The sequence below is a fragment of the Oryctolagus cuniculus genome, chromosome 5 (assembly GCF_051225735.1).
Source record: "Oryctolagus cuniculus isolate XC-2025 breed Fujian yellow rabbit chromosome 5, ASM5122573v1, whole genome shotgun sequence".
In the NCBI taxonomy this organism is placed as follows: Eukaryota; Metazoa; Chordata; class Mammalia; order Lagomorpha; family Leporidae; genus Oryctolagus; species Oryctolagus cuniculus.
The window spans coordinates 8,059,415-8,200,380 of NC_142871.1; the positions used below are offsets into that span (position 1 = coordinate 8,059,415).

Here is a 140,966-nt window from a genome sequence, read left to right on the forward strand (position 1 = left end):
CAACGCCCTGCCACACCGTCAGGTCTTTGGAGGGATGGGCACCATGGGCACAGGGCAGGCAGCCAGCGGCGGGGATGGCTCTCTTCCCCTCTGGGGGCAGCGGCTCCCTGCCAGTGCCCCTCCACAGAGCAGGTGTCCTGGGCTCCTGGCAGGAAACAGGACAGCTTGGAAAGTAGCCTCTAACAGCGCACCAAGGACCAGCGACCCTTGGGCCATCAACTTATGAGACTCCGGCATGTCTGCTCTAAGGGGTGATGTGTGAAATCTTTGAATTTTTTTAAAGAGGTAACACCAGTTGGACAACTCAAAGCCGAGGCCAAGCTGCAGACGCCCGGCGGCAACACGGTACAACTGTCCTCAGCGCCCGTGGGGACAAGCACCAAGCCCCTCAGTGTGCACCTGCTCTCCGTGTGGACAGATGCACCTGCAGTCAAGTTCAAGAGCTGAGGATCCGACCTCTCACCATCGCACCTGGAGGAGCCGTTCTGTGGCTCTTCTTGGCACGTGTCCTCAGTGTCACTACTTTCTCTTTTTTAAAACTTATTTATTTGAAAGGCTGAGTTGGGCCAGCACTGTGGCGCAGTTGGTTAATCCTGCAGTGCTGGCATCCCATATGGGCGCCGGTTCAAGTCCCAGCTGCTCCACTTCCAATCCAGCTCTCTGCTGTGGCCTGGGAAAGCAGTGAAGGATGGCCCAAGTCCTTGGGCCCCTGCACCTGTGTGGGAGACCGGAAAAAGCTCCTGGCTCCTGGCTTTGGATTGGCACAGCTCTGGCCATTGCAGCCATTTGGGGAATGAACCAGCGGATGGAAGACCTGTATCTCCCTCTCACTGTCTGTAACTCTACCTCTCAAATAAATAAACTTAAAAAAAAAAAAAACTTTCAAAAAAAAAAAAAAAAGAAAGAAAGAAAGGCAGAGTCAAAGAAAGAGGGAGACAGAGGGGGAAGAGGGCAAGGTCTTCCTTCCGCTGGTTCACTCCTCAAATGGCTACAGTGGCTGGAGCTGGGCCGGTCCGAAGCCAGGAACCAGGAGCTTCTTCCAGGTCTCCCATGTGGGTGCAGGGCCACCTTCAACTGCTTTCCCAGGCCATCAGTAGGGGCTGGATGGAAAGTGGAGCAGCCAGGACTGGAACCAGCGCCCATATGGGATGTCAGCACTGCAGGCAGAGGCTTAGCCCACTACGCCAGAGCGCAGGCCTCAGCATCACCACTCTTGTGTTTGAGGCCAACACTAGGAAGAGCACAGCTTCCTGAACGCAAGCACTTGATGGTGGAACGGGCCCCGTGATGGTGGGATAGGACACGTGATGGCGGGATGGGCCACATGATGGCGGGACGGGCCTCGTGATGGCGGGATAGGACACGTGATGGCGGGATAGGACACGTGATGGCGGGACGGGCCACGTGATGGCGGGATAGGACACGTGATGGCGGGACAGGCCCCATGATGGCGGGATAGGACACGTGATGGCGGGATAGGACACGTGATGGCAGGACGGCCCCGTGATGGTGGGATAGGACACGTGATGGCGGGACGGGCCATGTGATGGCGGGACAGGACACGTGATGGCGGGATGCGACACGTGATGGCGGGACGGGCCCCGTGATGGTGGGATAGGACATGTGATGGTGGGACGGGCCCCATGATGGCGGGATAGGACACGTGATGGCGGGACTGGCCCTGTGATGACAGGATAGGACACGTGATGGCGGGATAGGACACGTGATGGCGGGACTGGCCCTGTGATGACAGGATAGGACACGTGATGGCGGGATAGGACACGTGATGGCGGGACGGGCCCCGTGATGGCAGGATAGGACACGTGATGGCGGGATGCGACACGTGATGGCGGGACGGGCCCCGTGATGGTGGGATAGGACACGTGATGGTGGGACGGGCCCCATGATGGCGGGATAGGACACGTGATGGCGGGACTGGCCCTGTGATGACAGGATAGGACACGTGATGGCGGGATAGGACACGTGATGGCGGGACTGGCCCTGTGATGACAGGATAGGACACGTGATGGCGGGATAGGACACGTGATGGCGGGACTGGCCCTGTGATGACAGGATAGGACACGTGATGGCGGGATAGGACACGTGATGGCGGGATGGGCCCCGTGATGGCGGGATAGGACACATGATGGCGGGATGGGCCCCGTGATGGCGGGATAGGACACGTGATGGCAGGACTGGCCCCATGATGGCGGGATAGGACACGTGATGGCGGGACTGGCCCCATGATGGCGGGATAGGACACGTGATGGCGGGACTGGCCCCGTGATGACGGGATAGGACACGTGATGGCAGGGTAGGACATGTGATGGCGGGACAGGCCCGTGATGGCAGGATAGGCCTCTGAGGACCGAGCAGTCACTAAGTGAGGAACTGGCCGGTGGCGTACTGGAGCACACGTGCAGGGTAGAGGGGTGGCTCCCGGCCCAGAGGCTGGCGGAGGCTTGATCACACAACACAGGACTGGAAACGCAGGGTCTGGCCCTCTGTGGAACCTGCCACTCACGATATGCAGAGCTGTGGGCACCGACACCACAGATGGGGACGTCACGGATGGGTTAGCATGCGGGAGTCCCAGGGGAGACCTGTGAATCCCCGCAGCCTGGGACCAGGCACCTACGAGGAGGCCGTGGGGCATCCTTGAGAAGTGAACCCACAGCGTCACTCTGGCCAACAGGAAACAGCCCAGGTCCACTTGAGATCAGATCCAGACAGAGCCGGGAGGCCGCAGCGGGGCCCCAGGGTTCGCCCCTGCAACCACGCAGATTCCGGAGAAGTGGAGCGTGGCTTTAGCCCGGGGTCACAGGGGCCCTCACGAACAGGAAGACATAGGCGGCGGGAACAAACAGTGACACGCGGAGAATAATTTATCTTTTATTGAAATTGTTGATACTTTATATTACAGTAAAGTTGATTGATTGAAAAAAAAGTGAAGAGAAAAAAAATCAAATTTTTAAAAATACACTCATGTTTAAATCAAATAAGCCATACTAACTGGGCACAAACCAAAAACCTGTGGGGTGGTTTGCTTTTCAGTATATAATCCCACCAAGTCTATATACACGCTAAATGCAAGAAAAGTAATTAAACACTTCCGGAAGAGAGTCAGAGCCAGGGAGGAGCCCGGGACCCCCTCCCCCGCAGGGCACAGACCCCGAGCACAGCGCAGGGCTGGGGCGGGGCTCTGGCCCCACGCTTTCCATGCAATTTCCCTAAGTCGCGCGCTGTGCAAATTAAGGCTTCTTGTAGGTCAAATGGTTTGAGCAAAAACCTCTTTCTCCTTAAAAAAAAAATCAGCACAGTAAAAGGTGGCATCACGAGGGCCTGAGGACAGGAGACCCAGCCCCAAAGCTGGAAACGAGTCACCTTGCCGACGCCTCCACTCTAGTCACGCACCAGAAACCAAACCAGAACAAAACGAAACAGAAAGAAAAATTGTCACTCTTTGGGTGGGTTGTCGGGATTCACCAGCCGGTGAACACAATACTGATACGTGCTGTGCACGGCTGCGGCTGCCGCCGCCGGGCGGGCCCTCCGGAGCCCAAGCAGGCGGGGACCCCGTGCGCGCGCGCGCGTGCACGCACACGCACACGTGCGCCCCCTGGGATCAGACAGCCAAAAAGAGACAAGACGGAACGGAGGGCTCTGGGGGGGGGGGGGTGCGCTGGTGACAGCTCGAGACCCCCACACAAGCTGCCTGGCGGGGAGGGACTTGCTGCTTTCTGGTTCTTTCGCTTGTACTTTTCTGCAGACCTGAGTTAACTGTCGAGGTCAATAAATAGGGAGAGCTTTAAATGCTAACACGTACTGAGGAGGTGCCCTCGGCGGGGCCTAAAGCAGCGAGGGGCTTCTCCACCACAGCCCTCCGATCTGCAGCTCTGCCTGCGCGCGAGGACGTGGGGCAAGCCCTGGGACACGAGGCACCGCCCCTGGCCGATTCAAGCAGTGCCAAGTTCCCATGACTGTAAACAAATCGCAGAGGGGCCGCGCCCGGCCCCCCGCACCCTCTCCCCCGTCACAAAAACTCTTCCCTTTTGAAGCAGTTTTTGTTAAAGGCAAAAATCACGGAAGCGTCACCGAGTGGAAGTCTGATTTGGTTGGAGGCGCTCGGCTGGGCCCGCCCCACGCCCTCCTTAGGCACCGCGGAGTTAGATGTGTAAGAGGTCCTCGTCGCTGTCGTCGTGGAAGGAGGCCAGCTGGGCGGCGGCGGCGGCGGTGGCGGTGGCGGTGGTCGGCTTCGGTGGCACCGGCCGCGCCTTTCCCTTCCGCAGCTTCTCGCCTGGGACCAGCCCCACCCGGTCGTCCTCCCTCCCCCTGGGGACCTTGCGCTGAGGGAGCCTCCCGGGCTGGGAGCCGTCCGGCGCGGCCCCACGGCCCGGGGCCACCTTCAGCTCGGGGATGGTCAGCACCTCGTCCTCGCTGTCCTGCTCGTCCCCGTGCAGGGAGCTGAGGGCCTCGGCGCGCACGGCCTTGGTGGTGACGTGCCCGTTCTCCTGGCCCTCCTTCCCGGGCCGCGGGGCCGGCAGCTGGATCTCCTCCATCAGCCACTCGGTCTCGTTCTCCGTCTCCTCCTCCTTGTTCACCTGCCAGGGAGACAACAGAGACCCCTGCCATCCCGCTACGCGCCTCCATCCCAGCCCACCCGGGTCACAGAGCCGCCCGACGGGGGCAAGCTGGGCACACTGCCCGACGCCCTCCACCACCTCCAGGCCGCCCCCAGGGCCCTCCAGAGGGCGGCAGGGTGGGCGGACACTGCCGGCTCCCAGCAGGACGAAGCTGCCCACGGCACCTCCGGGCGCAGGCCGATGATGGCCAGCAGTGCTGGGGCCACATGGGCTCTTCTGGGCGAGGGGCCCGGCCGTGGGGGGCGGGGGTGGGGCTAGGGGAGCAGGAGCCACAGCAAGGACTTGGGTCAAAGGGGCGCGAATCTGGTGACAGAGCAAGAGCTGCAACTGTATTCGTATATGCCCTGTGACCTGGACGAGGCCGACCCCCAATGCTAGCACAAACAGCCCCCCAAAATCAGTGGGGACAACTTAAACACTCTGGGGAAGCCAGTGGCAATCACAGTGTGGGAAAACTGAAGGAAAACCACGGAAGTGTGTGAGGGAAAGAGGCTGGGGCCACGCTGCTTTCCTGTCCCCGTGGTGACGTCACCCTGCGCTGTGACCGCCCCAGGGCCGGCACCCAGCACCCCGCTACCTTGGAGTACTTGTAGGAGACGCTGGAGCTTCTCCGGCAGCAGCTGGTCAGCTTATTCATCACTGTTTCTCTGCAGAGGAAGAGACGGAGGTCAGCCGGGGAGCGGCGGGGGCACCGCGGAGGGTGCCGGGAGAGACAGTGCGCAAGCAAACGCCGGCCAGTGCCCTTCGCTAGCTCCACGTCCGGGGTCAGTGCCGCCCGGCCCCCCTCTCGCTGTGGCACACGTGGCAAACACTGAGGCTGCAGGGAGCGCCGGGGCCAGCCGGCCCCTGCCCCGCACCCAGGCCCCAGCTGCCCTGCACCACATCCAGGCCCCAGCTGCCCTGCACCACACCCAGGCCCCAGCTGCCCCTGCCCCGCACCCAGGCCCCAGTTGCCCTGCCCCGCACCCAGGCCCCAGCTGCCCTGCACCACATCCAGGCCCCAGCTGCCCTGCACCACACCCAGGCCCCAGCTGCCCCTGCCCCGCACCCAGGCCCCAGTTGCCCTGCCCCGCACCCAGGCCCCAGCTGCCCTGCCCCGCACCCAGGCCCCAGTTGCCCTGCCCCGCACCCAGGCCCCAGCTGCCCTGCCCCGCACCCAGGCCCCAGCTGCCCTGCCCCGCACCCAGGCCCCAGCTGCCCCTGCCCCGCACCCAGGCCCCAGTTGCCCTGCCCCGCACCCAGGCCCCAGCTGCCCTGCCCCACACCCAGGCCCCAGCTGCCCTGCCCCGCACCCAGGCCCCAGCTGCCCTGCACCACATCCAGGCCCCAGCTGCCCTGCCCCGCACCCAGGCCCCAGCTGCCCTGCCCCGCACCCAGGCCCCAGCTGCCCTGCCCCGCACCCAGGCCCCAGCTGCCCTGCCCCGCACCCAGGCCCCAGCTGCCCTGCACCATATCCAGGCCCCAGCTGCCCTGCCCCGCACCCAGGCCCCAGCTGCCCTGCACCACACCCAGGCCCCAGCTGCCCCTGCCCCGCACCCAGGCCCCAGCTGCCCTGCACCACATCCAGGCCCCAGCTGCCCAGCCCCGCACCCAGGCCCCAGCTGCCCTGCACCACAGGGCTCTCAGCTCCAGGCTCCCCACGGGAGGACCGGAAACTCCACTTGGCGATCACAGGACAATGACGGGTCCTCGCATTCAGCGAGGTGCAGCCAGCAGGGTGGCCCCGCACCTGGCCCACGCTTGCTTTAGGTTCGGGGACCAATGTCTGAAACGGGCACCTCCCCCACATGGCTGAGGGTCATGCCTGGAGGCGGCCTGTGGGCACGCCCACCTTCAGAAGCCCTCCCGCCACGGAAAGCTCTACTTGACCTTGACCTGTAGCCGGCTGCGCTGGCCCCTGCCCCGCGGCCGCCCGCTCTCCTCACCGCCTCTCCTTCTTGTAGAGCAGCAGGGTCAGCAGGCAGCCGGTGAGTGCCACCAGCAGCAGGCTGAGCAGCGCCCCCACGGCCTGGCTCCTCTCCGACAGCCCCCGGTGCTCCTGCTCATCTTGCTCCGTGTTCTCGCTGTCGAAGTCGCTGGAACGACACCGCAGGAAGAGACGTGTCACCGGCGGGGGCCCCGCCGGGGCACATCCCGGCGGCTTCCCGGAGGATGGCTGTGAGGCAGGGTAGGGGGCAGCGCAAAGCACGGAGCCGCTGGACCAGACACTGGGGATGCTGCCTGCTCGGAGCCTCTCCCGCCCCACGGGACCTCCCACACCCACTCTCTCTGCACCCTGAACGGATTCAGGGATGGGACAGTGTCTCAGATGCGGGACTCAGGCGCAGCCTCATCGCGCACCAGGGCTGTGCCCAGCCAGTGCTGCCCAGGCATGGGCACCACAGAGCCCTCGCCGAGCCTGTGCAACACAGCGGCCAGCACCGACGGTCACACTCACCGGGTAAGCAGTGCATCTCCGTGCCGCTGGACATTTACAGAAAGTAGTTAAAGACGAAGTCACGAGCGACACTCAGGGAGACCTGACCTTCTCGTCTCTGGCCCTGGCCGCAGAGGGCAGCACGGGCAGAGGCGGACCCGCACAGCGCCAGCAGCGAGGCTCTGCTGGCCACAGGAAGGGAGCGGCAACCCCAAGTCCACACGACGTCAGACCCTGAGGATGGCCGGTGCTCACTCAGAAAAGCACCGGTCAGGGCACGGCTGGCTCCCAAAGTGTTCAGACAACCGGCCGACTGCTGGCCCTTAAGCGAGCTCAGCATAAGCCCAACCGTCTCGTTCTAGAACATCAGCGGCCACAGGACAGCTGGGCATCCTGTCCCAGCGTGGCAGGGCGGCGTCAGCCTCCGCTCTGCCCCTCGAAGCCCGCAGACCCCTCCCCTCGAAGCCGGACCCCGAACCGCCACTCAGCAGCCCTGCAGAGCTACAAATGGCCTTCTGCTAGGGTGACACCTGCTACTTGTCATTCTTGCACCATGAGATTCTGAATTGCAGAGCCCGCGCTACTATGAAGTAAGAGAACACCTTGCAGGCACCGCCCCGGCCTCAGCTCCTGGTGGCTGTGCCTGCGCCATCGAAGCACCCAGGTCACGGAGAGGTCAGTGACCGCCTCTGGGTGGGCCTCTGCTCTTGGCTACAGCTTTGGTTGTCCTCCAAGTCTCTACGGCTTCGTCAGCCCTCCAGGCGCCTCCTGCTCCTGCCACCCACCCGTGGCTGAGAGACGTCTCCTGCTGCTGCCCGCCACCCCACGCCTGAGCTTTGAGGCCAGCCCTGCTGCCCCGCGTGCGCCGTGCTCCTGCACCCCCAGCAGGTACAACTTCTCAGCTCCACCACTGACAAGACCTCTGGGCTGGCTTCCTCCGAACCAACAGAGGCCAGGCAGGGGGCTGAGCGGAGGGCACCTACAGCCTCTACGTGGGAAAGCGCCGGGCGCCCATTTCCACAGCTTTTTAATCCCCATTCTGCCCACTCTGGTGCTTTCACAAAGAATCCTGGGGGCCGCCTTTCACCGTGTAACGGCTGCACCGGAACGCTTCAGCCATCCCAGCGCTGACCGCACCACGGCGAGCTGCCAACCCGGAGCCTCTCTGCGTGACTGTGGCCACGAGGCCTCAGCTCCTCGAACCTACGATGGCGTAGGACCAAGCTGGCCACTTGGGGCCGAGTTTACGCAAAAGGAAACGGACCTGCATCCCCCGCCCCCCACCGCCCAAATCCCTGCTTCAACTGCAGAACTCATTTTTCTCCCGGTCTTAACATCTCCACCCAGACACCGAGGAGCTTGTGAGAAATGGTGGCCTGCTGGGACAGGATGGAAAAAAGGCCAAGAGGAAGCAGGGGCATCACACGCCTCCCGGCGGAGGGCTCCCAGGCACAGAGGCCCCTCCGCCCTCCCCAGCCGGGACTCTCGGGCAGAAACACAGTCCCATTTGCTGCCACACACACCCGGCCTGCGGCGGAACTCCATCCATCCAGACGTGCCACTCAAACACCAACGAAGCCCCAGCACTTAACCACACTCACCAGGGCACGCCAGAAGGTCCTGGAAACGCAGGCGACACCCAGACGGCACCCGCCCACCAACAGCTGCGGGGGACCCTGGACACGCCAGGCGGTGGCCAGTCGGCCCTGGAGCCACCTGCTCACAGAGGCAGTACGGCCCCAGGGTGGTCGGTGGTGGGGATGCGGTGCCGACTAGGAGGGGCGCCTACCTCAGAGGGCACACGGCCGAGGTGTACCAGGAGAAGAGGTACTGGCAGTCGGCGGTCTCGTGGCTGAACTCCGGGACCCCATCCTGCACCAGCGGGTCACAGTGGAAGAAGATGGTGGAGGACACGGACTTGCTCTTGTCTTTTCCGCACTTGGAGGAAGACGTGAACACGACGTCCAGGTCGCCATCTGGGAAGCAGGAAGGACACACGGGACGCTGCCATCAGCTGCCCCACGGTGGCCCGAGTGACCCTCCTACCATCTGGGGGAGTCTGCAGACCTCCAGGCCTGTGGCAGGACGCTGCACCCAACGTCCCGGGGGGCACCCTGCCTCTGCTTCGGTGGCTTACAGGAGCCTCTGGACACACACATGCGGGGAGAATGTGCGCTGAAGAATTTAACCTCGCGAGGACGAAGGCCAGACCGTCACCACGTGACCTGGAGTGCAGTCGGCCATGCATGTCCGGCCCTCCCAGAGACTGAGGACAGTGACATGGACAGTCAACCCACCGATCAGACCCACGTCACGGAGAACCGGTGCAAACCCCGGACTCCGAGGCTCGGGCCCGCACCTGGCCGACCACCCTCCCAGGCACTGTCGCACACCGGGCTGTGACGGAAGCACGCCCGGATGCCACAGAAGAGGCCGACGAGGCTGTGCGTGTGCGGCCCCTCAGCTGACTTTACCCTTACACAGCCTCCTGCCCTGACAAACACAAACACTCTGCTTCCTCCAGCTGTGTGGGTGGAAGTCCCTGTGGCCGGCCACTGCTGGGGAGCCAAGAAGGGACACGAGTGTAGTGTGTGAGCTGGACAGGCCCCCGAACCAAGTGGGGCCCGGAGGCAGGGGATGTGCGGGCGCAGCAGGGCCCAAGGTCTTGCTCAGGACAGGCTGAGGCCGGGCAGAGCCACACCTGGGCTACAGGGGGGCTTTGCGGTTCTACCCTCTTGAATGAATAAAAAAGTTCATTCATTTCTTCGTGAAAGTAGAGCTCCTTTCTGGTCTTACTGAGTGAAAAAGTGAAGCTATCTGAAAAGGATTTTATTAGCCAAGACTAAATGCACACACACACACACACACGTGCACGTATGCACACACACGTGCATGTATGCACACACATACATGTGCATGTATGCACACACGCGCTCACAGCTGGGGATTCCAGAAAGCCTAACGTGAAGGTGTTGACTCCTCACCCGTGCAAGGCTGTGGAGCCTGACTGTGCCTGAGCCACGGGAGGCTGGCATGGGCTGAGGCACCCTGCACGGGCCTAGCAGGAGTAAGGCCCCCAGGGAACAGGACAGCACCAGGGGCGCAGGAGTGGCCAGCAGCTTACGAGCCTGGACAGCACGCGAGGTCTGCCAAAGCGCCGTCCTGCTCTGTTGACAGGAGTGTGCACTTCTCGTCCCTGCCCTAAAGGCCAACCAACATTCACCGGGCACCTCTGTGGGGCCAGGCGCCGAGGGCCCAGGACAGCGAGGGAGGCAGAGCGAGGGCCGTTTGAGTGCGGGCTTTGCCTCTGAATGATGGGCGGATTTTGCTACAGGGGCCACACACTCAGTGACCAGCGTCCGGGTGCAGGAGCCCTTCTTCATCTGGGTAACCTGGGTTTTTCGCCATACTTCATGGTTTGGAAAGTTCACACATTCATGCAGCGCCAAGACCAAGCTGTGAGAAGTGTGTGGCAGCTGTGACGCCGGTGCTGTGGCTTGGACAGGGCTCGCGGTGTCCCCAGGGGGTCCCGTGTGGAGATTTAACCCTGCTGTGAGGCAGCAGGAAGGCGGAAACTCAACCCGACCTAGCGTGCAGGGGTGGGGCTCTGGGGAAGTAGTTAGGATCAGGTACAATCACCAGGGTGGGCCCCGGTGACTGAGAAGAGAGAGGCCAGAGGGCACACTTGCGCACGGCCCCTCTCTCCCAACGCACACCCTTGGCTGCTCGGGACTGCCAGCCAGCGGCCATTGCCAGTGTGGCCTTAAATCTCTGTGAGATGAGTGTAAATAACCCTTTCCTCCTTAGGAACCTACCCAGCAGCCTCAGGCACTTCCTGTCGGAAACAAGAAACGTTCCCATCCTGACAGCAGCTGCCTCCCAGGAACGTGCTGTCATGGCCGGCAGGCAACAAGACGACCCTTCCTGGCGCCGGCCTCGTGGCCGCCACCCAGGGGCCGGCCTCGTACTGCCTTGTTAAGCCAGGAGGAGGCCTTCGCTCAGATCCAATTCTAACATTACGCGTCTCGACCTTCTCCCTTATTCTTTTGACACACATGAAATTGCTCAGCCTTAGCTGGAATTTCAAGAAAAAGAGGTGTCCTGCCCAAAACCAAGTCGAAGGTAACTGTGACTGGCAGGCCTTGCCCAGAGCCACCGCAGCACCTCTGGGAGCACCAGGCTTTGATGGCCGAGATGTAATTTCCCTACAGTGAGACGCTCGGGCCTCTCGCATCACGGCTGACACAGCTGTGCCTCACACAGCACAGACCAGAGCAGAGTTCTTGTCTGAGCTCACACTTCCGCAGCCGGGAAGCCACGGTGGAGAGGCCGTGGAGTTCTTCCTCGGAGGAAGTCACACATGGCACATTGCAGGAAGCAGTTATCCTCAATGTGACACGACCAGGAAGTCGTAACCCTGGACATACGTGACAGGAAGCAGTTACCCTGAACATGACACAACCAGGAAGCAATTACCCTGAACGTAGTATTTGGTTCTTTCCGAAGTGCCCACTTTCCTGCTGAAGCGCTGGTCATTGGGCTTGACCTGGCACACGCTGGCCCCAGAGCATCCTGGGTGTGTGGGGCTGGTGAGCGAGGACAGCTGGATCTCGTACAAGTAGGCATCCCCGTTGGCCCTCATGTCCCCAGAGGCGCTGAACAGCCTGGACAGGAGAGATGACAGCAACTCAGGTCTTCCAGAAGCCCTTTCTGACATGACCCAGGGTCCTCGGAGACACTGCAGGTCCCAGGAGGCTGCCCTGAGCTGGGGCGGCTCCTCCACAGCCCCAGTGACCGCAAGGACAGCAGCTCTGAGCCCGTGGCCTCGCCCACCCTGCTGTGGGGGGCACGATTTTCCCGAATGCGGAGATCACTGGCACCACGGCGCATCTGCCCCTTCGCAGGCAGTGGGCATGGCAGTCACCCGGGCCGCTGGACCCCAGGAACGGCCAGGGCCCTGCTGAGAAGCTGACCTTCCCCCAGGAGCCGCTAAGTCAGGACACTGCCAGGCGCCCACGCTTTCAGAAGACTGTCTTCAACCGCGGGCGGGGCGGGAGGTGAGAACTGCCCGTCGCTGGCGTCCAGCACGCAGCAGTGGAGTCACGTGCTCTTGGTTTAAGCACAGCATGATGACCACTCCAGCGACAGTACTGGAACACGCAGACCTGCCTGTCCCGCAACGCTCCCGCTAGACAAAGACCCACGTGCTTGGCTTCTCTAGAGTAAGTTTCGGTGCTCAAAAGGCCAGGGCTTACTTGAAATAAATGTCGCCGAGGCTGACGCTCCTGCCGTTGATGGGGTTGATGATGGTCCCGTTCTCCATGTGCACCTCCTGGGGCTTCACAGCACAGGCCGCCCGGGAGTACCAGCTGAAGTAGTAGGTGCAGCTGTCAATGTCAAACCTGCACGCAAGGAGGCACCGCGTGGTCACTCGCCCCGCCAGCCGCGACAGACGACCGTGGGACAGACTGGCAGCGGCGTGCCGGCCGCGACCCAGGCACAGCCACTTGGGTTCGAAGGCCTCCCTGACAACGCCCGGGGCTGTGCGGGCCCAGGCGGCACGGAAGCAGCTCTGTGCGCGCTTTGTCCCAGCACTGTCTGAGCGCGTCGGTCAGGGACGTGGAAAAGGAAGCAAGCATTCTGTTGGCAGCTCTTAAAATCTGGAAATGGCGTCACACGTCTTTATTGGGAAGGCAGAGAGACAGGTACCTCCCGTCTGCTGGCTCACACCCCACACTGCCCACCCCGGCCGGGCTGCAGCCAGGAGCTGGCAACTCTGTCCAGTCTCCCACGTGAGTGCCGTTGGCAGGAAGCTGGAATCAGGAGTGGAGTCGAGACGCAAACCCAGGCACTCACATGGACACAGGCGGTCCAAGAGGCAGCTTTACCACCCCCACCTCATCCCACGCATAATTTAAAAGTTAAAAAAAATTGCTCCTATGGGCCGGCGCCGTGGCTCACTAGGCTAATCCTCCGCCTAGCGGCGCCGGCACACCGGGTTCTAGTCCCGGTTGGGGCACCGGATTCTGTCCCGGTTGCCCCTCTTCCAGGCCAGCTCTCTGCTGTGGCCAGGGAGTGCAGTGGAGGATGGCCCAGGTGCTTGGGCCCTGCACCCCATGGGAGACCAGGAAAAGCACCTGGCTCCTGGCTCCTGCCATCGGATCAGCGCGGTGCGCCGGCCGCAGCGCGCCGGCTGCGGCAGCCATTGGAGGGTGAACCAACAGCAAAGGAAGACCTTTCTCTCTGTCTCTCTCTCTCTCACTGTCCACTCTGCCTGTCAAAAAAAAAAAAAATTGCTCCTAGACTTTTGACTCATAAATTAATAAATCCTCAATGTCCGGGATGCCTTTTTCCAAGCCCAGCGTCCAGAAAGTACAGTTAGTCATCAGCAGCTCAGAGGTGCCCCCTGTTGGCCAAAGTCCCCCTAGCACCAGATGCAGTGCTGCTGGAGAGAGAACTGCCCAGGCGTAGGCCCCATGGCTTCTGGGTCCCAGAGGGGCTGCTGGACAGGCCTAGCTCCACGGTGCGTTCGCTAAGCTAGCGAGGCAGGGGCCCTGTGTTAGTCCACACTCTGCTCCTGGGACCGCCAGCGGCTCTCGCTCCCAGCCTGCTCCCCACGCACACGCGCTGCCAGGCACCCGGTGGGGACCACAGGAGGAATCCTGAAGTGCTCCCTGCTCAGGGCGCCCCTGCACAGCTCCGCCTGGCCCCGGCTCCTCACCTCGTGAACGTAGGTTTGCCCACTGTCTTTGCACAGGTCAACTCTATCACGGAGGACGCGGTCTTATTTTCCCCGCACGGATAACCCTTGGAGTAAGTGATGGTCACTTTGTCATCTGAAACACACAGAGGTTTGCACCAATGTTAATTTCCAGGGTGTTAAAAAAGACCTCAGCGTTGGAGTCGGAATCTACGTTAAGGACTGGGACTTCTGCCTCTCTGGGGGTTTGCTGGCCCGACCTCATCACCACCTGTACCACACCGCCTCGGCAATGGCAAGGCGCGGGCTCCTCCCAATCTTTCTAGGATGCTTCCAGTGCCTTCAGGACCCAGGAGCTGGGCCACGCCCTCACCTACGGCGGCGTCATCACGCACCTGTCTGCCACGCTCTCCTGACAGTGGTAACAGGGTCCCAGTGATAACAGGGCAGGAGTGGACCACGCGAGGAGCCAGAGGCAAAGCCGCCTGCATTTGCTGGGCTCTGCTGGCCCTGAGTGGAGCTCGTCTGCTTTTGTGGGTGCTATGATGGAGGAAAGCCCTCAGCCCGCTAACCTAGAGTCTAGGAGAAACACACGCTCAGGCTCGAAGGTGCAGTCCACAGGGCTGCGGGGCGGCCCAGCCTGGACCCTCGTGCCCGTGCCCAGACCCTGCTGGCGGCTGCCTCGGTGCCTTGCTGGGAGCGGTCTGAGCCCAGCCCGTCTCCCTGGGGCACAGCCCGGGGTCTTCAGGAGGGGCACACGCCCTCTAGCCTGACCTACACGCATGTATGTCCCCTTCACGTGGCAGGAAGAACACGGCGCAGCACTAGCGAATGACACGCCCAGCACTGCTGGACCAGGGGCTCTCGGCTCTCAGCCCTGCCTCGTGAGTGCGTTTTGGATACCGGCTTCTGTGTACAGTTTTACAGGAGCTCCCCCGTTTCAAGGGATCCAAGACAGGTTTTGAGCAGTGTAGCTCCCCCGTACCAGCTGGGCAAACGTGCGACTTCTGTACCTGGGCTGCCTGATCCAGGAGGCCGACGCCAGCACCTGCCCCCAGTGTTGCGACTGCTGCACTTTGAACGTGGCCCTCAAGGTGCCCGTGCTGGAAACCCAATCTCCATAGCAACAGTGCTGGGGCAGAACTGGGAAGGTCAGAGGTCACGAGGCTTCTGCCCTCCCGGACGGATCCATGCTGGGACCACGAGGGCAGGTTTGTTATCACGGGGAAGGGGGGGTCCTTATGAGAATGAATTGGGTCCCCTTTCCTGTGTCTGGCTCTCTGCTGGCCCGTGCACCATGGGATGAGGCGGCAGGAAGGCCTGAGCACGTGCAGCACCCCCAGAGCCACTGCGGCACCGGCCTCAGGTGCCCTCCGGCAACACAAGACAGACTGAGACCACCAGCACACAGAGCCGTGGCTGATAAACGTCAGCCTCTCTCACAGAAGTCCGCCTCCTGCCCCATGGACGGTATTCCCTGAATGGATGCTGGGGTTTTCTACAGGCGGTGTTGTTTTTGGAGCCAAAGACCTCCCTTTCCCCACCCCCTCCTCACCCTCACCCAACACCGGACATCAGGCCCAGGTGTCTCCCCGGGGGAGAGCATGAACTCTACCCAGCAGGCCCTGCCAGCCCCCAAGATGGTGCTCACCAACCTGATTAGTGAAACCTTAATAGTTCAGCCTTAGTCGGTTACAGGAGGCTGAGGGAAAGGCTGGCCGAGCACCCAGAGAGCCGAGGCGAGAGGGGAGCACCCGCTGGACCTCCACCACCCTGGCCCTGCCCAGACAACAAGGACCCGGCAGCAAGAGCCAGCACGGGTCTCGGGTTGGAGGTCGGCCAGCCCTTCACAGCCGGGGACTCCCCACGCTGGCCTGCAGGACCTGGGTTTCATTTGTATCAGCGTGACAGGCTCCCTCCTCATCTTCCATTTCAACATCCTGAGCAGACAGAAGCCATTCTGGTCTCATCTGGACGACCTGGAGAACCTCGCCCTATCCTAACAGGCAACGGAAAATGCCTTTCTCCCCCTGCCCCTCTGACACAGCCCAGCCATTCTCACGCCGGGGAGGCTGCCCGCCTCGGGCACGCGCTGGTGTAACACCTGCCACTCAGTGGTCAACCGCCAGGTCCAAGTCCCATTACAACTCTCCAAGCCGCCATTCCTATTCTTCACATTGCTGAGACGCTACTCCTGCATCCTCTCAGGGAGGACGCTAAGCGCCCGACCCCTGGTCTCCCAGGCAGCTGGGCCCCCAGGCACTCAGTCCCAAGTGCAGCTGTGAGGACTCCCCCGTCGCACTGAGGACAGCCCGGCCTCCAGACCCGGACAGGCCCAACTCACCCACGACGTCCAGTTTCTGCGTGTGAACAAGGCCCAAGGCCTGCACTTGCCCGGTGGGGCTCTTCTTGCAGATGCTGGCTCTTTCCGAGCAGTCGAGGGGCCCCTTGTAGATCCTCTGACACAAGTTGATAAAATACCTGCGAGGTGACGCAAGGGACCGGGGAGAGGCACGAGTCAGTCCCCGCCCTGGCAGAGCGCAGCGCGAGGGGTCCTCTCCTAGTGCACTAACGAGTGCACTAACGTAGCTTTTCTGGTACTGACAGGAGGTGACCACTGCAGAGGGACCTCACCCACGCAAGCCTGCAACACCGCAACAAGGAAGACTGTGGAGCCGGGACCGGCAGCGGGGAGCATGACCCGAGGTCACTTTCATCCTGCTGCTTACCACACCCCTGCCCTGTGCCCAGGCCGTGCAGAGCTATGAGTGCCCAGTTCTTCCAAGGATCAGAGAAATTCAGCACCCCCGCCCCTACCTGAACACAGGAGGGCCCCTGCACGGGCACAAGTCAGACCAGCCTACGCCCAGCAGGCCAGCACGTCTGGGTCGCAAAGGCTGTTTCCATTCACCAGAAGCCACGCCCCCACCGCGGCGCACCTTGACAGGTGGGCACCCCCCAGTGCATGATCGAAATTAAGCCACCTGAGCATCACACAGGTGGGGTGCTCCCATCTCCTGTACCCCTCGGCTACTGCCAAGGGGCCCCCGAGCTGCCGCCCCTCCACAGCACAGCAGTGAAGGCCCACGGGGCAGGGACTCACGTGGCTCCTTCGTGGACGAAGAACCAGGATCCGGTGAGGGAGGACAGCAGCCGCAGGTCGTAGGTCTTGTGCTTCTGGACGAACTTGCACTCCATCTTCTCGGGAGGGCAGACCACTTTGGTCTTCCACTCGAAGGTCACCTCGCACCCGCGCACTTCACTCAGGACCCGTGGCTTCCCGATGTCCTCATCCTCGTCACACCTGAATATGATTGTGGATGTCCGGTGGCTGTTGGCTGGGGGCAGCAGGAGAGAACCGGTCAGACCTCGGCCATGCTGGGCTCACCGAGTCCGCCCTGCCAAGCCGCCACACTGGGCACCAGCGGCCGTGCCCCACGTGCCGCCCTGGCCACAGCCCACTTGGTTCCACTCTTGCAGGAGACAGCATCTCACTGTGCTTGCAGACAACCGGACGAGGACGAGGGGGACAGGCGCCAACAGACGCCTCAGAGCGACCTCAAGCCCCTGGGCAGGCCATTCACAAGAATCCCATCACTTTCCCTGGGTTCACCCACCTCGCTCTCCTGGGAGCTCACGTCACGTGAGGGGACCCTCTAGCGACATGGGTCTCCAGCGAGACAGGAGCCAGGGCTCCAGGTCTGGCTTACCAGCCCCAGCCGGACCGTGCCTGCCTGGCAGCAGCAGGGCACGGAGCCCCTGGGTTTTCTTTTCTTTTTTTTTTTTTTTTTTTTTGACAGGCAGTTAGTGAGAGAGAGAAAGGTCTTCCTTCTGTTGGTTCACCCCCCAAATGGCTGCTACTGCCGGCGCGCTGTGCCAATCCAAAGCCTGGAGCCAGGTGCTTCCTCCTGGTCTCTCATGCAGGTGCAAGGCCCAAGCACTTGGGCCATCCTCCACTGCCTTCCCAGGCCACAGCAGAGAGCTGGACTGGAAGAGGAACAACCGGGACAGAATCCGGCACCCCAACCGGGATTAGAACCTGGGGTGCCAGTGCCGCAGGCAGAGGATTAGCCTATTGAGCCACAGCACCAGCCCCTGGGTTTTCCTACACGCTCACGACCCCCCCACGAGGGGCAGGGACTCTGCTGAGGCACAGATCTGAGCCAGCGGCTGCACACAGTTGTGGGGACACAATTCCCTCCAGCCGGGGAGGGGTCCTGCGGGCCTCCCGGCATCCACATCAGCACAGCTGTGCTGCAGCCACAGACGGCCACCCCCACGTCCGGCAGAGCGACCGGAGGTTTTTCTGAGAGCAGCCCCAGGAGACCAAGTTCTGGCAGCAGAAGCCCAGCCATCACTGACCGACGCCTGCTGCCGGGACGTGGCGCCCCACTTACACTGCCTGCAGAAGCCCCACTCGTGGTCTCGGTCATAGTCCGAGGTGGTGCTGCACCACAGCTTGGCCCTGTTCTCCACGACACACTCCTCGTAGCTCTTGCCCTTGAAGGTGAACGGGAAGACGCAGGGGTCGCCTTCGTCGGTTTCTGGGGAGAAGAAGGTGAAGTGAACGACGCAGGCTTGGCGCTGTTAGCGGTACCTGGCCAGGCACGACCACTCGAGGGCCTATGTGGAGCCTGAAGGAGCTGCCCTCCGTCCCAATCCACCTACAGGATGCGCGAGATCCCCTCCCGAGACCACCCGAGGCCAGGGGGCATGGGGACGTGGGAGGCCCCCGCACTGGGGGGCTTCCCTCCTCGGCTTCACCATCTGCGCACCTGCGTGTTTATCACGCTGAGAGATTTACCTGGAGGGCAGGGGTCACCATTCATGTAACTCAGGATGACCGCCTCGTCCTGGTGCCTGTAGTCCAGCTGCATGGACGCCAGCCGTCCGAAAGACGCCCCCTTGGTCCCCGAGAGCAGGCAGACGCCTCCGTCCTTACAGCCCCCCTCGTCCAGCCCGGCGGCCGCGGTGCACACCCCCACGCTGTACGTGCGCGAGTCTCGGGTCACCTGGGCAGGCAGACACGACGTGTGGCTGTGAGTGGAGCGGCGGCCCCTCCCATGCGGCAAGGGCTGCACAGGCGCTCCTGCCTTCTCCCCTGGCCCCGGGCCTGCCCCCAGAGGGTGACCAATGTACTGTGGGCTCCCAGGGCTTCACCCTCCCTCCGCCCTCAGGCCCAGCTTCTCTCTCCTCCGGGGATCCAGGGGCTGTGAGGACAGAGGCAGAGGTTCTGCCTCCCTGCCCACATCGCCCTCTGCAGGCTGTCCCCCGAAGTGCACCTGTCGGGAGGGCTCTGTGACCGAAGCAGAGGTGGCAGCCGAGCTTGGCTGGGGGCCCACGGCCTGGTAGCTGCGCTGTCTGACTCGGTGATCGCCACATCACAGGGCCTGGCTCTAGCCAGCAGGGACCACTACCTCAGCGGCAGTCCAGACACAGGCCAGAGGCTCGGGACAGCATTGACTCACATACTTGAGTTTCTTGAGGCTGGGGGCACGGCCTAGCTCCCTGCACCCATCTCCTCTGGTGCCGGCTCCTCCTCACCGTAAAGTCAGGTTGGGGACACAGAGGAACTGCCTGCAGCCTGCTGCCCGCCATGCTAGACCCGGCCCCGCCCAAGGGTGCACGACCACATGGGCGTCCCCCAGCCCACTCTCCGCCTGGGACATGGAGGACCCCACTGTCAGCCTCCCTGAGCATCTGGCCCTCACAAAACCCACCCCACTCAGGACAGGCGCACTGTGACCCAGGGCACGAGGTGGGCAGTAACCAGGCTGACCACAGTCCCCTCCCGGCCCTGCCAAGATGACCACCCCGACGGCCACAGACCGCACGCGACCTGAGAGCGCAGAGCGTGCCAGCAGCGGCCAGGCAGGCCCCGTGGCCGGCGGCTCCCCCGGAGCACCTACCTTGAAGGTGTTCCTGGAGAGGCTGGACAGGTTGAAGCTGTAGAGGAGTTGCTCGTCCGTCAGCGCGCAGCCGTCCGTCCTCACCTCATCGGGACACACGATGGGCGTCTCCCACTCGAACACGAAGTCACACTCACTGGTCCTGATCAGCTTAGGAGTGCCCTGCGGGTGGGAGGAGCGTGTGGGAGACAGAGGTGGGGGCAGAGTGGAGGCGACGGGCAAGCTTTGGCAGCAGGTGGGGGAGAGAGGCTGTCCTCAGGGCACAGACGGGCAGCCCTGACTCCACCCGACACACCCCTGCAATGCCCAGCTAGCCCCAGGTCACTGTCCCTTCCTCAGACACAGAGGGTGTCCGGGGGCCATGCAAACGCCCAGTGGAAGCAAGGGAGAGGCCTGCTCCAGGCCTCCCAGAGGAGTCTGGGCACAAGGAGTGAGCGCCCTCACCCCCGACTCCTCACTGGGGGCATTCACAGTGCAGATCAGTTCTTGGGTCAGCTTCTCTACCCCCTGCCTCGCCCAAATCCACAAAGACAGGTGAGGTGGCTGTCAGGGGCTCCCTCTCCCCGCTGCCGAGACTCGCTGTGACTCATGGGAGCACAGGGGAAAGTCTCTCCCAGCCTCCCCAGAGTGGGTGCTCACTCAGCACGAGCACCGATCGTTGGCCAAGTACAGTCACGGTGCCCTGCGCGGCAGGAGACAATCAAGGACGCCCAGCCACGCTGCGGAGTGGACACATCTGCAGGATGCCCTCGAGAGAAGGAGGCGCTGGGGGAGACACGCACCTTCCTGCAGGGTACAGCACCCGGCCCTGTGCCACACGTGCCCTCAGGGTGACACCACAGGGTCCCGTGGCATCCACGTGCGCACACACACACACACACGCACGTGTGCGCGGGGCAGACTGCAGCAGCTTCGCCCTTCCGTGCCGACTCATCTCCAGTGGTGCCCGAGCAGACGCATGCGCACGGGCCCGGGGGTGCCCTGGCCTCGACACGGAGCAGCCCCGAGGCAGCAGCTCCTTCCGCGCCCCTGCAACTGCTGTCTCGCCTCCACGTCAGGCAGCAATTCCACATACGCGCTTCCTCCCCCCTGACCCGTGCTGCCCGGCTCCCCCAGCGGCGCCCCGGCGGCGGGCGGTCTCAGCGGCCACTCACCATGCTGATGCCCCTCTTGCAGTGGAAGGCGATGAGAGAGGTATAGTTGAAATGCTTGTCCGCCTGGCAAGGAGTGGTGCTCTCGAAATTCAGGTAAATCTCGTTGGCCACTGGATTGAATATCGGAGGGCCTGTCACCCGGCCGATGTCCTGGACAGAGACGAGAGCAGAGGGAGGTTCCGGAAGTTGTCTCTATGCAAATCACACCCGATCAGTCAGGAAAATGAGCAGCAGAGATTTTTCGGCACCAAAATGAACTTTGCATTCTGTTTCCCAGGACTTTCTGAAGCTCCCGCACACACACGCCTCCCTCTCCATGGAGGCATCGCCGCGGCACGTGCAGACCACCTGGCTACACCGCGCCCACGCGGGGACTGACTCCGGTTTGACAACCCGACACAGGGCGACCCAGGAGAAAAACGCTGCAGACTGCGCTTCTCGGAAAGCGGCCGTCCATCGTGGACCCCGGCCCCACAGCCAGAAGGAAGCAAGTTTATCCAGCAGCCTCCCTGCCTCGCACGGCTGCAGCTTCACTGACTCCGTACTGCCCACTCTGCTCCCCTGCGGCAGCGCCACGCGCGGCACCCGGCTCTGCCGAGGACACCCGGGTATCTACAGCAGGACTCACCCTCACGCACACACACCGCAGATACACATGTCGAAAGGGAAGCTCTTGACGTGCATTTTAAATACTAAACCAGACCAAGAATCTGACGGATAAAAAAAAGCCCTGAATGCAAGTCACAGAGATAATTTTTAAAGACCTGAATCTGCACTGGAAAACGCTAGTGGGAGACCAGCCAAAGCTTCTCAGACCTGCTCCTCCCTTTGCTGAACACGGCGCTTGCGTTGAACAAGTGTTAACAGAGAAACCAAACTCGGCCAATGCCCTTTCTGGGATAAATCCTCGCAGCTGCTCCTGACCACGTGGGCCCTGAGGCTCCCAGGCTGCCTGAGAAGCGCCCTGCACCTGCGTTCACACTTCCTCAGGTAGCACAGGACCTGCTGGCTACTCCGCACGGCTGACCGCCCGCAGCCCACGTCCTCACATTCACGTTCCCCTGGACGGCTCAGGACACACACAGACCAGCCCGACGTCCCCCTTCTCTCTGCCGGAGTAACTCCACGGAGAGCAAGGAACATGACACGAGGGCTGTCGCCCAAAAGCCCCGTGTCTGCCACACTTACGATGGGTGACCCATCCACGGGCACTTTGCACACGGCGGCTCCGGCAGGGCAAGCCACGCCGTGCATGGGGTTGAGCGGCTGGCAGATGTTGATGTAGAAATCGGGGTAGGTGTCGGAGGAGTCGTCCTCGCTCTCGTCGTATGCTTCGTAACCGCCGGTGCGGTGGATGAGAGGCGACAAGTCAATGACGGAGCTCCCATTCCTCACGGAACATTCCGTCTGTTCGAGAGAAAAACCACAGCTCCGTCTACCAAAGCATTTTCCTGGAGACTACGGCACCGAGTCCCTCCCACCGACTGCATTCCTGGGACAACCGGGAGTGCACGGGGCAGCTGAGTCTCTGCTGCGGGGTCGGGTGCAGCCGGCGGGCATGGGGTGGGCACTCACCACCTGCTCACACGCCAGGGGCGTGTGCCAGGAGAAGAAGAGCGTGCACGTCTGCTTGTCCAGCGAGATGAGCATGGGCCTGTTGGTGGGCCCGCTCTCGGGCCTGCACACGAAGCTGATGACGCTCTTGTAGGTCAGGCCAGATTTGGAGGGACAAGGGGACCCGTCCTCGTACACCAGCTGCAAGACCTGGTCCACGTAGCTCAGCCTCTTGCTGGCCCTGCCCACGCTGATCCTGGTCTGCCCAAAGCAAGCTCCTGGAACACCACATGGGCGGGGCGGGAGATACACACAGGGACGGGTTTAGCGGCTGACACGCAAGTGAGAGCTCTCAACCAATCCGAGCCCTCCAGCCCGCTGTCCCCGTGAGCGCCCAACATGGTTTTAGCTAACGAGTTACATACACGTGGTCACGGGGCCACGTGTGCCCGCCCCGTATCAGAGGCCCATGCAGGGGGAGGAGAGGGCCTGCTGCCCTTGCTTCTCATCTCTTGCCATGAGCTCAGGCTCAGGGCGTGGACACACACAGCCCTGCCCCCGCCCAGGGACAGGGCGAATGAGCAGGCGAGAGGCGTGAGGCCACGGCACTTACCCACGCCGGGGGAGCAGTTTTCATTCTCGCCACAGATGCTCATGTAGACGAGCCCCTTCTCGCTGTACGCGGCTGTGAAGCCGGCCCTGCCGCTTAAGGAGGTCAGGTCAAACAGGTGCCCTGCGAGGTGGGGGGAGGGCACACAGTGACCCCAGGGAGCTCACACCCTGCTCACGCCAGCTTCAGGACTTCTGAGAGCTCGGCTGACTCACTGCCCCCTCGCCGGCGCCGCCCTGGCTGCCCCATGTGCGTAATGACAATGGCCACCCCCAAATGTGGGAGAGGTTTCCACCACAGCTTCCCCGAGGATTCCTCAGCCTGGGAGGAGCCATGGGACCGCCGCTCGTGTCCCTCTGGGTGCCCAGCACTGAGGGACAGCAGAGGCCTTGCTGTCCATCACGCTGGCCTACAGGCAGGCTGCCCTGGAGAGCCGCGGCTGCTGGCACGGCCAGGACACTCCACAGCCCCGCGGGTGACAGAAGCGAGGAGTGACCACAAGGGGCTGTCAATCACGGACCCCAGACCCGCACGCAGGAAGGAAGGACGTTTATCTAGCACCCCTCCCCTGCCTCGCACGTAGCCGCTGGCCCTGACCACCTGCGAAGAAAGGCCGCCTGAGCCCAAGCCTGTCCTCAGCTGTCCGAGCTGGGCTCAGGGACAGGCCCGGTGCTCACCTGTCCTCAGGCACTCAGGGGCGGGCCCTGGCGCTCACCTGTGCCCACACCTGTCCTCACCTGTCCCCGGCGCTCACCTGTGCTGGGGTTGGTGACCTGGCAGTCCTCGTGCACATTGTTCTTCACGGGGCAGGCGGAGGCCGAGGGCCAGGAGAAGGTGTACTCGCAGTCCTCCACGGCGCTGATGAACAGGGGCCTGGAGTTCTGCAATGGACCACAGGGACCTCGGTTCCAGCCCACAAGGGCACCCTCCTCTGCCGAACACAGGCCCTGAACTCCTGTCTCAACGTCCCTGAGGCGTCGGGAAAGCCGACGAGCACTGCTCGGCCCTGCGGCACCACTGTGGGCTTAGATGTGTAGGTGAGGCAGAGCCCCCAGGGCCGGAAACCCACAGAGGGGCCGGGAGAGCTTCCCAATGCTGGGGTACAAGACGGGCCCACCAGGGACGGAAGAAGTGGACGGCTGATAAGGCTCTAAGCAGCAAAGGAACCGACACCTGCTGTCTTGGCTCAGGGCACAGCAGGTTGCCAGAAGAACCGGCACTGACCCCGACCAACCCCTCCGAGGGCTGCTCCCAGGGGACGTCCCGCCCCCTCCGTCTGCCAGGATCCCACCAGGAGCGCCCTGGCCCACACTGCAGTCCAGCCCCTGCACAGGATGGCACGTAGCCCCCGCCGCTCTGAACTGCCTCTGCCTGTCGGGCCGCCACGCTGTCTGGGGCCACGAGCCTCCCTGCTCTGGTCAGGAGGGCGGCGTGGAGGTGCAGGGCTGCAAAGACTGCTCAGACTCGGCACAGCTCAGAGAGGCGTGGAGAAGCCGTCGGCGCAGTCAATACCTGCTCGCCTGCACGGCACCCGTCACGAAGGCAAGACAGGCTCCTGTGCACTGCGTGCCCATTGCGAGCCAGAAATGGCCCCCGAGGTGCCCCCACCTCCTCCAACCCTCAGAGCAATCGGCATCAGTCACCTCCTGTCACTCAGGCCAGGGCAGACACCACCTGTGACCGGGTCTCGGCCTTCTCACTGCCCAAGTTGCTCCACAGACAAGGCGTGGCACCCGAAGTCCATCCTCTCTGCAGCCCAGGGGCCCCCGAGGCCGACCCAGGAGGGCCCCAACTTGCTCTGAGACTGAGCTGCCAGGCTGAAGACCCGAGAGTCACAGACGAGAGCTCCCTGGGCCACCATGACACCGCCCTATCGCCCTGACCCCGACCTCCTGAGCTCTTCTGAACACTACCCAGGCACACAAGGACGTGGGTCTCAGGGACTCAGATCTGCACCATTCTGGAAGATTCTGGAAGCTGCAGCAACAGGGGCTGAGAGGCCGCCACTCACCGCCTGGTTCTCGCTGCAGGTGAAGCGGATGGTGGTCGACTTCCTCCGGATGCCGTCGGGACAGGGGTCGCCATCCACGTACTTGAGCGTGGTGATTCCGTCTTTCCACTGAGGACTGTCCTTCACCCTGCCCAGGTTCACGGGCCTGGCACCGCCCACCAGACACGCGGCCGCCTCTGGGGGACAGGGGTCTGCAACACGAGAAGGCGCGACTGAGACCCCCCCCCTGAGTCTCCCGGGAGAGCACAGCTTCACCTGGAAGGGGGTTGGCGTGCTCTAGAACCTCACACCCCCTTCATTCCAAGCCACCCCGACGTCTGCTGCTTCTCACTCAACAGTGTACGGGCTGGGACAGCTGTGGGGTGTGGCGGGGAGAACCAGAGGCAACCGACCCTCCTAAGGGGGCCGCCTGCCCAGCCGCACAGGGCACAAAGCCCTGTCCGGAGTTTAAACAGAGCCACGCCATGATGCAGGCGGGGCTACACTGAACAACAGAATGGGACTAGTCTCACTCTCGGGCGTCCACACCGCCAAGGGCAGTGCTGAGCTCCCCGGGGACTGCCCTTGGGCCCATGTGTGCACCTGACCACCAGGCTCGGCCCTGGCACCAGGGAGTGGAGAGCCGGCCCGCGGCCCCTGCTCTTGACCACCACAGCACACAGGCGCCAGGGTCTGTGCGTCACACCCCTCCCGTCTCGAGGGGACAGGCCACTGCAATTATTTCTACCTGCCCCTCGTGTTCAACAGTGTCTTCACGCTCCTGTTCAAAGCTCTCGGCGCTGCCCAACCTGGGGCCACACCATGAGCATCTAAGACTCCACTAGGGCTTGTCCCCCAGAGGCCCTGTGCTGCAGGCTGGGTGCCCAGGGTGGTGGGAGCTGACGACCCCGTGGGACATGCGCTCAGAGGGGCTGATGTCTGTCTGGGGGAGGCGGGCTCACTTCGACTGAGACAGACCCTCCGATCAGCCCTGCTCCTGCCACAGGAGTAAACAAAGGGCCTCCAGAGACACCACCTCTCCCCGCCCTCCTCCCCCCCACCCCGCCCCCCAGGGCCGCCTCGCACCAGTGCCGGGCTGTGGCGACAGCGACTTGCAGACGTTGATGAGGTAGTGCTCGGTGGCCCCCGTCCTGGTGACGGCCTCCCAGTTGTCGCTGTACCGTGACAGGGGCGAGAGGTCGAAGGAGTTGCCATCATCATCCCTGAAGGGAGGAGAGCACAGTAGCACAGTCTTAAGCACAAAGCTCACGCAGAGCGCATCAGAGGCGACTGTGCGGCCGTGCACCGCAGCCCTGACGCCCACACAGTCCTCAGGGAACTCTCTGAAGACCCGCTTCCGGCCTGGTCTCTCCCTGATGCCCTGGGCTCCAGATGCACATACCCCCCCCCCCCAAAGAACCAGGGACCCTGGAACTCCCATGTTCGCTGTAACTAGACGATCAACCAGGAATCTGAGGCCTATCAGCTGCCCGTGTGAGGCCGGAGAGCAGCGGGCTGGCCAGCGGCCGCAGTACACAGCCAGGATCAGCACACGCGGCACCACGCAGCCTGGCAGGCCACCTGCTGCGCAAGCCTGGGACCACCGACGGCCACAGGAACAGGAACGGCTGGAGCCAACGTCGGAAAAGCCCCTTCTATACAAATCCCCACCACAGACAGTTCCCGAGGACAGCCCTGTGCCACGTGCGGCGCCAGCGCTCAGACAGCTGCCGCGTGGACAGTGGGGTTGGGCTGACAGTGGACAGCGCTTCTGACCTCTGCTGGGCCAGCGGACTGAGCCGCACAGAACCCAAAAGCCCTGTCTCAAAATCCACACGAGTGGTCAGGAGAAGCAAAGACCAGGAACAAGACAACAACTGAGCTGAAGGGGGCACAGCGGGGGAAGTGGGAACAAAGCTGCACAGGGCCACGCGGGTCACCTACATTTTAGACAAAGTGGCCGAGGGAGGCGTCACTGAGGTTACCACAGAATAAACACTGGGCAAAACAGAGCAGAGAACGTCGCGACACCCGGTAAGGAGCGCCGTGGGCAAAGAAACAGCAGGAGCAAAGGGCCCATGGCACAGCAGGCCTGGCACATTCAAAGCAAAGCCAGGAGCCACACGTGGCCAGAGCAGAGGAAACATGGAGGCGTCCACCGATGGCAGCAGGCCAGGGGCTCGCAGAGCCACCACCCTGTCCAGCATTTTCTTAAAGCCACAAGAAGCTAGGCTGGGAGCACCAAGCAATGTCAGTCAGCCAGACACGAGGTCTGGCCCACACTGTAGCAGGACTGAACTAACCAGCCATGGCACGGGTCAGAGGTGTGGCTGGCGCGGAGGCGGGGCAGGCAGCAGGCAGTGTTACAGGCAGTGAAAGGGGACCCACGGGTGCGCGAGCGAGAAACGGAGCGCAGAGGACTGACTTCTAAAGGAATCCAGTGCAGAAACGGAGTGGGGCCAGGGACAGAGGCGAGGGGTGCAGCCCCAGGCACAGAGGCAGCATCTTGCTCAAGGTCAGGTCATCACACTGCAGGCTGCCCGTGGGGGATGCGTGACCATTCAGAGTGACAGGAGGCCCCAGAGAGCCCAGGGAAGCCAGGATACCAGCAAGTGTGGCAGGGGTGGGCGGACAGCTCACCTCACACGTTTCTGTCCTCCCTCCGCAAACTCATTTCAGTATACACATATTTTTTTTTTTTTTTTTTTTTTGACAGGCAGAGTGGACAGTGAGATAGAGAGACAGAGAGAGAAAGGTCTTCCTTTTGCCGTTGGTTCACCCTCCAATGGCCGCCGCTGCAGCCGGCGCACCGCGCTGATCCGATGGCAGGAGCCAGGATCCAGGTGCTTTTCCTGGTCTCCCATGGGGTGCAGGGCCCAAGCACCTGGGCCATCCTCCACTGCACTCCCTGGCCACAGCAGAGGGCTGGCCTGGAAGAGGGGCAACCGGGACAGAATCCGGCGCCCTGACCGGGACTAGAACCCGGTGTGCCGGCGCCGCAGGGTGGAGGATTAGCCTATTGAGCCACGGCGCCGGCCCAGTATACACATATTAACTTCTATTGCGACCAACTGCAAAATTCTCCTGCGACTTATTTGTTCTTTTAGAAGCTAGCATGTAAAAGCATTTTCAGGAGAAAATTATCATATACATAAACACTCAAAATTTTACTCTTTGGGGCTGGCACTGTGGCGCAGTGGGTTAAGCCACTGTCTGCAACACAGGCATCCCATATGGGCACTGGTTCAAGTCCTGGCTGCTCTACTTCCGATCCAGGCCCCTGCCTGGGAAAGCAGCAGAGGATGGCCCAAGTATTGGGCCCCTGCTACCCACATGGGAAACACAGAGGAAGCTCCTGGCTCCTAGCTTCGGGCCAGTCCAGCTCTGACCGCTGAAGCCACTTGGAGAGTAAGCCAACAGATCAAAGATTCTTTCTCTCTCTCCAACTAACTCGGCCTTTCAAATGAGTAAATAAATCTTAAAAATACTTAAAAATAGAAAACTAAAAGCACGCATTTACATACATTACTGAAACTCATGTTATGATTTCACCAACAAAAAAAAATAGATGACACAACAGGGGAAAGGGGAAAACCAGCCCGCTCCCTGGGAAGCACGGGCGGCTGTGTGGCTCACAAGGTGGCGCAGCACAGGAGAACTGCCGGCGTGTCCCTCCACACTGCGCAGCCAGGGGACCACCGTGTCTCTCTGGTAAAGCTCCCCGGTGTTTCTGCAGAAGCTTACACACCAGAGCACACCCACACCCACCCCCCCCACCCCCCGCCCCGCCCCGCACAGCTGATCTCTGGGGCGTGCTGGAGTTACAGGGAACACACAGATCTGCAGGCAGGCCATGCCTGCCGTCACCCGCTCCCTGCCATGAGGACGGGGGCGAGGGTGCAGGCCGTTTGAGGAAGGAGCGGAGGGCAGGGGACGCCCGGGCCCACCCTACGCCAACCCCCCACTGAGCCACGGAGGCTTCCACGTTCTGCTGTACACAAGATCAGCATGGAATCTCGCAGCTGCCAGGGGTCGGGGAGCTGCCTGAACACGGTGCCTCATTTCAACTCCAGGGAACCAAGGCCTAGAGAAACTAACCGACTAACCAGATCCCGACACCCCCGCCCGGCCTCTGCTCTCCTGTCCGGAAACCCGGCACCCGCAGCCACTCACTTGAAAGAGCACTCGGTCAGGTGGAAGGGCGGGCAGGCGTGCTGTGTTCGCCACTCGAACAGGTAGGAGCAATCTGACGTCTCCTTCAGAAACACGGGCTGCAAGAGGGAGAGGGACAGCCTCACGGTGGGAACACGGAATTCCACGTAGCTCGCGCTTGGCGGTTCAGGGCCAGCTGTGCAGTGGGCGGGGCTGTGGGGAGCCGGGCGCGAGCTCACCTTCTGCGTGCTGCGGTCGCAGTAGAAGAAGATGGTCGTGGAGCGCTGGTACACCTTGTGGCACGTCTCCCCGCCCGTGTAGTTCATCTTCAACAAGCCGTTTTCATACGTCAGCTTCTGAGTGAGGAGCCCTGCCAAGCAGAGCACGGCAACACGGTCAGGTGGGACAGCTCCCCCGGGCTGCCACTTAGCCACCAGACTGCCGGGGGAGGAGGCAGCCTGACCCGCTGGTGCTGCAGCCCCTGCTCCCCAGCCTGGCTCCGCCCCATCCCGATCCACTGCACCTCCTCCTGCCACAGGCACGGCGCCAAGCTCATGCTCCTGAGCCTCCACTGCACCTGAGGGCTCCGGGCTCCTGCGCCAGCTCCTTCCATGCCATTCCTGCAAGTGCTGCCACTGAGCTACACCCAGCCTGGCCGCGAGATGGCCCCCGTGACCCACAGTCCGCAATCAGCTCTACCGCCAAACCCCGCGATTTTGGGGTGGGCATTTGGCCTCACTGTTGCGATGTCAGCTCAGATGCCCCATCCCCGAGCCCTGGCTCCATTTCCAATCCAGTTCCCTCCAGTGCCCGCCCTGGGAAGCAGCAAATGATGGCTCAGGCACGTGGCTCCCTGCTGCCCACAGAGGAGACCTAGGTCAAGTTCAAGATGCCAGGTTTCCACCTGGCCCAGCCCCAACCGTGGCAGGCATTTGGGGAAGGAACCAGCAGATGGAAGATTGATCTCTTTCAAATAAATAAATATGTAAATAAATAGAAATTCGAATGTGTCTCTTGAGTGCCTTCTAGACACCCAGCAACACCCGGGTGCTCACGTGCGGGACTCAGTGTAACCTGACGTGATGAGGAAGGGTCATCAGACCGAGGGGTCAGGAATGCGTGTCGCTAATAAAGATCAATCACACACGTACTAACCACAGCCCCGAGTGCGGATCCTGTCGCTTCATTCATCCCTCCCACTCGAGACAAGTGTCGCCCTCCCATTTCAACCCCGTCCCTTTGTGACGACAGCAGGGGGAAGTCAACGGCACCTGCCACTCTCTGGAATCCCTGCGGCCCTCGCTTTTCCTGACACGACGAGACAGCCTTGGACTTGTCGATGGTCGGGCAGATGTCCGAGGACAGCTTCCCGCAGACCCGGAAGTAGTAGTTGTACTCGCCGGCGCTCACCATGGTGTCGTTGAGGCCCAGTGGCTTCAGGTCATACAGGTTGCCATGCCGGGGGTCCGTCACTTCACAGTTGTCCCCTTCGAGAACACACAAGGGCCAAGGGCACACGTGAGGGTGCACACGGTCACGCCCCCAGCACCACCAGGGAAAGGCCGTGAACTCCCATTTCCACGTCTTGTCTTTGTTGTAACTGACAGAGCCTTCTAGAAAAGCCTCGGCCAAGGACCGAGGAGCCACTTCCTCACATAAAACAAGATCGCACCCGTGCCCGCGCTTCCACGCGGTGGGAGGAAGGACCACCCCGGTGAGCGCAGCAGGGCTCCGTGGCGCACCAGCTCGGGGTGCTCTGAGCGCCCCCGCGGCCTTCGTCACAGGGTCTGCATCTAAGACGTGGTCCCCAGGGACGCGCGCTCCTCGGAGGGCCCCCGGCTCACCTTCCACCCTGACGACGGGACAGGCCTCCACCGTTCTCCAGACAAACACGTACTCGCAGTCATCCATCAGCTGGAAGACTGGTGACCCCTGCAACAAACCCACAGCTCCCTTGGTCTCCGTTTATTTGTAAGCAAACAGATAAAGACCTGATCAGACAACGGCCAGGGTTAGCTGATCGCAAAGCCCCAGGAGCAAACACAGCGATTTTTAGCACGTAAGGCCTGCGGGAAAACAGCACACCCTGGCTGGAGGCCGAGCAAGCACAGGCAAGCTGGAAGCAGGAGAAGTGGAGGCTCGAGGGCAGTGGGAGACGGCGCTGCCCGCGGCCAGGGCCCTGGCTGGCCTGGACACCTACCGTGACCTGAGCACACTCGAACATGATCCTGGTGGAGAAGCGCTGGTTCCCACACTTGTCCCCGTTGACGTACACAATGGTCAGAGAGCCGTTGGCCGCGGCCTGGGGGCTGATCTGCACCACCCCCAGGTTCCAGCTGTTGTCCTCTGACACCAGGCAGGATCCCACAGCGCTGCCTGGAGGCGCGGGAGGAGTGGCAGGGTGAGGGGCGGAGGGGGCTGCGCTGATTCAGGGCAGGAGAGGGAGACGGGGCAGGACTCACCGTGGCACCCGGGGATGTACGGGAGCGGGTTGCAGACACTCAGGTAGAAAGTTCTCTTCTTTCCGTCCGTGGAGCTGTCGATAGCAGTCCACGGCTTCCGGACAGCGCTTAAGGCACTCAGATCATACTCATTCCCCGCAGGGTCTGAAACACAAGGAACACCAGGTCCTCTGTCCCCGAGCACAGACTCCTGGGACGGACCTGCCCCTGGCGCCAGTGCCGGACAGGCCAAGCCACAGGAGCCCAAGGCGCGGCATGGCCCACAAAAGACCCAGTCCCTCGAGCCGCCCTTCATAGAAGTAGCACGTCCAGGACACGGTGGGGCAGGGGACCAAGGCCAGGGTTTGCCACTGCAATGCCCTCAGAGGGGCAAGTGGCTGGCTGTGCATTCGTTTGCCCTCTGAGTTTTCCTGTTTTTAAGCAGCAACTGATCCCAAAACCTAGCTTAGCACCTCCGTGTCCGGATTCTCAAACGGAACACCACACACGGCTCTAAGCATCGCTCGGAGATGGCCGGAAAAGGAAGCCCACACCACGGCACACGCGCGGCTTCGGGGGGCTTTAAAACACGGGCAACAACAAAGGGTTTATTTGGGTGTAAAAAATTTTAAATTCATGCAGTTTTTTTCATAACATGTATTGCTCATGAACCTTCCAAAGACCCTCACATGCGCATGGAGACACGCACGTGCACACACTCTCCCTCTCTCGACCCATCTATCTGCTAGTGGCTGGCTCCGGGCCTCACCAGTGACTTGGCAATCCACTGGAGAAGGGACACAGGCCAGCGCGGTTTCAAACTCAAAGTAGGTGTTGCGGACCCCTCGCCTGGAGTCAATGTCTTGATGCAGGAACTTGGGGGTTCCTGGGTAGACGTCGTCGTTGCAAACAAAGCGGATGACGAAAGAGGCACCTGTGGAGTAAGAGGGGCCGGATCTGAGGACGCAGGACGGGCCCTCGCAGGATGGCAGCGGGCCTCCAGCGACCCTCACCAACGGTCCCAGCAGGGCCCAAGCTGAACACAGTGGCCACATCTGCGGCAATGGTGACCGACTGGGTTTGCATCCAACGTCTTGGAATGCTCTCTCTTCCAGAAAGTTCGGTGTAGTGGGCAAATGTTTGCTAAGTTCCTGCTATGAGGAAGGGTGAAGGGAATCAGGCTGCATGGTCGCAGGGCAAGAGCAGGTACAAAGGCCCGGCCAGGGAGGGTGGCTAAGGGTGCCCCACGGGGCTCTGGGCAACAGAGAGGGAGGGACAGCTGGTGACCGCCACAGAGCAAACCAATGGCTTCTATTCCAGGTGGGGTGTGGAGCCACGGCAGGGCAAGTGACACGGCCCGACTGCTGTGTGGAGACAGACCGAAGCGGCGGAGAGGAGGAGGCTGTGCAGCGAGGCGCCGGCACAAGCCACGGGGGTGTGCAGGCGACGGCAGCACCACATGCTGCATGGATGTTAACACGGGAACTCCCGCGTTCACACACCAGGGCGTCAGCAGCTCCGTCGCCCTGTTTTATACACATGGGATCTGAAGCCTAAGGTAGCACAGCCCACTCCACGGAAGAGCCTCCCCCCAGTGTGTTCAGGGATTCACACCCAGCAGCCGATAAAGCATTAGCCACATCATGGCCATGTGGGCACCCCTGCAAGAGATAGATGATTATTTTCACAAAAAAATGACTCATCCATTTCACTTTTTAAGACAGTGCTCTGAGGGGCGGGTGGTGTGGCGCAGTGGGTTAAGCCCCTGCCTGTAGCGTCAGCATCCTATATGGGCAGCGACCTGAGTCCTGGCTGCTCCACTTCCAATCCAGCTCCCTGTTAATGGCCTAACAAAGCAGCACAAGATGGCCCAAGTGCTTGGGCTCCTGCATCCAAGCTGGAGATCTGGAAAAAGCTCCGGGCTCCTGGCTTCCACCGGGCCCAGCCCCGGCCATTGCAGCCATTTGGGGAGTAAACCAGCAGACTGAAGACCTCTGTCTGTCTCTTCCTCTCTCTAACTCTGCCTTTCAAATAAAATAAGTTTTTTTTTTAAAGTACTTGAAATGGCAAAGCCAATGAATCTTTATAATTAGAGTGAGCACCACCGGCTTTCTGCATGGTGGGGTGGACAGCGGCCAGCTCTATGACCAAAGCTTTGAGGACCTCACCCCGCCTTCATCCTGACCCTGCAACTCCAGTCCAACGCCAGCTTTCACTCATAGGAAGGATTACGTGTGAGCTTGGCTGCCCAAGGCACTCTGCCTCGTGCTCACCAAGAAAACCACGCGTTCCCGAACCTCTAGGACGGAAAGAACATGCGCATTCTGGCCACCAGGTGGACACGCCACGTCTGCCTGGTCATTTGCAAGCAACGCTTGTCTCCTGAGCCAATCGACATATCCATCAGCTTCGGCCAGTTCCACGGAACAGTTCCCGTCTGAGCAACCGAAGTGAGTTCTCTGACCTTCGGCCTTTGGTCCACATCCTCCCTCGACAGAGCACACAGAACAAGCTTCGTCCTCTTCTACGGGGAAACCCCTCAAAGGCTAGCAGCCCCTGCGGGCCCAGGTCTTCTGCTCCGGAGAGCACAGATTCCCAGATCTTAACCCGCCCTTCACACCCCGGCTGTGAGTCCGAGGAGTCGCTGGTATCAGTTAGCTGGAGGCGTGACATCCTAAAGAAACAGATGATGCCAGACTGGCCGCAACAAACCAGGAGAGCAGCACCCTTCCACTCCGCTGGCACGGCCTTCCCTGATCGCTGTTGGAGACGGCAGAACATCTTTGGCTGCCACATCACACCTCTGCCTGCCTCGGGGGTCTCATGGATATGACGGGGAAGTCAGACCTAAGGCCCCAAATCTCAGCTCTGCTGCTCATCAGCTGTGTGACCCCACCTGCGTGTGCCTGAGGTTCCTCCTCTGCCTATCAGAAACCCGTGCACGGACGGAGCCTGGATCCAACGCCGAGAGACCTGGACCCTCACGGGACCCTGCCCACCGACGAGCCCCTGACTGCACCTGGCACTGGAGCAACAGAAGAGTATAGACTCTTGAGGCTGGCGCGAGAATTAACCAGATGACATGCACGCAGCATTTGAACATGAGGCTGGCCTGCAGGAAGCACTTAATTCGTGGTCTCTGTGGCTGCCACTGCCACGGTCATCACGCAGGGCTTGGACCCTGGGTCTCAGAAAACAGTGACGGAGCTTCAGCTGTACAACACGGTTGCAGAAAGGGGTAGAAACATTTCAACAAAACAAAACTGTTTTCTGCAAAAGGATGCCAGAGAGGCTGAGTGTAAGAGGAGGAGCAAAGAAAAACATTTAGGAAAGAACAAAATAAGTCGTTATCTTCATCCATCGCCTCCCTTGGACCTAAAGGAGAGCAGATAAAAGGAGTGGGAAAGCACTCCCCTCGCAGGAACGCAGGAGCCCACAGGTACTGGACGGCCGATGCCCCGGGGAGGGGAGTGGGAGGACGGCCTGGAGCTCACCTCTGGAAGAAGATGACCCCTTGAGGGTCAGCGTCAGGAAGCCCTCGGTGGACAGCTGGAGGCTCCTCTCCACAACGGGCCATTCTGGCTTCAGGTTCTTGAGGTCCTCTGTGTGGGTCCCTGCCTCGCAGCCAGAGGCCGGCTGGCTGCCCACCTTCCCGCAGACGGGCATCGTGCCACACACATTGAACTGGGAAGGGAGGGCGAGAGCCACACAGACACGGTCAGGCCACACAACTCCCCACAGACGAGCTCCCCACTGTGCACAACCCTGCCGCCTGAGCAAGCGCCATCTACACCAGCCCCTTGTCAGTCAGCACGTGAGGCAAAAAAAAACAAAACCCAAGTCCACCAGAAACACCCGTAAATGGCCTCCAAGACTCAGAGCACGTAGCTTTCTCTGCACAGTCCTGGGCCTCTGGGTGGTATGCAGGAACATTCCACACGGGGCAGGGAAGGGACAGAGGCCGTGACTTATAGACCTCACGGCGTCAGAGAAAGCATGCAGAGCTGGAGGAGACATGAAATGGAGCTCTGGCAGCCGGTGAACGTGCGCGTGTCACTCCATTAAAGATCAGTCGACTGCGGTTATGAAATACTGCAGAATGTTCCTGGTAGGAAGACACAGAGACTTCCCAGGATCTGCTCGGTGCCCGCGGACGATGAACACGGACTTCAGGAATGTAGGCTGAACTGTCTGCCTTCGAGACGGAAGTGTCCCACTTAACCCACAGCCAGCCAGGACGAGACCACACACAATGCTCCTGCGGCCACCTGGGCTGTGTCTGGGGTGCTGCACCAGGCTCCCTCCCCCTCCCTCAGCTCTTGCCTGCGAGCTAAGAGAGCTGGGTGATGCAGTGGGCTCTGGGCACACTGGCTGACCCACACCAGCACGCGCCCCACTCAAGGGTGTTCAGGCACCCGTATGGAGCGTGTGGAGGCCGCCGGGGAGCACGGGGTGGCTGAGCCCAGCAGGACAGAGTGGCAGGAATCTGGGCGACTCAGCCTGTGATGCCAAGCAGGCAGCTGAGGGGCTGTGGTCCCCCAGGCAGGCAGTTCCTGCGCAGTGCCCAGGCAAGTCTGACTCCTGGGAGCCCAAACACCCTCCCAACCAGCTCCAGTCTGCTTTGGTCATCACCCTGAGTCAGTCTCGCCACGACCTAGCGGGTCAGCATCTAGCAGGCTCTCCAAAGGTTCACCGAGGTTCTCCCCTGCCTCCTGCGAGTATACTCCCACCATCACGGACCTATCATGTACGCACCCAGTATGCACCAAACCCTGCAGCGGACATTTGGTGAGTCAAACAGTATTGAAATTAGCTTTCAACTCCGAGGCCTTCAGCGCACTGCCAGACAAAGAAGTCCCCTGAAAGCTTGCAGGAGGCCTGGGGGTGGGGACAGGGCCACCAGGGCAGCCAGGAGCACGCCCTGTCCAGGCATGAGCTGTCTGCTCTCGGACATGTGCAATCTCCTACAAAGGTCTCCCTATCTGATTTTCAGACGAGTTCTCATTTTTGAACACATTCTCTAGTCCCAGTGTGGACTTTGCTAAAAGGACTTAAGCATTCAAAATCAGAATGAAGATTTTCAAAACACGATTGCCCTTTCCAGTCGCGTTTAGCTGGAATCAAAGAGGAGTCTTGCACTTCTGGCTCCGGCGCTCCAGGAAATTCTGGAACACCAGGTTGCTTCCCTTTTACAGGCCCCGTAACCACCACCTCCTCTGGGCAAGCAGCTCTCTCCCTGCCCTGGGCGTCGGAATCACCGGGCCTTCACTAAATCAACCGCTGGACCCTACCCCACGGCTTCTGAGTCAGGAGGTCCCGGGTACAGTCTGACAATCTGTATTTCTAATAAGCTCCCAGGTGCTGCCACCGCCCTGGGACGGATCCCTGAAGGCTGCAGACAGTGGTGATGGCTCCACGGCATTGTCCCCAAGCCTGGGTCTTCTCGTCTCTTCCAGGGCGAGAGCTGCTGCCCCGGTGCCCCGGGCACGTCCCCAGGACTCCTGCCTCCCCCGAGCCCGACCGCAGGTGACCCATCACTTACCACAAACGTCTTCCCGATGGCTGGGATCACGTACCCCTGCGAACTGTTCAGGGGGTTCAGGTTGAACACAAATCCACTGTTGGGGTCCCGTATAGAGCAAGTCTACAGCAGACAAAGGAGAAGAAGGGAGGACTCAGGCCAGTCTCACGGGAGAACACATACGGCACTCTCACAGCGTGCGCTCCGCTGATGCCCAGAGCCCTGCCGTGCTCAGCGGCCTCCTAACTCAGCCCCAGTGCCAGACACGAGGCCGGCCGGAGGCTCTCAGGGCTGCTCCGTCTGCCCCAGCAAGGCGGCTCTCTCATCCCCGAGGGGGAAGTTACGTGGGAACCGTAAGACGCCCAGAAATAATTTAAAAAAAATCTTGGGATTGGTGCTTGGCCTAGCAGCTATGACCTCCACGCTCCACACAGGAGCACCTGGGTCTGACTCCAGCTCTGGCTCCTCCACCTTCCTGCTAACGCACACCTGGAAGGCAGCAGGGGACGGCTCAGGTTCTGCAGTCCTTGCCACACACAAGGCAGACCTGGACTGAGCTCCAGGCTCCTGGCGTCAGCACAGCCGTGGGTCCCTCTCCCCCTTTTGCTGTCTCTCTGCCTCTCAAACAAGTAAATAAAAACACGCGAGGTTCACCCCACAGGTGAGGTCACATTAAAATGTACCAGCCCCCCCCGCCGGCTGAGCCCTCATCTAAACACAAACTGCACCCCACAGGTGCCAGGATGGGTGCAGGGACCCACTCTGTGGTGACAGAGCCACCACACGGAAGGGGCACGGGGCGGAGGGGGAGGGAGAGCAGGGGCTATAACCAAGGGTCCTGCCTGTCCAAACGGGTCCTGGAGTCAGGGTGGGGACAGGAATGTGGAGGGGGTGACGAGGCCATAGAGCGATTCAGAAAGCAGGGCCGGGGCGGGGCAGCCGGCGGCTCGGCGAGGGGACCAGGCGACAGCATCCTACCTGGTCTGTGTCGATCATCATCTGCACAGGACAGGCAGCCTCCGTGTTCCACAGGAAACTGACCACGCACTCCCAGTTGAGAGAAAATATGGGGTGTGTGTTCTGAAAAGGAAAAGGCCAGGGTGAGAGATGACAGAACAACACGGAATTCCGCCTGGCCCAAAGGACAGCCTCCAAACGGCCACAACCTACTGGGTGCCCGTGATGTGCACCATCAGCTCCTCACAGCCGAACACCCCCGCCCCCCGCCAAGGTGCCGCCACCTCCTCCACCTGGGTGCTAGGAGTTCAGAGACCACAGCAACCGCACAGGCAGGGTGGGGTCCACATGCAGACCCGAGCTCGAGTGTCTGCTTTGCAGAACGCTGTGGGCCAGAGGGGAAGGCAAAAAGCCAGACACAAAAGACTACAGCACAGATGCAAGCTCTGGGCCCCGCAAAGCCGACCCACGGTGCCAGGGCCAGCACCCGGAGGGCTCCTGGGGCAGCGGGGCCAGGCCCCGACGTGGACTCTGCTTCTGCAGCTGTTTGGCTCTGGAGAACTCATCCAACCGTGACTCGCTGACCACCTGTGTGCCACGCCCCCTTTCAGAACCCCTCCACCGCACGCGGCAGGGGCCCCTCACAGAGCAGGCTGCACTGGGGGGCTTTGTCGGCTTTTCTCAAGTGGGCCTCTGAGGACCCCTGCCAGGAGAGGAGACGGAGCCACAGGGAAGGACCTGCCCGGGCCACAGGTGACGGGACAGTGGTCAGCTGGCCCCGAGCGCACACCCCAGGCTGCTCAGCCTCTCCACCTGTAGGCCCTTGCCCTCATGGCCTCAGCAGCTCTGACAACCGAACAGAAACACAACTGCCTCCAGGGCCTCCAAGGAGGGTGTGCACAGCTGCGGGGCTTGAACCCGCAACAGGGGCGCTTGATTCACGCAGTGAGTATTTCCTGCACCCGTCCCAGGCCCCAGGCCCCAGCACACACAGGCTGAGAGATACAGCGACAAAGTGAGGCCTCACCGAAAACAGTGAGCAGCTCAGAAACACTGAAAAACACAAGGAATTTTCTAGAAATACTCCGTATCTCTTTGGCGCCGAAAAACGAGAGTGGAGAAGAGGCAGCCTGTGGCTGGCCAGGGCTCCCACGAGGGGATGCAGATGCAGGGCCTGGCAGGAGGCCACGGGGTAACTGGACAGATACGTGTGGAACCGAAGAACCAGGATTCCTTCCCTGGGCGGGGAGAGCAAACTGGCAGGCCAGGCTCAGACGAACCAAAGGTGTGAGGGCCAGGGCCTTCCATGCCCTCAGCGAACGTGAACTGGGGGGAGGAAGGGGACCCGGGCTGTGTGTGACCGAGCCCCTGCTGGGGGCCCTGGGGCAGTGAACACACGTTGCTGGGAAGGAGCTGGGACAGATGTCACCCCGGTGGGCTGTGAGGAATTAGCTGACAGCATATCTTCCAGGATCTCCACTCGGGAGCCACCAACCGTTACGTAACTACAAACTGGTATACACTGAGACTCCAGATAAAACAGCCGGCCGAGACGGTGACATCTGGAAACAGATCCTCGCGACGGATGCCTGAGACCGGCCGTGTGCACCACGTGCTCCAGGACCCAAAGGTGGTTCATCTGGCCAGTTCCTGACCACAACTCAAAACCGCAAGCAAGCGGAACTGTTCACAAGGACCCTAAAGCCTTCCAGCGTGGCGCTTCCTCCACTTACCAGGTTCCCCCTGGAGCAGACCAGGTGGATCCTCGTGGTGTAGGTGGTCTGCCGGCCATCGCTGGTGGTGCAGGCGGAGCCGTTCACGTACTCCAGGAGGAGGCTGCCCGTCTCCTCCACCACGGGGCCTGTCTTGGCCACACCCAGGTTCTTGATGGACGCAACCTCAGTGTAGGAATCCTGCAAGGAGAGAGTGGTGCTGGGGTTTTCCTTTGATGACAGGACAGCTGGCGTCCTGGTGACCAGCACAGCCGATCTGTTACTTCTTTTTTTTTTTTTTTTTTTTTTTTTTTTTTTGACAGGCAGAGTCAGTGAGAGAGAGACAGAGAGAAAGGTCTTCCTTCCATTGGTTGACCCCCAAAATGGCCGCTACAGCCAGCGTGCTGCGCTGATCTGAAGCCAGGAGCCAGGTGCTTCCTCCTGGTCTCCCATGTGGGTGCAGGGCCCAAGCGCTTGGGCCATCCTCCACTGCACTCCCGGGCCACAGCAGAGAGCTGGACTGGAAGAGGAGCAACCAGAACAGAATCCAGTGCCCCGACTGGAACTAGAACCTGGTGTGCCGGCACCACAGGCGCAGGATTAGCCTAGTGAGCTGCGGCGCCAGCCCCGATCTGTTGCTTCTACAGAGCTGTGGCGTGAATTATCAAATACTGAACCACTGCTCTGAGAAGAGTGTGTAAGTCACAGGTCATACTCTCAACTCCTGGAAACAGCGCAGGCTCACAGAATCTCCATCACCAAAGGCAAATCAAGGCTCAGAAAGGTGAAGGGACTCACCTGGGAACACCCCACAGACGGGCCCTAGAGGTGGGGTTCGGAGCCTGTGCCACCGGCCCTGCCCCCACCCTCCCCTCCCATGATCCTCTCTGTGTCTGGCTGAAGCAAGAGACCAGAGCACTGCCTTGCTCAGCCTAGAGGGGGAATGTGTGCAAGGGGCCGAATGTGTGTCTGAGGAGGACAAGGAGGCAGCTGCCACAAGACACCGAGGCCACACGTGTTAGTGAGCAGGTGAACCCACAACATGGAATCTGTGGACGGCGAGGTCACTGCCCCGGTAAGGAGTGTGCACGGGGGACACAGTTCGTAACCGTGAGGGCACACTCACCACTGTCCCTGATGAAACTGTGCTGCCCCTGACTCACGCTGAGACACGTGTGCATGCAATTCCTGACGCACACGCTCACAGAAGCCAACACACACGTCCAAGGACCACAGACAAACACGCAGAAGTGGGCGGGTGTTGGAGGCACGGGTTAAGGCACTGTCTGCAATGCCTGGATCCCGGATCAAGAGTCCCGGCTCCTCTGCCCCCGATCCAGCTTTCTGCTAATGCAGCCGGGAAGGCAGCGTGGGACAGCCCAAATGCTTGGGCCTCTGACACCCCTGTGGGAGACCCAGAGGAGTCCCGGGCCTCTGGCTTCAGCCTGGCCCAGCCCCAGCTGTTCTAGGCATCTGGGGAGTGAATCAGTGGATAGATTTCTCTCTCACTCTGTTTTACAAATAAATAAATCTTAGGGAGAGAGAGATACCGAAGGCCTGGACGTGGCTGTGTCTGCTCAGATGAGGAAGTAAGTGCAGCCGGGCACCCCAAGAGAGGAGAAGGCTGGATCCAGTTCATCCCCAGCAATGCTCCCAGCCCAATCTTTTCCCCTAATTAATCCCACAGCAGCAGCCCTTGGAAGCAGAGACTCCTTTTACAGATGTCTGCTGAATCAGGCCAAGACCGTCCGCTCCGGGCCAGACGCAGTCGTTAGAGCTCCCTCTGTCCCACATCATGATCAAACGTCCCCAGCGCCACGGCATCTGCCCTGAGTTCTGAATCCGAACAAAGACCCGAGTGTGGCGCACATGTGCTCAGGAGGCAGGATCGGCTTACACGGGGCCCTGCGTGAGCAGCCAGCCCGCTTTGATGTCCACCCTCTGTGCACGGGCGAGGGCAGGCAAGGCAGACTCACTTGATCTCTCTGGAACTTCATCTGGCAGGCCGCCGCGAACCGATCGCAGCCGGGCACCGGGTTCAGGGGCCGGCACACGTTGATGTAATACTTCCTCCATGACATGCGCTCCCCTGAGTTGTCCAAGGCGTACCAGTTCCTTCCACGACTGGTTTCAGATTTGGCAAGACTGAAATTGCGAACCAAAAAGAAGAAAAAAGCATGCTTTCAGAGAGGATCCAGGTTTCTGACAATTCGTCTCTGAGCTCGGAGAGAAACAAAGGTGGCGGGCAGCGCTCTGAGTCACACCCCGATCACCCGCAACCTGCACTAAACCCACGCGCCTGCCAGCCAATGTCGCCATTGTCAATGGTGAAGCTACAGGCGGAGGCTTTGCCGTGGAGACTGACGGCCCACGGGCTACCAGGTCAAGACCACCACCCACTCTGCTCCCATCTCCCCACCCCGGGGCGACAGGGGCCCCCGTCGTCATCCGCGCACCTGGAGAGGTCGTACTGCTCCAGCGTGAGGGGGTCGGTCACCACGCACTCCAGGGGCTCCTGCGGGCAGGCGTAGCTGGTGTACCACCGGAAGTTGTAGGTGGAGTTATCCTCTTCCTGATGGCGGGGGAAGAGCGGCAGAAAACCAACATGAGACCAAGCTTCCTGTGCCCAGCCCCTCTCGCTTAATCAAAGGGGAGACTGCCCCGCAGTAAGATGGACAGTAGCCGCCTGCTGGACAGGTGATGATTTTTTTTTTCTATGCTTTACCCCCAGGACAAACAAGGCTGTGTGGGGCACTGAGGTGCTGGCCCAGGGACAGCACGGTGAGGAGTGAGTGCCGCCACACACCGCCAGAGGGGATCTGGCTCCAGACCAGCCACGGCCTTGCCACTCCCACCTGATACTCGGGGAAACCGACGTCGGCGTCGCGGTCGCACAGGAAGGTGATGAGGGTAGCCCGCGGCGTGCGCCTGGCGTTGTTGTAGGGCGTGCCGTCCCTGTAGCTCAGCTGGATCATCCCATCGTAGTAGGAGAGCTTGGCGTTACTCACTCCCAAGTTCCAGGACTTCCTATCGCTGCAAGGAACACGGGGGTCTCTCAGAAAAGACGCGCCCAGCTCGCTTGGCTGGAACCCACTACCTGCACAGTGGAGAAGCCCACACACAACTATTTGAAGACCAAGGGGCCCTGCACAGCCCCTCCTCGTCCACAAGATCCTGCAGGTCCCTTCCCGGGGAAATCAAGACGCCCGGCCCCTTGCTCTGTCGGCCCAATCTCCTGCAGGCAGCCATGTGAGTGAGAACACCGAGCGCCTCCCTCTTCCCCCACCCAAGGCGGGAAGCCACTTGCCTTTTTGACACCTGGCAGGCCCCTGCGTCCGGCGGGCACGAGGCCGCGGCCACGGGGCCGCAGACATTGATGTAGAAGTCATACTTTGCCGTCTCCACGCGGTAGGCGCCGTTTCTCTTTGTGAGAGGTGACAAGTTGAAAGAAAACCCTGAGAACAAACACGGGGCAGGTGGGTACGGCCTGTCTGGACGCGGTCGCTGGGGCACAGGGGCGAGTCTTCGCAAGGGCGGCAGGAAGCTGAGAATGGAGCAGCGCCTTCCGGCCCCCAGCGCTGCCGTGAGCCACCAGCCTTGCCCTTGACACTGCCTCGCCTGGCTCGGGTCCAGTGAGAGGCCAGCACGCCCAGGCACACGGCCACAGCACAGGAGGCTTCCTGGAGGCCCCTCCGAGGTGGCTCCCTCGGCTAGGGCGCCCGCAGAAAGCCTTTTCAAACCAGATCTGCTCCCCCTGCGGCCTTGAGCTTCCGCGTGCAGCACAAGGCGCCTCCATCCGCGACAAATCCAAGGCAGTGTCTTCAGCATCGAAGGTTCTCAGAACGCGGGTCAAACGGTGCTGATCGGATTCTAACGCAGGCCGCTTCAAAGACCCTCCCAGGAAAACCCTACAGCACACGCACCTGCCTGCGAGTCAATGACTGTGCAGTTCTCTCCTTCCGTCTTCGACAGCACGCAGGCGGCGGCTGTGTGCCACTCAAACTCGTAGGAGCAGCCGTCGTCCCCCGAGGCCATCAGCACTGGCGGGCTTTCTAGGTCTCCTGCCCGGGAGGAACAGGCTCCGTCACTTACCCGCCCACTCCTGAAACCCCTCCTCATTCTCACTGCGCTGATGGACCAAGAGGGGCAGCAGGGACCGAGGGAAAAGCACACCAGGTGTGTGATGCACACAATTTGGGTTACGGAAAACACATATACAGCACAGACTTCAGGTCTTCCTTGCTGTACAAACAAGCTCATCTTTTTTATTCCCTTTTTTCCGTGGACTTTCTGAAGGTCGAGTCCACAGGGACAGAAAGCACAACGGGCAGTGGTGGCCGTCAGAGGCTGCAGACAAGTGGCAGGGACAGCCACACACCGTGCTGTAAGTGAAGGGCGCACTGAACACGGCAAATGGGGCCAGTGCTGTGGCACACAGCGGCAGCACCGACGTCCCACACAGGCGCCAGTTCAAGCCCCAGCTGCTCCAATCCAGCTTCCCCCTGACACTCACCCCACGCAGGCTCTCACTTCCAATCCAGCTCCCTGCTAATGCACTTGGGAAAGCAGTGGACAACGGCTCAAGTGCTTGAGCCCCTGCACCCAAGTGGGAGACCCAGAAGCAGCTCCTGGCTCCTGGCTTCGGCCTGGCTCAGCCCTGGCTGTTGCAGCCATTTGGGGAGTGAACCAGTGGATTAAAGGCCTTTCCCTCTCAGCCCCTCCTTCTCTAACTCTGCCTTTCAAATAAGTAAGTAAATCTTTAAAAAAAAAAAAGAAAGAAAGAAAGAAAAAGGCAAATTCTGTGCTATGTGTATTTTAACACAATAAACAAACAAGAAAAACTGGCCCTGGCCTTTGCCCTCCTCCCCAGCAGGGACTCATCCCCAGGAACCATTTCAGCGTGGGCAGTGGCCCCGGTTCCAGCAGCAGGGGGGGTGTTTAAAAATAGCAAAGCTGGAGCGTCAACAAGGAAATTCCCCCATGTGATCGAGAGAGAGACACTGAGAGCCATTCACTAGCACACCCGAGGAGCCGTCTGCTGTGTGACCAGACGCGGGCTTCCATTTAGCGAGGCTACGGAAGTGCACACGGCGTTTCAATGGCGAGACCGTGGACAACTGCACGACCTTTCCCCCGGAGGGCAGCAGTCAGCACCCACACTGCGGACCCCAGATGGGACCCGAGATGAGGCTCGACACCACCGGGCTCCTGCGCTCAAGAGTGGCTGGGGGCAGGGCACCGTCTCAGGACCCAGTGTGCCCAGCGCCAGCCCTGCAGGGAGAGGGCGGAGGCGGCCACACCTGTGGCCAAGCTGTCATGTATCTGCCACTGGCTTTTACCTGGCTTGCACACGAGTGTGATGTTAGTGCTTATTTTCTTGTTATCCCCACAGTCATCACCATCTGAGTAGAAGAGCTGAAGGCTTCCTTTCTCTTTCGTGGGAGGAGAAATAAACTTTCCCAGATTTTTACTTCCAAACTTATCTGGAAAAGAGAAAGGAGACAAAAACGGAAGACGTGGTTTAAAATGATTCACGACTCAAACAGCAAGCACCAGAAACTGGACAAAGCTCAGCAGGTGCGCCGCGCCGCCCCCCCGGCCGCTACGCCAGCTGGGCTGGGGTGAGGTTTCTGTCGAGTTTCAGGTTGGGCGATCACTCGGGACTGACTCAGCAGTGAAGGACTGGGGACGACGACCCACTGCCCCCAAGGGCACACTAGTCACAGCCATCCACAAAGGAACACCGCCCCCCACCGTTAGGGCCGTGGCTCCTAAGACACAAGGCCTTCTGATGGCGGGGACAAGAGGTGAGGGTCAGTCTTACAACCAGAGCAGAAACTCACTAAGCCGGTTCAGCAACCCAAGCAAGTGGCCACTTAAGGATGAAAACTCTGAGTTGTCTAAGACTCGGGATGGGTTTCACGCAGGCCCTGGCGGGGTGGCTGCTCAGGTTACAGATGACAAGACGACCACGTGTTTCCCGGCGTGCTTCTTCTGCTCCTGGTTATGGCTTCAGCTGGCATCGGGGAGCGCCCCAGGCAGCTACCGACGGGTGAGTCACTGAAAACACCCTGTCCTTCTTTCTCCATTGAGCCAAGAGAGACGCGGCTCCCAGCAAGCACAGGACTCCCTAACCATCGCTCGCACCTCCAGGACGAGGGTCACCCAGGTGCCCGGCGGGCCCCACTCACCCACGGCACACACGGCGGCCTCTTCAGCGCAGCCCCGGGCCTGGCCCTCCTGCAGCACCCTGTGGCAGATGTTGATGAAGAAATGCTTCTTTTCTGCTGCCGCCTGGCTGCCATCCACGGCTTCCCAATTCCGTTCTGATTCTGTCACCAGAGCAGAAAAAAAAGGCTTCAGTTTGCCAGCAGCGATTCCTTTCCCGTGAGTCACACCATCGGTGGCGATTAAGCCAAATCCAGGCCCAGCCCTCTCGGAGACACGGCCACCAAATCGGCGGCATTCCCGTTTCTGGAACCCAGGCTGCCCAAGGACCCGGACACTCGCTGCCGTGCTCAGGTTTCTCATTTAGCGTGAAGGGAAACACCAGGGTCCCGTACTCGTTCACGCGAGGACCTGCACCGAACGGGAGACAGAACCCCACAGCACACAGTCCTCACTGCAAACCCAATCAGGAAGCCAGCCCGTGTCCCGGGACCGGGCTGGGGACACAGCACTGCGAAGGCACCAGCTCTGGATACTGCAGAGGCCTGCACAGCTTAGACAAACCCACAGGCCCCTCCCCGCACACAGACCCCGTGCAGGGCGGGAGGGGGATGCCAGCAGGGCAGCAAACGCATCTGCTCGCTGACCCCTCGGGGCTCAGACGCCGAGCAGAGTCCTCGCAAGGTGGAGGGAGCCTACGCTGAATGTCCCGAGCAGGACCGTACACGGAGGAGGGGCCGCCGAAAGTCACTCATCCCACAAGCCAGCGACAGACAGCAGATGGGGAAGAGATTAGAATTGTGTGTGAAGGAGTAGAGATGCAAAAGCACGTGTTCTTAACTGAGGTCTTCCCTTTGTAGGGTTTACAAGGCAAAAGCCCAGGGCTGGGGTTGTGGCGCATGGGGTAAAGCCACTGCCTACAACACCAGCACCCCTTATCGGAATGTAAGTTTGAGTCCTGTTTGCTCCACTTTCGATCCAGTTCCCTGCTAATGCACCTGGGAAGCAGCGGAAGACGGCCCAAGTGCTTGGGCCCCTGCACCCATGTGGGAGACCTGGAAGAAGCTCCTGGCTCCTGGCTTCAGCCTGGCCCACCATCCCCGGCTGTTGTGGCCATCTGGGAAGTGGAGCAAACCAGTGGATGGAATATCTCCCCCTCTCTCCCACCACCTGCCTCCCTGTTTGCTCTTTCAAAGAAATAAATCTTTAAAAAAAAAAAAAAAAGTCCTACAGCTCATCAGGGGTGACAAATGGCTTCTGGAGAACAATATTCCAACGCCGACGCCTAAGAGAGGCCATGCCAAGACTACATGGAAACCAGGACCACCCAGCGTCTGCAAGTTTGGGCTGCAGTGGGAAGTCACAGACTGGGCCGGCCCTTCCTCAGCAGTGGGCGAGGATGTCAGCTCTCTCTGCCCCCAGCCTCCTCGGCTCTCCATGTGCAAGTCCCAAAGAGCACTCTGGATTCACAGGGACCCAGAGCACGGGTCAGAAAGTTTTAGAGGAAATAAACAGATCCCAGCACCGCTCACACACCCCAGGTTGTGTCTTGTACACAGTACTGTTTCAAAAAACAGAAGACAGGGGCGGGTGCTGGGCGCTGTGGGCAAAGCCGCAACCTGCAACACCGGCCTCCCAGATGGGGCCAGTTTGAGTCCCGCTGCCTCTCTTCCAATCCAGCTCTCTGCTAAAAAGCAGCAAAGATGGCCCGAGTGCTTGGGGGCCCTCACCAACGTGGGAGACCCAGAAGACGCTTCTGGCTCCTGGCTTCAGATGGACCCAGCTCTGGCCGTGGTGACCATTTGGGGAGTGACCAGTGGATAAAAGATCTCTCTCTCATACTACCTCTCCCTCTCTCTCTCTCTCTCTGTAACTCTGATTTTCAAATAAATAAATAAATCTCTTTAAAAAGTAAAACAGGAAATGAGAAACACCCAATGCTAACCAAAGGGATCTAATACCACTGCCCAGTTTCAGCCCAAGAAGCTGTGTCCGGCGCTCACAGAGGCAGGCTCCCTCCCCTAGCAGGGGCCGTGCAGAGCCGAGGCACTCAGAGGCTGGCGACTGGCAGTTGCGAGTCCCCACGTGACTCCCTCCCTGCCTTGGGTGTGATCGCCACCTTGAACTTGGAACTGGCCTCCACACGAGAGCACTAGGAAATGCTTGTGTGAAACTGGAATGACAAGGCTGATGCTGATACAGAACAATTTGGAAATCCATGCCAAGTTTTTCGTAAAACACATTTTCCACAAACGTTTGGAAGCACCCTTGTATGCCTGATTCCGGGGCTGCTGAATGGGTAAGACCGGAGCTCCCCCCGCCCCACCGCCGTGAAACTAGGTGACCCTGGCAGGGCCCGTGCCAGACCCCCAGCACCTACTCTGGCGCCTGCCCCGTGACAAATGCTCAGCCAGCTGGGCGGGGCTTCACGGGAGCAGGGCTCGAGGGCAAGCACGGCCCCCGAGGTCACACATCCATCACCTAGGATGAGCAGGGGTACAGGTCCCGTTTTGCAGACAGCAAAGGGAGAAAGCACAGGAACAGAGCCCAGCTCCACCAGGACCCCCACCCAGCTGTCTACCTCGGAGCTAAACGAGAGCTCACCCCCAGCGGCAGCCGAGGGTTTCTAAGCAATAACTGCCAACGCCTGACACACAGCCGGCGCCCGGAATGCGTGCTAAACCGCGGCTAAGAGGAGCCCGCCGCACCCCAACCAGGGAACGGTGCGCGCTGGTCTCAAAACACGGACTTGTTCTCCCCACTCAACGCACCCTCTAACACTCTGTACGGTTACCTGAGAAGGAAAAGCAAGGGTCGGAACAACAACAGACAACGGGAACGGTGTTTCTGGAAGCAGCCCGGGGGCACATGGCACGGACCCGCGGCCGGGCGGCGGGAGCCCTACCTGAGTGGCGCACCAGCGCGGACAGGTCGTAGCGCCGCTTGCCGTCAATGGCCCCGCAGGGGAGGCCGTCCTTCTCGCTGATGCAGGCGTACTTCGTGTCCCAGGTGAAGAAGTAGCTGCAGTCCATCTCCCCAGTGAAGACGGGGGTTCCTCTCCCGTCATTCTCTGAACGAGTCAAGAGCAGAAAAGCCAAACTTGTACAATGTGACCAAACCGAGGGATGCCCGGGGAGCAAGGGAAGAGTTGGCGAACAGGACCTGTGGCCACTGTCTAAGTGAAGCCCACGTTTTTTTGCGAGAGACCCTGGAAGTCAGAGACTAGGAGGGCCGCCACACGGCTTCTAACGTGCAAACACTCCCACCTCCCCGCTCCGGGGGCAGGCAGGCACAGTGGTACGGAGTGGGCTGGACAGGAAGTTACCAACAGCCCATTCCACGGGCAGATGAAGGGCTGAGGAGCCTCCTGCCAGCCACAGAGCAGGCCTCTGCTGCCCAAGGCCGTCAGCCCCCTGGCGGGGAGGCCCACAGTGTGCGGAACACAGGGCCGAGGCCAGAGTGCCGCTTCTAAGAGTGCTGCTGACTCGACGATGCGGTCGGGGCGAGACTGGGCCCCCAGGACTGGGCCCCAGGATGGAGGCACAGAAGAAGGCCGCCCGCGGGGGCTCCTGGCTGTGGGGTGCTGACGGTCCATGTCGGCCGCAGCCGCTGAGGCCCACCACTCCAGATTGCCAGTGTCTTGTGACCGTTGAGGCACATGTCTGCACCCCCCTCCAAAGTCAACAGTCTCCTCCACCACGGCCGCCACCCGTGGGTTTCCTTTCCATCGGCCAGCGCGGCTCCACTCCAGTCTGAAAACCCACTCTGCACGGGCTACTTCCCCTTTCCACGTGGCCTGGGATTCAACAAATTTTGCTGACTTTCCCCTCGCTGGAAACCCTATCCCCTCGCATGTGCAGGCCGGTGGGCCGCTGGCACAAGCTCCATTCTCCACCCTTGACGGTTTAATGATCCCTGCCTGGACCTCCCACGCGATCTGCCTCCTTGAGGTTTGGTATCTGGAGTTGTTTAATGTTCTAAGGGAAAGGGAAATAAGGTTCTGGATCAAGGGCAAATGATGTTTCCACTGTAGCTGCTATTAAACGCTGAAGATTACCATCATGGTCACCGTAACACCAGCAACAGCAGCTGCGCGAGACTGCCCCGTCTCCGCCAGGCGCTGGGCCGCCCTGCCACACGAGGGCTGGCTGCGCAGCCACGGGCTGCTCTGAGGGCTCTCTACCATTAATATACTGGGTCTTCAAAACTCTGTGGCCAGGGTACAATTTTAGCCCCATTTGTGGATTTGGCGTGGCTGTGGTTTCACAGCTAGAAAGCCTGGGAGCCCAGGAAGCAGCCCTGGAGCCAGGCTCATCACCGCCAGCGGGAACCCTCCCCTCCCGTGGCAGCAGCTGCTTTTCTTTCACTTTCCCGGGCTTTTCGTTCTGGCGGTTGGCGGGGTTCCCTTTGTAGGAAGTACCCTAAGGCATTCCTGTAAGGCATTCCCCGTAAGAGCGATTCTTGCCTGCCCATCCTGGGCAGCCAACAACCTAGAGGCTGGGACCCTGGCTGGGACCCTGGCCCCGCTCACGGCTGCGCACTAACTCACCAGCAACGACACGCATCTGCCCCGTCAGCCCACCGCACTGTTTGCACATGGCTGAGTCCCACCCAATTCCCAGCCTCACCACTCTGGGTTTTGATGTTGCTACCAAAAAAAGACTGGTTTCCACACTCCGGAAGCTTTCGCTGTGCACACAAACACATGATCCCAGGAATGGTGCTAAACTCGCCCTACCTTCTAGCTGGTTTTGCATCTGGGGCTTAGAAATGACTCACTGGAAACAACCACTAGACGCACCTTACCTGTGTTCCCACCTCGGGGCAGGCAGCCACCCTCCCCTCCACCAAGCCACTCGTTTCGCAATGGAAGGACCTTCGCTTGGGGGTTCCCACAGCTGGGGGCCCACACGGCTCATCAACAAGAGCAGGAGCTTTTCACAATCCGCCCCGCACTCACACAATCCCAAAGGCCCGGCCTTACTCCCCAGAGCAGCACCGCACGTGGCCCCAGTCTCCGGATTCCACAACCAGCTCAACAGTAAAAGCGTTCTCTAGGGGAGCCAGGGGTCGCTTTGCCTAAGGAGGTGGGCAGCATCTGCTCCTGTCAGCTCTGTGCAGCAAAGACAAAGCCACCTACTACGCAGCCAGCTCTGCTGTCTCTCTGGGTACCAAGCTAAACACAGCCTCCTCACCTTAAAGCCTGGGCCAAGACACTTAGTTGCAGCTCATTTAAAAAGAAGAAGAAAGAAAGAAAAGTCATTCTGACCACAGATGGCAGCCCCAAGGGATGGAAACCATGTAGGAGGTCCTGGGAGGCCCACACGGAGCTGAGCCCACCACCAGCCTCGGCCCCCAAAGACTGTGCAGGTAATATCCATGTCCATGTAAATCCAAACAAAGTGACAACGAAGCCATTGCGTGGGGCGCCATCTGCTCCCAAGCTTGGAGGAGGGGCCACAGGGCTGAGGACCCAGCCAACACTACAACCAACTCCGGCCTCGGGGCGGACTGGACCCCTCCACAAAGCACCAGGTATCTCTCTGTTCCAGCTCCTGCTGGTCCCGATGCAAACAGACCAGTGACACGAGGACATCACTGCTCATCGTGTCAAGGTGTGGCAAGGAAGCCTCCTTCCAGGCATCGGGGTGGGCGACAGGACCCAGCGATGACCCACGGTTTACAAGAAGCAAAGCCGGCAAAACACGAGTGGGTATCCAGTGCTCCCTCGACACGTCCCTTCTAATCCCTGTCTGAAATGTTCTATGATAAAGAGGAACAAGGGGGTGGGGGAGGACTGTCAGCCCGCTCCTCTGGCTCCCGCTCTCCCGGCACCCTGCTGCCACGCCTACACCGGTGCTGGCCAGCCTCCTCGCCCATCTACACCCACTCAGCTCACTGCACTCTTCCCAGCACATCCTCGCAGCTCTCAGCCGAACCGTCAGTGAAAAGCCCTGAACACATGAGGCCAAGGCCGGGGCAGAAGCCCCCAGAGCAGCCCGGCCAGCATCCGGGACCACGCGTGGGGGCTGACGGCCGAGACGCAGAGCAGGAAGGCCTGGGCTCCAGAGCTCAAATTCCGCCTTCTGAGAGCAGGCGGGGAAGATGGGCGGGGGAGGGTGCTGGAAACCCAGGGCCTCTGAGGAGGGGCAGGGGCTCAGACCGGATGGAGACCAGCCAAGGGCCAGACAGACTCTCCTCACTCACAAATCCCCCCAGCCTCACACTGATTTCCAGATAGAGTCTGGCTCCGCGGGGCTACTCCACGTCTACCACGGCCGCGGGCTGAACGTGCAGCCTCAGACCCGCTCCCGGCCGCCCGTGCACGCAGGTCCCGCCACAGCCCGCGCTCACGGCCCGCTGCCTGGGGCTGACCCCCTGCCCCGTGCCGCTGAAGGGCTCTCTGGTCTGCCACATGCCGCCCGCCCTCGAGTGTCCTCCCGCTCTGCTCCCGGTCTGAACACAGCACCCGCAGGCCTCCCAGGGCCTCAGCAGGCAAGCACTAGAACAACATGTGTGCCATGAAAGTGACAAATGGTGGGGAGGAGGGGGAGTGGGGAACAGCAAACAGATTCCAACGGGGGAGTGGAGGCCCCGAGCAGAGGGGGAAGGGTGGGACGGCCCCAGCACATCCCGTGAACCACAGCCTTCCAAGGACAGCGACGCCAAGAGTGCTGCCTGGGGAGCTTTGATGGACGGCCTTCCCAGCTGCATGACCCTGGGCCCGTGCTCTACTTGCTGGCAAGCTCCCTGGAACACTGGCCCTGCACCCCCACCCACGCCTGACATCTCCCCCACTGCAGACGTGTGCCTTGGGAGCACAGTCCACACTGTACACAGCTGCCCCTCCCGGTCCTGCACGAAGCACGTAGGAACCTGCCCCGTGGCCAGGCCCTCCGAACTCTGCCATAGAAACATGCGAAACAAACAGAAGGAAAGGCTAGAGAGAGCCTGGGGGGCTTAGGGGGATGGGGGCAGCCACGTGTGCTTGGACGAGTTGTGCACAGATGGGCTTGGGAACTAGGCCCGGCTCCAGAAAGAGCTCTGCAGAGGGGAGTCAGCTGCGGGGGTACCTGGGTGTACCGCCTGGGTACCAGCGGGTAGGGACTGGCCTTGGAGATGGTGGAAGCCATCACTTCTCCACAGATGCCAACAGTGTCTACAATCTCCAAGACACAGGAGCAGCACACCAGAGCCACGGTGACTCATGGCGCCTGCTGCTAGCCGCTCAGGGAGAGCCCGCCTTCGGCTTCCACTCTCCTGGTAGCACCTCACCACCACTGAACCAAACGCTGCCACTGGGCCGCCTTTTTGCAGACAGGGTGACCTCAAAACTCACTCCTGCAAAGTGGCAGCACCCACTCGAGGCTGCGAAGTAAGCCCAGCTCTGCCTCTCTGCACCCAGAAGTCCAGAGAGAAACTCTCCCAGCAAGCCCAGTGCTGGGCCCACTCCCAAAACAAACATGAGAGCAGAGGAAAATGGAAACAGGATGTGTGTGTCGTTACGGGGGCGGGGGGCCCGAGTCCAACAGAAAGACCTGGCGGGGACTAGGGCTGGCCAGGTCCGGGGGAGGACATCTGACCGCCCCACTGAGCACCCCACACGCACACTCACACGCATACGTGCACACACGTGCAGCACCCCTCGAGGCCGGCGGCAGGGCCCACTCACCTGCGGTCTCGTTGCACTCGAAGTTGATGATGCTCATCCTCTGAAAGCCGGAGCTGCACTCCTCGCCGCCAAAGTAGATCAGGGTGAGGTCCCCGTCGGAGTACCTGCGTTCGCGAGAACACGCGTGCACAAACGCGTTTGGTGGAACCAAGGAAGATGGCGGGATTTTTTTTTAAATGTCTCCATGAAGCCTTTCGCATAGCATCAACAAATCATTACTGACATAAAACAGCGAGCTCTCCAGCCAGCTGGGGGGTGGGAGTTGCGGGGGGAGGGGTCGTGGAAAGGAAATGAGTTCCAAATGGAGGGACTTGTCGGCCCCTGACTTCAAAGTCACCAAGTGCTGACGGCTTCGCTGTGAGCATGGAGACTTGCTCTCACTGCTAGATTCTGCACAGAACAAATAACGCCCGCGGACCAGGCGGCCTTCCCGCAGCAAACCGCCCTCCACCCGCTCCCGCCTGCAGCGCCCGCACACCTCTCCTTCTCAGAGAACTGCATTTTTGCGTGGCTTCTGTGGGGGGATCGCCAAGCTGAGGGGTCACCAGAACCGCCCCAAACGTGTTTTCTGGGCTGTTTAAAACTTGTATAGAATGCTAACGGCATTTCCGATTCTCACATCACTGGAGGAAAAACCCAAGCTCCTCAAAACCATAGGTGTTTTAAAAAAAAAAAACACACACACACACAAAACCGTAAACTAATTAACTTTCCTGCAGTCCGGATCCTGTCAAACAATAGATTTATGAAACACGCAGCTCTAACATAAGCAATCTTATTGTAAAGCCAGGAAAAACATCCAACTGTTTAGCGACTTGCCTAAGAAACAGGAAGGCACGCCGCCGGCGTAGCCGATTTTCCTGAACTTTATGGAAAAGGCAAGGAGGAACAGGAGTGAATTATGTTTCTCCAGAACACAAAGGGCCTTCAGAAAGTTCATGGAAAACACATAGCATGAAAAAGTTACGTGTGGAATTTGGAATTTTTTTTGTTTAAACCAAAATAAATGTCTGTCCGGTCCATTTCCCGCTGACTTTGCGCAGGGCCCCCCATACACCGCACTTGGACGTGGCGGGGCGGCTGCCTACGCACCGGAGGGTCTGGTTCTGGTATTTTCCTGCCACTTTGAGTTGGCTGGTGTTGGCCTTGACCTGGCACACGGCAGCGTCTTTGTTGTTGCAGATGGGTGCCCCTGTCCCCGCACAGATGTTCAGGTAGAACGTGTACTCCCCGCCGTCTGCGGTGTAGTGGGACCCTAAGGCAGGGGGCAAGAGATGCACCCTCAAGCAGGCAAGCACTGCAAAGCTACAGTGCGGACTCAGTCCCCCCGCCTCCTGCGTCTGAGTCCCCAGCCCCGAAGCTGGTCTCTCCCCACCCCTGCCTGACTCCCGCAGAAGCTGGTCTCTCCCTGCCCCTGCACCCCTGCCCCGACTCCCGCAGAAGCTGGTCTCTCCCTGCCCCTGCACCCCTGCCCCGACTCCCGCAGAAGCTGGTCTCTCCCTGCCCCTGCACCCCTGCCCCGACTCCCGCAGAAGCTGGTCTCTCCCTGCCCCTGCACCCCTGCCCCGACTCCCGCAGAAGCTGGTCTCTCCCTGCCCCTGCACCCCTGCCCCGACTCCCGCAGAAGCTGGTCTCTCCCTGCCCCTGCACCCCTGCCCCGACTCCCACAGAAGCTGGTCTCTCTGCACCCCTGCCCCGACTCCCGCAGAAGCTGGTCTCTCCCTGCCCCTGCACCCCTGCCCCGACTCCCACAGAAGCTGGTCTCTCTGCACCCCTGCCCCGACTCCCGCAGAAGCTGGTCTCCCTGCACCCCTGCCCTGACTCCCGCAGAGGCCGGAATCTCCCCGCCCCCACCCAACTCGCCCCAGAGCCAGACCCCTCCCCTGGGGGCGCTCACCTGGGTGCTGGGCGAGGGGGCTGAGGTTGACGGTCACGTCGTGCTGCTGGCTGGTCAGGGAGCAGGTGCTGCTCTCCAGGAAGTCCCGGAAGCAGGCGTACTCAGTCACCCACTCGACCTCGTAGCGGCAACTGGATTTAGCAGTGAGTTTGGGAAGGGTACCCTAGTGGGAACAGTTTAAAAAGAGACCATTAAAAACTCTTACATGCAGCATCAGTGCAGATTTGCCCTGCTTCTGAACACAGGCTGGTGGGTTCTTACACTCTTCTGCCTTTGGAACCAGAGCCGTATTCCAGTTTTTTGACTTCTGACAATGCAGTTTCTTTCCCAGCCACCCTCACAGTCGCCCTCAAGCTTCGGCAAACCCAGCCTGAACTCAGCACCGGGGAGCTGCCTCACTACGAGGCCAGCGGCAGTGACCCAGCAGAGGGTCCTTGACCCCTTTCCTGGGACTCACAAAGGGGCCTTGGGGGCTCCCTGCTCTGCCCCAGAGCACCCCTCAACCACAAGCCCAGACCCTGCCTCCCTGCTGCTTTTGCAGACGAGGAGGAGCTCTGGGGGCTTGCTCTGGTGGGCGCTGTGATGGGTGCGGGAGAAACCCCCAGGGCCCCTGAATCCACCTTGGGGGAAACGGCTCGCTGGTCTCAGGACCACACACAGCTGTGCTGCTCACTTTGTTCTGTAAATATTTATTGAGCGCCTGCTGCATGCCAGGCCCAGGACCGAGCGCTGGCTTGACAAGCAGGCCACCCCCTCAGTGAGCTGCACGTCTGCAGGCCCAGCTTGATCTGGGTGACTCCACACTGGGCCAGGACAGTCTGATGCGGCGCGAGGCAGAGCCAAGTGCTAAATGACAGAAGCCAGACGCGCGAAGTGTCCAGAAAGGGCAGCTGTACAGACAGAGAGGGGCTGCTCCGGGCTGGCGGCGGGAGCGGGATGAGACCACTACCGGGCACGAGGCTTCTTCCTGGGGGTGAAGATGTCCTAAAATGGGACTGTGGTGAAGGGTGCACAGGTCTGCAGCGACGGGATTCACTGACAACAAGCGAATGCACAGGATGGAACCTCGGCTTTTTCAAAAGATCGCTACAGTATGGTGAACGTTTACTGAACAGCAGCTCCTAGAAGCTTCAAGGAGCCAATCTAATCCTCGCAAACACCACGTGTGCGTGCACCCTGAATTCAAGTGCTCCCCAGCAAACAGCTCGGCTGCAAACGGGCCCTCAGGCCCCACTAGCTACAGCCGGTTCTCCTCAGCCAACTGCACGGGTACGCAGGTGGCCTCTCCCTCTCCTGCAGGCCACCGTGTGCGACCGAGCACGGAACAAACACGGGTCAGCTCTCAACCCACTATCAGCTCAGATCACCTTCGCATCTGTAGGTACAAACAGGAAATAGCAACAAACAAACACCTCTCCAGGTTCACGTTCAGAGCTGACGTCAGCCGGGCTTCGTTAAGCTGACAGCACGCGGGCATGAGGTCTGGGGACGCAGGACGGAAAGCCAAGCCCGGGCTGTGCCTGGGTCCCCGGATCATGCTCGCACAAAACAGGCCAGGAGCCAGCCCGAGATCACAGTGAATTCCACATTTGCTGGTGGGGGAGGGGGAGTGTGGTTCTCAGGCAAAAGAATTCAGCCCCTCCCAATTCTTTCTGTTAGAAGAAGGCAGAAATAAATGAAAGGAAAGCCCTGGCCCTTCCTTCCTGGGGGAGGCCCGTCTCCATCAGCACCCTGGACTCTGTGGAAACACTTAGGCAGCACACTGACGCACGCACGGTCGCCCCGCGATGGGGACTGAAGGACAAGGCTGCAGCTGTGCTGTGGATTTCACAAGTCATAAATCTGCCTGGGAGTGCGAGTGAGTGAGGGGGAGGGCAGGCGGGGGGCCCGGGAAGGGGCCGGCGGAGAAACTCTGCCCTGAAGGAACCGCAGGCCAGAGAGCACACTTAGCTTCCCAGCTACCCACGAACACCCACCCGCAGAACGACCCCATCCAACGCCGCACCTGCACGTCCTCCCACTGACCAGCGCGAGGCACCGCCAGGCCTGACGGAGTCCAGTGCACTCCCGGCTGGCGCGAAAAGCGGGAAAAGCCCAGGAGGCCTTCTCCCCACGAGCCCAGCCCGCCCTGCGGGGTCCCTCACCCCCAGCCCGCACCCGCCACGTCGAGACGAGGCGCTTACTTCTCTCCGCTCCGACGGGCAGACGAATGTGATTGTTACGGCAGGGCTGTGTCCATCGCAGAAGTCCGGCTTCTCTGCCCCTTCCTTCACGTAGATCAGGACAAGCCTGCATCAGCCACGTGGAGAGAAGAGCGTCACAAAGCGCGCCCGTAGGGGTAGGGGCACGGGCAACCCGGGAGAGGTGAGGACAGGAAAGCGGCTAGGAGCTTAAACTCACTTCACTTCATTTCCACTTGGAGGAGGGCAAAACAGGGTGAAATTAAACTTCAGTGAGAGCTATTTTGTTAAAAACCAACTAAGTAAAAATGATCAAGATGTGATTTTGAAAGACTAAAGAAAGCTATTTGAGTAAAACAAACAAAACAGACTTGTAAACGATCTAACAAAACACAATAAACAGAGACGAGCAGGCCCAGCACATTTTTGACTGTGAGCCAAAGACCTGTTTTTTCTTTTTTTTTTTTTTTAAACCAGGAGTCAGCACTGGCCCAGCAGTCGCAGGCCCAGGTTGCTCCTCCCCGCCCCAGAGCAGCAGCCACAGGGCCCCAGCAGCAGGAAGCGCCTGGCGCCCATCGGCGGGCACCGCTCGCTGTGGAATGCGCCCGTGGCTCGCGGGCCGGTTGCAGAACAGCTGAAAATAGATAGACGCCTTGCCTCTTCTCAGAGCCAAGCTTGGGCCCCTGCTCGGTGCCCTGCCCCTCACTGCAGCCTGGCCGGCCCGCCCCATGTCAACACTCGCCATCTGTCACTCAGGACAAATGTTGGGACTGAGCTGGTTCCCAGCACAGGGCCTGTGTGGAAGCCCCCGCCCCTACATCTCTGCCTGTGACTGTGTTTGGAGACAGGGACTTTAAAAGGCAAGGAATTTGTAAGAACGAGGTCATGGGGGCCCTTGGCTGACACCACCAGGGTCCTAACTAGGAGAGGGGACCAGGACACAGGCCCCAGGGCCCACGCAGGAAAAATCCCAACTGTACTCTGGCTCAGCAGTTGCATCTCTGACTGCACACCGCTCCGACTGGCGCTCTGGGCCCCAGCAGCTCCAGGCCAGAGGCAGCGGCAACCAGGCGTCCGTGAGGCTCCGGGGACTGGGAGAAAATCAGCCCGCGTCTGAGTTCAAGGTGTGGTCCTGTGCCACGGGCTGCAGGGAACAGGCCTGCCGGTCAGGCAGGGCCACAGCGAGGCGCAGGGGTCCCAGCCCCCAGCCGCCCCTGCAGGGGAGGAGACTGCCCTCTGCAAGGCCGCCACCTCTGATCTCCCAAGTACACAGAGCCCTGGACACGAGAACGCCCCAGGCAACGATGCAAAGGTACACTCTGTATCGTCAGAGCGGCCCACCAGCAACCCAGCCCGCGTGGCTCGCGGCAGTGACCAGTGACCTTGCAAGCGCCTGCGAAGCAGCAACCACACGGGGCCGTCCCGCGGGAAGGGCCGCGCGTGCAGGTCTGGCTGGAGACTGAGGACGCAAACAGCGGTGGTGTCCACGGACTGACCTGTCTCTGCTCATCAGCTTCAGCCCCTCCTTGGGTTGGCCAACATCATAGGCCTGGTCTCCTCTCACCAGGCAGGCAGCAGTGCCGTGGGGACAAGCACGCAGCAGAGGGCTTGGGTCACGGAGCGTGTCTGTAAAACATCACACACGCGCAAAGCCGCAGTGAGTGGCCGCCACGGGGCCCTCCGGCCCAGGGTCCTTTAGAGAAAACTGCCCAGTGTGTCACTGAGAACTGGCTCGGCAAACAAAGCCCAGGGTGCAGGAGTGGGCGGCAGTGGCTCTGCACAGGCACAGCACAGCTCCCACTCTCCTCCCTCACGGGGGTGAGTGCTTCTCCTTCACCTCTGTCTGCAACTCGGGTCCAACTACAGAGCTACCCGGGCAGGGGGAGGTGTAACGCTCACAGCACGCTGACACACCTGCCCGGGACAAGGACCACGGCAGGCTTCAGAGACCATGGGAGCTGTGCATCTCTTTGCCCGGTGCTGTTTATCATCTCTCTCTCTCTCTCTCTCTCTCTCTCTCTCACACACACACACACACACACACACACACACACACACCCCTGCTGAGTTTTCTTGCTTCCTGTGTGTCTTCTACTTGCCTCTGAGCTCCAGAGAGCGGGAACTGTGGGACGTGGAGCGGTGTGACCCAGCTCCGACACCACTGCCGGGCACACAGGAGGAGCTTGGGAGCTCCTTCTCCCACGGATGAGGGAGCGACCACTAGTGCCACCTCCATTGAGCTTTAGCGCATAGGGCAGGCATGGTGTGTGCACGAGGCGGTGTCTGGGGATGTGGCCTGTCCCCTGTAGGCTCCTGTGTTACGAAGCTGGCAGTGCTGGGAGACCTTCAGTGTGGACCTTAAGAGTGGGGCCTCGTGGAAGCGCTTGGAGCCGATGCATTTCTCCTGGAGCTCGCTGGTTCTCCTGAGATCTGCCTGAGAAGCCTGAACCCAGCCCCACCCCCACCCCCGGCTCCCACTGGCCACATACTTCATTCGACGTGACTTCTCTCTCCCATCCACGCCCTGCATCTGGGGGCCTCGAAACAGCCCGGGCTGTGCTATTTGGACTCCAGCACCCAGAGCTGCCAACTAAATAAACCCCTTTTCTTTATGGTTCGTCTGCGTCAGCCATGTCATGGAGGTGACGCAAAGCAGACTTGCCCAGTGCTGTCCTAAGACCCCCACCGCCTGGGCCGTTCTGTTCCACGTTCAGTGTGCGGTGCCCTCGCAGAGACCGCTTCGGTCACTGTGCACAAAACGCAAGGCAAGCACCCAAGTGTGCAAGCAGCTGAGCTGACAGCAAACGCGGAAACCTAGGGGTCACGGTCAAACTTGGCCTGCAGCTCAGGCTAATTTCCTGGGAATGGAGGCTGCCTGAGCCAAAGCGGGGCCGCCTCGCATGAATCAAAGGCCCTGGCGTCGCACTCGTACTGCCAGCGGGCTGGGAGGAAAACACCGTTGTCAGAAACTGTCCAGTGAGCTCACATAATCCTCAAAGGGCTAAGGGGCCAGAGAGCGAAATGTTTTCCGAGTTACAACAGCCCATTATTTCAGAAGTCAATAATCTAGGAGAGTCTTCAACATGACAACTCAACATGAGATACTGACCCACTTGGGACAAAGACTCTGCTCTGCTGGCTTTTTTTTCCTAAAGAACAATAAAGACTGTCCTTGGACCACAGAAGGATGATGTAATAACCTGACACACACATGAGAAAATCTTAAATTATCACTCATCACTTCTGGTGAGCGGCTGGGGAGTGGGGGACGCTATTATTTTTAACTGTTTAGAAACAGTGCACAAGCAAGATGACCCATAGTGTGCACGCACAATCTGAACAATGATTGTGAACTAAGGCTCATGTACCTGTCACCCAGTAACACACTAAGGCCATTTTTAAAAATTTATCACCACAGTTTTCTAAGGACATGTTTTACGCTGCCGTGTGAGAGACAGAAAGCACTAACAATGACCCTGTGACTGCGTCTATCACCAGCAATGCCGACTCCTAGCACAGACACTGCGGGCAGTGCGGCAAGGCCAGAGCTGGCCTGTGGGGCCCAGGGTTCGCGGCCCCTGCAGGACGCGTGGAGCGAGGGAGTGGCGTGCTGGCAGGCACAGGAAAGCGTCTCCCGGCCCCTTTTAGATAAACTCCTCTGGATAATTTAGAAGGGATACACAAGCATCTCACCCCAGTTCTGGCATCTACAGAGAAAGAAATACCCGCGTGGTGAGCCGGCACCCCCAGCCTGTTTCGCTCGCCGCCTCCCACCCGGCCTGTGCCTCGGGAGGGCCCCCAGCAGGGTCGATGGACGCAGCAGCTCCACCAGCCCTTCCTCCTGCTACAACCCTGAAACCTCGAAACCCAAAGGACACGTGGTTCGCTGGGATCCGCGGGGCCCAAGAGGCCGCCCAAGGCAGGAATTACAGCGGAGAGGGCTGGGGTCGTGCATAGAGAACCTCTGTGGGACACAAGCTTTCCGAGAGGGCTGCCCGGGCCGGGGGTGCCTGCGCAGGAGTGTGGGGGGAAGGGCAGAGCCACGGAAGCCCCCTCCCCTCGCAGCCAGACCTATGTCTCTGCAAACGTTGATGAACAGCGAGGCCTCGGGGTCCGAGTCGTCCACCAGGTAGCCGCCGCTCATCCTGATCAGCGGGTTCAAGTCATGCTTCCGCAACTCCCCATCGAACGCGTAGCAGGGCACCTGGAAGACAGGAGCGGGAGCGGGTCTTCAGCACGCATCTTGGGATGAGTGCCTCTCTCCTGACCCTGTGAGCCACATCCTACGTCCTCACCCATCAGGCAGGACAGGCTACGAGGCCCACCCCTGTGAAGCACAGATGGACAAAAGCCTGTCCCTTGGTGTCTCTCGCCTACGGGGCACAGCCCTCCGCGGTCCTCTCTCCTCCTCCCCACCACCCACGTTCCCCTCGCTCCCCACAGCACCAGCACCCATGTCTGCATCTTCCAGCCAAACTCCATCGAAGCCGGTTCCCCAGCCTCGTCCCGTGCTCTGTCTTTCCAGCAAAGCCGTCTGCCAGGGTGCCCTCACTGGTCTCTCGGGCCACAGGTGCTACTGACAGCCTCTGCGTCCTCAAGTCCTTGCTTTGCTTCCTGGGCACCTGCCCGGCCGCCGGCCCGTTCCCAGCCTCCTGGGACCAGAGTGCTACTCCCAAAGGTGCTGCAACACCCCTGACCGCAGCTCCTCCCTGCCTGTGCCCATTCACATGGGGACAGGGGACACGGCTCTAAACACCTGCCACTCGTTCCCAAATGCACCTGGGCGTCTCAGAGAGTGTGTGGGAAATGGAAGGAGATGACAAGCGTGTTCTGGTGGGAAAACAGTTGAGGCCGATGCACAGTTTCCAAGACCTCTCTGAAGACCCCCTTAGTATGCACGTTTCCACTTTTTAAGAAATAAACTTTTTATTTAATTCCATGTTCCGCCAACTTTTCTGAGGTACCCGTGTGTGTCTCCTCATAGCTCCAGACATGCAAAGCTAACAGAACCCTGGGTTCCAACGCTGGTGCTGTCACTGTCTGACCGTGGGCAAACCCCACAAGTCAAAGGGGAATGATGGGATGGTGCTGCGGTGTAGCAAGTCAAGCCACCACCTATGGTGCTGGAATCCCAAGTGGGCGCTGGTTCGTATCCTGGCTGCTCCTCTTCCAATCCAGCTCCCTTCTTCTGACCTGAGAAAGCAGGTCTTCTGACCTGGCACAAGTGCTTGGGCCCCTGCACCCACATGGGAGACCCAGAGGAAGCTCCTGGCTTCAGATGGGCCCAGCTCCAGCCAGTGCGGCCATTTGGGGAGTGAAACAAGTGGATGGAAGAGCTTTCTCTCTGTTTCTCCCTCTCTCTGAAATTTTGCCTCTCAAAGAAATAAATCAAGTCTTAAAAAGGGGTGGGGGTGGTGAAAGCGAGCACCCCTGCAGGTGCTGGGAGGCAGGAGGAAGACGACGCATGCCTGGCACAGCTCCTGGCGAGGCAGTGCCCGGGTGTGACTTGCTCCTACTTCCCATCACCACTGCGGCTTTTTTTTTTTTTTTTTTTTTTTTTTTTTACTTTTTTTTGACAAGCAGAGTGGACAGTGAGAGAGAGAGAGAGAGACAGAGAGAAAGGTCTTCCTTTGCCGTTGGTTCACCCTCCAATGGCTGCCGCGGCCGGTGCACCACGCTGATCCAAAGGCAGGAGCCAGGTACTTCTCCTGGTCTCCCATGGGGTGCAGGGCCCAAGCACTTGGGCCATCCTCCACTGCACTCCCGGGCCATAGCAGAGAGCTGGCCTGGAAGAGGGGCAACCGGGACAGAATCCGGCGCCCCGACCGGGACTAGAACCCGGGGTGCCGGCGCCGCAAGGTGGAGGATTAGCCTAGTGAGCCACAGCGCCGGCCTCCCATCACCACTGAAAGGCACACAAAAGCACCTGAAACCTCACATCTTAAAATGGGCCTTGCATATACCCCCCACCCCCACCTGGTCTTACGCACAGTGCTCTGCATCTCAGTGAGGACACAGCCGTGCAGTTGCTGGGCCGGGCACCAGGGCGTGAGGTCACTGGATACCTGCGCTGTGTCTCTCGCACTCTACACCCAAGCGTGGGCAAGTCTGAGCCCTTCCTTCCCCCTTCACAGGCAGTCCTGTGAACCACCTCTGCGACCTCTTGCCTGCCACCCGCTCTGAACGCGTTCCCTGTCCCAGCTCCAACACCTTCCTGCCGCCAGCCCGCGGGATGGAGACTGAAAATGAAATCGGGCCCCGTCCCTCGGCTCCAATCGCTTCCCGAACTCCTGACCTGCGGCACCCGACCCCACCCCCGCCCGCCACTGCTGGGAGGCTGCCTGCGCCGAGCGCCCCAAGTGTTGGGCTCCGCCCCCCTCCCAGCCTCATTTCCTTCGCAGATGCTGGGCCTGTGTCAGCTCCCCCACTCGAGTGTGGGCTCCTCGGGTACACGACGGTGCCACTGCCGGAGCTCGGCTCAGGACGCTGCCCACGACGGAGCGGGAGCTCAGTCCTCTCCGTTCGGCGAAACTGGAAGGAGCGTTCCTCCTCGCAGCGCCTGAACCCGCCCCTGCTCGAGTCTCATTTATGACCGCTCTCTCATGTCTGCGAACTAATGGCCTCGCATTGTAAAAACGTCAAGGAGCCCGTTACAGTTGGCGAGGCCTTGTGATTGAGGATTTCTGCCTGTTTCTGAGCGCAGAGCGATCGGCCTGAAGATAAGCCCGGGTCACCGTGGGAACACCAGCCACAGCCCACACGCTCCGTCTCCAAATTAATACACTGGCACTGTCTGACGGCCTCAGCCGGGGAATATTCCAGCGACTCGTGCTCTCCAGTCATTTCACAGTAGCTCATTTTATTACTTCCTCTGGACACATTCCCTAAAATTTTATCTTCTAGACTGAAGCAACTCACAGCAGTTGCAAAAGTTAACTGCTGAAGAGTTCGCTTTCAAGTTTCCCTTAAAAGATGCTATCAGCCCAGCAGGAATTCTCTAGCCCACTAACCTCCTTCCCCAGCCCTGACTTCAGAGGTTCCAGAGAGAGCCAATGAAGTCAGCCTAATGGCCTCCGTCTCTGACAGCCTCCTGGGGCCCGTGAACCCCCACATCGACCAATGTCTGCAGCAAAGGCACCCGAGGCTGCTGACCAGGCTTCTCAGAAAGATTCCACTGGAGCTGCCCAGGCTCAGAGGGCACTGGCACAAAGGGCCCGAGGCCAACGCCAGATGCCCACAGACCAGCAGTGAAAAGAAAGGGAAGTTATTCCTGCAAGCTGGCTGGGTTGCAGAGGAAAGCCACCACGGGCGCCCCCAGCCCTGCAAGCCGACAGCCTGCTCTCCCACGGCCCGGCCAGCTGGCCAGCATGGGAAGCGAGTCACTCTCTGGCTGGCTCTGCGAAGCCCAGTGACAGAAACGGGGCGAGATGGCACTGGTGCGAGAGGGGAAGCTGGCCTCGGGAAGCAGCCCCGTCTCATCCCAGCATCTGGAGGGTCTCAAGTCAGTGAGGTCCACAGGGACCCCGCTCGGGGCAGCTAGCAACCTTGAACCCTCGGGCTGTCTCCGGGCCAGAGGAGAGAAGACACACCCAACACAGAGTTCCCCAGAACTGGAGTGCACGTCGGAAAAACAGGCAAGGCCGCTGGGACGTCCTCCCTCCCCGCTTCCCGCTCCAGCGAGCAGAGCAAGGGAGACATTCATAAGACCAGGAATTCCGCAGCCGGGGAAGCAGGCTGCCTGCCAGCTTCAACACACCGCACACTGAGTTATGTGCTTCGTGTTTCTGTATGTCCATTAATCTTACTTATGTAACGCCACTCAGAGCGCCAGCACGCCAGCTCTGAATTTTATATGTTCCCGAGAATGCCAGGAAAGGGCTCGGACGTACAGAACATTCTGAAGAAATAACTCTCAAAAACCTCCAGCAGGATCACTGAACACGCAGCACAGCCGCTGTGAGACGGATGGCTTGAACGGCCTTGACCTTGCCCGTCGACTCAGTCTCAGCTCGACAGAGCGACGCTGGGAGAAAAGGTGGGAAGCCGTCCACGTGACGTGGAAACCAAGACCAAGGCGCAGTGACGCCACACCCACGCGAGACCTCGTTTCTCGGTGATGGGTGTTTCCTAAGCACACAAACTTTTCGAATAGTTCTGAAGTTGTCACATCACAGCGCCTACAGGGCGTAGGCAGAGCGCGCTGGGGACAGAAAACAGAGCGAGTGCTTCGTTCCGATCTGCCCGTGGCGTCAGCCCTGTCCTCGGGGCCCTCGCTCCTGGCCTGTTCCGTCCATTCGCCTAGGCCCGAGGGCAGGACACGCTGAGCTGGTGAACACGCGTGACGCATACCACGCCGTTCCCCTGGGGGCTCCCTGCAAGCGAGAACCATTTCCAAACTGTACGGAATTCCACAGCCCAGTCCACAACCGGCTTCATGAGGGAAAGCTGAGTGGATGGAGCCCCAGCCGCCAAGCACGCGGAGCAGGACAATAATTGAGAACAAATTGCGAACTGCTCTCATGCACGTTCAAATCAGCTTCTAAGAAAAACTGCACGTCGCTGTTTTGAGAAAACACAGACGGTATCTCCATACTCCCACCCCAGAGAACTACTTGGCACAGGCCGCAGCACACTTTTTCGGTACATAGTTTAGGTTTTGTGGCTTACATGAGTCTATCACAAATTCTTTGTTTTTTTGTACAACCTTGTGAAAATGTAAAACCTGTTCTTAGCTCTGGGGCTGTGCAAGAAACAGCCAGGGGCAGGATCAGGCCATGGACTACAGTTTCCGTGATTTCTAACTCACAGAAGAAAAATCGGCATGTACTTATTTTAGAAAGCAACTGTTTCCCAGGTGGTGGGAAACGCCACTTTCAATCCGGGAAAGAGGGACACTCAGATAAACAAAACCATTGGGGTGACACCAAGCTGGGGAACGCAAGCCCAAGAGATCACCCGTGGGGGTCTCACAGGGGAGCGGGGGACAGCATCTCAGGCTGGGCCAACCAGGTGCAATGGGATGAGCACCCTCCACCCCCCAAATGCCTTTCCTGCCACTGGCAGTATGTTGCCAAACAATCTGACTTCATTTTTTTAAAAAAATGTATTGATTTTCACTTTATTTAAAAGGCAAAGAAGCAGATGAAGACAAAGAGATGTTGCATCCACTGGTTCGCTTCCCAAATGCCTACAACAGCTAGAGCCGGGCCATGCTGAAGCCAGGAACACACTCTGACACCCCCACGCGGGTGAGCTACCACGCTGCCGCCCCCGAGTGTGCACCAGCAGGGAGCTGAATCAGAGGCAGAGCCGGCCCTGACCCGAGGGCTCCACACGGCAGGCAGAGCTGCGGCAACCGCTCACCCGCCTCAATGCCAGTCCTGGCTCTTCCCTGCTACACACTCTGTTTTCATTGAGCATTCCTCGCGCTCTTTCCTGGGCGGCTGCGACAATTTGTCTTTTCCAGTTCACATCAGACTTCTTTCCTATAGATGGCCACATTTGAAGACCCTGTGGTAGCTTATTATTCATAGCTTTTTTACTTTATTTTTTAAAATAACAAACATCCAGAGGAAGGCATTTAGCCTAGAGGTCAAAGATGGCCGTTAAGATATCCACAGCTCACGACAGTCCTGGCTCTGGCTCCTGACTCCGGTTTCTGCTGATACAGATCCCAGAAGGCAGTACTGACAGCTCAGATGACGGGTGCCTGCCACCCACGGGGGGACCTGGATTGGGCTCCCAACTCCCAGTTTCAGCCCCAGCTCAGCCCGGGCTGTTGCAGGCCTTTGGTGAATCAATCAGCTCTCTCGCTCCCTCCGTCTGTGCTTGTGTGTCTACGTTAGTCTGCATGTCACATAAATAAAAGGGAATAAATAACAAAATGGTGTCTCTGTGTGCCTATCGGGCCACCAGTGAAACTTACTCCTCAGGTCCCACAGCCTGAGAGCCTTTGAATGCAATTCTTAAAAGCAGAAATGCATGGAGCAAAGTGTGCGTAATCAGTCATCCACACAGGAAGGTGCCTTTACGCTCTGGGATTGTGGGGCTGTGGCAGGGGAAGCCGCAGCCAGGGTGAGTGAGGCTGCAAGGCCGACTTGGGACAGCCAAGGCTGGTCCCCGCGGCCCGTCACACAACACGGGACGACCGGCAGTATCGGTAGTTAGCGCGGTGCATGGCGCTCCGGAGAGTGAGTTAAGAAAGTGCATTTCCAGTGCTGTCACAGCAACACAGAAGTGCACGCGTGCGTCCATTAGCTTGGTTTAGCCTTCGTCAGTGTACAATGGCACCTCAAAAGGCGCATGGAGAAACAATAAAAGATAAGTTTATTTTGGTGCAAAATCTTTTTGGAACTCGTGCACAGTTTTTTTTTTTATACTATGCATTTTCTGAATTTTAGAAGACCCCCCACGTTATGTATTTCAAAACACCAATGTTGTACACAAAAGGTAGAGAGTGAGAGACAGAACCAGAACATAACTTGGCCAAGACACACTTAGTTGCCTCTATGGTGAACTAGCCAAGAACACAAGGGGCCGGAACACCTGGCCTGTGCGCAAAGTGCATCCTGGGATGGTCCCAAGACCAAGGCAAGGTATCTGACCGTGAAAGCAGGCAGCAGGGACTTGTCAGAGTGAGGAGCAACACAGCTGGGAAGGCCAGGTGCAGTGGAAGACGATGCAGCCAGGTCGGAAACACAGCTCCCGCGGGCAGAGGGAAAACCCCAAGTCCAGCCCAACCACGCCCCTTAGCTTATGGAGCTGCACTGCACCAGAAACCAGAAGAGAGGCCTCGCCTTATATGGGTGAGCCACTCTATTTCCAATCTGGGCCACAAATCACACCCTGGGATGTTTCGGATGCCCTAGCCTAAAAATAAGAACCACCAGAAAAGTCTCGGCACAATCACATGGCGTCTCTGCTCAAACAGAATCCGAAAGCTGCACAGGAGCTTCACCCCCAGGGGGCGGGAGCCAGGTTTCAAATCCTAACGGTCGCTGGCACGTGCTGCAGGCAGATGCAACCCCGGGTTCCCTCTTTACCTCTTTGTTTGCTTTGAACGTGTCTTTCCTGCAGGCTGCTGTTGTCTTCCACTCAAAGTAATGCACACATTCTGTGGCCGTTACAAATTCAGGAGTTCCCTGTTTAAAAAGAAAGAAAAAAGTCACCACAGCACATCTCACCGAGCGTCTCTGGGACACTCAGAGCACGGCCAAGGCTAAGGGGGGCTGAGGGGCCGGCAGCAAGGACGGGCAGCTGTTTGCAATAGGGTCAGCGCGAGGTTCCCAAGCCCCCAGATTCTGAGACAAAGGCTTCGTGAAATCGTGCTGGAATCTTCGTGTAGCTGGTCCAGGACTGTCCCTGTGCCCCAGCTCTGCAAGCACAGTGAACTCATGGGAAGTAATCCTCAGAGCCGTTCCACGCTCCAGCTCCAAATGTTCTCTTAACCAAACGCCAGCAAAATCAAAGCCAGAAAACGTGAGCTCATGCTTCCTGAGAGGGCCCCGTGAGGAGCCCGTCTGCATCTGGCCGGGTCCGCACGCCCAACAGACCCCCGCCCTGGAGGAAGCCCCTCCCGTCAAGACTCGGCCAGGGCTGACTCCAAACTGGTCAACCATAGCGCTGTCCTGGGGGACGTGGGGCTCGGTGCAGATTAACCTCTGCGCTCCCACGTGCAGGGCTGGCGGGTTCTGCTTCTTGCACAGTGAACACACAACTCATAAAGCAAACTTGCAGCAACGAGCTCACTGCGTGACATAATCCTCCACGTTGCACACTGCTCCCAGCACACGGGGGTTTTGTTCATTGTTCAGATAAAACACTGTAGTTTTACTTAAAACTGGATTCTCACCTTGAGTGCGCTAATGACAAGAATCCACAAGGTGTTCACGTTATTACTTTGTGCTTTAGAAATACACAAAACAGAATTGCCTTGAATTCACATTACATATTTATTAAGGCAAGGAACTATAGAGAAAAAAATGTTTGTTCTGCTGAAGGCATACTTGGGAATAAACCACTGCACAAATTATTGCCCGTCTGAAACCAAACTGCCTCACAGACCACATAAAAACGTTAAGGAAGTGAACCAGATGGGTTTAGCAGACTTAGGTCATACATGGAGACCGGTGAGCACTAGCAGTCTCCTCGCTGCAGCACAGTGGTTTCAGAACCGTGGCTTCCTTGTCCACAGCCTCAGCCCCCAGGCTCACCGAGCACCGGCACTCAGGCTATTAACAACACACTTCCTGCGCCTGAACTTCTTCCTCGCCTCCTTACAGCAACATAGAGGCATTTCGAAGGCAAAGAACCCAAGGTGATCGCAATTCCAGGGGGTTCTGCGCTTCCCTCCCCCCAGCTCATGGATCTAATTCACACCCTGATAGCCACGACGTCCAAACACCGGCTCGGGCACTCTGCAGTCCAGGAGTACTAAGCCGGGCTGAGAACCCGGAGCGACAGAGGCTCGGGTGGCAGGTCCCACCTGTTTTGTGGGTTTCGTCTTTCTCCTGATTCTCCATGCACGCGCTGCTGCGCTGGGAACTTAACAAACTGTGGCGCTTTGCTCTAGGGAGACGATATGCAAGGTACAACGTGGTAGCCACGTGAGTCTCGTTCATTCCCAGCTTTTCTGAACACTGGGTTTCTTATTCTGACTCAAGAAGATTCGTAAGATTTTTACAGCAATTGCTTTTCCTAAAAGCTTGAAATTTTTACTACAACTTCCTTTATTAGAAACTGAAGATTAACACCAAGCAACTACGTACAACACACCTAGAATAAGAACACGTTGCTTTACAAAGACACCCCTTTTAACCCAAAAAGGTCGGAAACCCCATTAACCCCCTGGCCAGGGATTCCCCTAAACAGACTCTGGTCTCTCCGATCTAACGTAAATAAGGAGGGAAAACCGCTTTTCAAGCACATTCTTCTAAAACTCATCAAAATGAAATACTGGGAGAGGAGGTTTTAGAAGAAAAAAATTTATTACGCCTGTGACATAAACACTGAACAGTGCTTTGCATTTAACATACCAATTAATCACTTTGAACTGTGCGCTCACACGGGATGTGATTCAAATTTCACTAACAACCTGCGAACTATGTGTGGACTTTGTCCGTCTACAGGTCCTGACGGTGACGGCGACCTGCATGGTTTTCTTATCTGTCTTTTTAACTCTGCTGCCTTCTTCCTGGACTGTCTGTGTGGCAAGGACGAACCAGGCGCGAATTCCTCTGACCCAAGAAATGCCTGGAGTGACTCGAGACTCACCAGGGTCTTCCCGCACCGGAAGGAGATGCTGCTCTGCACCCGGTGACCGGCACCCCGGGGCCCACAGCTCACCGTGGTGTTGAATTCCAGAAGGGATCTGCTTGCACTCCTCAAGGCAGAGTCGCCTGTGTGGAGAAGGACGAGAAGGAACAGACTTTAGAGGGACTCGTCGCCTCGAAGCCACTTGCAGGGACAAACAGCAGTTCAGAGCACCACTCTGTGTCTGCAAACTCCAACAGTGCCAGAACGGCTCCCGCCCCGGGAGTCTTCGCCTCCACGCGTGCTGTTCCGGGCCACACACAGGACCCCCAGGGCCACTGCCTCATCTGCCTCAGTCAGCACGTCAGAAGTTCTCCACCTCTGCTAGCACTGAGACCACCCTCACCCCGCACCTGCACCCCCAAAAGAACACCCCAGGCCTAGCCACCCTCCACTCCGTGTCCTCCCTCCCCAGCCCCACTCCCCATCCACCCCGCATCAATGTGATCTCAAAACACAAATCAGAAGGCATAACTCAGCTCTGACATTCTTCAACGCTTCCCATCACACACGCCATAAAATAAAGACCCACAAGTAGGATGGCCATGTATCGGGTTTGTGTGGTACATTAAAATAATAATACAGAGTAAAGTCTATGTAAAATGAATGGCACGGGTTGGTATGGGAATACTTAAAGTGATAAACAGAACAGAAACCAACAGACCAGGAGAGCGAGCAGAGAGACACATGGATGAGGGTGCTTCTGAAAGTTCGTGGGAAGATGGAGTGAAAAGACAGCTTGCGTTTTTTCCCACGCACTTTCTCTGAAGGCCTCTCATACACGTGGAACTCTGACAGGCCACAGAACGATGCCGGATCGGTGCAGAAGGCAGACAGTGCTGAATCAATCAAACTGGAAACGACAGTTATTTCTGGGAACAGATACAATGTGAACCCTACCTCCCACTGTATACAAAACCCAACTCTGGGGGCAAATGTGACACAATGGGTTGAGCTGTCACTGGGGACTCCCACATCCGATATGGGAGGCGCTGCCAGTTCAAGTCCTGGCTCCTCTGCTTCTTTTTTTTTTTTTTTTTTTTTTTTTTTTGACAGGCAGAGTGGACAGTGAGAGAGAGAGACAGAGAGAAAGGTCTTCCTTTTTGCCGTTGGTTCACCCTCCAATGGCCGCCGCGGCCGGCGCGCTGCAGCCGGCGCACCGCGCTGATCCGATGGCAGGAGCCAGGAGCCAGGTGCTTTTCCTGGTCTCCCATGGGGTGCAGGGCCCAAGCACCTGGGCCATCCTCCACTGCACTCCCTGGTCACAGCAGAAGGCTGGCCTGGAAGAGGGGCAACCGGGACAGAATCCGGCGCCCCGACCGGGACTAGAACCCGGGGTGCCGGCGCCGCTAGGCGGAGGATTAGCCTAGTGAGCCGCGGCGCCGGCCTCCTCTGCTTCTAATCCAGCTCGGGAATCTGAGAGGCAGCAGATGCTGGCTCAAGCCCGTGAGTCCTGAGCCCCGGGCTCATGGCTTCAGCCTGCTGCAGCCATTTTAGGAGTGAACTAAGCTGATCAAAGATCTCCCCCACCTCTCCATTTCCCCTTCTCCCTCTTTCTCTTTGCCTTTCAGATAAATAATCAACTCTAAATGGATGAAAGACACGAATGCTAAAACCCAACATTAAAGCTCCGTAGAAGACATCTCTTACAGCACAACATCACGGCTCCTGAGACTCACAAACGTTAATTTGGGAGTAAGCACATATGTGGGCTAGTGATTAAGGCTCCCAGCCCCCACACCAGATGCCTGGGTCCAATCCCCCGCTCCAGCCCTAGCTCCCAGCTTCCTGCTAATGCCGACCCTGGGAGGCAGCAGCGATGGTTCACGGAACTGAGTCTTTGTCACCCACACGGGAGACCTGGCCTCGGTCCCTGGCTCCAAGTTTCAGGCTGAGCCACTGTGGGCTGTTTAGGCAATAATCCAGCAGACAAGGAGTTTCAAAGTCTCTCTCTCTCACTCTCTCAAATTTAAAGTAAAAAAAAAAAAAAATTTAACTACACAAGAAAAGATTGACAAACTTGACCTGCTCAGCTTAGGAGGTTACATCCATCAAAAAGCAGCTTAAAGAAAACAAGTCACAAACTGGGAGATGAATAGAACTGGCAAGAAACCAGCGCCAAGAATATCTCCAATCATATACAAACAAAAACAGACAAGCTTTCTTGTAATTTCAGGAGATAACAGATGAAACCCACGCCTGGTCACTTCTGCCGATTTTGTATCAAAGACAGAGAGGAAATTCTAAAGTGCTGAGCCAGCCAGAATAGGCCCCACCCAAGAGATAACCAGCCATAAAACGGACAAGACGTGACCAAACGCACGGCAAAGGCCCCGTGCTGGTAAGTGACCACCGTGGTCAGGGAACTGCGAGACCACGTGGGTATTAACGCGCCCTGGCCAGCAAGTACCAGCGGTGAGGGGCAGGCGTGCACGGCTTGGCCGCTATTTCGGGCAGTGTGACACTGCGTCCTGAAATCCAATGCCCGTGTCCCTGTGACCTAGTTATTCCACTCGCAGGTCTGCCCGCGAGAGAACACCAAGCACATCCTCTATATATAACCGGGGGTGCAGGGAGAGGCTCCGGCCAGTTCCCGCCCGCAGCGCGCGGCGGGCTCAGCCCTGGCCAGCGGGGAGGAGCGGAGCACTCGGCGATGTCCAGCAGAGTCGCCCATAAAACGACGGACACCGTGCACCACGACGCTAATTTCATACACACCCACAGTTCTCCGAGGTTAGAGTACAAACCTGAAATGCAGGCAGCGGAACGCGGGCAGGAGTGCGGGTTTCCTTAGCGACAGACTTCACGGCGTCACGCACGCGGTCCGGGGCGACACGCACACCCAAACCCCGGGTGCGGGTCAGGGCTGTCCCCGGTCCGCGCACCACGGCTCTTCTTCCGTGCGCACGCCAAGGTCTGCCGGAATCGTCCTCTAGTGCCTGAGAAACCCGAGTTTTTTCTAACATTTTTTTGTCTCCAACCGGCTCACCCAAAAGCGTGCAGAGGCCGGGCCGAAGCTCCGGGACTGAGGACAGCGCCCGTGGACAGCTCCCTGAGGCCCCGCCCGTAGAGGGCGTGCCGTGAGGCGTGGCGGGTGCCATGGGGCTGGAGACTCTCCTGCCGGGGACGAGTCTGCGAAAAGCCGCGCAAGCCGGCGCCAGTAGGGAGTGCGGCTTGTCCAGACAGACACGAGACCGCGGACCCCACGTCCGGGACGCCAGCACGTGACTCCGGCTCTCAAAGGGCAACCTTTCCAGCACTGTGTCAAGAGGTGATGGAAGGCCGGCGCCGCGGCTCACTAGGCTAATCCTCCGCCTAGCGGCACCGGCACACCGGGTTCTAGTCCCTGTCGGGGCGCCAGATTCTGTCCCGGTTGCCCCTCTTCCAGGCCAGTTCTCTGCTGTGGCCCGGGAGGGCAGTGGACAGTGGGAGACCAGGAGAAGCACCTGGCTCCTGCCTTCGGATCAGCGCGGTGCGCCGGCCGCAGAGGCCATTGCAGGGTGAACCAACGGCAAAGGAAGACCTTTCTCTCTCTCTCTCTCTCACTGTCCACTCTGCCTGTAAAAAAAAAAAAAAAAAAAAAAAAGGCGCTGGAGCTCTCGCAGCGTCGGCCTGAGGAGGAATCCTCAGTGGAGGGTCCACAACTCTCGCCGCTGGAGAGCTGCAAAGCTGGGTGTCCGGCAAGCGGCCGCGAACTGCGGCAAGTCGCTGGGTCCGCGATCCGCTTCTCAGTGCGCTCTGGTCCCTGCCGGCAGGGCTCGCAGGCCAAGCTCACCGGGCCCGCCGGCCGCCCCATTTCCGCCCGGCGGGAATCGAGAACCACAGGCCCGCCAGGCTCCAGGCTCGTCTTCTGCGCTCCGGTCCCCGTCGGTCAGGCCCGCAAGACCGCACTCGGTGGGGCCGCCGGAACAGCCAGCCAGCCTCCGTGTGCTCCCGGACCCAACTGGCCTGGCGGATGCGCTCACCAACCGCGGTCGCCGCACACCACTCCCTAGGACTTACAGACCGTGCCTCCAGACCCTCCAACTCGCGCCTCCGGGACCCCTACTGGCCAGCCCCGCCAGACGCGCCTCTGAGCGCTCCAGACCCAAATGCCGCGCTCTCCAGCTGTGCTCGCTGGGATCGCCGGGCTGCGGCCGCGCCTCCGAGCGCTCCACGCCCCACCGGCCACACTCGCTGGGATCGCCGGGCCCACCAGCCGTGCCGCAGAATGCTCCGCACTACACTGGCCGCGCTCGCCAGGCAGCGCTCCAGGAAAGCTAGGGGCCCACCAGCCACGCCCTTACGCTACAGACTCCATCCAATGAGCTCAAACCTCCAGGCCCCGCCTCCAAGCACTCCAGGCAGGCCCGCCAGTGGCAGCTTTCCAGACACCATGGGCCGGGTTCGCCAGGCCTTGCTCACTGGGATCGTCAGGCTGCCAGCCACGCCTACAAGCGCTCAGACCCTACGGGCCGGGCTCGCCAAGCCGTGCTCACTAGGATCGCCAGGCCGCCAGCCGCGCCTCTGAGCGCTCCAAACCCCACCAGCGACGCTCCCCATGCCGCACTCGTTGGGACTTCCGGGCCACAGCCGCGTCTCTGAGCGCCCAGGTCAGGTCGGGCTCGCTGGGATCACTGGGCCCACCAGCCACACCTCCAAGCGCTCCAGACCCCTCCAGCCTGGTTCGCCCTGCCGCGCTCGCTGGGATCACCAGGCCACAGCTGCGCCTCCGAGTGCTACAGGCCAGACGGGGCTCGCTGGAATTGCCATACCTACGAGCGCTCCGTACCTACCAGCCGCGCTCGCCAGGCGGCGCTCTATGGAAGCGCCGGGCCCACCAGCCACGCCTCCCTGCGCTGCAGACCCCTCCAATGTGCTCAAACCTCCAGGCCCCTCTCCAAGCATTCCAAGCAGGCCCGCCTGCGGCAGAACTCCAGACCCCACGGGCCGCGCTCGCCAAGCCGCGCTCGCTGGGATCGCCGGACTCTGCCAGCCGCGCCTCCGAGCGCTCCAGATCCCACGGGCCACACGCGCCAAGCCGCGCCTCCGAGCGCTCCAGATCCCTAGGGCCGCGCGCGCCAAGCCGCGCTCGCTGGGATCGCCGGACTCTGCCAGCCGCGCCTCCGAGCGCTCCAGACCCACGGGCTGCGCGCGCCAAGCCGCGCTCGCTGGGAATGCCGGACTCTGCCAGCCGCGCCTCCGAGCGCTCCAGATCCCTCGGGCCGCGCGCGCCAAGCTGCGCTCGCTGGGATCGCCGGACTCTGCCAGCCGCGCCTCCGAGCGCTCCAGATCCCTCGGGCCGCGCGCGCCAAGCTGCGCTCGCTGGGATCGCCGGACTCTGCCAGCCGCGCCTCCGAGCGCTCCATACCCCATGGGCCGGGCTCGCCAGCCAGCACTCGCCGCGATCGGCGGGGCAGACCAGCTGTGCCTCTGAGCGCTGCACACCCACCAGCTGCATTCATCAGGCCATGCTCACTAAGGCCTCTCAGTTGTGCCTCCGACCACTCCATGCTAGGCCGTGCTCTATGGTATGGCTGGGCCCGCCGACTGCGCCTCCGAGCGCTCCAGACCCCACCGGCCGGGATCGCCAGGCCGCGCCTGAGAAAGTCCAGCACCTCCGAGCACTCCAGACGCCACCGAACGCGCTCGCCAGGCGGCACTCTCTCTAAGTGCCAGGCCTGCCAGCCGCGCCTCACAGCACGCCAGACCCCACATGCCGCGCTCCCCAGGATCGCCGGGCCCACCAGCCGTGCCGCAGAACGCTCCGCACTACACTGGCCGCGCTCGCCAGGCAGCGGAAAAGGAAAGCTCCGGGCCCACCAGCCACGCCCCCTTACGCTACAGACTCCATCCAATGAGCTCAAACCTCCAGGCCCCGCCTCCAAGCACTCCAGACATCGTGGGCCGCGCTCGCCAAGCCGGGCTCGCCGGGCCGTGCTCGCTGGGATCGCCAAGCTGCCAGCCGCGTCTCTGAGCGCTCCAGACCCCACATGCCGCGCTCTCAAAGCTGTGATCGCTGGGCTGCGGCAACACCTCCGAGCGCGCCAGACCCCTCCAGCCTGGTTCGCCCTGCCGCGCTCGCTGGGATCGCCGGGCCACCGCCGCGCCTCCGAGTGCTACGGGCCAGACTAGGCTCCCTGGAATTGCCGGGCCCACCAGCGCTCCGCACCCACCAGCCGCGCTCGCCAGGAGGCGCTCAATGCAAGCGCCGGGCCCACCAGCCACGCCTCCCTGCGCTGCAGACCCCATCCAATGCTCAAACCTCCAGGCCGCGCCTCCTAGAATTCCAGGCAGGCCGGCCTGCGGCACGCCCCCGAACACTCCAGACCCCATCCAATGCGCTCAAACCTCCAGGCCGCGCCTCCGAGCGCTCCAGACCCCACGGGCCGCGCGCGCCAAGCCGCGCTCGCTGGGATCGCCGGACTCCGCCAGCCGCGCCTCCAAGCGCTCCACAGGCCTCGCAAGCCAGGCCGTGCTCGCTGGGATCGCCGGACGCCGGCAGCTGTGCCTCTGAGCGCTCCAGACCTTACGGGTCAGGCTCGCCAGGCCGTGCTCGCTGGGATCGCCGGACTCTGGGAGCTGCGCCTCCAAGCGCTCCAGACCCCACAGGCCGCGTTCGCCAGGCCGTGCTCGCTGGGATCGCCGGACTCTGGGAGCTGCGCCTCCAAGCGCTCCACAGGCCGCGCTCGCCAGGCCGTGCTCGCTGGGATCGCCGGACGCTGGCAGCTGCGCCTCTGAGCGCTCCAGACTTTACGGGTCAGGCTCGCCAGGCCGTGCTCGCTGGGATCGCCGGACTTCGCCAGCCGCGCCTCCGAGCGCTCCAGACCCCACAGGCCGCGTTCGCCAGGCCGTGCTCGCTGGGATCGCCGGACTCTGGGAACTGCGCCTCGGAGAGCTCCAGACCTTACGGGTCGGGCTCGCCAGGCCGTGCTCGCTGGGATCGTCGGACTTCGCCAGCCGCGCCTCCGAGCGCTCCAGACCTTAGGGGCCAGGCTCGCCAGCCAGCACTCGCCGCGATCGGCGGGGCAGACCAGCCGTGCCTCTGAGTGCTGCACACCCACCAGCCACATTCACTGGCCACGGCTCACCAGGGCTTCTAAGTTGTGCCTCTGACCCCTCTAGGCCAAGCCGTATTCTATGGTATCGCGGGGTCCGCCAGCCACGCCCCAGAGCGCTCCAGACCCCACCAGCCGGGCTCACCAGCCCAGCACCTCCAAGTGGTCCACACTCCAGCGGCCGCACTCGCCAAGCGGCGCTCTTGAAGCACCAGCCCGCCACCGGGCTGGCCGGGACCGCCATCCGCGCCTTGGTTGGCTCCAGACCCCACTGGCCGGGCTCGCCATGCCGCGCTCGCTGAGAATTCCTGCCCAGCCAGCAGCACCTCCAAGAGCTCCATGCTCGACCGGCCGCTCTCACCAGGCGGCGCTCTTTGGAAGCGCCAGGCCCGCCAGCTGTGATCAGCGTGCCGCAGCCGCGCCTCCGCGTGCTCCGCACCCCATTGGCCGGGCTCTCCGAGCCACACCCCCAGTGGTCCAGGCAAGGCCGCGCTCGCCAGGCCCGCCAGCTCGGTCCCGGCGCTCATTGAACCACCGCGCTGCGCGGCCCAATGCTGCAGGCCCTGCTGAGGAGCGCCGCAAACTACACTCGCCGCCAGCAGAGCCGCGCTCACAAAGCTCACTCCGCCGCGGGCTGAACCCAGACAGCCAGGCCTTGCGCACCACACTGTGCAGTTCACCGCACCAAGCTCACAGGGCCTGCAGTCTGCCACCTGGCTAAAACTCGGGTCACTTCCACAACGTTCCCGTGGGTCGCAGCCCCACAGACTTCTCAGGGACCCTCTGGACCACCCAGGAGCAAACAGAAAAATCCTGGAATGTTCTAAACTTAAAGAGCCAGCGGGTGGCAGGAGGGCAGACACGAGGCAATCGGGTGAGTGAACAGCTGAGGATGAACTGGACCAAGATGTCTCCACGTTCCTGAACACCCGTGGGCGCCACAGAGGTCAAGGAAACAGGATTAGAAGATCAACTCTGTCTCAATATACTCTGCATTACATTCAATATACTCCTGTAAGCAATACTTAGCCCACGCCTGAAGACCTGGGAGTCCCAGTAACTTAAGCATGTCTCGTCTTTTTCACGAGTCACCCGAGGAAAATGGGTGCTCTTCAGAAGACAAAAAAGCGGGAGCCACGCCAGGACTGCATGGTGGACGATCCCCACCAAACTCTGGCCAGGAGAGGTGGCCCTGGCAGGATGAGGGCAACGGCAGGGGGGGCATCGCGCTGTGCAGGACTCCCTGCCCAGCTCCCTCTTCCTCACAGCACTCCAACGAGCAGCTGTCCTCACTGCCCGTCCAGGTCAGCCAGCACACTGCCCTGAGCGCCCCAGGCAACGGCTGGCGGGACCCTTGGCTCTTGCTGGGCCCGTCCCCTCTGGAGAGTCATGCCGGCAAAGCCACGGCTTCACCTCCCCGCGATTCTTTGAGGATCCTGAGCCCACTTGTTTGGCACGTCGCTGAGCGCGCTGCTCTTGCCCGTGGCCGAGCTGGGTACAACAGCTCCGGCAATCGTTGAGCAGAAACTCTGCTCCACCTTGATTCTTCCGCTGGAACCGGGTCAGCTGGACAGTTGCAACACCTGTGGGGCCGGCTCTGGCCTCTGAGTCAGTCACCGGTCCTGCTCAATGAGGGCACGAGCGAGTTTAACTTTTTCCTCTCATCTTGTCCCTTGTTAAAGCAGATCAGCCATGTGTATTATTATGCGCACTGTCCGTGTAAATGTCAGGTAAGGCCCCAGCGACTTCCCCCTTCTCATAGCACCACAGAGTTGATGTCTTCTGGCTTCAATGAGGGCAAAACTCACGTTGCTCTCACAGGAGCTCTTTCCAAACTGATGTCTTAGCCTTTTTAGTGTTTCTAACTAGATCTAACCCAGCCATGTTGGAACAAGTTAGTAAGAGTTTATTTTGGTGCAAACAAAACTGAAATCCACGTATAGTTTTCTCCCAACGGGCATTTTCCGTGAATTTTTTTCTAGACTCTTAATATTCCAAGATCTCAGGTGCTGCTGCTGTCTGCACACCCACCAACCTCCCAGCGCATCAGTCCCACCCACGCAGAAGCAGCCAGTGCCTCGCCCGCCGGTCAGCCCTCCGTCCCAAAGCCTCCCGGGCTCAAGTTCCCCTGCCCCTCTTATCTTCAGCCAGTGTAGGTTCAACGTCTCCCACTCACGCTGTCCTTACACAAAGTGACATACGATGCTCTTGGCTCTTAGATCCATCTAGATTTCCAATCACTAACCACCCTGGCTGCTGGAGGTGGAGAGATTCATCCCAGGAGTGGCTCCTTCTCTGGCCGGTGTCTGCTGGCTCAATAAACCCTTTTGCTTCAGAGAGTCCTTGGTTCGAGAGCTTTGGTTTAACACTCTGGCATCAGGTGTAACATCTGAGGGAGAAGGGACGCGGCTCCCTCAAGGCCAAGTGCGGTGTCCTCGGCAGTCCCACTGAGACTCAGCAGACGGAGCTTCTTTTGGGACCTTCAAAGCCTTGGACCGTGGACTCAGCTCTGCGGCCACTGCCCTCCGGCTGTGTTGAGCTCCTTACGTCTGTAGTGGAAACACCAACCTTGGAGCTGCAGAGTTGGTACAGGGACACCCTCAAGTCCGCATCACCATGTGTTTCGCACCAGGTTTTCTCTTGGGTTTGACTGCCTTCATCGGCCTCAAACACTCTGAGCTCCTATTGACATCTCTGGTCCGTTAACTACAAATTGCACCTTCACCGCACTCAGTAACCACCACCACTAGCTCTGTTATTTAAATGAGATGAATTTCATTCCAAAGACAAGAGATAACTGCTTGTTCCAGGCCTGGAAACCTTGTGCCAGTGTCAGGGCACCGCCCGTGACATGCAGCAGTCCCACAGGGCTCCCCAACAGACAAAAGCACGTGCTATTCCCGGATCAGAAGGAAGGTCTCTGGCTCAACTGAGGCACACACGAGGGACCAGCTCTCCCAGGACCTCCAGCACCCCGACGCTGTGTGGTCTGCAGGGGCTTAAGACACTCAAACAAGCAGCCAGCGACCACTGGGGACATTTGGGAAGTGGCACTCACAAACAGCACACTTCAGACCCAAAGCAACTCTTGTAAACAACGAACAATGGGAAGACAAAGGTCTGCCCCCGCCCCTGGTCCTTCATCAGGAATGATGGTGCGTGTGTGTGTGTGTGTATGCGTGCACACGCACGCCATGAACACAGAGTGGATGCAGGCAGGTTTTCCTCAAAACGGGCTGGCCCTCCTAAGACAGCTCTCTGGATGTCCAGTGAGGCACTTTCCTCTGGCTAATCGGGTCTTTTTGAGATTCCAAGTTACAAATCAAACACACTGAACATTAGAATGGGCAGTATCCTTTAACTGGTACAATGCAAAGCAGTAGCTAGACTGGAGACTGACATGGCTTCCCTGCGGGTTTCTTTCCAAAATGACTGAAAATATACTGAAGCGAGAGTAAGCTGAAGAAGCCTTCCCAGGTACTCTCCCCTCCCCCAGCCCTTCCACCTACCTCTCCTCCAGCGCCAGCACCTGTCCCCTTTCCTGATTTGCCTCCTGGTCCCCCTAACCCTTTCCTGCCCCTCACCACCTCAGGCTGTTTCAAGGAATTCCCAAAATCCAGGCATAACCATAAGAGGTAACTCTCATTGTAGGCAAGAGACAGCGACCACTGTAGCTACTGGCAACGCAGCCCACCGTGCTGTTGGCCTGGACAGACAGGCGACCATCACCCCAGGTCAGGGTCCAGACCAGGCTGCACAGGCAGGAAACAGGCTGTGAAGTGGCCACATCAGAAATGGAGCTGGCCAACCCCAGACACAAAAGCCAGCCATGACTTACGCCCCACAGTCTAAAGCCGAATGAAGGGCTACAGCAAAGCAAATCCCAATTTTTCATAAAGATCCCTACCCATTCCAATGAGAACTGGACCCTATAAACCAGGGCCGCCTCACTTACACCCACTGGCTCACAGGTTAGTGGGATTAGGAGAAGCAGAGTGTTGAATGCAGCTTGTGGACTGGCCAACCTCTTAGGCTTCGCAGGGACTCAACCTAGTAATTTGGCCCTTGGTTTGGTATAGCTAAATGAACAGCCACAGAACTGCTTCTCAGGCCTCCCCAAAACCTATAGATTGGCTCCGATGCAAGAATGTAGGGGCCCTAAAGGAGAAACCATTTACAAATATTACTCCAACTGACTGTGTTCTATCTTCCAGGAAAATTCTGGTTTGCCTACTGATGCCAAAATAAGGTGGTTTTGGTTAACAGACAAGGAATGGTCCTCTCTAGCTAAAAGGACCAGCACTGACTGGGAAGTCCTTCCTGCGCCCATGCGTTGATGAGTTAGCCCAGAATTTTAATGACTACAAAGAAAAGACTGATACATAATGAATTTGCAGCTCCAACATGTGAGACAAAAGCAACTGTGAATATGTGTATATATTATTCACATATAATTACAAATCCAAAAGCAAACCCAAAGGAGTCTGCCACTGCTGGAAGAAACCAGGGACTGGTTTCAAACTAAGAAAAGGGACTGCCTCAAACTAAGAAAATCCCAAAAAAACAACCTAAATTATTGATTCTAAAATCCCGGAGATTCTTGGAGCTCTGAGGAGACAAAGGGGCTGCCTGCCCTCCTTCCTCCAACTTCCTCAGGACCGGCACCCAGGGCCATTCTCTCGGCCCCAGGCCCTATGCAGATGCAGCATCCCTGCCCTCGGACGACTGACGAAACATGAAGCCACGGGCATCTGATTTCTCCAGAACCTTCCCAAGCCCTTACCCTTTTGGGGCCACTGACTGATACTCCCTTTCAAATATTTATTTAAATTGTAAATATACCCATACCCACAAGCACCCCAGACCAACTACCAGAGGACAACTAAGAGGACTTGGGGAGCTGAAAGGACCAGGTTAACTGGGCTCCGGCCTTCTCTTTGGTTGCTAAGCCATGATGTGAGATGCTGCTTGCCCGGATACCAGGGCTCCACACCGCCAGAGAACGGCTGCAGGCTTTTAGGACTTTAACGGGAACTCAGGACAACTTGCCAGCCCTGGGCCACCCAAACTACAATCTGCCTTTCTGCTTATGGTTCGTAAAAGTGACGGCTCCATGCTGGAGGTCCTGACAGAGGAACGTGGGCGCTTCCGTAGGCCGTGTAGCACAAGCAGTGCCTCCCTGCTTCCGAGCCATCTTGCTGCCGCTGCCTGCACGGAAGACACTGCTGCAGGCATTCCCCTGCCGGCTACCTTCGCTCACTTCATACGACCTCCGTCTGCCAGCAGGCTGACCTCTGAGAAGCCTCCGGCCAGCAGCCTCTGCCCCCTCCGGAGATCTCCCAGGCTTCATCCAGCCACCTTGCTGCCCTCGGTGAGAAGACACGCCCGGGGCCGCACAGCACTGACTGTGCTCTTTAACTCTCCAGAACAGATTTCTGGAAGGAAACTCCGACCCTTGATGCTGATGTATCTGGGCACACTACTGATGGTTCTTATTTAAAATGGGAAGCGTGCTGCCATGCAGTAACTAACTTGCTTGGAGCTGGCCAAGACTCACCACGTGTTACACGAGTCCTGCTGCCCCAGGAAAGCCCTTAACTCTCTCACTTGGGTTGCAGCAAACAGCGGAAGAGTTTAGATCACCCAGCAGCAGAACGAGGAGGAGCACACACAGGAGCTAACACCACTTGTCGCACATGGACAAACACGGCAAATGTAGTGAACTGGCTTCTGAGTGGGAGATGGGATGGTTGCAGGTGGGAGGGAGGTTATAGGGGGAAAAGCTACTATAATCCAAAAGTTGTACTTTCAAAATTTATATTTATTAAATAAAAAGTTAAAAAAAAAAACAACCCTCTAACATGATTTGCTACCAACCAAAAGCGGGTCTAGTAGGGGACAGGTCACCAGCTCTAGCTTGCGTTCTGACTGCTATCATCTTTCAGGGCTCTATCTTCCACTTTCCCCTTCCATGTCAATCAGCAAGGCCAAACTCCCGCCAGTACCATGCGTGCTCGGGACACCTACCTGCTGCCCATGCTTTCCAGACAGAGCCATCTCTGAGAAAACTGAAGATCTCTGACGGCATGAGCCGGCCGCACGTCTGCCTCTCCCTCCCTTTCTAGCGCCATCTTGTCATCTCTAATTGTGTTAAAAAAAAATCCTCACCACCATCACCTATCATTGTTCCTCCTCCATGAGCTGTGGCCTCCCAGGACTGAGCCTTCCCAGCCACGCCGGATGCACCCTGAGCACAAAAGAGCTCATTAAAGACGATAAAAATATTGCAAGCATTCGTCAGTAATGCTTTCTCTGAAGGCTCTTGAGAAAAAGGGGGAACTGAGAAAAAAAAAAATTATGAGATGTCCTAAATTTAATTACAAGTGTCAGCGAGTGCAGTGGGGCAGAGATAAGGGAAGTTAATCAGTTACCAGCTGCAGGCCAGAAGCCAACGACTGCTCCACATTCCTGGAGGGACTTGAAACTCAGACTCAAAACCCCAGGCGGCCCCCAGTCTGGGGCTGTCAACTCCCAGGTACACAGGAACTTTCTGGCCCCTACCAACCCAGAAGCCACCAGTCCTTGGCCCAGTGGGTGGTCCTCCTAGCCCAAATCTCCCAGCTTCCCATCATCCCACCCCCCATATCTATAGCCAATGTCAGGTCATCGTCCACAGGGTATGCTTTCCTTTCCCAAATTTTGCCACAAAAATGCCCTGGGAGCAGGGCCTGCAGATCTATTTCTTACCCAACCACTCGCCAGCCTTGCCGCTGGGAGCCACGCAACCCCTTCCAGGGCCTGGGAGCCTCTCTGGCTAGCATCTCTAACAGCCCAACAAACCCTTTATTTCAGAGAACCCTAGGTTTCCAGAGTCTCCGCTGAACACTGGCCAGGCCGTGCTGTCAGAGCCAGGCCCACGAGGTCGCACCCACGAGGCTGCCGAAGCCTGCCTGCCAGACTGCACCTGCAAGCCCTCCATGCCACACCAGCGGGGCCTGCAGAGCACCAAGGCACACCCACCAGGCCAGACCTGACCAGGCCCACCAGGCCATGCCTTGGAGCCTGGCTGAGCCTGCAGCAAATCTGACTTTGCAGGCCTTCCACACTCAGCCGCGGGGCGACAAACGCTTGTCAGACAGACAGACAGACGAGCTCCCTGCTGCTCACCAACGCGTGCCACCGGCAAGGCTTCTCCTGCTCCCGCGTCACCCCCCACCGCTTTCCCTTCGCTGCTGCTGCTGCTGCTGCATCATCTCCCGAATTCCACTCGCACCATTCACTACGCACGTGTGATTTAATCCAGCAAACGAGAACCCTCTGACAACTGCTGCCTCCGGTGACTGCCTGGTTTCTCTGCTCTTATTATGAAGGTTCTAAAGGGAGACCCCTGTCCTTGGCACTGGCACCCACCCCCCAGCCCCTCCTCCCTGAGCTGGCTCCCCCACTCAGCCACAGGGCTCAGGCCCCCACCCACATGTCACTCTCTCCATCTAATCCCTCACACACAGCCCTGAGCCCCAGCCCCAGCCCCACCCCCACACCCTCGCTCGCTCTCACAGCATTCCTTCTGCCCTAACTCTGCAGCCGCTCTACGCTTCCTGGCCTGTCTCCCCCTACTCAGTGCCCCAAGAAAAGGGAGTTTTGTCTGTTTCAATGACTTAGTACCAAGAACAATGCCCAAAAATGACCGGCAGTCAACTACTGACAGTAAATAAATGAATATTAACCACTGGCTGTATTTCAAAATGTAACTTACACATATAGCTTTGTACATGACCTAGAACATGACTAAACCCAGAACAAAACCCACACAATTTATTGAACTATCTCCAGCCAGATGGTTCCAGCATATTTGCCACAGCAAAAAAAAAAAATTTTGTTCAAACATCTATGTGTAGTATTATTTCTTCTGTTTTCTGCATTCATGAAAGTAGGTCATCAGAATTTGTTTTAAACATTAACAGACATTTCCAGGAGAGACCATAAATCATATAAAAACATGAACCGTTTCCAAAACGCAACCGATCCCTTAAATAGCCAACACGATTTTAAGAAAATGAAGGGGCAAAGGGCTGAAGGCATATCACACGAGTCAGGGAGGTGAAAGCTTTAATGTCGTGATCAGCCAGGATGGCTGCTGTGGATTTTTAAGAGTCAGACCATATAAACGGGACCAGGGGCCGGGCTCCTGACGGGAAGCACCGTGCCTGGCAGCCACAGTCAGGACCGCCGTGTCCTCCCCAGGCCGCGACCACGAGCTAGCTGGGACTCCCGCTCCGACGCTGTCTCCTTCGGTAATGCCGTTCCCCAGCGAGCACGCTGCCTCAGTCCACACAGGAGGCAACGGGCCTCCCACTCCAAACGCAGAGCTCTGGATCCTCACAAAGACTAGTGAAAGCCCAGGTACTCACCACGGGGATAACAGGCATCATGTGAACACGTTTAGTATTTTTATACATGTGCAATGTTCAACATAATTCCAGTTCAAAGTTTACGACCAAGCAACTGATTAGAATCCTGACAGTTTTAGAATATTTAAGAGAATTTCAGCTTTATCATATTTATGTTTAAACTGTTGTTCTTGTAAGAATTGTTGTGACGCTGAATTTTTTTTTTTTTTTTTGAGATTTATTAATTTGAAAGTCAGAGTTACACAGCAAAAGAAGGAAAAGCAGATTGAGAGACAAAGGTCTTCCATCCGCTGGTTCACTCCCCAGATGGCTGCAACAGCCGGATCTGGGCCGATCGGAAGTCAGGAGCCAGGAGCATCTTCCAGGTCTCCCACGCAGGTGCAGGGGCCCAAGGAGTTCTACTGCTTTCCCAGGCCACAGCAGAGAGCTGGACTGGACATGGAGTGGCCAGGACTCAAACCGATGCCCACTGCAGATGGTGGCTTTACCTGCTGCGCCACAGCGCCAACCCCAGTGCTGAAGTCTCAGTTGCTGTATCAGATATACATGTGAAGTACATCAAAAGGAACTCAAACACATACGACATACAAACCCTGCGAAATGTGCCGACGATGATTAACTCGATTGTTTGCTGCTACGTTCATCCATTCATGTGTAGTGTCACGTACCTAGGAAGGAACTGATGTGGGACTTTTTACACTAAAAACGTAAACTAAGCACTTTTTTCCAGAAAGCTTGGCACCACGAGTGTTTTAAGATTTCAGGTGTTCCTCGCCCCCAGCCCCCACCAGACTGTAGAATATTTAGAAATGAGACAGTTTGAGAACAAGACCCAAGTCCAAACACAGAATTCACGGACGCCCTAGACACACAGCCTGAAAGTAGTTTCTAATCCACTCCTAGCACACCGGCACTTACTGTCACCCCAGACGAGATCAGGAGTGGGATGTGCCACTTGCAGCGTCAGTGTGAAGAAATTTCAGATTTGGGAGCCTTTCAGATCTCTGATTTTTGGATTATGGATGTTCAGTCTGCAATGCAGTACTGTTAAAACCAGACTTGGGGTCTTAATATCTGCGTAGGAGCACAGAAAGTGCCCTTGAGGGCTCTAGGAAACACACATCAGCACTACCTTCCCCGCAGGGCTGCAGACAAGCACCCTGCAGCAGCCCACTTCCAGGCTGCCGGCCAGCAGCCCAGCAGGCAGCCATCTACATTTCTGCTAATTCAGTGGAGGGAACACGAGACAGCTCTCACGGTCGCTCTGCTCCGCCCAGCCGGATGCCGTCCTCTTGTGAATTGCCTGTTCTTGGGCTTCGCCGTTTTTCTCCCCAGCTGTCGGTCTCAATCTCAATCTCCCTCTCCTTCTCCCTCTCCCTCTCCCTCTCCTAACAGCACGTGGGACTGCTGCTGGGAACATCTGCCCTGGCTAGTGTGGTCTTTTGTCTCCGGGACGCCTTGTGTCACTAAAGCGCCTTGTGCCACTAAAGCGCCGTGTGCCACTAAAGCGTGTGCCACTAAAGCACCTTGTGCCACTAAAGCGCCGTGTGCCACTAAAGCGTGTGCCCTCAGCTCCAGTTATGCGCCAGGCTTCTCCAGGGAAGCTCAGATTCTCTTCAGATTCTAAGTTACTAATTTTTTCCCAATGTCGAATTGTGTTTTCACTTTCAAATGTTAGCAGGTCTGTGATGTGAAGGGGGTGGGGAGTTGTCTCACTGTGCTTCGTGGAAGACACACCACCAAGGACACCCGAGATCCTGGCTGTGCGTAGGCTCCTGCGTGTGCATGTCTGGATCTCTTTCTACACTGGCTCTTCTGTTCCTCTGATCTACGGGCGTTCCAGCTCTTGTGGTTGGTTTTAAAGTTCACATTTTTCCCTTTCTAGCAAGTTCATAAGAAGTTAGTTTCTCAGTCGGCCGTGTGTTCGGGTTTCCCATCCCGGTTCCTGCTTCAGCGCCCACACCTGGCTGACGTGACCCTGCCACACTGCCTATGCATTTTAAATTGCGTTTCTTATTTTTACGATGAGAATGAGATCTTGATCTGCTTCAAAAGGTTGTTGGGTAAATTAAATGTTTCACTTAAAAACATAAAACCTGGCACACAAGTATACAACAAATTGACAGTTTACGCAAACTAGCAAAATTAGACCTGAGTCCACATTATCCTATGTCAATGTTCATGTCACTCTCCTCCACACACACAGTTTGCTTTCTGGAGTTAAAGAAATGAGCAACTGCTGCTGCCTCATTCTCCCTCTGGGAGTCTGCACTCCGGGACAGATCTCTGTGGTCTGTGTCCAAGAATAAAAAGGAGACTGCAAACTGCTGGTTTATATGGCCACCAACTTAACCTGTAACTTAGCTCTTACCCACCCAGTTGCCTTCAGCCTCGCCCCTTTAAGCAACCTTGTTTGTTCCACTGGGCCATGTCTTCCAAAGACACCTGCCATCGGCCCACCTTCCCAACACTGTTCCAAAGAATCTGCAGTGGACCCACGACCGAGCAGGCTCTCCAGGCCTCAGGGTTCAGTCACACTCATATTCTGTGCAGCCAGGCTGATCACAAATCACCCTCCTGATGACTTATCTGCATCTGATATCAGTCCCTTTTATTACAGGAAAGTACTTCAAAAAGTTACTAGAAAAATAAATTAAGGGGCCAGCATCCCGTATGGGCATTGGTTTGAGTCCTGGTTGTTCCATTTCCAATCCAGCTCCCTGCTAATGTGCCTGGGAAAGCAATGGAAGATGGCCCAAACACCTGGGTCCCTGCACCCATGTGGGAGATCTGGAAGAAGCTCCTGGCTTCAAATCTACTCAGCTCCAGCAGTTGTGGCCATTTGGGGAGTGAACCAGTGGATGGAGGACTCCTCCCTCTTCACTCCCTCCCACCCTCCCCTCCCTCCCTCCATCTCTGTGTCTTTCAAATTAAAAAAAAAAAAAAGAAAAGAAATTAAAAAGACAAGTTTATTGTTGAAACCCACCCAGTTTTTCATAATAAGCATTTCCACAAACTTCAGGAATAACCCTCACAGGCAGGTTTAAAGCTTTCTGCGCTTGGTGCAGGCTCTTGGTACAAGGGTTAAGACGCTGCTTGGGGACACTTGTATCCCACATCAGAGCTCCTGGGTTCACCTCCTTGCCCACTCCAGGTCCCAGCTTCCTGCAAACGCATAGCCTGGGAGGCAGCAGGTGGTGGCTCAAGTCCTTGGGTCTCAGCCACCCATGTGGGAGACCCGGCATGAGTTCCGGTTCCTGGCTTCAGCCTGCCCCAGCTGTTGCTGCCACTTCTAGAGGGAACCCACAGGTGGGAGCTCTGTCCCTCCTCTGCATTTCAAATACATTTTAAAGACAAATGCAATTTTCCAAGCATTCTGCACCTCAATGAACTCACCTTGTAATTCCATTTTCCATGAACTTTTTGAAGTTCCCTCCTAGTATACCAAGCCACAAACTATAAGACACAATTTCATTGGCCCAGAACATGAAGGTATTATAATAAAGTCAAGGGGAAAAGTACCTTCTCCTGTTTCTGCAAACCTGATTGATCAACCCTGGCCACCAGGCTCTCTGCGGCGAAGAAGCACGAGGAGCAATCCCCCATCCCTGCCCTTGGGCACCTGCCTTCACCTGCTCCACGACACCAAGAGGGGCCCAGCCCACCTGGACCTCCTCCACCACAGGACTGCAGCCTGGCCCAAACCCTCACAAAGACAGGCAGCACGCACTTCCCTCTCTGACTCTGCGACCTTCATGACCATTTAATGTGTGAGGTAAGTCTTTTTATTTATTTTTTTTTAAAGTTTTATTTATTTATTTGAGAGGCAGAGTTAGAGAGCAAGAGACAGAGAGAGAGAGAAACAAGTCTTCCATCTACTGGTTCACTACCCAAATGGCCACTACAGCCAGAGCTGGGCCAATCCAAAGCCAGGAGCTTCTTCCAGGTCTCCCACGCGGGGTGCAGGGGCCCAAGGACTTGGGCCATCCGCTGCTGCTTTCCCAGGCCACAGCAGAGAGCTGGATCAGAAGTGGAACAGACTTAACCTAAGCCACAGCTCCTGCCCCGTAAGTCTAATGCCATAGGCTAATGAAACACCACAGGGCCAGCACTGTGGCGTAGGTTAAGCCTCCACGTGCAGTGCCCGCATGCCATGTGGGTGCTAGTTTGAGTCCCAGCTGCTCCTCTGCTGATCCAGCTCCCTGCTAATGCTCCTGGGAAGGCAGCATAAGATGGCCCAAGTGCTTGGGCCCCTGCACCCACATGGGAGACCCGGAAGAAGCTCCTGGCTCCAACTTTAGCTTGGCCCAGCCCTGGCCATTGCAGTCATTTGGAGCGTGAACCAGCAGATGGAAGATCTCTCCCCCCCCACCCCTAACTCTTTCAAATAAATCAATCTTAAAAAAAAAAAAAAAAAAAAACTACCACAAAAGAAAGGGTTGTGGACAAGGCACGGGGAGGAGGGGCTGGACACTGAGGGGTGAGGGAGGGAGAAGAGAAAATGCAGAGTTTACGGGAAAGGTGGGAGAGGGGAGAGAGCCGCCCAGGACAGCTCTGCCTTCCTCACGTAAGGCAAACTCTCACCACCTCTGTTATAAAACATGAGGCACACGCACGCACGCGCGCACACACACACACACACACACACACCCTCCCACCCATCGGGCGCCCACCGGCGGTGTCACTCACCCACGGAACGATAGCTGCCCGTCTTCAGGTCGTGCATGCACACGGCGCTGGACGGCCCACACGGGGCAGCGGCCACGTTTCCACAGACGTTGATTTTATAAAGTATGTTATTTTTGGTATCAACGGCTTCCCATGTATAACTGGAAAGGAAGAAAAACAACTTGTCACTGTCATGGACTTGCCAATAATTACACTTCTCTCTAGTTTCAGCGCCGAGCCATGTTTGCTCAGAACTACCACAAACTAGGAGACATTTTCATTGGCGAGAATGCGAATGTCAAGTATGTCCAGTTGACGCAAAGCCAGGGCAGGAACCGCTGCCACCCCGCTCTGCTGAGGTCCACTCCACGCCACCCCAGGACCTGACGCGCGGCACGGCGGTCCGGCGCCTCCCCACCACCACCACGGCGCTGAGAGGCCAGGGGGCTGCTCCCGCTCTTCTCGCGATGGCACTGCGGAGCCCCACGGTTCACAGCCACGCTGACGAGAGCGATGTCGTCACCGAATCCACGGCCGGGCAGCATCCACTTGGGCTGCTTCACCGAGAGCCACTTCAAAGCCCTGGCCCCGCGGCCGGGGAGCAGCCGCCAAGGAGGCGACCGCGCCCTTTTCCCAGCGCCCGCTCTTCCCTCCGCGAGCGTGCTGCCCACCCTCCAGCACCAGGGGGTCGCTTCCGCAGACGGGGGAGGAGAGTGACCCAGAGCCCCCGCGGACACGGCATCACCCTACACAAAGCAGGGGCTGTGACCTGGAGAAGGCGTGGGGGCCCCGGGCTGCACGTGATCCCCCACTGCGAGCTCAGTCCACTCCCAGAGCCTCCGAGATGGGGGACATCAGTGCCAGGTCTCAGAACGAAGCTCCAGGCAGCAGCCCCTCCCTGCGTGGACTGTTTCCCGTGATGGAGGAGCCAAGAGCCCTGTGGCGGTCACTGGCAGACAAGGCAGCACGTGTCCCCCAGAACCTAAGCTGCCAAGCAGCTGCAGGGTGGAAGCACCCACAGCATTCCAGCAGGGTGACAGCTGGTACAAACCTGAAAAACAGGCTGGGGTACCAGCTGAGCGCCCGGCCTGGGGTGCCAGCAGGTGCAGCTCAACTCATCAGTCGCTTCTCAGAGCCACAGAGCCAGGACGTTGCACACAAGAGAAAACCACCCAAGGATGGCCAGGCACAGTGGAAAACACCGGTCAGGACTTGCCTCCTGCGCTCCACATCACCCTCGCTCATCTGCTTCACACACGTTTCTAACACGCACTGCACGGGGCAAGATCAAACCCACCAGTGGCAGAGCGGAGGGCAGAAAGCAAGCAAGTAAATGAACGCCCAGGGCATTCCACCTGCTGATCCACGCTCCGAGGAAGACGAAGTAGCCTGGCCTGACGGGGCACTACGAGGCTGCTGGACACTAGGACGCTTTGAGATGGCTGCCCTGAGGCCTGCTCACAAAGGGAACAACCTGGGGGCAGGGAGTGGGAGGGGGGGTTACAGCAGGAAGGACATTCCAGCAGAGGGACCAGCCAGGTAGAGAACTCGCCTAGTTGTGGGACAGACAGGAGGGCACGGGGAGGCTGGGTCACGGGGGTGGGGGTGGGGCCTGCAGAACTCAGGAACAAAGGAAGCCCTGCAGAGAGGCCACGGATCGCCCCAGGAACACAGACGCTGGGGTTTCTATTTGCGGGGCATCAGTGGACTGGCGCGATCACTGCCCAATGACAGGGCAATGCTCCTCTCTTGCAGGGCGATGGCTAAGCCTGCCCAGGACAGCAGACAGCACGTTCAGAGCCTTGACGGTGGCACCCGTAACCAAGCTCACAAACCTAGGTCTGTGACAGGGTGGAGAAGTGTGTCACTTAGAGCGAGGCAGCTGGACGGAAGCCACACGGGGCCTGAGCTGCTCCGCTTTTCAGAGGAGACGTGGAAACAAGGCGAGGGCTGGGGAGCAGAGGAGACAGAGAACAGTGAACGAGGGGCAGCGCCCGGATTTCCTGGAAATCAGCGTTGCTGGAAAGCAAGCCTGGCGCTCCACTGATCACGGGCTCTCCTCCATTCGCGTTTCCTCTCTGTTTCCCACAAACTCGGTGGCTCTGGGAACAGGGGCGGTGAGTCCCCTGAAGGGTCCTGCGCACTGTTTACCGGTGTGTGTGTGTGTGTGTGTGTGTGTGTGTGTGTTTCAGGCAAACGTGCACGGTGCTTTCGCACCCTCCTGCCCGGAAGCTGCTGGTTATGCAGGCACAGCTGGAATGTTTGTGTGTGTGTGTGCATGCACGTGCACTGTGTTTCCACAAAGTTCCCACTTTCTTACGTGGCCCCGTTTCTTGCTGAAACTTAAACTTGTAGTATTACAGCTTGGTTTTCTTTTGATCTGATTTGTGGATCTCATTCTTTTCCTTCACTGTTTTTCTTAAGCCTTTACTGTGGAAGTCCACACAGCCTCGTCTAGAGCGCGGGCTGTCTAGGACCTGCACCGGCCTGACTGTCGTGAGCCGTGCTGGTGTGGAGTGCCCGCTCCTGGTTTTGGCTGTGCTTCCTCACTTCGTGTAGGGAGGTTTCCAGCAGACAAATGTTCAGACAAAATATTACCACTCCTCAGAGCTACACTGCATCCTACTCAGCGTGCAGTACTCCCAGGGCTGCTCAACCCATCCCCTGGTTCTATAATATGATCACGGTGCTTTTAAGCTTTAACATCAATTTAATTTTACAAATGATTTGGGCCTAGGCCACTCTGGTGGCTTGACCATCAATCTGGCAAAAAATTTAGAATCATCCCGTTTCAGACATATAACCTCTTTATTGATTTGAGAGTCAAAGAGAGAGGGGGAGGATGGGAGGGAGAAAGAGACAAAGGGGGCAGGGCAAAGAGAAATATTCCACCCCCTTGGTCACTCCCCAAATGCCTGCAGCAGTTGGGGCTGTGCCAGAACAAAGCTGGGAGCCAAGAACTGAATGTGGGTCTCCTGTTTGGGTGACAGGGACCTGAGTACTTGAGCCACCACCTACTGCCTCCCCGGGTGTGCATTAGCAGGAAGCGGGAATTGGAAATGGAGCGAGGACTTGAACCCAGGCAATCTGATGTGGGATGCAGGCATTCCAAGTACTGTCCCAACCACTAGGTCAAATGCCTACCCCTTTAACATGAATCTCTTAAAAAGTGCTATGAAGTATTTATATAACTCTCAAGTTTATTATATAGTCTTTAAAAAATATTTACTACTAGCAGAAGCATAGTTTAATCTAACCAGAGTTATATTACACTACATACCAGAGTGTATGATACTGTTTGAAATATGCTTCATGAGTTTTCAGAGAGATTGAGCTCCTAATGACACTGGACACTAGGCAGGTGTGTTTTAACGCAGACGCGACGGCCGCTGGAGTCATGTTCGCACTGCTGAAAGCCTGCGGGTGCCTTGGCAGCATCACTTAGGAGGCACCGTGTCATTCTTTTCATTTCCCTGAGATGCGGCCAAGATCCCGGCACCTTTGCCTGTGCTCTGCTGCTGGGGACGGGGAGCAGCGAGCAAGCACCCGCCAGGAGCAGAGCTGCACCCGCGCTACGCAGCAGTCTCACACACACACACACACACACACACACACACACACCTCCCAAATGCAGTCGGGGTTTCTAAGTCACTGACCCTGTGCCACGGTCCGCCTCATCCAAGGGAAGCAACTGGACACAGGGCGGGGAACAGGAGGCACCACAGGGGCCCAGGGCAGCCGCCTGCCCCAGAATCCTGCCCAGTGTCCCAGTCCTGCGAGGCCTGGGGAGCGTCCTCAGGGAAAGCAGCGCAGCCCCATGCAGAACTGCTCTTCTGGACGCAAAACTCTGCAAGAAGCCGGGTTGGGAAAATTAGCAAAAGCACGCAGACCTTGGCTCCTCGACCTCATTTCTCAGGATGTGAAACGCTTCAGGATGGCCCCTCTCCCACGCTCAGAAGAGCCTCATCGGTCTCTCAGGCAAGCCTGGAAGCCGCCGACGCCGACGCACGCCACAGTGGCTGCTGGAGGTGACTGGCACACTGCCCTCTGTGGCACCTCACTGCTCAGCGACGCCATCCCCTGAGGTGTCCGTTCTCACCCCTGCACCGCCACTGGAGCTCACGGCCCGCTGCCCGGCAGATGTAAGCGCCTACATCCCTGATGGCTTGGGCGGGCGTCTGAGGTACTGATTAAGATGCCCCACATCCCACATCAGAGTGCCTGGGTTCAGTCCTGGCTCCACTGCCAATCCCACCTTCCTGCCAATGCACACTCTGGGAGGCAGGTGGTGGCTCAAGTACTTGGGTTCCTGCCACCCACGTGGGAGACGTGGATTGAGTCCCAGGCTCCTGGTCCAGCCTCAGCCATTGCAGGCATTCGGGAAGTAAACCAGGGATACACCCACGACTCTGAACCACATGTGGTAAACCAGAGATACACCCACAACTCTAAGCCACATGTGCCCCAGCTCTGGGCGCCGGCTTCCAAGCTCCTCAGACTCGGCTCAAAGTCCCAAGACTGGGAGGGATCACACCTCACCCAGCGTCACACAAAGAGGACGCGACGGGGCCTGGAATCAACTCCGGTCAGTCTACACCCTAGAGGTAGGCGCTTTCCCACCGAGGCAAACTGCTTCATCTGTTTTCAGGATTTTAAAACACTTAAATCAACTTTTCAGAAAATATTTAGCATGTCAATGACAACATTCAAACCAGCAAAGCATTTCACACAACTTTATAGAGTTCAAATCTTGTCACAATTAAGTGCTGTTAAAACAACAGATTCTGCATGGCATAAAGATTCCCAAGTTCCAATTACGTTACCAGCCAACTGTCTATAGTACAATTTGGTTCCATAAAATACCAATTACATAGAAAGATGGAAATCACCACGCTGCAGCTCTCTGCGCTCGCAGCTCTTTGCACAAATTCCCTTCCCATTGTCAAGGCCATGGTTCACGTAGATGATGCCTGTGTGGCGAAGGCAGACTTCTCGGAGCCCCTGGCCCCCTCTGAGGGCGGCCTCCTGGGAGAAGCCATGAACTTCCCGAAGGCTCGGGGCCCCCACCCTGTCATGCTCGTGGCCAGATCACACGCTCCTCCTAGTCCAAGTTCTCCCCCAAGTTCAGGCTTCTGCTACTCCATAGTCCCAGCCCAGCTCTGCTTTCTCTCTGCAGTCTGAAGTACCAAACACCAGAGGTAGAGAAAACATCCATTATCATGCCCGCTCCCTCCCCACTGGCCGGGGACCCCACAAGGAAGGGACACGTCTGTAATGCTCGCGTCGGCACAGACTCACACCCCCCCACCCTGCTCCCGCGGCAAGCGCCATCAATAACTCAAGCCGGCAGGAAATGGGGGAGGGTCAGAAGTCCCACACATGGCAATCGCCTCCACAAACCTCTGATTTTAAAGTGAATTCTGTGGCTGAAAAACGTCCTAGACGCGGGCAGCCACTGGGCGAGTCCACCACACGTTCTGAACCTCTCCCACCTTCTTCAGGGAAGCTTCCTCCCTGCTACAGCCACCCTGAGCACCCCACCCGTCCGTGCCCGCACTCAGCGGGGGGGGGGGGGGGGAGGGGGGGGGCCCTCATGTGGTTCACGTTTCTTAACCTCCTGGACACGCTGGGCCAGAGAGATGGGAGCACACAGGCAATGCACGTCAACCTGCCCAGAGACGGGAAGGTGCTTCCGCGTTCCCACCCTGCTCCAGCAAAGGCCCCCGTGACAGCCCACACTGGCCACGTCTGGACTGAGCAGGCAGCACATGGACTGCCCGCGCGCCTGCCAGGAGCTGGGACATGAGGGGAGGGGAGGGGAGCTGCAGGGCCAGCGGCACCGAGCGAGCCTCCAATGTCTGTGAATAAGGAAGAAGGAAAAACTCAGAAAGCCACAGGGTGCAGCCGTCCAGGGGTCCTGGGACACAGAGTGACGCCTCTCCAGGTTTTCACGTGTGTCATCCCAAACGCCTGCAGGAGTGCAATGCCCTGAAGCTGTAACGGGAAAGTTCTTCTGTTTTACAACTAAATAAATAAATAAAGGAGATAAAGTTCTCCCTCCCACACTTAGAGTACGGCCATCTCTTGAAAGAAAGGAGCCTTGGAAAATCTGGTTCCTTCTCTGGAATACAAAAACATCTCCATGGCCAGCTCACTAGGCTAATCCTCCGCCTACGGCGCCGGCACCCCGGGTTCTAGTCCCGGTCGGGGCGCAGGATTCTGTCCCGGTTGCCCCTCTTCCAATCCAGCTCTCTGCTGTGGCCCAGGAGTGCAGTGGAGGATGGCCCAAGTGCTTGGGCCCTGCACCCGCATGGGAGACCAGAAGCACCTGGCTCCTGGCTTTGGATCGGCGCAGCGTGCCGGCTGTAGCGGCCAACAGAAAAAGGAAGACCTTTCTCTCTGTCTCTCTCTCTAACTCTGCCTTTCAAAAAAAAAAAAAAAAAATCCCCATTAACTAGGACTCTGCCCCTTCCTCACACCACCACACATCCACACTATGGAAATACACCTCGCTCCTCTCTCTCCTTGTGAGTCTTGGGGTGACGGTCACGTATCTATTACACATTTTATTACCGGCCTACAATTACTGGCACAGAAAGAAGGACAGAGGCATAACAGCCTCTGTAATAAAATGAATAAGCATGTGTGACTCTATCATTTGGTTTCCTTAAGGGGAGAAAAAAAAAAGCCCAGCTGGTGATGTACCAGCGAGAATTGTACATCCAGACCCCATCCATGCCACTCGAGCAAGGGATGCTTTGCTGAGTGGAGAGTGAGCCACGGATCCAGCCCAGTGGACTCAGAGGGAGCTCAGGGCCTGTCCAAGGCGCTCGTCCACACGGTCTCCTCCTTCGGCACGCACCCAAGTCCTCTGAAAGAACACTCAAGAAATCATGTGGCTTACAGCCGCCCTTTATCACTGTCAAGACAGTTTCTCAGCCCACTAACCTCCAAAAATCTGGGCCAGCCTCCCAAACTAAGGAGGACAGGCCAAAAAAAAAAAAGGCGGGACGGAGTTGGGGGGAGAAGGGAAGGGTGGAAAGCAGCAGGGTCCCGTCGCCGATACTGGCACTGGCGCGACAAGAGCATAAAGCAACCACTGTCGCCAACAGCCGCCTGCTACCACCACCGCAGGGACAGCATCTGATCTGGCATGGTGACTCTGTCCTCTGACCTGGGGCTGGGAGCACATGAGCTTGACACAGCGTGACCAAAGCCTATACAGGAAGTACTTCACTTCCCATTCTAACAAACCCACAAAGCTGTGGACGAAGATACAGGGCCTGCAAGAAAAAAAAAAAAATAGTGCCAGCTTCAGCTTCAATCTTTGGTGCTGCCTGTCGTGCAGGGCCCGGAAGCAGAAAGGCAGCCAGCAGCCCAGCGTCACACACAACAGCTAAGTCCGCGGCAGAAGCCGACGGCAGCCACGTGGGCATCAGGGCCTGCACCACGAGCGGGTGGAGCACAGGTCAGGGGGAGAGCGGTAAGAGACCCTCTCCTGACAGGACCCTCGGTCACAGTGGGAAGAGCTGCAGGGACCTGGGCCTGAACCTGCACCGCCGCCGGCTTCCTCTCCCAGCACAGCCGGCTGAGTCGCAAGGTCCCGGCAGGAAGCAGGGGCCCAGGGCTCTGAGGGAGGCAGACAGAGGCTCTGCCTGCTCCACAGACGGGCAACCTGCTCACGCAAAGGCATCTGGAGAGGGAGGCGGAGCAGGCTGGGGGCTGACAGTGCTGGGCAGAAGCCCCCCCACCCCACGCACAAAACCACACACCCTCCGCACGGGACACAAACACACACATCACACACGCTCCACACATCCACATATTTCACACACACCACGCAGTCTACACGCCCAGTCTGCACACAGCCTCAGACACATTCACACACAACCACACACGCACAACCAGCTGCCTCCCACAACTTGTCAGAAACGGCCAGTGACCCTGGGCTCAGCCACTGGCTGCCGCCGTCAGAACACAGACCTGAGGGATGGAGACTGCTGGCACAGGAGCAGGAGAGCAAGGCTCTCTTCCCGAACAGGCGTCACCGCAGTGCACAGCGTGGGATTCTCACGGAGTCACCCAGTGCCCTCCACGCAACACTGCACGCCCTCTGCAACCCAGGATGGGGGTCAGCGTCTCCCCTAAACCCTGCTCCACGGTGAAGCTTCAGAATCCCTTGTGCATATGAAAAACCCGTACAAACGGCCAAGGCCTCCTGCATCACACAGCCGTCTGTGCCACGGGCTTCAGCGCCAACCCACAGCAGACCCCGCTGCCCAGGCCCAACGCCTTTCCCTGAGTCCCTGCTCCAGGGAGCGCCGGCCCCTCTCTGCCGTCTGCTCAGCCTGGAGCATCGCAAGGGCCAATTCGGTGGACACAGGAGCAAAGCCTCTGCTCCGGAGAGGCGGGGGTCCGCGGTGGGCAAGCACACAGGGCTGAGCAGAGCAGAGCGCCGGCCGGGGGAGGGGGCACACACAGCACCCTCCTTCGAGCCGGGGCCCTTCGTTCTCACCTCTCCGAAAACGGGCGGAACATCCCAAGCCAACAACGGTGCGGCTCTCACACTGTGTGTGTGCTTTTTTTTTTTTTAATTTATTTATTTATTTGAAAGAGTTAGAGAGAAACTTCTATCCATCCATTGGTTCACTCCCCATATGGCTGCAACAGTTAGGCCAAGGTCAGGAGCCAGGAGCTTCATCCAAGTCTCCCTTGTGGGTGCAGGGGCCCAAGCATTTGGGCCATCCTCTGCTGCTTTCCCAGGTCATTAGCAGGGAGCTGGATCAGAAGTGGAGCAGCCAGGACTTGATCCAGCACCTAAAGAACCACACATAGCCACACCAGTGTTTGGGAGAGGCATGTCCTGCTCCAGGGCACGTGCCACAGCTCTCATTACCCATTTCATTAAAAAGCATCGCCAAGGGGCCAGCATTGTGGCACAGCAGATAAAGCCGCCACCTGCGATGCAAGCATCCCATATGGATGGCGGTTCCTGTCCCCATGTCCCAGCTGCTCCACTTCTGACCCAGCTCCCCGCTAACGGCCTGGGAAAGCAATGGAAGATGGCAGAAGTGCATGGACCTGCCACCCACATGGAAGACCTAGATGAAGCTCCTGGCTTCCGCCAGGCCCAGCCCTGGCCGTTGTAGTCATCTGGGGAGTGAACCAGCAGATGGAAGATGTCTTACTCTGTGTCTCCCTCTCTCCAATTCTTTCAAATCAATAAATAAATCTTAAGAAAAATAAATAACAAGCATCACCAACTCAAAGGAACTGTGAATAGAAAACACATCTGTGAACTCATCGAAGCATCTTTCACACAGCCAAACCCTCCCAGGCTCCCTGAGAGCACAGGCTCTAGCCATGACGGCCGCCTCAGGGCCCCAGCACCAGTGAGTGCTCCAGCCCTGCTGCCCCTGTCCTCCCTCTCCCAAGGAGTCACGGGGGCCCCGCCCTTCCCCAGCCTGGCAGGGGGGGCTCTCCCACCTGCATGTCTGACACAGGGGACCCCCAGTGGGGAAGGTGTTCCTGCACTCAGGTGCAGGCCACTCCGCGGTTCCTCCTGGTTCTGCTTTTGCATCAAGTCGCAGAGCGCCCCTCGGCCCACCTGCCCAGCTCCCCTGTGCCACAGGATCAGGAAAGCCCAGTGATTCAGGGGCGCCGCCTCCTCTAGCGGCCAGCGCTCACAGGACGAGGGAGACGCCGGCCCCCTTGGGGTGGAAAGTTCGCTCCCACAGCAGCCGACCGCTGGCGGGCACGGTGAGGATGACTCACTGGAAGCTCGCCCTTGTCATTTCTAGGAAACCCACCTCGTTAGCACCCCTGTTCCGCAGGCTGGGGGCTCCCGCTGCAGGCGGGGGTGGGGCGCACAAGGAGGAAACAGCTGTGCTAAATCGGGTAACGGACTTGGGAGCAGCGGTCATCAAGAGGTGGCAGCAAAGTACTTGACCCACAATCAGCGTGCTCCGGGACGGGCGGTGTGGGGGCATTCGATGACAGCAGGCGGGTGCGGGCCAGCAGGGACCCTGCCCGAAAGACCCCTCCTCCGCCTCCCTCCAACTTCCTCCAAAGCCTGGGCTCACTCTGCACACATCCCTTAATCTCACCCAGAGCCCTCTGAGTCCTAAAACAACAGAGAATGACGCTTGCCCTCCATGCTCAGGCGGCAAGGACTCCCCCAGGATCTAAAAGCACACAAACAGGCACCCAGGAACCCCCACCCCCAGAGGCCGACAGGGGCAGGATCTATGCTGGCAGGAACTCAAGGCTCGGGCTTCCCTGCACCGCGGAGGGTTCACACAGCCCTGCCCAGGCCCCGCTGGTGAAGCACCGTCGTGAGCACCTCCAAACACCGGCCAGCACAGCTCTCCAGGCTATACTGCAAGGGGAGTTTAGCAAGTCTGTCATGTCCTTCTCACTGGCCTGCGTTCCCGTCATGCCCCAGGCCACCAGGAGCAGCCCTGCGGTCCAGCACCCATGCCTCCACCTCCAGGGGAGCCCCCCGCTGCCTACACCCTCAACAGGAGCCTGCTGGGACTTCCTGACTCCCCAAGAGATAAACAAGGGGGCTCTCTTTCCCACAGACGGTGGAGCTGCCACCCTCTTGCTCTCCTCCCGCCAGAGGAAGAGGGGTGCAGGAAAGGACCAAGGCCCAGTACACACCGGGTGCTTGGCACCCGCCTACACCCCACACCTCCTGTCCACAAGCTCCTTGCCATCGGGAGGAGTCCTCAGGCTAGAACTCAGAATCAAAGTTCCGCACACAAAGCAGCCCGGAGAATCGCAAAACCTGTGGCCTGGAAACCTTTTCAAACGGCAGAAACTTCCTGGGCAGGCCAAGGTACGACCCCGGTGAAGCTGCGGTGCGGCCACGGAGGCACGGGCTGCAAACGTGAAGCCCTGCTCCCAGCCAGCAGCGCGGCCTCGCCGCAGGTAAGGCGGCAAGGAGCCCGCACATCTGTGGATGCTGAGCGCGGGCCAGGCAAATGCGCTCTCATTCCCACGCCCAGCCCAACCCCAGCCAGCATCCCAACTGACACAGAAGGCAAGACAGGCCGGGGGTGGGGCGGGGGGCCTCTGCCCCAGGCCTGTGAGGGGAACAGTGCGGACTCCAAAACGGACTCCCACCTCTCCCCTGGAGGAAAGTGAGATCCAGAAAAGAGGAGTGAGCACAGAGCTGTGGCAAGCAGGATGCTCCAGGCTGCCAACAGCAGGGGTCCGGCAGCTGCCTCTCCACGCTGGGGAGGATGGAAGAGGCCCGGAGAGGCACACCCTGCCCATCCCCCTCTCCCCAGGAACAATTGATAGCCAAGTTCCAACAACTGCTTCCCCGCACAGCTGCACAGGGAGGCAACCCCAGGAAGATAAGGAGATAACCCAGAAAGCCGGGCCCAAGGAAAAGGAACCGAGAGCAGTCAGGGCAGGGGTTTAAGACACACACGACGAATTCGACAAGTTCATGGGAACCAGAATTAAAGCATGAGCTTGTGTTGGCGCCAAAAAAAAAGAGAGAGAGAGAGAGAGAGATTTTGCAATCCATGCATACAAAAGGTTTTCAGACAGTCCATGGAAATGGCGGGTGCAGAAAATCCATGCATAGACTTCAAAAACTGAACTGCACAGATTAACTCGGACTAGAAAATCCATGCATGAACTTTAAAAAAATTTTACACCAAATGAACTTATCTGTTACCTCCATTTTTTCTTGTTAGTTGCATACCCTGTTCATGATTTAGATAGCATCTACACATTCTTTTTTGCTACCTCCACTTTTCCAGGACTGTGTAAGTGCCCCCGCACCTCGGGAGGGCTGCGACTGCCTGCCCTGGCAGCCAAGCAGCAGGAGCCGGCGGCTGTGACTGCGGAAGACCTGAAGACCTGAAGACCGCGGCCACACCGGGGCCACACAGCGGGAGGCAAGGGCAGAGGGCCACCTCCCACACCCTGCCCGACGCCGTGGGAGCCGGGTGAACGCAGAAGAGCAACAGACAAACGGAGCAGGAGAAAGAAATCGGGACAAAGAAAAGCCAAACAGCACAGTCCGTAACTCCGACCCAGAACACGTCCCCCTCAGACTCATCAAACACTCCCACCTGGAGTCGGTGCTGGGCCGGGGAGAAATCTCGGTAAATTCCACCACACCCACTCCCCACAATGCAAAAATAAAGTCAATAAACAACCCCAAAACCCACTTACCTGGAAAAGAAGGGTGTACAACGTTAGAGGGCCCAGAAAGTTGCGAGAGAACTTGTGCGTCCAAAAAGGAAACATATAGAATTGAGCTATTGAAAAAACCACACGTCAGAACCCATAAGAAAGCTACGGGCTTAGGGAGAAACATTTTAAACTCATTTCTTACATGACAGGACGTGATTTAAATTTTCTCAACATACAGGATGTGTCTTAAATTCACGCTGTTCATACACAATGTGATTTAAATTCATTTCTTACATATATGACATGATTTAAAGTGAAATCTCCAAGATTTCAATTCAAACTGGAAACAAGAAAATGTAGGAACAGAAGAAATTAATGAAATTAACAGGAGAAATTAATGAAATCAAAAATTAATGGTGACGGGGTGGTGAATAAAATGCTCATTCTTTTGAAAAAACTTAAAAAGGTAATCAAACCTGCAGTTAATATAATTAAGGAAAAAAGGTGCAAACTGTTGCAATCTTTACTTAATATATACTAAATTGATCTTCTGTATATAAAGATAATTGAAAATGAATCTTGATGTGAATGGAATGGGAGAGGAAGCAGGAGTTGGGAGGGTTGCGGATGGGAGGGAAGTTATGGGGGGAAAAAGCCATTGTAATCCATAAGCTGTACTTTGGAAATTTATATTTGCTAAATAAAATTTTAAAAAAAGAGGTGCAAAGACAGGAATTTTTTAAAACTTACCTACAAAGAACATTTTTGAGAATAAAAAGTGTATAGCATGCTACCTAGTTCCATACAAATATGTGATTAAAATGACAATTTTCTAGGAAAAAGAGAGAATACCCAAATTGGCTCAATAAAAATTAGGAAATCTGACTAGCAAATAAAGGACCTAAAACTGAGACCATAACCAAAACTCTTCCCCACCACACTCCAAGGCACCCAGACTAGACAGTTCTGGTGAGCTGTACCAAGACTAAAGGAACAGAAAATACTCATCTTATACAAAACCAGTTCTACTGCAAACACACACGGAAGGCAAGCTAGCCCTTTCTACAAAGCAAACATATTCCTGAGAACAGAATCAGTCAAGCCCAGCCAAATCTCACCTAAAAACTCCGTCCCCAGGGGCCAGCGCTGTGGCGTGACATAGTGGGCTTAATGCCCTGGCCTGCAGCGCTGGCATCCCATATGGTATGGGCCCCTGCACCCATGTGGGAAACCTGGAAGAAGCTCTGGGGTCCTGGCTTTGGATCAGCTCAGCTCCAGCCATTGCAGCCATTTGGGGAGTGAACCAGCAGGTGAAAGCTCGCTCTCTCTCTCTCTGTCTTTCAAACAAATAAGTAAATCTTTAAAAAATAAATAAATAAAACACCTTGGTTGTATGTTCATGGAAAAAAAATGTGCCCCTGCACCCATGTGGGAGACCCAGAAGAAGCTCCCGGCTCCGGATCAGCCCAACTCCAGCCACTGCAACCATCTAAGACGTGAACCAGCAGTCTCTCCCTCTCACTGTCTGTATGTAACTCTACCTCCCAATTAAATAAAAATCTTTTTAAAATCTTTTAAATCTAGTTAAAATAAATAAACGTTCACCCTTTCCTCATAGCCTATGTAAAAATTAAATTAAAAAGTAGATCATGGAGCTAAACATGAAAGTTGAAGCTATAGAACTTCTAGAAGCAAACACAGGAGAAGATCCCTGTGACCTTGGAGTACACCAGTGCTTCTCCATGGGGCACCCTGGGGGGCCAGGGTGAGAGGCAGGCAGTGGAGAGAACTCTTAGCATCTAATGTCCCAGCCCAAACATCCACAGTGCTGAGCCCACAAATTCCGGGGTAGCCAAAAATCTTAGACTACCAAAAAGCACAGAACATTAGGGAAAAAAATGGAGGAGTGGGCATTCAGCGCAGCAATTCAGTCGCCTCTTGAGATGCCTGAATCCTGGTTCAAATCACCTCTGACCCTGCTCCCCGCGGATGCACACCTGGGAGGCCCCACTGCCTGGGTCCCTGCCACCCACATGGGAGACCTGGATTGAGTTCCAGGCTCCTGGCTTTGGTCTGGCCCAGTCCTGACTGCTGTGGGCATCTGGAGAGTAAACCAGAGGACTGGAGATTTTCTCTCTCTCTCTCTCCACACACACACACACACACACACACACACACACACACACATATGCCTGTGTGTCTTTCAAACAAAATGAAAAGAAATTAAAAATTTTAAAGCAATTTGATAAGTTGGAGTCCATCACATTTTATAAAATATCTGTTCTTCAAACTCAGGAAAGGAAACGGTAAGGCAAAGACTGAACAATACACATTAATCTAAGAAACAACCTGAACCCAGAATATATAAGAAACTCTTAAACCTCAAGAGAAAACATCCAAGATAAGTTTTAAAGAATGAGGCAATTACTCTTTTTTGTTTAGTTTTTATTTGAAAGGCAAAGTTACAGAGAGAGTGTGTCCGTCTGCTGGTTCACTCCCCAAATGGCTGCTGTGGCCAGGGCTAGGCCAGACCAAAGCCAGGAGCCAGGAGCTTCTTCTGGGTCTCCATGTGGGTGCAGGAGGCCAAACCCTTGGGCCCTCCTCCACTACTTTCCCAGGTGCACTGGCAAAGGAGCTGGATCGGAAGTGGAGCAGCCAGGACCCAAACGGGCATCCAAATGGATGCTGTCATCATAGGCACAGGCTTGACTGCAGTGCCAGCTGGGGCGGCAGTGGGGTGGGAGGGCTGGTGGGGGATTTAGTGTTACAAGTGGCAAGATCAAGTGTTGACAAGGCTAGGGAACACCTGGGGCTCTCACGCACTGCTGCTGGGAATACAGCATGAGCACGGCACAACCCCTTCTGTGGTTCCCATGAACCCATAAAAATGGCAGCTGGGCCATTACCAAGATGCCCACCCACAGCTGGGACACACTCAGAAGAGGAGGAAGAGCCACGCCTTGCCAGGAGACCTGGCTCTAGAACTTGCTGAATTCTGCCTGCCCAGTACACACCCTTTACTAATAATCCCTCCATGAAATGTTGGCAAAAAACATGAAGCCAAGGACTGGCACTGTGATACAGCAGATTAAACCACCACCTACGACGCCAGCATCCCAGGAGCACCGGTTCAAGTCCCGGCTGCTCCACTTCTGATCCAGCTCCCTGCTAATGTGCCTGGGAAAGCAGCAGAAGATGGCCCAAGCCCTTGGGTCCTTGCACCCATGTGGGAGACCCAGAAGAAGCTCCAGGCTCCTAGCTTGGGCCGGGCCTAGCTCTGGTCTTTGCAGCCATTTAGGGAGTGAACCAGCAGATAAAGACCTCTCCCCACCCTCTTATAAATAAATAAAAAATAAATTAAAAAAAAAAGAAATGCACGCACACACACAAAGGGATACGATCCAGGTTGAACATATGACCCAAATTAGACATATAAGCACTGTTCCTTTAGAAAAAATACAGAGGGAAAAAAAAGTCTCCTCTGAGAGAGAAACTGAAGTATCTTCAAATCCCAGCTGGCTCCACGATGCTCTTGTCCAACACAATAAAACTTTTCAGCATGGACACCCACCCAAGCTGGAGAAAGCTTGTTTGCACGAATTTTAAAGCACGTAACTGCCTAAATCAAGCCAGACCAACGTATTATTTTATAATTACTACAAACTGTTAAGACTTCACCCATTAAGGATGTTGTTAACACCAAAATAATGGATGGAAGCTTGCATGTTACATATGTAACACAGCGTTTCAGGGAGTTTAAAGCGGAGTAAAGAGGCAAGCTACTGGCTCTCTGAGCGCACGTTGGTCAGCTCTGGAGTGCTGCTCGGCCTGGCTGGCCTCTGCCCCTCTCTTCCTGGCTCGCTCTCCTCTGGCTCTCACTGGGCTGCCCCAGGACCTCTGCAGGAGCCAGTCTCACAGCCTGCCATGCTGGCCCCAGGTACACTGGAGCAAAAGTTCCTCGCTGCCTCCAGTAAGGAAAGAGGGCGCGGGAGCTCAGACGGCCGCCGAGGCGCCTGTCCTTGTTCCATCACCTCCTCCACGCAGGGCTCACCTGGCCCGGCAGCCCTGCCCCTGACACTCAGAACTGACCGCTGAGGCTCTGAGGGAACCAGCGCTTACTCAAGTGCTGCTTCAAGCCGGCTACACTCCGGGGAACTTGCTCCCGCCGCGCTCACGGAGACGCTCAGAGCTGGGGCGGGGGCTGGGGTGGGGGCGGGGGCGGGGGCTGAAGAGTTCGCCCGCTGCTGTCACCTCTCCCACCAGCCGTCGGCACCAGGAGCTCCGCCCCGGCCCCAGCTTCTGGTGTCCAGCAGGCACCCAGAGGCAGGCCTGAGCTTCCCAGATGTGGTCCTGGGGTCACAAGCGGGAAAATGCTCCCTCCAGGTTCTAAGGCGCTGGGTTGGGTAGAGAGCTGCGGCCCCAGCACGCACAGCACGGGCGTTAAACCTGCGTGGCGGCCGCCCTGCGAGCGACCGCCGCGTCTGGGGGCAAAGCGTGTTTTGCAAATGACTGAAACATGATGCTTCTTTACATAGGGGGCTGCCTGCCCAAGACCAAGGTGCAAAAACAAAGAGTAATTCTTGCAGGGCTCATTTTACATCCTCGCCGAGGCAGACCTGAGGAGCTATTTACATTTCAGTAAAGGAACGCCCAGGGGCAGAAGGAACAGGCAGCCCGGGGCGGCGTGCTTCGGCACAGAGGGCACAGAGCGCTAACCACCGCCTGCCCCGCCGGGCCGTGCTGGTTCCAGTCCAGGCTGCTCTGCTTCCAATCCAGGTCTCTGCTGAGGCCCCTGGGGAAGCAGTGAAGGGTGGCCCGGGTACGTGGGGCCCTGCCACATAAGCAGGAGACCAGGCGAGTCCCAGGCTCTGGCGTCTGCCTGGGCCCAGCCCTGGCCGTTACATCGGCTGGGGAAGTGAACCAGAAGATGCAAGAGCGTTCTCTTTGTCTCCCCCTCTCTATCACTCTGCCCTTCAAATAAGCTAAAGAAATATATTTTTAAAATGATTTAAGAGATAGCTAAACACATCATGCTCTGGGGATGCTCCGTATAACTTCTCAGATTGGCTTAAAGGAGGGAAAAAAGAGAGAAGTCAACACGCATTCCCATAACTCAGAAACGCGCTTTAGCTAAGAACGTTTAGCCAGCGTCATCAAAGGTACGCAGATACCTGATCATCCCAAGAGAAAAAAAAAAAATTCAGAGGTAGGGACTTGAGACAGGACAGAGGGAAGAACTTCACTTTGCAGAAACTTCGTGTAACGGACAGAACTTGGAGGGAAAGCAGCCGGAGTGCACCAGGGCTTTCCCGCCCTGAGAAGTCCCAGGGGCATCAGGGCACCCCCGACCCGGGGGCGTCCTGGGACCTCGGCCGGCTCGCTCTGCCACCCTAACAACGCCGGGCGAGCGCAGCCCCTCTCCACAGTCCCCGAGCCATGCCCACATGTGACAGGGGCCACAGTATGGAAAGATCCAAAGTCCACTCCTGCTGGACCACGACCACGAGGCCCTGCTCCACGTGGCGTTGGGGGGGGGGGCGAACACGGAGCGAAGACTCCAGGGTCACTAAACTGTAACCAAAAGTGGGGGCCCCCGAATGAGCCCCGCAAGACCAGTCTACCCCCAGGCCAACTTTAACCGCAACCATCAAGCAGTGAGTTCCGGCTCATTCACGATCCGCAGCGTGTCGCCCCCGCGAGCCTCGCCGAGTTAATTCCTAATGGACGCGTCGGGTCGCAGCAGCCCTGACATTCAGTTTCAATGGCAGCGCTCGCCGACACCACGAAGTCACCGCGGCAGCTCGAGCGGGGCGCACCGCACGGCAAACCCGCCTGCTGCAAACTCCCCCCGGTGCCCTCCCGCCCTGAGCGGGGCCGCCCTCCCTCTCCCGGGAAACACGACCCCCGGGGAGCCAGCCGACCCGCCTCGGAGGGGCGAGTGAGAGCCCACAAACTCCACGTTCGGCCCGAAAGTGCGCTGCGCTGCGCCCGGTCCTCGGAGTGCCCTGCCCGCGCTGGGGGAGAAGGCGTGTCGGCTGCCCAGAACTTTCCACTGCGCTTCCTTCTCCCCAAAGTGTGCACGGTGAACAAAGCCGGGCTGCCCATTGCCCTCGCAGCGCCAACAAGTCCCCGGGGCAACGGCCGTCGAGGGGACCAGCGGTGCCACGGACCCCCGGGCGCGGAGACTCCGCTGGAAGCGCCCACCCGCAGACAATGACATCATCGGGGCATCGAGACAGGAAGTCAGGCTGCGAGAGGCGAGCAGTCGCCTCGGGAGCCCCCCGGGACCCCAAGGGGAAAGGACCCCGACTGTGGCATCGCGCCCTCGCGGAGAAAATGGAGACCCGCAGGGAGACTCCCACTCAGCACAGGAAACCAAGGCGTGGGCTGCGCCCGCGGCCGGGTGTCCCCCAGCCCGAGGGTCCCGCCGGCGCCCCGCAGGGGAACAAAGCACGGCCGCCGCGCCAGCCCCCCGCAACTCGCGGCGGGGGCCCGGAGTCGCACAAAGCCGCCGGCGAGGTGACAGCCACAAGTGGCCGGGCGCCGGCGCCGCGACCCCCGCCCGCGCGCCCGCGCGCGCAACTTTCCCTCAGGGCCGGCGCGGGGCGCACCCCCACGGGGCACGAGCGGCGCCCCGGGGACCCTGCCCCCCCACCGCGGCCGCGCGCCCCGGGCACAGCGAGTGCAGCCGGCGCCCCGCGGGCCACCCACCTGCACAGCTCAGGGAACTCCGCGGCCTGGGCCCGCGCGGCCGGCGGCGCCGCGACCAGCAGCAGCAGCAGCAGCAGCTCCCGCGACCTGAGCAGGGAGCGCAGCGGGCGGGCGGCGGGCACGGGCCCCAGGTGGGCGCTCCTGCCCGCGGCGGCCCTCATCGCACCGGGCCCGGGCGGCGCGAAGGGCGCGGGGCGGGCGGCGAGCGGCTGCCCGGGGCCACGCGTGGGACGGGGTCGCGCCGCCAGGGCGGAGGTGGCGGTGGAAGCGGAGGTGCGGCCGGAGCGGAGCCGGGGCAGGAATGAGAGCCGGAGCCTGAGGGGAGTGCGGCTCGGTTGAGCTCGGCAAGCGGCGGCGGCCCGGAACCGCATCACGTGACCGCCGTCGGCACCGCCCCCTCTCCGCCCCCAGCTCACGTGACACCCTTGTTCAGGTGATCCGGGCCCGCCCAGGCTCCGCCCAGGCCCGGTCACGTGAGCGCCGCCCGCGCCGGACGGGAAGCGGCGCCGCCGGGTGGGGCGGCCGGGCCAGGTGCGGCGTCGGGCGGCGCCCCCCGGCGGCTGCGCGCGGCGCGGGGGCGCGGGACCGGGCTGCGCCGTGGCCTTGGCCCTTCCCAGCCTGCTGCAAGGTCTCCGGCCTCGAGCGCCCGGCCGGCAAAGGGCGAGGGGTCTCGGGCAAAGGAAGCCGGCGCCGCGGACCGGCCGCCGAAGGGGCCTGCGCCCGGGAGAGCCCCTGGGCCCCGCGGCGGCCCGGGAGGCGCCGAGGTGGGCGAATCTGAGCAGACGGTTCCTTCGGGCTGGGCACGGCCGCCCGCCTGTTTGCAGCGGGGCTTCCGCCCCGGAAACCGAGCGAAGCCGCGAGCGGGGCGCCCTGAGGGGTGCCGAGGCAGCCCGGCTGTCCCCGAGGGGCTGGGGGCCGCCGGCCGGAGAGCGGGCAAGTGCACCAAGTTCTGCATCGAATGAGCGTTCAGTTCTGTCTTTCCGTGAACTTCTCGAAGCACCCGCGTGGCTCTGTTATTAGAGGCTTGTGTCCCACTAGCATTCCCGCACTTTGATTTCGCTCGTTGTCTCCTCACGCCCATTCTACATATAAGGAGACTGAGGCGGAGGAACCGGCTGATGGCGCCAGCCCGTCCCCGGGCCGGTGACAAAGCCGCCGAGCTGTGTTGCCCAAGGGTCACACAGACCGAGAGAGGAAGGGGTGCCAGCGCCTCAGGAGCACTCGGATGTCCCCTGTGGGCTTGTGTTTTGCAACTCCGTCACAGCTGCTGTAGGCCAAGGTCATCAGTGGATTCGAAGCCCAGCAGGTGAAAAGTGATTGTGAACCACGTGTGTGCTGTGTCCCAGTGGCACAAAGCGCCGTCCTCGCGGTGGAAAGAGTGCCTTCGGTACCCCCGGAGATGAAATCCTGCTAGAGGATAAGAATTAGAGTGTGGTCGTGACTCAGATGCGGATGTAAAAGGAGCGTGTGTCAAGACATTCGTTAAACGGAGGGCCAGTGACATGTTGCAGCTGGTTCACAGACAGCTCCAGAGAGACCCCAAAACGCAAGCCTATAGCCTCGGATACCCAAAAAGTCTATGGAAAGCTGGAATTAAAAGACGTTTATTTTGGTGCGAAACATTTTTTTAATCCGTGCATAGTTTTTTTCATAATACACATTTTCCTGTGGACTTTTTGATGACCCCAGGCAGGCAGGAAAGCAGAAATGAAATTGTGCATTGGATGGAAGACTACTTGGTATCCGTAGGTCAGAAATCAACTGCAGACCCAGTGGACACTGGACACAACTTGCATTTCTTTTTTTTTTTTTTTAAGACTATTTTGAAAGAGTTACAGTAACAGAGAGAGATCCTCCATCTGCTGCCTCACTCCCCAGGCGGCCGGCCGCAATGCCCAGGCCCAAGCCAGAAGCCTCATGAAGGGCTCCCATGTGAGTGGCCGGGGCCCAAACGCTTGGGCCGTTTTCCACTGCTTTTCCCGGGCCATTAGCAGGGAGCAGGGTCCAAAGTGGAACAGTAGGGACTCAAACCGGTGCCCATGTGGAATGCGGGAGTCACAGGTGCCAGCTTTACCTGCCATGCCACAACACCAGCCCCACAGCTTGCATTTCTAAAGACAAAAATCAGATACCGCAATCAGCGTTTTACAGTTTACAGAGTTGCGAAATACCTCCGAGACCACAGAAAGCACTCAGCCCCTGGAATCAATGCTGTGGTCCCCTGTTCTCTGTGGTTTCATTTTCTGGGGTGCATGTATTGGATGTTGTGTGTCTCCCCAGAAGCTAATGAGTAATGAGGCTTGGTACTCAGTGTGGTGGTGGGAGAGCCCTTAGGAGCATGCACTTGGCAGGGTGATGGGAACCTGGTCTCTGGCTTCCATTTGGTGGTGTGACCACCTGCGCCCACCCTTGCTGTCTACCGTGCAGCGGCACACCCAGGGGAGACCCCCCACAAGAGCTGGTACTGCACTGTTTGGACTTCTAGCTTCCAAAATTGGGAGCTAAATAAAACTCTTTTCTTTATAAGTTAGCCTGCTTCCAGTATTTTGTGATAGGAATGCAAAACTGACCAATGTGTGTAGTTTCAGTTCCCTGCAGCCCACTTCAGGCCAGAAAATTAAATGGAAAAATTCAGAAATAATAATCAGGGGCCAGAGTTGTGGCATAGTGGGTTAATTCGATGCCTGTGACACCAGCATCCCATATGGGCATTGGTTCGAGTCCCAGCTGCTCAACTTTCGATCCAGCTCCCTGCTAAGGTGCCTGGGAAGGCAGCAGAAGACGGCCGAGGTGCTTGGGTCCTGCCACCCGAGTGGGAGACCCAGATAGAATTCCAGGTTCAACCTGGCCTAGCCCTGGCCATTGCAGCCATTTGGAGTGTGAACCAGCAGATAGAAGAACTCCATGTCTCTCTCTCTCTCTCTCTCTCTCCCCCCCCAACTCTGCCTGTCAAATAAAGTAATAAGTCTTTTTAAAAATAATTAGTAACTTTCAAATAACTAAAAATAATATTTTGTTGTAATTTTTCTATTGTTGTTGGTAACCCCTTGCTGTGCCTAATGTATGAATTAAGTAATGTAATCTTTTTTTAAAGGTTTATTTATTTGAAAGTCAGAGTTACACAGGAAGAGAAGGGAAGGAGAGGCAGAGAGAGAGGTCTTTCATCCGCTGGTTCACTCCCAAATTGGCCACAATGGCCGGAGCTGAGCCGATCCGGGAGCCAGGAGCTTCCTCCAGGTCTCCTACACGGGGGCAGGGAGCCAAGGACTTGGGCCATCTTCTACTGCTTTCCCAGGCCACAGTAGAGAGCTGGGTCGGAAGTGGAGCAGCCAGGACTCGAACCGGCGCCCATATGGGATGTCGGCACTGCAGGCGGCAGCTTCACCTGCCTCGCCACAGCGCCGGCCCCGGTAGTATCATCCTAATATGCACACACGGGAGACAATGGCATTCATGGTCTGTGCTAGCTGCGGTCCAGGCATTCACGGGAGATCTAAGTTCATCAGTTATATTGTTGATCCACTTCAGTGTCATTCACAGTTTTTCCCTACCATGCACAATATCACTTATGTGGCGTTCTTTTTAAAGTTATTTTATTTAAGAGGCAGAGAGAGAAATGCAGATAAAAGACATCTTCTGTCTGCTGGCTCATTCCGCAAATGTCCAGATGGCTGGGGCTGGGCCAGGCAAAAGCCAGGGACCAGGAACTCCATCTGTGCCTCCCAGGTGGGGGACAGGGACCCAGCCGTGTGAACAGCCCTGCTGCCTCCCAGGGTGGGCATATACAGGAAGGTGGAATCGGGAGTGGAGCCGGGACCCGAACCCAGAACTCTGACATGGCATGTGGGCATGCCAAGTATCCACCGCACTTGCAGGGCTTATGCCAGAAGTTAAACTTAAATCTAACCAGGTCAGAACAACCCAACTGAGCTGACGTTTGTGGCACAGTGGGCTAAGCTGCTGCGTGCAGCACTGGCCTCCCCATGACTGTGGGTTGGAGTTCTGGCTGCTTCATTTCCAATCCAAATCCCTGCTAATGCACCTGGGAAAGCCACGAAAGATGGCTCAAGTGCTTGGGCCCCTGCGTCCACATGGGAGACCTGGGTGGAGTTCCTGGCTCCTGGCTTCAGCCTGGCCCAGCCCTGACCATTCCAGTAATCTGAGAAGTGAACCAGTGGATGGAAGGGATATTTTCTCTCTCTTTCTCTCTCTCTCTCTCTCTTTCTCTCTTTCTTTCTCTCTCTCTCTCTCTCACTCTGCCTTTTAAATAATTATTTTTTAAAAAAGCAATCAAATCCAGATGGCAAAGCATTCTATAAGAAAACTGGACTAGACAATTTTAAAATGTCAGTGCTCCCGAAAAGACCCTCCCCTCCCAAAAGATGCAAGTGATGTCCGGATCAGGGCAGCAAACGATAACCGGCAGGTTCAGGTGGTCAAGGCAGCTCTTTAAAAAAAAAATTTATTTATTTATTTGAAAGGCAGAGTTACAGAGAAGCAGAGAGAGAGAGGGGTTTTCCATCCGCTGGTTCACTCCCCACATGGCTGCAATGGCTGGAGCTGCACCGATCCAAAGCCAGGAGCCAGGAGTCTCCTCCAGGTCTCCCACGAGGGTGCAGGGGCCCAAGCCTTCGGCCATCTTCTGCTTTCCCAGGCCGTGGCAGAGAAGGCAGCTCTTTTTGTAAATAAAGTTTTATTAGAACAAAGCCACACTCATTTGTTTAAGGATTTCTGTGGCAAAGTTGAATAGTTGCCATGGAGACCATAAAGTCCAGAAAGCCTAAAGAATTTTACCTTCTGGGCCGCTACAGAAAAGCTTGCCAACCAGCTGGTCTCAGATGTGATTCCTAGTCCGGCGGATTGGGCCTCCGTGAGAAATGCCAGTTCAGCGGCCCCAGTCCGACCTAGTGAACCAGAATCTCTGCAGCCAGGCCCCAGGAAACCGTCTTCGGGTGCGCTGCAGGAACCGCTTGGACACGTCGAAGTCTGAGGCCCACTGTCATAAATTAGAGGAGACTCAGAGGCGTGACAACAAAATGCAATGCATGATCCTTAGCTGGAGCCTGGATTCCAAAAAAGGAAGGTCCAGAAACATCTGGAGATGACTGGAAAAAATTAATATAAATTGTTTATTAGAAACGCTACGGTAAAATGGTGCAGGGCATAGTTCCTCTGTATTTCATTTAACTTCTGCAGCAACCCTTTGAGGACACAAAGACCCAGAAATATTAGCCCAAGATCCCTGTTATGGATTGAGCCGTGTCCCCTCCAAAGATTTGTTGAAGTCCTAAAGCCCCGTATGTCAGAATGTGACTGATTTGGAAATAGGATTAGGATGAGATCATCCTGGAATAGAGCGGGCTCCTGACCCAACAGGAGTGGCGTACTTACAGGAAGTGGGGGAGAGACGCCAACGCCCACAGGGAGAACCAGCCCTGTGAGATTGGCGGAGTGGTCCATCTGCAAGCCTGGGATGGCACGGGTTGTCAGAAACACCAGGACCTGCAAGGAAGGTGTGCAACAGGTTCTCAGCCTAGCGCCTTCAGAGGGAGCATGGCCACTGGACATCTTGACTTTGGACGTCTGGCTTCCAGAACGATGAGACAGTACATGTAGACCGTTTCACGCCACCCTGTGGTGGCTTCTTAGGGGCGCCTTGGAACACAAGCATACACACGACCATCAGGGCAGATGCAAGGCTCGGAACCCAGGCGCTTGGTGTCTGGAGCAATAGCAGAAGCAGCTAAGCCAGCAGCGGCTGACCCCTTTGGAACACAAACCACGAGCCATCAAACTGACGGTATGCAGATCCCTCTTGGAAACCCAGGCAGGCGCTTTTCAAAAAATTCCTGAAACTTTTTGGAACAGCCAGGGAAGAGCATGATCCTACCGGCAGAGTCTCAACACGCGTTCTCATTCCTCTGGGGCGTTCCTTAATTCCTGAGATGACACATAAAACACACTGCCAAAAGCGTCACGTAGTAGATAACGCTGGACCCATGTTCGATTTCGTGGGCCAGAAAATGACAGTGTGATTAGGTGGGAGAACGTCCTTGGTCTCAGGGGACACACGCCAGAGGAGAGGTGTCAGGATGTCGGCAACTTGCAGCTGACTCAGGGAAAATGGATCCATCGGTTGATGCCTCAGTAGATAACGGAGGTTTGAAATATTAACAGTTGCAATCAATATGAACAGTTGTAGATGAAGAGTATATCGGTGCTCTTATACTTTTTTTTTTTTCAACTTTTCTGTAGGTCTGAAGCTTTTCAAAGTGAGAAGTTGTGAAAGAGATGGCATCATGGAAGCTGCTGGTGCAGGGAGCAGCGCGTACAGCGTCGTGGGTAAGAAACACAGAAGCTGCGCTGCCTGGGCTAGGCCTGCCGCCTGAGTGACAGTCACTGGGGAGCAGAGAGAAGAACACTCGTGACCAACACGTCTGCTTAACGCTGAGCCTAGACAGTGTCATCCTTCCTTCCAGGAGCTCAGTTCAGGAGACGGTCGGCGTGCACGCACGTTTGGAAAAGTTTCCTTGTGCTCAGCCCCAGAGCGCCGTAAGTGGCCATCTCGGAAGCCTCAATGGAGCTGGACATGAAATGGGGGCCGTAGCAGCTCACAACGTAATGCACCTGCAAGGTTCGTTCTGTGCTAGGAGCCATTTATTAGGCCACTTCCTCTTCATAGCAATCCTATAAGACGATAATTTTATTATCCTCCTATAAAAGGTGAGAAATTCAGACATTAAACAAATACCTTGCCCAAGGCCGTGCAGTTAGCGACAGAGCTGAGCTTGGACGTGGACCAAGCCCGGGCTTCTAACTCACAAACCGCCTCCTCCTCCTCAGTGTGAGACGGCAGCACGAGGAAGAGACGGTCGCCAGGACGTGCGGGGAAATCCACCTCGAAGCTGCTTCCCCGTGTCAGGCATGCGGGGACCAAACACAGCAGAAAGCCTCTGTCCTCCTCCCAGGACATCCAGTGCCCACTGGCCCCCAGCTGGCTGGGAGCAGAACCCAGGCCCTGTGACGGCCAGAGCTACGCGCCCCAGCCGGAGAGCACACTGGGGCAGGCACCCTGCCCGTCATTGCTGGTGTGATCCTTGCTTCTTCCCAGCCTCTCTGGCAGCCAGAGCAGGGGTACATGACCCAGTCCTGAGAACGGAATGTGGTGAGCTATCTCTAGGAACATCTGCAAGATGTTTTTCCCTCCAACAGAAAGAGGCATATAGGAGGAGGTCCTCTCTCTCTCTCTCTCTCTCTCTCTCTGGTTTTTTTGTTGCACACAGCAATGTCTGTATAAGGCACTTGCAACTGCTGTAGCCCCTTAAACTCTGAGGGAATGCACGGCCAGTGCAGCTGGAGCAAGACAGAAAACATCAGAGACCTCTATGCCACGCCAGGCTTCACCCAAGCCCCATGTCTGATCTTTGTCTTTGTGACAGGCAAACACCATCATGGAGCCACGTGTCAGCTCTTAGTGTACTGCCCCTCATGCGGAACACATCCTTCGGGGTATGCCTTGGATAAACAAAGGCATTCCTTCAAGTGGTTCTCCTTTAAGGTGTGCATGCCACGACGCTTCCTCCATACAGGATACTGCAGAGCAACCGCTCAGGTGCTCAGTACCTGCTCCCCGGCCTGCCTGCTGGGGCTGCCCCAGTGCATCTGCAGGCCAGCTCCAGCCCGGTCAAACCAGAGTATCTCTACTCGCTGATGGATCCAACCAGAGCTTCTCCAGTGACAGCTGAACCCATTCCAAACTGCACCTTCCTTGGGTCCTCTCCTTAGCCTGAGGGCACCGTATAGTTTCCTTACGTTCTATAGTCACACGCTTATACTAAGTCCCAATTTTTTGTATAAAAACTCCCTTCTGGGGCCAGCATGCTGGGACACTTGCAACACCGTCATCCCATATCAGAGCACCAGTTCAAGTGCTGGCCGGTCTGCTTCCAGTCCAGCTTCCTGCTAATGCAGCCGGGAAGGCAATAGATGACCGGGTACTCGGGTCCCTGTTACCTAGAAGGGACAGCAGGAGTTCCTGGCTCCTGGCCCACCCCTGGCCATTTCAACCATCTGGGAAGTGAGCCAGCAGATGGAAGATCTCTCTCTCTCTCTCTCTCTCTCTCTCTCTCTCTCTCCTTTCTCTCTGTCACTGTTCCTTTCAAATACATAAAAATAAAATTTCCTTGGTATGTGAGATAACGCATATGTCAATTCATTCAATTAACCATTCCACAATGCAAACCTATTTCAAAATGTTATATATGACAAATTTATACCACTTTTAGAAGATTTATTTTTATTTGAAAGGCACAGTGACAGAGAGGCAGAGAAAGAGAGAGAGAGAAGTCTTCTATCTGCTGGTTCACACCCCAAATGGCTACAACTCCTGAGCCCATCTGGAGCCAGGAGCCAGGAGCTTCCTCTGGGTCTCCCACATGGGTACAGGGGCCCAAGGACCTGGGCCATCTTCTACTGCTTTCCCAGGCCACAGCAGAGATCTGGGTCAGAAGTGGAGCAGCTAGGACTTGAACTAATGCCCATATGGGATGCCGGCACTGTAGGCGGCAGCTTTACCCACTTTGCCACAGGGCTGGCATAGTGGGTAAATTTATACCATTTTTATTCACTAGTTTCATGAATAAGTCAATGCCCCCCTATTTCCATCTCCAGATTGGACACACACTGCTCTCTACACATTTTGCTGGGTTTTGTATTATAGTCAAAAGCATACCTCCTGGCCCAATGCAACACTTGACAGAAGATTGGCTGGGATGGGCTAAAGAGATGGCATCAAGGATGACCAGCATCTCTAGACTGGAAAATCAGTTTTGCCGGTAAAAAAAAGAGGGAGAGGAGGAAAAGAAAGGAATTTGGAGAGGAGGGTGCTAGGTGTCTTCCTATGCAATAGGGAGGCGTGTCTGGGGGTGGTGTCCAGTAGGCTACTGGAAACATAAACCAGCCATGGGCAAGACGGGAAGGCACCTGCAAAGACCAGACAGTAAAAGGGCGGACAAGAGGAGTGGCTGGACGGAGCAAGACGAGCGCAGTCGCCCGGCAGAGGGCGGAAGAGAAAGAGGCTCCGGGTGAAGCAGTGACCGGCAGGCACCTGACTGAGGTACGACCCCCACGTCCAGTGGTTACAGTGACCCTCCTTGGGCTTCTGCAGCTCGGAGCGTCAGAGCAGCCCAGTGGGCATGGCCGGCTCTGCTCCCCAACTTCCCCCGCTGGAAGACTCAAAGGCTGCAGAATCATCTGCAGCCTCTTTAATTCTTTGGTTTTTTTTTTTTTTCAAATATTTATTTATTTGAAAGGCAAAGTTGGGGAGGGGAGAGGGAGAGGGAGAGGGAGAGGGAGAGGGAGAGGGAGAGGGAGAGGGAGAGGGAGAGGGAGAGGGAGAGGGAGAGGGAGAGGGAGAGGGAGAGGTCTTCCATTCTCTGGTTCACTCCCCAAATGACCAGAATGGCCTGATCTGGACAGGCCGGACAGGCCGGAACGAGGAACCTGGAACTTCCTCCAGGTCTCTCGTGTGGGTGCGGGGCCCATGCACTTGAGCCATCTTTTGCTGCCTTCCCAGGTGCATGAGCAGGGAGCTGCATTGGAAGTGGAGCAGCCGGTACTCAGACCAGCACTGGTACAGGATGCCAGCATTGCAGCCGGCAGCTTAACCCACGACGCCGCATCACTGGCCCCTGGAGGCTCTCTTGCTCCTGCTCTGATGGTGGCACAGGCTGTCAGCAGAGACCCTCCCTGCAACACCTCAGTGCACCTGCACGTGCAGCCTGGGCTCCTTCAAGCATGGCGCTGGGCCCCAGGTGAAGCTGAAAGAGAGGAGAGTAAGAGGCGGAAGCTGCATCCCAGAGGTCGAGGGCCACTGGTTTTTGCCTTCCACTTTGACCAGTGCAGTCGCCAGCTCTTGCCCAGATTTGAGAAAGGGAACCCAGACCCTGGCTGTCAATGGGGGAGTGCCACTCCCATGGCAAGAAGGCCGTGAAATGGGATAAGCATCAAGGCTGTCTTGGGGAAATAGAATTTGCAACACTTGGGGAGCACGATATTTATGGGGAAGAGAAAGTGAGGCAGAAAATGCACAGAGGCTCAGAGCAAGAACCCAAGGGCGTTCGCAGGAGCCAAGGGGGAGAGCAAGCTTCCATGAGTTCCTCCCAGTGGGAGGCCATGGGAAGAGCCAGTGGCCCTGCGGTGGGAGCGGCACCAGCAATGCTTTTAGGTTGGTGGCTTACCAGAAAAGTCCTCAGGTTAATTGGAAACATGGCTGACGTTCTCCAGTGCAGGGCAAGACAGCCTCGCATATGTGAGGAGATGCAAGACAGACAGGGTGGCCGGCACTGGGGCGCAGTGGCCGCCGGCCTGGCCGGCATCCCATATCTGTGCAGGTTCAAGTCCTAGTTGCTCCGTTTCCAACGCAACTTCCTGCTAATGCACCTGGGAAGGCAGCGGATGATGATCCAAGTAGCCAAAACCCTGCTACCCGTGTGGGAGACTGCAGTACAGCGTCTGGCTCCCAGCTTCAGCATGGCCCAGTCCTGGCGTTGTGAACAGCTGGGGCATGAACCAGTGGATGGAAGATCTCTTTGTGTCTGTCCTTCCTCCTCCTCTCTCTTTGCTGCTTTGCCTTTCCAAAAAATAGATGAGTGCCCACTCTGCAAAACTCACGATCAAAGACAGCAAAGGGCATCCAACAAACACTCGCTGAACTGTTTTCCCACTGATCCTGTGCTGGCAACCAGGAATGCAAAGACAAGAGGCTCAGCCCCTGCTTGGCGGGGAATCGCAGGTTTAAGAGGGACAAGAGCAACCGACTTACAACGCGTGGTGTTAAGTGGGTAATTACCCACAGAGGACTGAGCGAGAGAAAATCCTCCCACGTCCAGCTCAGCCAGCAGGAATCTGAGCAGCTTATTCTCAAAGGGAGGGGCCTTCAGGGGGAAAGGGAATTTGGTTAGAACAAAGCGGGGTGCATGCCTTGCGTCGGGCCTGGGACATATTTTAGGAGTCATCCTCCATTCTGTGTGGCCTAAAATCAAGTGAGGGTGACGCAATGGGGAAGAGCGTGCTGGTGCAGAAAGCGCGGCTGGCGTAGGGAACCTCGTGCTCCACGGAAGGGAAGTGAAACTTGGGAGCCCTCTCGGCTGGGCAGCCGAGTGACTATCACTTTAAGAAAATGACCCTGACCACCGTGAGGAAAGGACGTGGTGGGGTAGATGGGGGGATGCTAGGGGGCATTATTACCCAAAAAGGCACTGAAGTCCGAAGCCCAGTCACTCCGGCCATCCCTGCTGCCTTCCAGGATCCGCGTTAGCAGGAAGCTGGAGTCAGGAGTGGAGCAGGCATCGAACCCAGGCCCAATATGGGATGCCGCATTTTTATTTGTTTGAAAGGCGGAGTGACAGAGAGGGGAGGAGGGACAGAGAGGGAGAGAATTTTCCACCCACTGCTTCACTCCCCAAATGGCAGGAGCCTGGAACTCCATCCGGGTCTCCCACATGGGCACAGGAGCCCAAAGACTTGGGCCATCTTCCACTGCTTTCCCAGACCAGCACCGGAGAGCTGGATAGGAAGTGGAGCAACTGGGACTCGCCCATATGGGATGCCAGCATTGCAGCAGGCGGCTTAACTCTCTTTGCCACAATGCCAGCCAGCATCTTAACTGGCTAAATGGGATACCCACTCGTGTGTCTTCTTTCAATGGTGTCGGACTTTGCCTGGTAGACTCTGAAATACCCCTCCCACTTTCTCACGGCCCTTCTCTATTCCTCTACTTGGTTCGCGTGCAGGATTGCCACCGTAGCCATATTTCTTCCAGCAGCCCTGTTTCAGCATTGCTGTATACAAACTGTGTGGAGTGCTTGCCACAGGGCACGTGCACACACGCAGCCCAGGCGCTCCTGCAGCACCCAGAAGCGCGTGCTCCAGGGATGCAGCTCTGCTGAATCCTTCCACCACCCACCTCGCCAGCCTCGATCAGTCGCTCCCCATGACTGAAGGCAGCGTCGGCGCACGTCACGCAAAGCGCAAGCCTGTCCCGAGAAACTGAGGCAGAGCGGACGGCTCGGAGAGCTTCCGGCGTCCGAGTTAGAATCCAGTCTCTGCCTCTTGCCTGCTCCCAGCCTTTGGGCAGATTGGTTTAATCCAGGCCAAGGCCCCCAGACTTTCTGTAACTACTTTAGACTTCCAGGACCCTGTGCTCTCTGTCCCACAATTCTGCTTTCGGGGCAGAAAAGCAGCCATAAGCAGTACCTGAGCACACTGAGAAGTAAACTTTACTCACAAAAACAGGCAACGGCCAGATTTGGTCAGAGGGCGGTGGTTTGCCAGCCCCTGCAATAAGGCCCCAGACATGGACATCCATAGGGGGTGCTGCGGTCAGCTGCCTGATGGCCGTTACACCCAGGCTGATGAGCCTACGCCAGCCACAGCCGTCCTGCCCACGTCTCTCAGAGTCGCTTAGAAGCAGGTGTGCCTGCGCCGTTCTGCACTGGTGAGGCACCAGGAGAGGACCACTGGCGCCTTCTGGGAAACACTGCTGCAGGGAGCTGGGCTCCGTCTGCCCGGGGCATGGACGAGGACCCTGCCAGGCTGGCTGAGCACCAGCGGCCTCCTCCTCGCCCTGGGAAAGTCTGACCGTGAGGGTGGCAGAGCAGAGTCCTCCCACGGAGTTTCTCTGTGTGAACTTCACAAAATTTCCAACTTCTCTTTATTAACCCTAAGCTGGTGGATCAACGGCTACTTTAGCCAAGGGCACCCAAGGTGAAAATCTCACTCAAGGGGCAGTTTCTGAGAGCTGCCTGGGAAACCCGAGTGTGTGATGTGGCAGGTGAATTACACTCTCAGCAGGATCCGGTAATACCGAGGCAGTCACCCAGGCTGCTCCGCTGAGTCGGCCCCGGGTCTCACCCACACCAGTGTGCACGCAGGACGTGGCCACGCGGTCTGCTGAGAAGGAAAACCCTCCGTCTTCCTTTAATGATATTTTTAATTAAATATTTTTTATTTATTTGGGAGGTAGAGTTACAGACAAAGAGAAGGAGAGACAGAGAGAAGAGTAATGATTTTTTTTTTTTTAATGAGAGACTGTTTCTTCTCTTAACCTGAGACTCCCAACCCACATTACAAAATAAATAAATACAAACCTCAGTGGAGAGAGGGTGTCAGAGCCCTGAAGTGGCAGTGTCCCTGCAGCCACCGCGGGAGGGGGTGAAGGGTCACCCTCTGCAGCTTCTCCTCCTCCTCCCACTCTCTCTCCTCTTTCTCTCTCTTCTCTTCCATCCTCCTCCCTCTCTCCCTCCTCCCATCCTCTCCCCCCCTTTCTTCCTTCCCTCCTGTCCCCCACCTTCTCTCTTTTCTGGAAAACAGCAATGGGGAAAGTTGAACACATGCAGTGGGGGTCGCTAGTCCTAGTAAGTATTCGACAGGTGTGAAGAGGATTCTGTGGTTTCTTATTAAAATTCAGGGTGCCCAGTGCCTTATAAACTCGTTACACAGTCTCATTCTCTTCCTCTCTTTCTGCCCCCTCCCCCAACGCCAGGGAAGCTTAGCAGGGCCAGCCAGATTTGTTTTCTATCTTTTTTAACTTTCCATGGTGACCCAGTTCCTTGATGATTTAAAATTTGAAACAAAGAAATTCATCCAATGTAACATTGGAAGTCTTGCATTGTTTGCAACTACCCTGTATGGGTGGTGTCTGGAGATGGATAGTAAGTAGCAGCTCGGATTGCTCAAGGCCCCAGGGTGCCCTGGGTGTTGGACAGGGTGGCTGACCAGGGAATTTCACAATAGCCCCCAGCGTGTTAATCTGTCATGCCACTGCACGAAGTTGCCAGTCGTGGTTCATGAGAGGTTACAACAACTTGCCTAGGGACATGGGACAAGGAGTTGACCAAGCTGGATCCCAGCCAGGTCTGGGAGACTCGGAGGGCAGGACTTGCATCGGAGACTACAAGCCAGCGGCTGCTAGCTGCCCACGTCTACACAGCGCTGCTGCTGCAGACCTGGGTCTGAGGCTGGATGCATGATGTCACAGGAGCCGTGCAGGACTCAGGGAGGTGCCCCGGACCATGCACAGGCAGGGGACAACATGCACCGAGCCTGTGACACAGGCGACCTTGGGAAGTGACCAGGACCCAGCGCACACCTCTGTGCCCTCACCCAACCGGGCCCTGGCCGAATCCCAGCTTCTGAATCCAGTTCCATCCTGATGTCACTTCCCTTCGATCCCAGCCAGAGCGCTCCTCACCCACCGCCTGCTGGCTGCCGGGCCCTCCCTGGTCTGCACACCTCTGACTCTAGGAAGACAGCCACAGCGTCTCAGCTTCTATGTTTTGGCCGTTTTCCATTTTTGTGCCTTTAGTGTGGTAAGCAAGGACTGCATTTGGTGTTTTTTGTTCTTACGCTGTGTTATTTTGTGTGTGCACCACAAGACCTAGTACAAGGCCGGGCAGATAACACACATCACCTGGCTGCTGATCACCCATGGTAACAGAGATTGCCGGGGGAGCCTCTCTCCCAGGGCCCTTGCATGCACAGCTGTGCTTGTGGGGTGCGCTAGGACTTTGGGGTTACACACCTGGGCTTTCAGGAAAGCATCCAGGAAGTCCCTGCACTCCTACACTAGCTGGGCCAAGCTTCCTTTTAAAAATCATTTGTTTGAGATGCAGAGAGAGAGAAAAAGAGAAAGAAAACCAAACATACACACACACACAGAGAAGGGGGGGAGGGAGAGAGGGAGGGAGAGGAAGGGAGAGAGGGAGGGAGGGAGGGAGAGAGAGAATGCTTCCATATGCCGGCTCACTCCCCAAATGCCTGCATTGGCAGGCACTGAACCAAAACTGGGAGCCAAGTCGGGTCTTCTACATGGGTGGCAGAACTCATTCACTTGAGCCATCCCGTCTGCCTCCCAGGGTCTGCTTAATAGGCAGCTGGAGACAGGAACCAGAGGCAGACATTGAACCCAGAACGCAGACACTCCAATGCGGGCCGTGGCTAAACACCAGCTCTTAACCTCTGTACATCTCGATTTCCTGTTCTGTGAAGTGTGCATAATAACCAGGGATGGAAAGTGCCCGGCTGAACACACACAGGAAGTGTGCATATGCTCTGTCCAGAGGAGGTGCTCAATACGTGTGCACGAGTGGCAGTGAGTACTGGATAAATATCAGGGCCCAGACCGTGGGTGGGACACGTAGTCAAGAGTAGGCCAAGGATTCCTGCAAGTAATAGCAGTCAACCTTGCAGCTCTGTCACCCGGAGCCTGTTCTGGGGGGTGCGTAGGGGTCTTTGAAAAGTTCACGGAAAATGCATGTTGTGAGGAAGCTATACATTTCAAGATGCCTTGCACTATAATAAGCTTACATTTAATTCTGCCTAGGCACAAACGTTATGAAATACCCTTGTATTTTTTTAAAAAGGAATCCTCATGTGTATGCATTGTGTTGCAACCCGTTCTCAGGGCTGCAGACTTTAAACCAAGCCACGCCCACTGAGTGTCCCCCGTGTGTGGAATCCAGTCATCAAGGATTTCCAGCAGGGACGCAGGACCCATTTTCTCGAAGTGTGGTCCGCATGTTGTGGCACAGCCAACTATGCCACAGCCTGCAACTCCGGCTTCCCACATGGTGCCCGCTCAAGTCCTGGCCGCTCTACTGCTGATCACGCTCCCTGCTAATGCACCTGGGAAAGCAACAGAACCTGACCCAAGTACCTGAGCTCCTGCCACCCGCGTGGGAGACCCGGATGAAGCTCCTGGCTCCTGACTTGAGCCTGGCGCAGCCCTGGCCATCGAGGCCGTTTGGGGAGTGAACGAGCAGATGGAAGCGCTGGCTCACTCTCTCTCTCTCTCTCTCCCTCTCTCTCTGTCACTCTGCCTTTCAAATAAATAAATAAACCTTGAGAGAGAGAGAGAGAGTGAGCAGAGAGAGCGGTGCGAAGGAAGCCGCTGGACTTTGTAACTATGTTCTAATGGGTCTGTTTAAAATCCACTTGCTAAAGCAAGCAGGAAACACGCCTCTGCCTCTGCGAGGAAGCAGCCGGCTCCTCTTCCCAGCGCAGCCCCTGAGAGCCAGCTGCTTCTCGCTGCCCCAGCCCTGCGCCTGCTTTTCCGCCTTGAAAGCCGTGCTTTGCTGTGAAGCAGCCTCCCTCCTGGAGCTGGCGAAACAGCCGCGGTGTCTTCACCGAGCAGGGCTCGCGGCGACTTCCTGTTTCCCAAGAGTGTGCTCTAGGGGTAGTGGTTTTCAGAAGTTGGAAAGGGCTGGGGCGGGGATTTAATTACGTTTGCATGATTGCTTCACGCTCTCTGTCCCACGGACTGTGGGCGGACGGGGCGAATGTTCACGAACAGCCGGTAGACTTGCTACCTGAGGGACAGGGCATCCTGGCCAGGGGCACCTGAGCAGTGGGGCCATGCCGCCCGTCCACCTCGGCCTCCCTCCGGCAAAATCTTTCCTCTCGGGTGGCTGAGGAAGACAGAGGTACAGGCCGCCGGGGCGGGTCAGGCTCAGGTTTTCCCAGCACTGAGTCTTGCAGCTGCAGGCTCAAGGGAGAAATGAGACACTTTTTGGAATAAAGCACCTTCCCCTCGGACTGGACAGCTTCCATAACTGTCTGATGGCTTGCAGAGGAGACCCTTCCTGGAGGGCCCCCCCCCCCCCCGGACCTGACTCCTCAGGAGACAAAGCGGATCCTGGGCTCGTTTGCAGAAGAAATCCCCTGGCTTTGTCTGTCTGTCGCCAGTAAGCAAGGTTTACCTGGCACTGGCAGATGACCCTGAAAGGTCGAAGGAGGGGGCTGAGCTGACTTCCTAAACCGCCCAGATTTGCAGAGCTGGTCCCCCCCTGGGGGGGGCCTAGAAACACTGAGATGAGGAGCCTGCTGCCGACGCACACATGGCAATTCAGTCTACGCAGAAGAGAGCGGCCGAGCTGTGGGCTCCAGCAGCTCTGCTTCCTCCAGGTCTCCTGGTCTCCTCCCGCACCTAGGACCACAGGCAGCCACGGGGGGAGTGTTAGACCACCTGATGGCTTTAGGATCCGATTTCAAAGCATCCTGAATTCCCTATTAGCTCTGCCACCCCAGCCCCCACCCGGAAGTCCTACGCTTGGAGCCCAGGGCCTCCCTGCTGCAAGGAGGGCAGGGGTGAGTCATTACTTCAACCAGAGGCTGTGCAAACACTCGGCTGCTGGGTCTGGGAGCCGGGGCTCAGGGCCACTCTCACAGACTCAGGTCTGCAGCTCCCAGAGCGCAGATAAAATCCTGCACTTGAGGAGAGCTGGGAGCTGCACGGGCGGGTCAGCTCTGAGAGAGCAGGATTAGGAAAGCACAGAGCGGGGTCAGAAAATGGGGGGGGAGGGAGACCCGTCTGCAGACGCTGGTCTCCGGCTCCCCCTAGTGGCAGCACTGCCTCTTGCATCTGGCTGCTGCGGGTTGGCCCAGATCCGTGTCTCAGGACAGCCCAGCTGTAACAGTCGTCAAAAAATTGCAACACAATCACCTGTGTCAAGCTCTAACAATAAAATGAGGCCAGGACGTTGTGAAGGAGGGACCCTCACGCATGTGCACGCTAACAGGAACTACCCACGAAAGACTCTGCCCGCACGGTCACTCAGCTCAGTCCCTGTGCCCGGAAAGAGAATGTTCAAGAATAGATGAGCTCTTCCGTCCGCTGTTCTCTTCCCACAAGGCCACAATGCCTAGAGCTGGGCCAGGCTGAAGCCAGGAGCCTGGAACTCCATCGGGATCCCACGTGGGTGGCAGGGGCCCAAGCACTTGGGCCGTCCTCTGCTGCCTTCCCAAACACATTAACAGGGAGCTGGATCAGAAGCAGAGCAGCGGAGACTCTAACTGGCACCCGTACGGGATGCTGAACCCACTGCACCGCAATGCCGGCCCCCACAAAAAATTTCTGCAGGAATCGCTTTCCCACAACTGTCTGGTCAAGCTGGTCTGGCACCGTCCTGGGAGCCAAGGATTCTGGCTTAAAAGTAACTTACAGAACCCTCCTGGGTTTACTCTCCCAACTTTTTTTTTTTTTTTTTTGACAGGCAGAGTGGACAGTGAGAGAGACAGAGAGAAAGGTCTTCCTTTTGCCGTTGGTTCACCCTCCAATGGCTGCCGTGGCCGGCGCACTGCGCTGATCTGAAGCCAGGAGCCAGGAGCCAGGTGCTTTTCCTGGTCTCCCATGGGGTGCAGGGCCCAAGCACTTGGGCCATCCTCCACTGCACTCCCTGGCCACAGCAGAGAGCTGGCCTGGAAGAGGGGCAACCGGGACAGAATCCGCCGCCCCAACCGGGACTAGAACCCGGTGTGCCGGCGCCGCTAGGCGGAGGATTAGCCTAGTGAGCCGCGGCGCCGGCCATACTCTCCCAACTTTCCCTGTATGCTATCCCCTCCCCGTACGCTGTGCACATGCCCGCTGCGTTGATTCCCCAGGATAAGCCCACTGGTCGCAGCACAACTGCTCTCTGGCTGTTACCAGATCAGCGCCATCTGTTGTTCCAAGGCCCAAGGTCCTCCTAAATCCCCCTCCCTCCCAGGACAAAGGTCAAAGGTGCTTGGGGGGGTGGTGAAGGCAAGCAGGAGAGAAAGGACAGCCTCTCTTTCACCAAGGCAGGCTTCGAGGGAACCAGTGCTTGACCCCTGCCTGCTTTGGTCAAAAGTGTGGGATACTCAGATCCTGTAACGCATCCCCCCAGGAAAGGGGTAGCTCTGCCTTCCCAGTGGGAAACAGCCTGCAGGTGCGAAAGGAGAAAATGAGGTCGTGCAGGGTATTGACGCAGGGGGATCCCAGGAAGGGGCCCACGACCTACCTCCCGGGGGCTGCATCCCAGGTCAGGACAGTGTAGACACCTGATAGGCAAGCCAAGGACCCTGAAGAGCACCTGGCTCTGGGGGTGTTGCTCTGGAGACCACAAACCCCAAAGAGAACATGTGAGCTGCAGAGGGTACCCCAGGGAGTGGTTAGGGGATGGGCTGGAAAGAAGCAGTGCAGGACAGCGTGGCAAGGAAATGGTTAAAAAGCAGCCAGCGGTCCAGGGGCCCCGAGAGAACTCTCCTGACGAGGAAGATCCACAAAGTTGATCCAAATAGTGGGTGCCCGTCAGGGAGGCCAGTAACAGGAAGATGACCAAGGACCACAAAGCACCCTGCCTCACAGCCTCACCGGCCACCACCCGGGACAAAGGGAGAAAGGAGCAAGGTGGAGAGAACCCTGGCTTCACCCAGTGGTTCCCCCAAAGCCACTCTTATAAGCTGGAGGCCACCAGATCCTGGCCGGATGAATTCTCCTCCAGCAGAGGACGCGAGACACTGACAGTGAACGGAGTGCGGTTTAGAGAGGGCGCTTTGCTGCACACCTGAGTTCTGGATGGCAGAATGCATGCCTTATGGCAATCTCTCACCCAGCTGTTGTAAGAGTTCCCCATTGCACTTGTCAATTAGTCCACCCCCAAGGCAGGCACTGGCTCTGTCCCACATGTTGGCGTGAAAAGCAAAGCTGCTGATCTCCCCCCAGCCCCAGCCTCTGTGCACACAGCTTCTCCTGCACTCCCCCTGCCTCCTGTACACAGCCTCTCCCGCGGGGTCGCTCTCCCACACCAGCAGAGCAAAGTGGCTCCCTCCCGGGTGTGGTGGGGCAGCTGCCACGGATCCCCGTCTCAGCCTCGTCTCAGCCCCGTCTCAGCCCCCGTGCTGGCTGCACCGGGCTGTCTCGGCGCTCTTTCTTCTCTTTTCACTTCACACCAGCTCACACGCCCGGGCCTTTGTTTCTTTTGAGTCCCGTGCACTAGCTGATAAGCCAGTGTCTACCGCAAGGCTCTGCCTGATAAGAGGAATTCAGTTGAGGAGTTGGATAAGCCCAGGAATGAGAAAGCCCCTTTCCGGGGAGTAATGATTTTCTGCTTTTCCTAAACGTGGAGGGGAGAGGGTTGATGAGGGGCAGAGTAAAAACTCTGGGTGGGTGCACGGTAGCTGGCGCTGGCCGGTCAAGGTCGAAGGGCGATCTGCTGTGGCCTGTTGGTTTACGAAGGGAAAGTTCAGGGAACTTTCTTCTGGCAAGATTCCCTGATCCAGTCCCCCTTCCTACTCCCCAGTGCCCGCCTTTCCCCGTTGTAAATGCCGCAGAAAGGCAGGCGAAGCCCAAGAGGCTCGGCGAGGCTGTGAGAGGGGCCGGGAGCAATGAACCCGAGGTGCAAAGAGCAAAAGGCGCTGCGGGCTCCCCTGCATCTGAGGAATGCTGACGTCTTCCACCTCTGCTCGTCTCCAGCCTTCACAGGACCGGTGTTGAGGCGGAACGGGCAAAGCCATTGCCTGTGACACCAGTATCCCATATGGGCACCGATTCACGTCCTGGCTGCTCCGCTTCTGACCCAGCTGCCTGCTGATGGCCTGGGAAAGCAGCAGAGGACGGCCTAAGTGCTTGGGTCCCTGCACCCATGCGGGAGACCTGGATGAAGCTGCTGGCTCCTGGCTTCAGCCTGGCCCAGCCCTGGCCATTGTGGCCATCAGGGGAGTGAACCAGTGAATGAAGATCTGTCTTTCTCTTCCCTCCCCTCTCTGTAACTCTTCCAAATAAATACATCTTTTTTAAAAAAAAAATTTCATTTTGAGACTCTCTTAGCCCAACTAACACAGGGATGACTTGAACTATCTAAAAATTGGGGCTAGAAACTCTATCACCGGTGGGGGGGGTGTGACGAGGAGGGAAGGTTCTTGGTGAAACCCCAGAGTTATCCGTGACGGAAAACTCAAGGCCGATCCGTCCCACTCACTCCCGGAAGGGTGGTGCTGCACCTGCAGAGTGGGAAGAGCCCCCACTAAGGTCTGCAGACATGCAGGGTCCCATCTAAAGGGGCTCAGTTGCACCCCACCAGGCCCCGCTGGCACCGAACCAGGCGCACTTTCATGTTCTTCTTCTTGTTGGAGAAAGCAGAGACGCTCCTGCAGGCAGCCATGTGGGCAGACTTTTTTTTTTTTTTTAAGATTTATTTATTTGAAAGGCAGAGTGACAAGAATGGAAAGACACACACACATACACGCACACGCACACGCACATCTTGCATTGCTGATTCACTCCTCCAGAGGACCACAAGAGCCAGGGATTGGGCCAGGCTGAAGCCAGGAACTAGGAAGTCCATCTGGGTCTCCCATGTGAGTGCAGGGGCCCAAGTGCTTGGGCCATCTCCTGCTATTGCCTGGTTGCAGTAACAGGAAGCTGAACCGAAAGTAGAGTAGCCGGATGCTCTGAAGCGAGCTGAGGTCTCACCCACTGCACCACAATTCCCCGGGGACAGGCCCTAAAGGGAGCACAGCCAGGCCCTGCTCGCCAGCAAACCACAGGTGGAGGCTTCAGCTGCACCAGACGCAGCCAGGCTGGTTTCCTACCAGTGCCGTGGGCCACACTTGGAAAGGGTGGGAGCAGTGGGCCCCGGCAGTGCGCTGCTGGGTGTGCGGGGTGAGGGCCCCTAGCTCCTAAGAAGGAATGATCCTATTGGCCCAGGCTGCTGCCACGCCTCCCTTGAGCCTCCGTTGAGCTCTGGGAGCAGCTGGCAAGGGAAGGAGGCCCCCCCCAGCAGGAGGGTCAGGAGCAGAGAGGGGGACACTTGCCCCAGGCAGGCCAGCAGGTGCGGCTGGGTATCCCTGCCCAGCTCTGAGGGCAGCAGCCCGGCAAGGCTGGGGGTGGGGGCAGCATCTCCCACACCCGGGGAGGAGTGTCTAGCAGTCCAGGTCTCAGGCACTGTCCCTAGGGGTGGGCAAGTGGGCCCGGGGGGAGAAGCCGCCTGGGGTGCTCCCTCCCACACGGAAGCCCCGAGTCCAAGTCCAAATTTTGCTTCTGATCCAGCTTCCCACCAAGGCGCACCCTGGGAGGCAGCAGATGGTGGCTCAAGCCCTTGGGCCCCCGTCACTCATGTGGGAGAGCCAGACGGAGTTCCAGGCTCCTAGCCTCGGCCAGCCCCATCCCTGGCTCCCTGCCTATTGTGGGCATTCGGGGAGTGAACCAGCAGATGGAAGATGTCTCTGTCCGTCTCTCTGTAGCTCACTCTATCTCTATATCTCTCTCTGTCTTGCCCTGTCTCTCTGGCTTTCAAATAAATTAAAATTTAAAAACGAAGTTAAAAACCTAGAAATTGGGGAACACCCCACAAGGTGGCAGAATGTCCTCATCTTCAACAGAACTTGTTCCGTTTTAATTCTCTTTCAGGACAGCGCAAGCCTCCCCGGGAAGCTCCTTCCGTCCGCAAAAGAAAATGAACACAGAGCTGCTAGACTGGCCCACTCTGCACAGCGCCTTCCGCACCGGCAGGCCCAGCCTCCAGCCCGGAAGCAGAGTGCAGCCCTCGGTGGGGGCCACAGAGGGAGGCTGTCCTCTACTGGTGACTTCTCAGCCCGATGCCTCTCCCAGACCACAGAGAACCAAGTGCAAGGGAGCTTTAGAAACGATGACCCAGCGCCCCACCCCCACCCCGGTCCTTCTCCGTGCCGGTGGGCTCCCTCGTCTGGTCACCAAGGCAGATACTTGCATCTGTGGCTCACGGAAGGGAGGACAGAGCTGAACACAGACGGCCAGGGAGTCAGCACTTAGCGTTCAGAGGTTTTCTTTATCTTTTGAAACACATAGTCTTTTGAGACACATAGAGAGAGGCAGCCAGATAGAGAGAGAGGCAGGTCGAGATCTCCCGTCCCCTGGTTCACTCCCCAGGTGCCTGCAGCATCTGGGGCTTGGCTAGGCGGAAGTCTGAAGCCCAGCCCCCCACCCAGGTCTCCCGCGTGGGAGCCACCTCTGTGCGTTAGTCGGGGGGGGGGTGTGCTGGTATCTCAGCAGCCCCCACAAGGACAACACCCCACTGAGTGGGTACACGGAGGGACTTCCAGCCCCCATGGGCCCAATAAACCCTCCCAGGTTAGAAGTGACACGGGGGAATAGCATCGATGATGCGGTGCAGTTTCTGCTTCCCGATGGGCTGACAGCCCGGGAGTGCAGTGGAGGATGGCCCAAGTGCTGGGCCCTGCACCCCATGGGAGACCAGGAGACGTACCTGGCTCCCGCCATCAGATCAACGCAATGCGCCGGCTGCAGTAGGCCAGCCGTGGCGGCCATTGGAGGGTGAACCAACGGCAAAGGAAGACCTTTCTCTCTGTCTCTCTCTCACTGTCCACTCTGCCTGTCAAAAAAAAAAAAAAATTAAATTCAGCACCTGAAAAGCAGAAAACAATTCCATTTCTGACTCATTCCCACGAGAACAAAGAAGAGGAAGAAGGCAAGGGAGGGAGGTGCGGTTCTGCTCAGACACCCGAATCCTCCCCGGGCCAGGAAGGGTTAACAGTGCGGCGCCCCCTCCCCCCACCCCAGCACAGCAAACACCAGAGCCCATCCGCAGCCACTGCTCGCCAGGCCTTCGCTGTTGAAGACCCGAGTGCCAAGGCTGCCTTCTCCAGGGTGAGCACGCTTGGGTCAAAGGTGGGGTTCAGGCTCCGGACGTGCCAGCCTGGCTGTCCTCTGTCCTCACACCCTCACCAGCGCCAATACGACTCCCTCTCTTTGCAGCTTTTGGCACTACCTTATCTCTGATTTTGATAAAGGGAGCTTTGCTGAAAAGCTCTTGGCAGAGGTCCAGTGATGGAATTTTTTAAAATCAAAAGGCTTTATTGAGGTATCATTAACATGCAATAAACTGTCCATTTAAGGCGGACAACTTGATGTGTCCTGATGTCTGTCTCCACCAGGAAACGCAGCACAACCAAGAGGGGGTCGTGCCCAGCCCCAGGCAGCTGCCTGAGACCCCTCCTCTGTAATCCACGCACCCTCCCAGCGCCGCACCACGCAACCGGGCTTTGCCTGTCAGTACAGACGAGTTTGCATTCTCTAGTGTTTAACATCAGTGGAATCTGTAGTGCGTACTCCCTTTTGTCTGGATTCTTTCAGGGTAATTGTTTTGAGATTCATCCATGCACGTGACCCACGCATCAGGATGGCCGCGCAACCTTGCATGATACTGGAATTCCATCATTGGTTCATCCGTTCGCCTGTCTTTGGACCTGTGTCTTCTTTGCTCTTGGTAAACTCCTGGGAGGGGCGGAGCGGGCACACAGGAAGTGCACCTCTGATTCCCTGAACGCTGCTAAACCACGGGCAGAAATGCCCGTAGCGGTGTAAGTTGCCCCCAGCTGTGTCGGACAGCGCCAGTCCTTCTACACTGTTGGCAGTACTTCTAATTTTGGCAGACTCAAGGTGTGTAGTGGCTTCAGGTTTCCATGCAGCGTTTCCCCAGTGATGAGCAATGGTAAGCATCTTTTCATGGGCTTATTTGCCATCCGATGCAATTCCATTTTGTAAAAAGTGATTTATTTGGAAGGGAGAAACAGAGACAGACGGAGAGAAAGGACAATAGAGAGAGCTCACGTCCATTGGTTCACTGTCCCAAATGCCCACGATGGCCAGGGCGGAGCCAGGCCACAGCCAGGAGCTGAGAGCTCAGTTCAGGTCTCCCACATGTGTGGCAGGAGGCCGACTTCTTGAAGCGTCTCTGCTTCCGCCCAGGGTCTGCACTGGCACAACACTGGGGTCCCGAGCTGGAGCTGGACATCAGACCCAGGCACCCCAGCACGGGACCAGGCTGTCTCAACCCCCAGGGCAAACCCCACCCCCACTGGCCCCCTTGAAAGTTGGGCTGTTTCTCTATTGCATGCATTTTGAGAGTTCTTTATAGATCCTGGGTTCAAGTCCCTGTCCAAGTCATCCCTTGTGAGATGTCCACCTATTTATAGCACATCTTTTCCTTTTCTTCACAGAACCTTTTGAGAGACGAATTGTTAATTTTTATGAAATGCAATTCATCAATTTGTTATTTTATAGACGGTGCTTTTGAGGGTACATAGGAGACGTCCTTGCCTAATCCAAGATAATGAAGATTTTCTCTTAGACTTCCTTCTGGGAGTTTTATCATTTTAAACTTTACAGTTAGGTTCGTGGTCTGATGTGAGTTAATTTGGGTATGTGGTTCAAGATACACATCCAAGAACCCAAGTTTGCTTGCGTGCAGCTGTGTGGTTCTCCCAGCACCTGTGTGGGGAGGTCTGTGGTGCTGCATTGCTTGTGTTCTGCTGTCAAGGCTGGCTGTCCTACACGTGTGAGTCATGTCTGGGCTCCAGGTCCCCTGATGTGGTTATTTTGATGCAGTGGAGGGATGCAAGTGGGATGAGAAGTTTTGTAAAAGGCACTGAGGTCCGTTCCGTCCTGGAGAGCTGAGAGTCCCTTTTGCCTTCTTAGGATAAAGGAAACGCCTCCATTCTCTTCCCAGAGGCCAGCGCGGCCCATTGTCTCTGCCCAGGTGGTCTTGGGACTGCAGCCGAGGACTTTCTGGTGCGTGCACCCCGGGAAGCTCTGCAGGAAACTCAGCCGCTGTTCCCACCTGGCTCCCAGAACAGCCTGGACGGCGCTGAGAGCCGCAGAGGCTCCACATGGCCGCTCCCACAGCAGGCAGGAGTGCGCTCCTGTGGCAACATCAACCATCGGTGTGGTGTCCACAGCAAGAGGCCGCCCAACCCGACACCTGCTAGCAGGGCATGGGGAGATTTGCAGAAGAGAGCTGGAGTTCATCATTACAGGAAAACCCGGGAATGTCAAATAATTCTCAAAAGTGGGCCCTCGGAAGCATTGATGAGTGCACTGGGCAAGTGCAGCCCTGTTGTGCCATCTGCCCAGTCTCCCTGGAAATCTAGAACTCCTCTGAAATACAGTGATTGCTTTGTAGCCAAAGGAACCACTTAGGAGAAAAGTTAGGGGGAGGGAAGGTGGACTAACAGGGCTGAAAACCAGCACAGTGGTTCTAAGACATGTCTGTCCTCTCTGTTTATTATCCTCCCAACTGAAAAATGACCATTAACCTTCCACCTTCCAGATGCTTCTATTTGACGGGGTGTTTGTTTATCCCTTCAAGCTGTAACAGAAGTGAGTGTGTTTTGGTTTCTCTCCCACCCTCCCATCTGTTCCTCCTCCTCCCCAGCCCTCCTGGTTTCGGCAGAGATAAGAACAGAAACCCCCAGTCTCTTCAAAGGGGAAAGGGGCGACTGCTCAGCGCTCAGGGCGGCAGGAAGCAGGGGAGGTGACCCGCGGGACCCCACGCTGTGACCATGCATCACCCTGCTCTGGCACAACGAAATGGGGGACACGCAAGGTCCACTGAGGGCCAGGGAGCCAGAGCCCTTGGGGACAGAGGCCCCTGCTGTAAAGAGTGCCCCACTCACGGGGTGATCCCACAAGTGGGAGGTGTAGACACCAGGCCACACACTGACGCCGCCAGGGTAACAGCTTTGCCCAGGGGGAAGCTCATTCAGCAAACCTAAGTGGTTTTGTTTTTTTGTTTGTTTGTTTGTTTTTTTTTAAGATTCATTTATTTGAAAAAGTGAAAGATAGACAGCGGTGGGGGGGGGGCAGTGGGTGATGGTTTCCATCTGCGGGTTCACTCCCTCAACGGCCAGGGCTCAGCCAGGAGCCTGGAACTCCGTCCATATCTCCCACACGGGGAGCAAAGGCCCAAGGACTTGGATCATTTTCCACTACCTTCCCACAGGCATTAGCTGAAAGCTGCAAGCGAAGTCGCTGGGATGGGGCCTAAACCAGGCACACAACGCCGGCCCCAAACCTAAAAGTACCGTGAAAGCAAGCGCCCTGGAGCCTGAACCGGATAAGGCTCACACGGAGGAATTCCACGAATCCCAACAATGTCTCGGAGCTCGCCGCGCACAATAAAGTCACAGAGCGCTCGAGATGTAGCCACTGTCCAGGACACGCAGGGAGAGCAGAACCAGCCCAGGACGGGGAGGCACTTCCGCAGGGAGCGGGCAGGCATTCCGTGTTGGTTCTCACGTCGGCCAGCCCTCCACACAGAAGGCTGGGGGGAGGGTGGCAGAGACTCAAGGTGACCCCCATGGAACTCACCGTGGCCTAGGGTTCACAGCCTTGTGAGATCTCTTCTTCTTGAGTGTGGGCAGGACCTGTGACTTGTTTGTAGCCAGTAGAACGTGGTGGAGATGACGGGATGTCTCTCCATGGTTGGGCTATTGTAGACACGAGACCCTATCTTGTTAGCAGACACAGTGAGCTCCTCTCCCTCCCTGGCCTCGAACAAACTGCCACGAAGCTGGCCAGAGTGGGGAGGCCCACGGACAAAGCTCTGTAGGCCACGTCCAGTGCAGAGAGCAGTGCTAGCAAGAGACCCACACTTCAGCCTTGCCATAAGTGCTGAACTAATTCTGCCAACGACCTGTAGGAACTTGGGGGTGGATCTTCCCCCCTCCTTGGGCCTCTGAAGAGGCTGTGGGCCGGTCCACACCCTGACTACAGCTTGGCCAGATGCTGAAGCAGAGAATCCAGGAACCAGGCTGAGCCAGTAACTATACGCTGTTGCAAGCTGCCAGGTTTGTAGTCATTTGCTATGCAGCGATAGCTGGTAATACAGAGGATCAGACACAGTGGGACTTCTCTTTGCCGTCTCCTTGGGAGCCGCTGTCTTGTGTGGATGCCGTGGGTACAGGGTCTCCTTGGGAGCCGCTGTCTTGAACAACTGCGTGGATGCCGTGGGTACAGGGTCTCCCTGGGAGCCACAGTCTTGAACAACTGCGTGGATGCCGTGGGTACAGGGTCTCCCTGGGAGCCACAGTCTTGAACAACTGCGTGGATGCCGTGGGTACAGGTCTCCCCTGGGCGCAGGGGCCCCTGCTCCAGGACCAGCAGGAAGAATTTCCAGTTTCTCGATGCGAAGCGCAAGTGCAGTCCCTTTCCAGGGGGAGCCCTCGGCAGATGGTCTATCCTGGACAGAAGCAAACATAGAAACGGACTGCAGGGAGGAGTTCCAGAGAAAGGGACGCCCCGGGCGGTCACGTCCCCGAGGCCGTAGCTGGCACCTCTCCCACGGACACCGTGGCCCAGCTGACCCAGAGACTGGAGCTGCAGAGACTTAGCGAGGGCTGCCGGAGGGTAAAAAGGCTGAGCAAGTGCCTGGGGAGACGGCAGAGGGGCCGCAGCTCAGGCTCCCAGAACGGCAGCCCCCAAAGCTGGGGAGAACACCAGGCTCACACTCGGACTTCTAAATAAAGGCCCAACTGTTTGAAAAATTGTTTTGTTTACTCACCATTTTTACACTAAATGTAACAATATTGCTTCTAGTGATGCTTCTTTTTTTCTTGAAGATTTATTTTATTTCTTTGAAAGGCAGAGTTACAGAGAGAGAGGGAGAGGCAGAGACAGGGAGAGAGAGAGGTCTTCCATCTACTGGTTCACTCCCCAAATGGCTACAACAGCCAGAGCTTGGCCCTTCTGAAGCCAGGAGCCAGGAGCTTCCTCTGGGTCTCCCACGTGGGTGCAGGGGCCCAGCCCTTGGACCGTCTTCCACTGCTTTCTCAGGTGCATTAGCAGGGAGCTGGATTGGAAGTGGAGCAGCTGGGTCTCGAACCTGCGCCCATATGGGATGCCAGCACTGCAGACGGTGGCTTTACCTGCTGAGCCACAGGGCCGGCCCCTCTAGTGATGCTCTCATGCTGAGAGGCGCCTTTCCTCCTGCAGCCACAGAGGAAATCTCAAACCTCCAGCTCAGGTGGCGCACCTCCAAAATCAGTGAACGTGGAAGAGGAGTGATACCTCAGAGGGAGCAACACGCCCATTGCCAGAGACAAAGGACATAGAAGGATGAGCATCCCTGGGGCTGGCATTGTGGTGCATCTGGTTAAGCCACTGCCTATGACACCAGCATTCCATATGAGCACCAGTTCGAGTCCCGGCTGCTCCATTTCCGATCCAGCTCCCTGATAATGCGCCTGAGAAAGCAGTGGAAGATGGCCCAAGTGCTTGGGCCTCTGCACCATTGGGAGACCCGGAGGAAGCTCCTGGCTCCTGGTTTTGGCCTGGCCCAGCTGTCAGCCCTGGCCGTGGAGGCCATCTGGGGAGTGAGCCAATGGATGGAGGATCTCTCTCTCTCTCTCTCTCTCTCTCTCTCTCTCTCTCTCTCTTCCTCTCCTCTCTCTTACAAATAAATTAGTAATTTATTTTTAAGATTTTATTTATCTGGCCGGCGCCGTGGCTCAATAGGCTAATCCTCTGCCTTGCGGTGCCGGCACACCAGGTTCTAGTCCCGGTCGGGGCGCCGGATTCTGTCCCGGTTGCCCCTCTTCCAGGCCAGCTCTCTGCTGTGGCCCGGGAGTGCAGTGGAGGATGGCCCAAGTGCTTGGGCCCTGCACCCCATGGGAGACCAGGAGAAGCACCTGGCTCTTGCTTTGGATCAGCGCGGTGCGCCGGCCGCAGCGGCCATTGGGGGATGAACCAACGGCAAAAGGAAGACCTTTCTCTCTGTCTCTCTCTCTCACTCTCCACTCTGCCTGTCAAAAAACAAACAAACAAACAAAAGATTTTATTTATCTATTTGAGAGGTAGAGTTACAGACAGTGAGAGGGAGAGAGAGAGAGAGAGAGAAAGGTCTTCCATCCACTGGACCACTCCCCAAATGGCCGCAACAGCTGGATCTGGGTCGATCCGAAGCCGGGAGTCAGGAGACTCCTCTGGGTCTCCCATGTGGGTGCAGGGGCCCACGTGCCTGGGCCATTTTCCACTGCTTTCCCAGGCCGCAGCAGAGAGCCGGGTTGGAAGTGGAGCAGTCGGGACTCAAACCGGTGCCCTTATGGGATACCAGCACTGCAGGCAGAGAATTAATTTACTATGCCACAGCACCAGCCCCCAGGAAATCTTTAAAGGAAAACAAAAAGAAAGACGGTGAGCATCCAAAACATAGCATCTGCCTGCCTGAGAGCCCAGGCCGGTGCCTGTCACAGAGAGAGCCCAGGCCCAGAGCCGGCCACGCCTCCCACCCTCCCGCGGGGCCAGAGCAAAGCCAGGCTCCTCACCCACAGCCCAGGGGCCTTATCGCTGAGCACCCTGCATGACTAATGCTCTTGGACGATTTTGCTTCTCTGTTCTTTTAACCTATTTAGGAATATTTATTCAGCAAGAAAGCATGAAAATCAAAGCTAAGTAATTAGCGAAGATAAACAGAAGTTTAAAGAAGAAATCCAAGAGTGGAGTCAGACTTGTCCTTTGGAAGAGAAATGCCCATTTGGCTGCATTCTTACACCGTTTCCAACTGGGTTTTGCATTCTTAAGGCTTTGAGTTACTCCCACAATCAGGAACAGAACAGCGAACGTGAACTTATTAACAGAGAAAAAAAAAAAGAGCTAAGTTCTTGGCTCCTGGTTCCCTCCCCCCCACGCCCCCCTCCCCCAGTTCTATTTTCTCCTTTCCTACCGAGTGGAAAGCAGCGCCCCTCCCTGGAAGGAGACGCTGGCACTGTGGGATGACTGCTCCCTCCCGCCCTGTCACATAAGTAAGCGAGCAGCTGCAGGTACCGTGGGTGGGGGTCTCCGGCACGCGACCTTCCTCGTGCGGTTTCTGCTAAGCCCACCTGCCACCCAGGAGCCCCTGAGGATGGCAGCAGGGCCTCCAGCGGTCAGCACACAGCTGCCCAGGGACCTGCAGTGGCCCTGCTGTCCACAGAGCGGCTGCGTTGTGGAAGGGAGCCCTGAGGAGTAGCAGGTCTCTGCTCGGGCCCTCAGAAAATGGCCTGGCCTGCGCCTCTTGCCTCGAGGTCGATCTGTCATTAAGAGCGTGGTGCAGCCGCCCGGGGTACTCTGGGGGCGGCCACAGCTGCATGAAGGCCCAGAGGCGCAGCAGGAGAGACTAAGGAAGCACAAGGCCAAGTCTTGGGAATTCTGTCGCCAAGCCGCTCTGAGCCTCGCCTCTCCTGGGTGGAACACAGAACTCACTGCACTGAGGCGTGCGAGGCTGTGACAGAGCCTGGGTCCAGGTGGCACTCACGGTGCTTAGGGAACGTAAGGTGCCCCCGGGGCCAACGCTGCACCCCCAGCCACTTTTCCTCCCCTTGTCTGGAGCCCTGAGTGCCTGGGAGTAACACTAACGGATACTCACTCTGTACACTCACTGTATACAC

At 57.8% G+C, this 140,966-nt stretch overlaps 1 protein-coding gene across 3 annotated transcripts; it reads right to left on the reverse strand.

Moving 5' to 3' along the window:
* Positions 1 to 2,879: 2,879 nt before the first annotated feature.
* Positions 2,880 to 110,344, reverse strand: IGF2R (insulin like growth factor 2 receptor). 3 transcript variants are annotated; one of them, XM_051854188.3, is made up of 48 exons: positions 109,971 to 110,344; positions 91,125 to 91,264; positions 70,949 to 71,073; positions 68,719 to 68,817; positions 61,748 to 61,880; positions 59,173 to 59,302; positions 57,680 to 57,785; positions 55,497 to 55,659; positions 54,692 to 54,854; positions 53,600 to 53,703; positions 48,833 to 48,997; positions 45,951 to 46,091; positions 45,099 to 45,242; positions 43,683 to 43,820; positions 43,067 to 43,214; positions 42,615 to 42,792; positions 42,216 to 42,331; positions 41,736 to 41,904; positions 39,781 to 39,960; positions 38,069 to 38,170; positions 37,112 to 37,213; positions 35,064 to 35,253; positions 32,339 to 32,503; positions 31,591 to 31,734; positions 31,329 to 31,504; positions 30,973 to 31,060; positions 30,400 to 30,615; positions 29,368 to 29,498; positions 29,150 to 29,247; positions 26,063 to 26,199; positions 24,998 to 25,188; positions 23,741 to 23,867; positions 22,990 to 23,109; positions 22,398 to 22,654; positions 22,011 to 22,229; positions 20,823 to 20,972; positions 19,669 to 19,830; positions 18,564 to 18,771; positions 18,157 to 18,303; positions 16,863 to 17,097; positions 16,104 to 16,240; positions 13,781 to 13,895; positions 12,315 to 12,461; positions 11,536 to 11,723; positions 8,849 to 9,035; positions 6,569 to 6,718; positions 5,221 to 5,290; positions 2,880 to 4,601 (listed from the first exon to the last, which is right to left on the reverse strand). In XM_051854188.3, the coding sequence occupies exons 1-48, from the start codon at positions 110,339 to 110,341 to the stop codon at positions 4,167 to 4,169; spliced, it is 7,707 nt and encodes a 2,568-aa protein (XP_051710148.2). In that variant the 5' UTR covers positions 110,342 to 110,344; the 3' UTR covers positions 2,880 to 4,166. The 3 variants fall into 3 exon arrangements, with proteins under 3 accessions (XP_051710148.2, XP_089188628.1, XP_069930698.2); XM_089332502.1 differs by lacking the exons at positions 91,125 to 91,264; positions 109,971 to 110,344 and adding an exon at positions 76,419 to 76,494; XM_070074597.2 differs by lacking the exons at positions 91,125 to 91,264; positions 109,971 to 110,344 and adding an exon at positions 73,735 to 74,573.
* Positions 110,345 to 140,966: the final 30,622 nt, after the last annotated feature.

Coding starts and splice junctions, on each gene's coding strand:
- IGF2R (XM_051854188.3), bottom strand. CDS start 110,341: ATGCGGTTCCGGGCCGCCGCCGCTTGCCGAGCTCAACCGAGCCGCACT. Junction 22,655..22,989: donor AAACTGCTCCCCCGGCGTGG/GTAAGTGCCGTG, acceptor GTGGTGTTCCAG/GAGCTTGCTTTGGGCAGACC. Junction 11,724..12,314: donor CTCGGCGACATTTATTTCAA/GTAAGCCCTGGC, acceptor TCTCCTGTCCAG/GCTGTTCAGCGCCTCTGGGG.